The 144,179-nt window shown below is 39.6% G+C and overlaps 1 protein-coding gene and 1 pseudogene across 2 annotated transcripts; one reads left to right on the top strand and one right to left on the bottom strand.

Moving 5' to 3' along the window:
* Positions 1-31,809: 31,809 nt before the first annotated feature.
* On the top strand, positions 31,810-108,414 carry CEMIP2 (cell migration inducing hyaluronidase 2). 2 transcript variants are annotated; one of them, XM_065907738.1, is made up of 24 exons: positions 31,810-31,827; positions 50,048-50,390; positions 54,930-55,070; positions 55,639-56,200; positions 59,754-59,923; positions 63,731-63,919; positions 65,738-65,907; positions 67,251-67,460; positions 67,764-67,969; positions 68,111-68,180; positions 71,538-71,666; positions 73,476-73,564; positions 78,694-78,825; positions 80,454-80,489; positions 81,220-81,375; positions 83,860-84,037; positions 86,270-86,485; positions 90,550-90,758; positions 94,174-94,356; positions 96,600-96,819; positions 100,474-100,572; positions 103,756-103,910; positions 105,973-106,076; positions 106,413-108,414. In XM_065907738.1, the coding sequence occupies exons 2-24, from the start codon at positions 50,060-50,062 to the stop codon at positions 106,607-106,609; spliced, it is 4,152 nt and encodes a 1,383-aa protein (XP_065763810.1). In that variant the 5' UTR covers positions 31,810-31,827; positions 50,048-50,059; the 3' UTR covers positions 106,610-108,414. The 2 variants fall into 2 exon arrangements, with proteins under 2 accessions (XP_065763810.1, XP_065763809.1); XM_065907737.1 differs by lacking the exon at positions 31,810-31,827 and adding an exon at positions 32,886-33,119.
* A 9,002-nt stretch (positions 108,415-117,416) lies between these two features.
* Positions 117,417-117,796, bottom strand: LOC136148345 (large ribosomal subunit protein eL31-like; annotated as a pseudogene).
* Between the last annotated feature and the right edge of the window lie 26,383 nt (positions 117,797-144,179).

Below are 144,179 nucleotides of genomic sequence, written 5' to 3'. Positions count from 1 at the left end.
ACCTCACAAAAAAGGTGCTACATCCAGGATTGAGCATAAGCAAGACCAGAGGGCCCAAGTAAGCTGCGTAAACAGTAGCCTGAACATCCCCGTGGTACCTCCCACTGTTGCTCCACACTCCTAGCTCACACATAAAGCTGTGTGGGGGATTTGGCACGACCAGCTGAAGGAGGAGGAAAGAGTCTGGGTTTGCTTTGCATAGGCGAATGCAATCTGGAAATGGAGGATGGCTTCTCTACAGTTCCCTCAGAAGTGGCCTTGAAAGACAATGGAAATAGAAACTCCTCCAGTACATGGAGTGCAGAGTGGTACACTTGAACATTCATTTTATACAGAAAGAAAAGTAACCTGAAGTTAGAATCTATATGAACTTAAGGGCAGTGGCAAACAGCGTGGCCAGCTGACCAGTGATCTGGATGGAAGGATAAATAAGTTAGGAAGTTTGCAGACAAAGAGGTCTGGAGTTAGAGGCATGCGGACAGACACAAGAGTGGGCACGAAGTGTATTAAATGTTAACATCTACCAGAGAGAACCTACAGAAGAGACACTAAACAGCCATTGGTAGGAGATAAGATGCAATGATTAATCTTTTCAATTTGGAGGGAGATTCTGGCATATCCCTTACAACTGGGCTCCTTGAAATTTTGTAGATATGGCAAGCCCTGAATCTTCACAGGGTTTCTTTCTCTGGAACACAGGTATCTTACAAAGCCCTCTGAAGCGCTAGCCATTTCTCGCTCACCCAGTCTAATCAACACATCATCACCAGTAATAATGGGTCAATGTGTTGTTCGGTGAGATGCCCAGGTTCTCCAGATTTCTTTGGTCTCTATTTTAACGGAAGGAGAGTTCATATATCCCTGGGGAGAAACTGAAAATCTGTATTTTTGCCTATTATATGAGAATTGAAACTTTCTGTTTCTTCTTTTCTGATTGAGAGAAAAGAACACATTTGCAAAGTCAAAGTCAATTTCTGAATTGCCATTGTCCCAACTATTGAAAAAGCTTGCAATAGTGTACATAGAAATATTTTTTAAACACTTATTTATTTGGCCCTGTCAGGTCTTGGTTGAGGCACAAGGGCTTGGGTGCCCTGAAGTACGTGGGCTCTTAGTTCCCTGACCAGAGACCAAAGCTGTGTCCCCTGAACTGCAAGGAATATTCTTAACCACTGGATCACCAGGGAAGTCCCCCGTGTATTCATGTGGCTGTCCCAGGTGTTAGTTGTAGCCCTCAGGATCTTTGACCTTTTTTGTGGAATACAGACCCTTAATTGTGGCATGTGGGATATTGTTCCCTGACCAGGAATTGAGTGCAACCCTCTTTCATTGGGAGCAAGGAGTCTTAGACATTGAACCACCAGGGAAATCCCACAAGTAGTGTTTTTCTCTGGGATATTTGCAGATAGCCAATATAACATATGTACAGATGTTATACACTCTAGCACAAGTTTTCGGGTATACAGCTGTCTTGGAAAAAAGATGATACTGTCTAGAAATTCAAGTGTTTCAGATACTTGGTAACCACAGCCAAAGCTGAAGTAAAATGTGGACAGGAATATTTATGAAAGTAATATAAAACCAATCAAGCACTTAAGCTTGATCCACACAAAGATATTTTGATATTCTTCCATACTGGAGAAAGAAAAAAAAACTTTAGCTGCTGACTCAGCTATCATTCCAAAGTAAGGTTTTATTGGTTTAGACCTCAAAGGTCTTGTCTCAGACGTCAAGCTAGATCATCATCTGTGCTCACAACTGATATTGCTGAGTACATGTGTCCAACAGAAGTGTCTACCAAAATCTATTGATAGGTCCTCTTCAGTCTATATTCCTGAGGCCATATTATCTTTTCAATCAAAACTATCACATCTGGCCTGGCATCTGTGGTTAGACTATTATTTAGTTGAGTTTGCAGTGGTCTACAACTATCCTACTAGATCCATTCTACAAGTGACAGACCAGTGAATTAATGAAATGTGATAAAGACTACAATCCTTAAATACTGTAGGTCCTAAAATGCAACATAGCTGTGTGCTAGTTGCTCAGTGGTGTCCGACTTTTTGCGACTGCATGGAGTGTAGCCCACCAGGCTCCTCTGTCCATGGAATTCTTCAGGTGAGAATACTGGAGTGGGTTGTCATTCCCTTCTCCAGGGGATATTCCTGACCCAGGGATCGGACACAGGTCTCCTGCATTGCAGGCAGCTTCTTTACTGTCTGAGTCACCAGAGAAGTCCAAGATGCAATATCGTTTGTTTCTTAATAACAGGATATAGACGACATCTGCAGCCTCAGAAAGTTCAAAGAAATCTAAGGAATCAAAATCTTTGGGGATGTCTGCCCAGATGTTCCAGCTCATGTGTCAGAGTCCCTAGTTCCCCAAACAGAGCTCTGACCTTAGTGTGACAGAGTTTCCTTGGTTAAGCTTTTAATCATCTCTGATGTTCAAGCATTCTATTAAGACTGATGCTTGGACCTTGACTTTCTATACTTTCCAGTTTCAGGAGATAAGAACTTCTCTGCAAGAGGCCCTCCTCCTTTCACATCTGACTTTCAATGCCTTATTTCTTACCTTCAGTTATTCTGTCTTTCTATAGAACAATAGTTCTTAGCAATAGCTCTTCAATAGGGCTACCCTTACGGCTTCTGCTTCCTCTGTATGTCTCATATGCCTGGTTCATCACATCTGTTAGTGTGTTCCTTTCTGGATTCACTACCAGTGAAAGTTTATGACAGAGATTATCTGGGCTCCACTGATGGAGTCCTTATCTCCAGTCTGGGCAGTGAGTGATCTGGCTCTAAATCCCGTTTTATCATCTGTTCTTTCAAAACTTTCCTGGTACAGCCCAGGCTCTCCGGAAGCAGATGCTGAGACAGTTTGGCTTGCAAGATATTTGTTGTGGTTAACACTTTTGTAAGGAAGGGGAAGCAGAGGGAGAAATTCATCTTTGATGTAAGCCTGACAAAGTTTCCAGCAACTCAGCTGGCAATGTTGGAGTGAATTACTGTTATAGTTGTCCATCAGTGAGCAAAAATGGGTAGGCCTTTGTAACACTTGTCTGTCAGTCACAAGATGCAAGCTGCCCTTCAGATAAGGAACCCCTCAGATAAGGCTCTCTGTGGCCAAGGCAGACCCCGAGGGACAGATATTCAGAGGCTGTCTGCTGATTGCCAGACTGTGAAGGAAAATCTGGGCAGTGCCTCTCTGCCACACAGACTCACCTTTCTTCATGCACTGCACCCCAAACTTCTCTCTTCCATTCACTTTTTCTCTTTTCTTCTTACTCTGTAAAATCCTAACCTGTCCTCCAACACCCCTTCTCCATGCCCCGACCCCTTCCCCCATCTCCAAGAGTGTAATCCAAGAGATAATGGGAGAACCATCTCTTTGTTTTGTCACGTCTTTCTTTTAAGTAAGTGAGTGAAGTCACTCAGTCGTGTCCTACTCTTTGCGACCCCGTGAACTGTAGCCTACCAGGCTCCTCTATCCATGGGATTCTCCAGGCAAGAGTACTGGAGTGGGTTGCCATTTCCTTCTTCCTTCTTTCTTTTAGTGGCTTCCAAGTCTGAGCTGGGTTAAGACTGAATTGGAAAGGAGTAAGGTTTTAAAAATAATTCCTTACATTTGCCTAGGATTCACAAAGCCCTTTCAAAAACATTTTTTTAATTTTACTGCTCATAACTGCTCTGTGAAGAAGCTAGGGTTATTCTCATCTTACAGAGGTCTAGAGAGGTTATGTGACTTACCCAAACTATGCAGTTCCTATGAAGTGTTGGACCCAGGTCTTCTGATCCCAAGTCCAGGACTTTGGATGCTGGGTCTTAAGATGCTACCGTATCTCCCTTGCAGTGGGAAGTGCAAGTCGCTCAGTTGTGTCCGACTCTTTGTGACCCCATGGACTCTATATATCCATGGAATTCTCCAGGCCAGAATACTGGAGTAGGTGGTCTCTCTCTCCTCCAGGGAATCTTCCCAACTCAGGGATTGAACCCAGGTCTCCCGCATTGCAGGTGGATTCTTTATCAGCTGAGCCACAGGGAAGCCCTGCACAAGGGGAGACCGAGGAAAAGACAAGACATTATTTGCATAAAGAAGATAAGAGCTGGTAGTATTCTGGTACCAATTCTGGAAACCAATGTCGGGAGTGGTTTCTCACATAGTACTAAGCACTTTTCAGACATGCTGACATGGGTGTTCTGCAAGTCAACTCAACTCTGACACTATCTACTAAAGATAATGTCATATTCCACAGGTTAAAGGTGCAGTCCTACAAAACTGTCCATCCCCTGGGACCTCCCTGGTGGTCTAGTGGTTAAGATCCTGCACTCCCAAAGGAGGGGGCCCAGGTTTGATCCCTGGTCAGGGAACTTGATCCCACATGTTGCAACTAAAGATCCTGCATGCTGCAACTAACTACATGCTGGCACTGCCAAATAGATAAATAAAAATATATTCCTTTAAAAAAGCATTAAAAAGACTGCCCCACACCCTCCATTTCAGATGCCAATGGCAGATCCAGTTTGTCTTCAGGCCAGCTATAGATGGAAGGTTCCTGAAACAACTCCCTTAGGTTGGGTTAATTTGCTAGAAGGGTTCACAGGACTCAGAAAATATTTTAATTACTAGGTTACTAGCTTATTATAAAAAAGCATGTTATTCAGGAACAGCCAGATGCAAGAAATGCATAAGGAAGGTGTGAGGAAAGGGTGCAGAGCTCCCATGCTCTCCCCACGCTAACCATGCTCCCTGAATCCCCATGTGTTCACAAACATGATCCCTGTCTGTTTTTATGGAGGCTTCATTACACAGACATGGTTGATTAAAGCATTAGTCATTGATGACGGATTCAACCTCCAGCCCCTCTTCCCTTCCCCAAGATAGGGAAGTTTAAATCCTCTAATCCTGTGACTGGCTCTCCTCAGCCTTGGTCCCAAAGGCACCTCATTAACACAGCAAAAGATACTTAACTCTCATCACTTAGGAACTAATAAGGGTTTTTGGAACTCTATGCCAGGCATGGGGATGAAGACCAAATATTTATTTTTTATTATAAACCATAATATCACAGCTTATGTTAGGTGGGTGATTGCTGTCTGTCTCTTAGGACCCACCAGCTAGATGTTAGTGACATACTGGGTAGAATGAATTGGGCGCTTCCCAGGTGATGCTCGTGGTGAAAAGTCCATCTGCCAATGCAAGAAACACAAGAGACATGGGTCAGGATGATACCCTGGAGGAGGGCATCGCAACCCACTCCAGTATTCCTGCCTGGAGAATCCCATGAACAGAGGAGCCTGGCAGACTACAGTCCATGGGGTCGCGAAGAGTCAGGCACAATCAAAGTGACTTAGCACATAAAGGATACAGTTTGATCCCAATAATCTTTGTACCTATGTTCTATTCCTAGGCCCAAAATAAAACCTTCACACTCATCCTCCTACTTTTTCGTTTCCGCATAGCAGCTGGAGTGACCCATCATAAACTAAGTCAAATCATGATACTGCCTTCCTGAAAACCTTTCAATGGTGGCTTCCCACAACTTTTAGGATGCAACGCAAAGTCCCTTCTGTGGCCTCCGAGCCTTTATGAGGTTTGACTCCAGGATGCCTCCCGGACCTCCCACCACTCCCTCGCTTACTCACCTCACAGTGGCCTCCAAGCTGTTTCTCAAACACATGGAGTACATTCCCGTTCTCGGCCTTTGCATTTCCTGTTCTGTTTTCCTGGAAAACTCCCCAGATGCTTGTGTGGCTTGCTCCTTCAGTCCACTCTGGCACTTGTTCAAGTGTTTCTTTCTCAGCCTTCCCTCACTACCGTCTGCTAAACAACCTCCCCGCTGCTTGCCTTCTTTTGCTGCACTTTTTCTTTCTGGTACTTATCACAGTGTGACATTATAGCATGCAATTGTCTGTTTACTTGTTTATTGTCTCCCTCCCCCACCTCCACAAGAAAGCTAGTTCCACGTGGCAGACACTTTTTCTATTTTGTTATGTCTCCAGCTCTTGGAACAAGGCCTAGCATATAGTGGGAACTCAATATAGATTTGTTGAATATATGAATGCATCCTCAGTTTTCTTTCTTTTTCTTTGTAAGGAATCATGAACTCTGGTTCTTAATTCCCCACTTGGGACTATGGTGAATTATTTATTCTGAAAGGCATCATTTTAACTCAAAATATTAACCAGAAAAATATATAAACTTCCATTCTCTTCCTTTTTAATTTTAAGTCCAGTTGCTCTGGCTACATTTAAAGCAACGAAGATCCGCTATTCCAAACAGAAACTCAAGGGCTTGACCTCCAAAGTTTTAATGTCAATTCTCCTATTCTTACCAGGTCTGGTCATCTCCTGCTACAACTTCGTTAAAGGATTCTTAACACGGAGTTGCTGAACCTCAATTAAATTAATGGATGGGATTCTTGGGACTCAACAATCTCCTGGAGTTAAGTCAGAATTGTGTGTGCATCTTTATGGATTTTAAAGGGGACTTAATGCCTCATACAGAGATTAAGAACTCCTCATATCTTGACAGTTATCATCATACACCATGCCTTTATCCACTCTTTCCTGCCAATATAGGACTATTGCTTGGCAGAGGCTTGAGGAATAGCAGTGGCCTGAATTTCTCCCTTTTCTTCCTAAAGAGAGTATGCGTGCGTGCATGCTGAGTTGCTTCAGTTGTGTCTGACTCTTTGTGGACATGTAGCTCGCCATGTACTGTAGCCCACCAGGTTCCTCTGTCCATGGGATTTTTCAAGCTAGAATATTGGATTGGGTTGCCATTTCCTACTCCAGAGGATCTTGCTGACCCAGGGATCGAACTCGTATTTCGTTTGTCTCCTGCATCGTCAGACAGGTTCTTTACCACTAGTGTCACCTGGGAAGCCCAAAGAGAGTATCAGTTCAGTTTAGTCATGTCCAATTCTTTGCGACCTCATGGACTGCAGCACACCAGACTTCCCTGTTCATCACCAACTCCCAGAATTTATTCAAACTCATGTCCATTGAGTCAGTGATGACATCCAACCATCACACCTTCAGTTGTCCCCTTTTCCTCCTGCCTTCAATCTTTCCCAACATAAGGGTCTTTTCAAACAAGTCAGTTCTTCACATTAGGTGGCCAAAGTATTGGAGTTTCAGCTTTAGCATCAGTCCTTCCAATGAATATTCAGGACTGATTTCCCTGAGGATGGACTGGTTGGATCTCCTTGCAGCCCAAGGGACTCTCAAGAGTCTTCTCCAACACTGTGGTTTATAAGCATCAATTCTTTGGTGCTCAACTTTCTTTATAGTCCAACTCTTACATCCATACATGACTACTGGAAAAACCATAGCCTTGACTAGATGGACCTTTGTTGGCTGTTGATCCTTTCTTGGGCCGGAACCTGGTGGTCCGGAGTCGACGATGAGAGAGTGAAAGAAGGAAAGAGGTTGATATTCCCTGGGTTACGCAGCTGGCTTTAGCACTCCAGGGAATCAACCAGAAATATATATAAAGAGAGAGAGAAAGAGAGAGAGAAAGGGAAAGAAAGAAAGAGAAAAAGAAAGAAAGAAAGACACAGGGACCCAAGCCTGATGGAGCAAAGGTGTTTTAATCAACATGGTATGGGCATATTATACTGTCTTACAAGGTAGTTATTCTCAGCAAAGATAAAGATTAAAATTCCAGACTTACAAAACATAAGGCAATCCCTATTAAAGAGAGAGAGTTGTAAACAATCACTTTTTACTGTATGTTTCATAAGAAGGAAGAGGGTACTTATCACCATGTCGAAAATCTAATGAAGGACTTGCCTGGATTCCTCAGCCCCAGGAAAGGCATGCCTCTTCTCTTACTTCCTGAATACTCAGGAATTAATAAGGGCCAGAGGATTCCTGACAGATCCAAAACAGCACACAGGAAGCCTCCTGTTAAATGCTTCCTGACAGTTGGCAAAGTATTGTTTCTGCTTTTTAATATGCTGTCTAGGATGGTCATAACTTTTCTTCCAAGGAGCAAGCGTCTTATCATTTCAAGGCTGCAATCACCATCTGCAGTGATTCTGGAGCCCAAGAAAATAAAATCTGTCACAGTTTCCATTGTTTCCCCATCTATTTGCCATGAAGTGATGGGACCAGATGCCATGATCTTAGTTTTCTGAATGTTGAGTTTCAAGCTAACTTTTTCACTCTCCTCTCTCATTTCTATCAAGAGCCTCTTTAGTTCTTCTTCGCTTTCTGCAATAAGGGTGGTGTCATCTGCATATCTGAGGTTATTGATATTTCTCCCTGTAATCTTGATTTCAGGTTGTACTTCATCCAGCCCAGCATTTCTCATGATGTACTCTGCATATAAGTTAAATAAGCAGGGTGAGTGACTATAAAAGTTGACTATAAATACTAAAGTCTGAAAGCCTAGGATCAATTCTAGTAGTCCATCTGTCCTCCCACTGACCTCTAATTCTTTATAGAATGATACTCCATGTACATTTATACATGTTGAAGTCCATCCATCCATCCATCTATCCAAAATTTCCCAATGACATGTCATTTCTCAGTTGATACAGACACATTCTGTTTTGTCTTCAGATTCTAACCCTAATGACATAATTCCATTTTCAACTACACTGTTGGTATGACTTTCTTCCCTGCTATCTTTTCTGATCTTGGATATTAAGAATAATGCCTCCAGTAAGAATTTTGTAACATTGTTCAACACACTTTTGGTGGTGGTGAATTTTCACCAGTAAAAGTGAAAATGAAAAAAGATGTTTACTTCTTCCTGCAATGAAAATAACTTCATTTTGCAAATAGTCATGTTAGGGGGACCACACTGATTGAAAACGCCCACCCTGGCCAGGCACCATAGTAACCATTTGCATGAGTTGTTTTATGACAGGAGATCCTGATAAGGCATACCGAACTAGTAAGCCACCACCAGCTGGAAGAGTTCAGGAAAGGTGGAGAGGAGACATTGCCTGTCCGTCCACTTCCCAGAATCCCTCTCGCTAGCATCCATCTTGGCTGAGCAATGCGTGCGCCACCAGGAAAGGCTCTGAATTAGAAAGATTGGCCAAAGACCACCCGGAAACAAATCCCATCACCATAAAACCCACGACTGCGAGTCATGCGGCAGAGCAGTTCTCCTGGGTTCCCTCACCCTCCTGCTCTCCACCTGGGTGCCCTTCCCAATAAAATCTCTTGCTTTGTCAACACATGTGTCTCCTCGGACAATTCATTTCCGAGTGTTAGACAAGAGCCCAGTTTCGGGCCCTGGAAGGGGTCCCCCTTCCTGCAATAAATGGCGACTCTGGTGGGGACTCTTCGCTGAGACTGACATCCTGACCACTCAGGGTACTCAAAGGCCAGCTTGCCTGCCAATGGACCAGACTCAGCGGCCGCAACTGGGACCCTTTTGTCCCTGGTCTCCTCCTGATGAGGAGAGCTGGCCAGAGTGCCCCAACCGGTAAGGAACAAGAGACTTTATTGACCTCTCTCCCCTTCCCTCTCTCTCTCCTCTCCTTAGCCCTTCCTATCCTTCCCGTTTTTCTAGTCCCCTGGTCCTGGATGCAGGAATCTGGTCAAAGGGCCTCAGCTTGTGCTGAGGATTGGAAACTGATCACCTCCTCTTGGCAGAGAACTCGAATTTTCTGGTCTGGTTTCTGGTAGGGCCAAGTTCCAGTGCTCCCTTTTCTGGAAGCTCAGAGAAAAGTCCCATGATGCCTGGGTGTCTGCAGGTGGCAGGAGATGTCTGTAAGGCCACTCTTTTTGCCCCCCTTTCCCGCCTCCTCCTCCTTCTTTCAATCTGGCTTCCTTTCCTCCTTTTGAAATTTTTGAAGACATCTGAAGTTTTGTGTCTCCATAGAAAGTTTTCTGAGAGACTGTATTCTTATATTTAAGAGAGTGTCTGATGAGGACTGCCAGGTTTATATGTGTGTGTTTTAACTCTGTTCTGTGTTGTGATTTGTGTCAGCCATTTTGCTTTGTCTGGCCACCATTTAGACCTGCCGCCATTTTGTTAGAATTTTATTTTCTTTCCCTGTGCCTTGAGACCAGGGCTCTCAGGAACACTTATCGAGACCATCTCTAACTCCTGAGACTGAGAGAAAAAGGAAAAAAGCCTTTAAAAGTGTTATTTATTTAAATTTTATATTGTAATATCTAATTCATGACCAAACTTAGAAAATGACGCTAGATCTTGCACTGTGTCTGTCTAAATATGTCTTGGTATGTCTTTGTCTCTGGGTAATACTTTTTGGGTTAATTTGTAAATGAGCTCTATTTAATTGGTTTAAAAAAAGATAAGTGCTTACAAATCAAATAATTCTAAATTAAACAATAAATTCCAGGTTCAGGTGAACTGGGAAATATTCAGCATTAAAAACCTGATATTAATGTTTGTTTGTTGACCTATCTAATATATATAGACATGTCTTAGAGTAATTAACATCAAGTAGGATATTTTCATTGTACCTAGATTTAATATAAGTTAAATATTTTACCTGTTACAAGTTTGTCAACGAGGAAATTACCTTGAGTGAGAAAACTTCTAAAAATGTAAATGAGGTATGAGTTTGTATATAAACTCTATTAAGAATAATTATTCTTTAAGAATATCTGTTTACAATAGTCTCCGCAGATTGGCATAACTTGAATTTCTAAGGGTTGTGCTAAACTAAGTATTGAAAGTCTATTAAATAATTAGGTCATTTCCAAATGAAATAAGATTTTGAAACATTTACTACTAAACGCTGATTTCCTTTTACAGAAAAACTAAGAGATTTGGGACTATAAATGAATAATGTTTGATGCCATCCTAAAATGTTTTAAGAAAGCAAGGGTTTTAGAAATTTTCACTGGTGTTTATGCTCACCAATCTATAAAATGCTAATATAAAAGTTAGCTCTTGGTTGCTAAAGGAAAGCAGGAAGGGTGCTTTCAGTAAAAAAAAAAAAAGGTATGAAAAAATACTAAAAAGAGTTATACATGATCAGGATTTTCTAAAATTGGATTACAATTAGTTAGTTAAACGGATTTTGTTAGGAATGACAGGGTCATAAGAAAACTGGTTAGAGCCAATTAGGTCCAAGATGGCCAGAGCTGACTTTCACTAGACCTTGAGCTTTGGTATTTATGCCCATTGTGACATATCAACAAGCTAAATGATACACCCATCCACATTGACTAAATCTGACCAAATGTTCTAAACGCTTTCAACTGATCTTTTCGATAAAACTTCCTAAATCAAATTCATTTGAAGTTCCTTTGACCTCTAGTTAACTTTGGGGTGCTTCAGAGTGCCCCTGAAACATCCCAAAGAGAGATATTAAACTGTGTTTATTTAGTTGGTTAAATTACATGAAAAAGATTATCAAATGAGTAATAAATCTGCTCATGTTATAATGTATGATAAAATTACTAATACAGATATCCTAGAAATTATATGGAGTTCTTAACATTTTGATATGTCTTGGTGTTCTAATGAGAAACCTGATGACTTCACAAAAGTTAACAAAGGACTGAATGAACCAGCGAATATGCTTATAATTTTTATGGTTTCTATCTGAAAAATTATAGGTTTGAATCTTGTGTTTTCCTGGAGTAGGGAAAATCTTCCTCTCAAACTCGTTATGAAAATAATTTGGTAAAATTTTACACTATAAACAAAACAATTATATTTTCTTTCTATCTGACTCCTCCAGAAATTGGAAACTCTTAGGTTTCCAGTAAGTTTATCAAATGAGCTAGGAGGGTTATCTCACTAACAGGTACAAAAATCTCAAGGAATTTTTGGGACCTTAAAAAGGGAAGAGTTCACCTAGATTTGTTAGACAAAATCTGTGATAAGCCTTTGGTGTGAGTTTCCCAGCCCTGTTTTATAGTAAAAGTTCAGTCTGAGATCCTATAAGTATTTCAGCAAAATAAAAAGTCTATAATCAATTATGGTTATATAAATCATCAGACCAAAATTAGTGAGAACAGACCTATTTTGCAAACAAACTAGCCTTAATTTGGTTGTATTTGATAAAAATGAGGGTAACTTTAGGGAGAAAAAGATATTTCAAAAAATGTTAAATCCCAGTTTGTTCATGGAGGTCTGCATGTAGTAATACTCATTTCTTGGATAGTTCTTTGCTGTTACGTGATATTAATGCAAAATTTAATTGAATTCTTAAAGAACACCCTACGTTTGTTGCTGAAGCTTATCTCAGTAATCTATCTTTGGATGAAGATCAGATGCCTCATGACCTGCAACCAGGACTGGAAAAAGACATAATTTAAGGGCTGTCTCCAACCTGGATGGAAGGACTTTTTATCAGGTACTCTTGACTAGCTCATGCACAACGAAACTGAGGGGAAATTAACTCTTAGATTAATTCCCACTTCCAAAGGCCCCTACACTGGACTATAGAGAAGACAGCCGACCTGGTCTCACCTTAAAGTGATGCTCAAACAGGAGAAACTACACTACACCAGAATGAGAAGACAACATCAGAGGTAGACAGCTTGGCCAAGATGCTGGACCTGATTCGTATGATCATTTATAATGTTTTCTTGACTTCTTAGACCTTTGCGTATAAATCAAATGCTTTTCTATCATAGACCTGATTCTATACTAGTTTTAGAAATCAATCCAATTGTTGGGTTTGTGGCCAATTACCTGTATCTAGTTCTGGGTTGCCTTGGTAAATTTCTCTACTACAAGACTCTAACTGGTTGGCCCTGAGGAAATTTACTTAAAAAAAAAAAATTATAGTCATATTCAGGTCACTGTGATACTACCAGACTGGGTCCCCTCACTGGGCCAATTAATAATGCCTACTCTGACTCTGGCCATAAATTTGAGCCTTTTTCTATTACTCAAGCTCAATCAGAGCAACAAGAAAAGTTTCAGCAAAGGAGAAAGAAATCTCCCACAATTATGAGATGGATTTATATAGATAACACCAGGCTATGGTAATTTAGGTTTAAAGTCTCCTCTGTGTTGAAAACAATTAAATCATACTAAGGAAAATCAGTCTAGTAACACTAGAAAACTGGGCTATGTGCCTTATAGATGGTGGTGCCAATGTATAATTTCCCTGAAAGATAAAGATTCGTACAGAGTAGACTAAGTCAAATGACCTGAGATATACTGGGCTACATCTAATAGAAGCTCTTAAGTCTTCCTTGTGACTTTACTAACACTGCTGGCTATGTTCTTTGTAGTTCACATGTTTTACAAAATTGCTATTTCTTGCACTGCCAAATGTGTGACTGAGGCCTCTGATAGAATAATATATAGTTCCCTATGAGATCTATGATAACAGTGTAACTCTAGATATGAGAAAAAGCAACAAGAGGGAATGTTTTCCTGGACCAAGAGGCTAGTAAGACAGGTGGTCCAGAGAATTTTGGATATTGTTTTATGGCCTAGTCCAGTAACAGCACATTGAGTGGCCGGTCAACAAAATCTTTGCCAAACCTGAGAATGGACATTCTCAGCACCATGGGATAAAATGGTCATGAAATGCCCCCTCAAAATCATGGTCAAGTTTATGAGCAAAAAGGGGCTCTGCCAACTGAAGATTGACACTTGCCATCTATATCTACAGAGACTAAATCATGGCCGCTGCAACTGCTGACTTTCAATGGCCCTGAAAAGAGTTCAGGGTGAAAATCAGGAATGAGGCACTCTGTGCTCTGAAAAAAACTGGCAGAACAGGCCTTCAGATAGTTAGATCTTTTCAGGAGATTTTATGATTCCCAATTCTTGTATCTTCTCATACCTAGAGAAACACTGACATCATTAATGGTGACGTCTGCTTTGGCTATTAAGGAAAATTTTACAATTAAAAGTCAAAATAGAGTACTCAGCTATGGTTCAGACATCCTGGGAAATAACCAGGTGTTACTGTGGGTGTAATTTCAGATTAGATGTTGTATTGCTAAACACTTGAGTTTTCTGAGTCGTGTCAGACTTAGATGCCACCATTCTCAAAACAATGTCTGCTGGAAGCTAGTAACTTCTACCTTACTTTTTATAAAACTAGGCAACTGGTTACCTGGCTACAAGTCTCCCTGAAGTGCCAGGTCCAGACTGGGTTTCAGGCCTATTCTTCTAAAAGAAAGAGATTTATTTTGTCTACTAAAATTTCAGTTATCCCTCCTCCAGCTACTACTAATTGGGTCTGTTACAACAAAATGGCAGACCAAGGGATTGAGATTTTAATCATACAAGGTTCAGATCTAGGACTTGGAACTCAGGAATACTTCCAATTCAGTGTCTCTTCTTCAGGCTGAGGCAGTCCTATGCCCCATTTTGACAGGAAGTTATCACAGTCATAGTTGCCCTGTTTCCTATATTAAAACTGAGCAGGACTCTGTGGGGTGGCGACTCTGGAGTACAGATCTGCTGTGTGTTCTCCATTTCTTATCTGTAGGATATAGGCTTCATTCAGCCTCCTTGACCTTCCCTGAGTTCCAAAGGGTGGATTCAAACAATTGCTAATCAGGGAAGGAAGGGAATACAGAAACAGAGGAAAAACAATCAAATGGTGGTACAGCCTTGAGAAGGGGTCCTATTTCCTACCCAAAGAAATATGCATAACAATGTCTTTTGAGTTCTTCTACAGAACTGGAGCCCCCACCCAGGTGGAGGATGGTAACTTCAGACTAAACACAAGATTCCTGGAGCACAGCTCTGTTGCTTCAGCACCAGCCAATCAAAAAAGAAAAAAGAAAAAAAAGTCACAAACCCTGCAGCCCTCACCCCAAATGTTGCCTCCTGTTTCTGGAGACTAGTGATGACCATCCTGTTAGGTCTCCTCTTTGGCCCTTGTCTATTTCATCTCTGAGAGGCGCCAACAGTTTCAAACTAAATTGCTGTTATTACAAGAGTGAAAGCTGGTTTCAGATGTGGAACACCCCAACTTAGATCAGGTAGAGAGAGACTTCTGCTCTGCTAGGCAGGCCTACGCCCAGGCACAGCAGGAAGAAGTTACAGAAGAAAGAGACCTCTGCCCTAATTCCCAAGAAGCATCCTGAGTATGAAGTCTCTCAGGGGGGAGTTGTTAGGGGAAGCACACTGATTGAAGCCCCCCACCCTGGCCAGGCACCGTAGTAACCATTCGCATGAGTTGTTTTATGACAGGAGATTCTGATAAGGCATACCGAACTAGTAAGCCACCACCAGCTGGAAGAGTTCGGGAAAGGTCGAGAGGAGACACTGCCTGTCCGTCCACTTTCCAGAATCCCTCTCGCTAGCATCCATCTTGGCTGAGCGATGCGTGCGCCACCAGGAAAGGCTCTGAATTAGAATGATTGGCCAAAGACCACCCGGAAACAAATCCCATCACCATAAAACCCGAGACTGCAAGCCACGTGGCAGAGCAGTTCTCCTGGGTTCCCTCACCCTCCTGCTCTTCACTTGGGTGCCCTTCCCAATAAAATCTCTTGCTTTGTCAGCACATGTGTCTCCTCGGACAATTCATTTCCGAGTGTTAGACAAGAGCCCATTTCGGGCCCTGGAAGGGGTCCCCCTTCCTGCAACAGTCACACTTTACTAAACATGAAAAAGTCAGTTGAAATCAATTCTAGTCTTGCTTAGAGGCCATCACTAATAATTTTCTGGTATATTTATTTCCAGACATTTTCAGCTCTCTCAGAAACACACACATACACATTCACTTTTACAAAAATGGAAATATACTACGCATACTATTTGAGTTTGCTTTCCCATTTCATATATGATGGCCATCTTTCATTAAATATATATTTGCATTATTATTTAATAGCTACAGAGAATCTAATGTATTGACAAAACAATTTTAAAAAAACAACTCCTCATTGATAGACATTGAAATCATTTCCTTCCCAGCATTCTCCTTATTCTAAACAGTGCTAGATACATATCCTTGTAAGACACCCATGTGCACTTGTCTGATTATTTCTGTTGGATATAGTTTGGGTTTTAGTCTCCTTTTCTGTAAAACAAGAAGTTGAATTGGGTGATCTCTAAGGTTCTTTTTTAGAATCTATATTCTGAAAGATATCTTAAGTTATAATGTGATTTCTTGCTTTCCCATAAACATTTCTTACACATATCAGGTAAGGAAAATTTACACTAATTTTAAAAGCAAGATAATTAAAATTGATTCTATTAAAAGAAAAGAAACCTCAACATTTAGAAATCACTAGAGATTCCCTTAGTAATATGTTTTATTGCTGAATTATTATGGTCATCAGTTATTTTTTTGCCTAGTTTAAACCTGCTATTACCATGTAAATTTTTAAAAAATATTATTTATCTGGCGGCACCAGGCCTTACTCGTGTCATGCAGGATCTTCGAACTTTGATGAGGCATGCGAACTCTTAGCTGTGGCTATGGGATCCAGTTCCCCATCATACGGTGTTTTATCCTGCTGGGCTGCTCAATTGTGTTGAACTTTGCTGCCCCATGGACTGTAACCTGCCAGGCTCCTCTGTCCATGGGATTTTCCTGGGCAAGAATACTGGAATAGGTTGCCATTTCCTCCTCCAGAGGATCTTTCTGACCCCGGGATTGAACCCAGTTCTCCTGCATTGGCAAACAGATTCTTTACCACTGCACCGCCTAGGAAGCCCTGATCGGGGATCAAACCAGGACCAGAGCATTAGGAGTGGAGTCTTAGCCACTGGACCATCAGGAAAGTCCCTATTGCCATGTAAATTTATTTAAATAAACTTATTCACCAGTGGAGCCTCTCTGAACCGTCTGCTAAATAATGTTCATTATATATACTTTCTGTACGCCAGAGCTGTGGTGTTGGAGAAGACCCTTGAGAGACCCTTGGACTGCAAGAAGATGCAACCAGTCCATCCTCAAGGAAATCAGTCCTGAATATTCATTAGAAGGACTGATGCTGAAGCTGAAACTCTAATACTTTGGCCACCTGATGCAAAGAACTGACTCATTGGAAAAGACCCTGATGCTGGGAAAGATTGAAGGCAGGAGGAGAAGGGGACAAGAGAGGATGAGATGGCTGGATGGCATCACCGACTCAATGGACATGAGTTTGAACACACTCCGGGAGTTGGTGATGGACAGGGAGGCCTGGCATGCTGGAGTCCATGGGGTTTCAAAGAGCTGGACACGACTGATCAACTGAACTGAACTGAACTGATGCCAAAATTTCTGAATTTGATCATTACGATGTTGTTCTGTAAAAAAACAGTCTCTGTTTCCGTGAGATATACAATGAAGTAGTTAGGGGTGAAAGGGTGTGACACATGCCATTTATTTCAAATGGTTCAGAAAAAATACAGGTACTCTGTAGATAGAGAGATGAACAAATGTGGCAAAGTGTTAATAATTGAAAAACATAAATGAAGAAAACACAGGGGTGGTTCCTAGCATTCTTGCAACTCTTGTAAGTTTGAAATTAAAAATGAAAAGCAAGCAAGAAAAAAACAACCCTTTAGAGGATGATTTTTTTTTCTTTTCTGAGAAATCTTTTTCACATTCAATGTATTAAGCTCCCACTTGTAATCTGGAGTTCTGCAGGGTGGGATGTGTCCAAAGACAGTTATAACTGTAAAATTTCAGTCAAACATGAGGTCAGGCTTTTTCCTCCAATCAGGTGTCACACAGTTTTTATACACTGAAAGGGAGCCAAGTAAAAGATTAAAGCACAAAAAAACTCTTTAAAAAGATATTTACATGTAAAAGGAGAACGTGTCACTTTTCCTCAACAGTTTTTCTTTTACTATGAAAATGTAAGTCCATAGAAAAATAGAATAAGTGAAATAGACACCTATAAATCCACAAGTTAGAGTGAACAATTGTAGCTATAATGTCACATGTGCTTCATTATTATTTTTTGCTAAATTTTTAAGAGATGTCTTAACATTTAATGCCTAATCTTCAGTGAGAGACTCTAAAAATAAGAAAAATTTTCTTTGTAACTACAGCACCACTAACACACCTAACAAAGTTAGCAATAAATATCACCTAATCTGTAGTCCATATTCACATTTACTCCCCAATGTGTCTTTCACTGATTTGTTCAAATCAGAATCCAGTCATTATACTTGCTTATTATTTAAGTCTCTCTTAATCTATAACTGTTTCTTTTCTTGCTCTGCGTTGTAATCTCTTTCCTCTTGTGTCCAGCAAATATAATCTTGGGGGGAGTATTAATTAAGACGTGAACAAGGCTGTCTTTGTATACAATATGGACTAATTATAGAGACTTATTTAATTAAAAAAACAAGCGAACAGGTGATGTTTTGTTTCTTAGAGACAAACTGATTACTAATTTGAGTAATCTAATATTTGAACCTCACTTTTCTCATCTATATAATGAGGATGATAATCCTTGTCGTGTCTATTCCATAGGTGTGTCATGAGGATCAAACAAGACAGTTTGTGAAAGCACTCTTTTCACAAGCAAGTGCATGTAAGTCAGGATTATTATTATTATTTTACCCAGCATAATGACTTTTTAACTTGACAGTTAGCAGGAGACATTAATTCTAAATACTGCCACAGGCAGAGGAAAACAAAAGAAGAAAAGTCCTGCTATGACCAAGTAATCCCCCTGTTTCCTTATCCCTTCAGAATCCAAACCCCCAATCTAAACCCATGAAAATAACTCTTCAAACCATAGTTTCAAATATGTAATGTGGGCACCCCAAGCTCCCCTCCAAACAGCCTGAGACTTGTAGGAGCCGCCAGCAGAAGTGGCCCGGGGGGCGGAAGAGAGATGCAATTGAAACGTGTCTGCACAAACCGCCCCTCTCACCTACCTACTCCTTTTCCGCCCAGCGTGCGTCAGCACCCCGCAGCGCAAGCAGGAGCCACAGCGCTGCTGACAGTGCTATTTCCTGTGTGAACTGAAAAGTGCAAAAGAATGGAAGGATGGCTGGTCGCCCTGTCACACGGTAACACCTAGGGTTTGGCTTTAGGAAACATTCTTGTTTCACTGCTCTGTCTGCTAAAGCCTGAGCCAGAGTGAGTGGCGTGCTCTCGCGAGCTTGGAAAATGTATTGCTGCCTTTGGCCCCCACCACTGGGTGGGCATTCACTGCTTCTCATTTTAAACTCCTTTCTCCTGTCTGTCCAGGTTGAATCCCTTTAGCTGTTCATCCCGTACTAAGATTAGGAGCTCTTGGGATCTCTGTGATGGAAGGAACGTCAAGGTCTTTGATGCCAGCACCCACCCAAGTAATAGTCGAAGGTCCATCATAGGATTGCTTGTGTATACTTAGGTTGGAAGAGCAAGACTCCCTGAGTTCAAACTCCTGGCACCTACTAGGTGTATACTCACACAAATTACTGAGTTGCTCTTAGTCATTTCATCTTTAAAGCATGAATAACAGCATTTACGTAAGGTTCTTATATGAAGATCACCAGAATTTATCTCTATCTATATATCTCTGTCTCTATCTATCTATACCTGTAAAATATACACAGCAGTTCCTGGCTAATAGGAAGTATTACATGTGTTAACAATTTACATGAAGCTGTCCAGCCTCTGCACAAACACCTCCAAGGATGGAGAACTCCCTACTTCATGAAGCAAGTCATTTAATTATTGGTCTATTCCAACTGTCATGTAAAAGCTTCTTATATTGTGGGGGGAGGAAGAGAAAGGTAGTGCCAAAAACGTACTAGGTCCTGTGGAATTATTTATCCTTATTTTACTGCTTTATATATAACTAAACCAAAGTACAGAGGATTTAAGAAATTTGCCCAAGCAATGATCCTGTCAGAATTTGAACTTGGGCCTCTTAGAGGCTCCAATATCTTTAATTATTGGAAAATAACTGCCTTTTTACCATTGAGACTCTGGTTTTTCACAGAGGTTGGCACATAGTGAGTTCTCAAATGATAGGAATTATCATTGTTAATTTCCATTAATACTTTATATGTTTGAACCATTCTTTCCCTCTTTTTTTTTTTTTTCCTTGCTGAGGTAGGCTGCTTACAACATCTACTTTACTAGGTTGGTTTGTTTGCCACCCATTTTGTTTCAACTGACATAGGGTTGATTTACCATGTTGTACCTTCTTTACTGGGCTTCCCTGGTGGTTCAGCAGTAAAGAATCTGCCTGTAATGCAGGAGGCCCAGGGTTCTATCTTTGGGTGGGGAAGATCCCCTGGAGAAGGGAATGGCAACCCACTCCAGTACTCTTGTGGAGAATCCCATGGACTGAGGAGCCTGGAGAGCTACAGTCCATAGGGTCGCAAAGAGTTGGACATGACTGAAGTGACTGAGCATGCATGCCTTCCTTGCGAAGTTTCACCTATATGAAATATCAGTAGCATGGTCCTGCCCCGGTCACCAGTGTCCACAGAGAGAATGACCCACCAGAAAGAGAAGTATTTGACATGAATCCCTCTTCAAGTTAGTTTCTTCTGTTGTATAGAAAGTTTTAAAGTCAAAAGTCAGTCCCTTAGTGGTTCTGAGAAGAGCTTCTTTTTCTTTATTTGCACTAGGGTCATTCTTCTTCCTGAAGACAGCTAGAATAATTAGATGTGCTGTGCTATGCTTACTTGCTTAGTTGTGTCCGACTCTTTTCGATCCCATGGATTGGGACCTGCCAGGCTCTTCTGTCCATGGGGATTCTCCAGGCAAGAATACTGGACTAGTTTGCCAAGCCCTCCTCCAAGGGATATTCCCAGCCCCAGGAATCAAACCCAGGTCTCCCGCATTGCGGGCAGATTCTTTACGTCTGAGCCACCAGAGAAGCCCAAGAATACTGGAGTCGGTAGCCTATCCCTTCTCCAGGGGAACTTCCCAACCCAGGAATCGAACTGGAGTCTCCTGCATTGCAGGCAAATTCTTTACCAGCTGAACTATCAGGGAAACCCAGGATAGACAGATACCAATAGGTTATTCTAACTCTCCATCAGATGCTTAGCGGTAGCTTTTTCTTACATGTGACTGGAATGTAGTGCTTCTGAGGTAGTCTGTTTCATTCTGGATACACTTATTATTTCATTCATTTATTTATTCATAAATATTTATTGAGAGCTGTTGCCAACCAGCTAGGGACTAAGGATACAATGGAAAGTCAGGACAGTCATTTCTTCATAAGACTGGACAGATTCTGCATCCCTTGACTTTCTACCTGTTGATATATCACTTTCCCCTCCAGTTAATTTCTGGTCCTTACGATAACCCTTCATATACTTGAAGATAGTTTTCCAGTTGCTTGTGTAACTAAGACTTTTTCCCTCCATGTTTCCTTATAAAGATAGTACTTTCTTTAATATTGGCAGGTAATCTAAAGGTGATGAAGAAAAGTGGGTCTTATTTACTTTGTCCAAGCCTCAGTTTCCTTATTTGTGAAATGAAGATAATTATCCACAAGAGGTGACTGAAATTTCGAGATATTGTGTTACTTATCTGAAATAGAGTGTGTGTGTATATTAGTACATATTAATAGCATTAAATAACTTTAACTGTATGCCTATATGCAGGTACTCTTCTAAATGCTTCACATTATTATCTCATTTACTATCATAACAGCTCTGTGGGGTGGATGTGATTATTCCCATTTTACAGACAAGGAAACAGGCACAGAGAGCTTCAATACCTTGTCCAAACAGCTAGTAAGTGGTACTGAGAAGGATCAGAAAGAGTATGACTCCAGACCCTTGTTTAAGGGTCCTTGGTTGGTAGCTGTTTTTAAATTGGGAGGGGCTGGGAGAGGGACAAGAGTCAAAGGGTGGTGAAGTGGAGCTGAGACCGAACTGATCTTTTACTTGTGGTGTCATCTACTGTTTTAAGTAATTGCTTAGAGTTTGAAATTTAGTCTTGGGTTCACAGTCTAGCCTCAGAGGAGGCTCCCTCCTTCCCTGAATGCAGATCCCTGTCCATTCAGCCCCCTCTTCACATGTGCTGGTTCTTCTGTGCCCCATCGTGTGGTTCTTGGCAGCAAATGGTACTTTTCTTTCCTCAACACATCATTTGTTAGTGTCTGACACTGGTTAAACTGCAGCTTACAAACATATTTTTTCACTTAAGTGTTGTTTTTTGGTATTGTTTGGTTTTTAGCTATTTACCATTTCTAAGTCAGTCTACTAAACTGGGAAATCATAGTTTCAATTCAAATAACAAACAAAAGGATAATTTCCTTAACACTTATAGAGCTCTTACAAATTAATGACAATAAGAGAAACAGCCAAGAAGAAAAATAAGCAAAGGATATGAACATAAAAGTCACAGACAAGGACGTACAAATAGCTCTCGTATATGTGAAAAGACACTAATCCATGGTTGAAGTGAAGCGAAGTGAAAGTCGCTCAGCCATGTCCGACTCTTTGGGACCCCGTGGGCAGGGAATTCTCTAGGCTAGACTACTCGAGTGGGTAGCCTTTCCCTTTTCCAGGGGATCTTCCCAAATCCATGGTTATTATCAGGTAAATATATGTTAACGTTGTAATATTGTTCCTATGGCAAAGATGGGTACATATTTCTACATCTATATTTATATCTACATATCTATATAGTGATACTACCAGTGAGGTAATAGGGAAAAAGGTATGCTCATACATTGCTCCTGGAAAAATACATTGGCATAGCTTCTATAAAATAGTCTGACAGTTACCTATAAAATCATAAATGCACATACTCTTGTTGAAGTCAGAGTTTCTCAGCCTGGGCATTATTGATCTTTGGGAACAGAGAATTCTTATTCTGGACATTGCAGGATATTTAGCAGCAGGCCTGGTGTCTACTCATCTACTAGATGCCTGTAGTACCTCTCCCTCCAGTGTGGCAATGAAAACTGCTTCCAGATATTGCCAGATTTCTACTGGGGGACAATATTTCCCTTTGTCAAGAACCACTGGTTGAGGGTTTTTTATTTTATTTATTTTTGGCTGTGCTGGGTCTTTGTTGGTGCTCGGGGGCTCTCTCTAGTTGCTGAGAGTGGGGGCTAATCTCTTGCTGCGGCATACAGACTCTAGGGCACATGGGCTTCAGCAGTTGCTGTGTGGGGGAATGGTCGTAGCAAGTTGCGGGCTCTAGAGTTTGGGCTCACTAGTTGTGCACACAGGCTTAGCTGCCCTGTAGCACGTGAGATCTTCTTGGGCCAGGGCTCAAATGTTGCCTGCGTTGGCAGGTGGATTCTTAATGACAGGACCACCACAGAAGTCCGAGATATTTTTTTTATTACTGCATAACAACAAACTTAATGGCTTAAAATAACAACTAGTTGATTTGCTAATGATTCTGAAATCTAGATTGGGCTCAGCTGGGCTGTTCCTCTGCTGTTCTTGCCAGTGGTCGGTCATATGGCTGTGTGTATTTGGTGAGGTAGGTAGGGCTGACCTCAGCTGGGATACTGAGGTGGCTGGGTCTTCTCTGTCTATAAGATCATCTCTCGTCCTTTTACCCCACACATGGTCTCTCAGGATAATGAGAAGTGGAGAGTAGAGCACTCTTTCTATGTGACTTCTCCAGCAGGGTAAACAGATTTTTACATAGTAGCCCAAGGATTCCAGGGACACAAAGGTAAAAGCTGTCAGGCCTTCTTAAAATTATTGCTAATGTTCAACTAAGCAATTTTCTACATTTCTATATAAAGTGAAGAATCTGTCCAGAAAATTCTTAGACCTTAATGATTTCTTTTGATTTATTTGCTATCTGGATAAGGCCAGTCCAAGCAGAAATTATGCAAAAATTTCCCCTGAGTTCATAAAATTCTAAGCCTAGATTCCACTGTTTCCACTGCTTCCACTGTTTCCCCATCTATTTCCAATGAGGTGATGGGACCAGATGCCATGATCTTAGTTTTCTGAATGTTGAGCTTTAAGCCAACTTTTTCACTCTCCTCTTTCACTTTCATCAAGAGGCTTTTTAGTTCCTCTTCACTTTCTGCCATAAGGGTGGTGTCATCTGCATATCTGAGGTTATTGATATTTCTCCCAGCAATCTTGATTCCAGCTTGTGCTTCTTCCAGCCCAGCATTTCTCATGATGTATTCTGCAAATAAGTTAAATAAGCAGGGTGACAATATACAGCCTTGATGTACTCCTTTTCCTATTTGGAACCAGTCTGTTGGTCCATGTTCAGTTCTAATTGTTGCTTCCTGACCTGCATACAGGTTTCTCAAGAGGCAGGTCAGGTTGTCTGGTATTCCCATTTCTTTCAGAATTTTCCACAGTTTATTGTGATCCACACAGTCAAAGGCTTTGGCATAGTCAATAAAGCAGAAATAGATGTTTTTTTCAAACTCTCTTGCTTTTTCAGTGATCCAGCAGATATTGGCAATATGACCTCTGGGTCCTCTGCCTTTTCTAAAACCAGCTTTAACATCTGGAAGTTCATGGTTCACGTATTGCTGAAGCCTGGCTTGGAGGATTTTGAGCATTATTTTACTAGCGTGTGAGATGAGTGCAATTGTGTGGTAGTTTGAGCATTATTTGGGATTGCCTTTCTTAAGGATTAGAATGAAAACTGACCATTTCCAGTCCTGTGGCCACTGCTGAGTTTCCAAATTTGCTGCCATATTGAGTGCAGCACTTTCAGAGCATCATCTTTCAGGATTTGAAATGTAGTACTGTAGTATGTATTTATTGAAAAAAAAATCAAAAAAAAAAAAAAAAGAAAAAAATCCACCTATAACTGGATCCACACAGTTCAAACCTGTGTTGTTCCAGGGTTCACTGTATTCTGTGACTATATTATCTTAAATATTAATACCTTCCCCCCACCTCACCTCCAACAACTTGCACAAGCACTTTTGAAGCCTCTGCTGACATCATTCTTCCATGTTGCATTGGCCAAAGCAAGCCACATGGCCAAGTTCAGAGTTATTATGGAAGCGGACCTTGCAAGGACATGAATACCAGGAGATGTGGTTCATTGAGGACTATTGATGTAACTTGTATCCCACTCATTGTTCATAATTTTGTTTATCTCCTTTAGAGAATTTATCATAACCTATATTATCACTTGCTTATTGACTTGTCTGTTTCTTTGTATTAGTGAGAGAAAGTCACACCGAAGTGCTTTGGTATTGCTATCTTGTTCACTTCCAAAGTCTATCAGTGTTTGCCACACAGGCCAACAATAGGCATTAATATTTGTTGAATAAATAACTGAATTTTCTAAGCTGAGTTCAGCTCATTTTACAAAAGACCCTGTGGCGATATGACCATGGAAAGGGTTGAAATTCTTTCTTCTATTTTGAAGCACATTGTACATTTTAGCAGTGTTTTTCTGAAAATAATGCCTCAGTTTAAAGATGTGTGGTAAATTTTTACATCTGAATGGAACATAAAATCAGATTTTTCAACTTCTGTCATTTTAGCCATTTTTCATTGTACTCTTAGAAATTGGGAAACATTTGATTACTTTTGTTAGTTTAGAATAATAAATATTTCAAGTAATCTTGATTATCTTTCAGAATAGTCTCATATTTGTTTCTTTAGAGAGGAATGTAGACATGTTGTAAAAGGGATTTGTGGAGTTGAGCTGGACTGATAGTAACTTGTGGCAAGTTGTTAATTGTGGATTTTCAAATCACTGGTGATTTCAAGTTTCCTGAAGAGGCCTTTTTTTATCCAGGTAAAACTACAGGAATTTATTTTTTTTCTTGTTCTTTATTTAGCCTTTAATAATAACTATGGGAAACACAGAGAGCTTTTACACAATATACTTTGGGGAATTTGGCAGCTACAAATTTATGAAGATAAGGTGCTCTTAATCTTGCTTTTTCTTTCTAATTCTGCTCCTTTGAAGAGTTCACAGTATTCTTAATCTTTCAGTGTACAGTGAGTTTATGCATCTTTGCTGGTTGCCTGGAAGGGAAGAACAGGAAAGAAGGGATAAAACCCAAGAGACAATGCATGATTTCAGGGTATTGGTATTATTTCACATTAAAATCTATATACACCAACTTTCTCAATTCTTACACAAATTCACTATTTAAGATCTATCAGTATACATCTATATATGAATATAATTAAAAGGTGCTATATTTCTCATGTATATTTTTTTCAGCTTACTTACATCATACAATCCTCATACAGCAAACTTAAGATAGTGGTAGCCATACTGTATATATTTTAGACATTATATAAGAAAATTTTAATCTAAAACAGCAGTAGCAACTCTTTTAAAAAAAAAATTTATTTCTTTATTTGGGTGGGCTAGGTCTTAGGGCATGTAAGATCTTTTGATTTTTGTTGTGGTGTGCGGGATCTTTGGTTGTGGCCTTTAGTTTTGAGATCTTAGCACGGCATATGGGATCTAGTTCCCTGACCAGGAATCAAACCTGGGTCCCCTGCACTGGGAGTGTGGAGTCAGCCACTTGGCCACCGGGGAAGTCCCAACAGTGGCAACCCTTACAGGTTTAGCAACTTCATTCTAGCTGAGTGACCTCAGGCTCCTCATCTCCTTTCTTAGGGACAGCGTCCTCAATTATGAAATAAGACAATTGAGGAAATGTTCCTTCTAGTTCTTGGGTTTGGGTGCCAGCAGCAAAGCATTATCACTTATATAAAGATGCCTGTAAAGGCCTTAAAATATAAAAATACTAATGGCATATAACGTAAGAGGATTTTGTACAAAATCTGAAGGAATCAGGATGGGATATCACTTTTTTCCAGAGTAAAAAGTCATGTTATTTAATAGAAAAAAGAAAAGATAATTAATTCCTACTTAGTTAATTGAATTTAGAGGCTTAAAAGAAAATAGATTTTTTCCTTTCTCTCAAATGACTGTGTTAGAATTTTAGCTATATCTGAATTGCTTACATCATATTGATACTTTAAAGTAAGTATCTAGGGGAATTCCCTGGCAGTCCAGTGGTTAGGACTCTGCAGGGGACTCGGATGCAATCCCTGGTCAGGGAACTAAGATCCTACATACTGCATGGTGTGGCCAAAAAAAAAAAAAAAAAGAGGGGGAAATAAAGCAGGTATCCAGAGAGTTGAACTGAAAGTATATACACTTCTCATAACAAGCTGATGAAGTGTGAGAATGAGGTTGGCTCGATGGAAGGACATAAAGAAAGAAAAGATGGTTTTGTAGACACTCGGCTGTATTAAGGCAGAGAAAGGTTACACTAATATTCTGTAATGTTATTGCACTGGATCACTGCGGGGAAAGTTCCTCTAAGACTTTTAGTTACTGTGAGGATGGCAAACAGCATATCAATGCCTTCCTAGTAAAGCATGAGTCATCTGGAGAATCATTTCCATACCTTCCACCAAAATGTAACTGGGAACAAGTATGGACAGAAAAACATGGTTTAAAAAAGATCTGTTCAGACCCTCATAGAATGAAAGGCTGTTTGTAGGAATTAGTTTCTACAGCCTTGGGGAAAACAGAAAGGGAAGGAGTGGGTGATAGTCAAGAGAGGTTCTGTCTTAAAAGGGTTTGGAGCTGGAAAATGCAGAGCAAGAAGAGGCCCTGAAATGCTGAGCATGAGGCTGTACAGACTGTTTCCAAATCTTGGTGTTTGGTTCACTGCTCTCCTGCCTTCTCTTGAAGGGCTCTGTGAACTGTCATCCACGCAGGGAGCAGTGTCACTCACCAACTGATGCCCTGAGGATTTAAAAATGAATAAAGATCAATCTCAAATCTCTGAATCTTCAGGTCCCCAGTTTAGCAACTGTGAGGGAATAGCCGGAATGGGAATAGCTGGGAGGGAGTCCTGTGTAATAATCACAGTGCATTGTGGGAATGGTTGTAGCAGATGAGTGTGCAGAGCCAGTGGAGCTGAGAGGAGGCCCTCACTGGTGACCCTAGAATGTTCTCAGAGGGGGTGACATTTGCCACAACTCGGGAGAGGGAAAAGGATAGCGGCAAGTACAGTAAACGGTTGGGCCAGTCAAGGTACTAGCTTCCCAGGCAGCTCAGTTGGTAAAGAATCTGCCTGCAACGCAGAAGACCTCCTGCAGGAAACCTGGGTTCAATCCCTGGGTAAGGAAGATCCCCTGGAGAAGGAAATGCCTGGAAAACCCCATGGAAGTCAAGGTACAGAATAGGAGAACTGGCATTCCAGAGATAAGTGAAGAGGGAAGCCAGAGAGATTTGCAAGAAAAAGATGTATTTGGAGTCTGACTGCTATTTCTCACCATTTAAAAGAAAGTCGTAGTGTCCTTTAGGTCTGCAGTCCCAATCTTTTTGGCACCATGGGGTGGGAGGGATGTTTTTGGGTTGATTCAAGTGCATTACATTTATTGTGTGCATTCCGTTTCCTAACCCCAGGTTGTGATGTAAGATTCCAATTTAGCAAATCATGGAGGGCTAAAGAAGAAATGACCAAAGACACCCATAAAGCGATTTGCTGAAAACTTGTGAGTGTGCAGCTAAACTCTTTAGAGCATTACCAGATTTTAATTCTCATAATGATTCTATGGGCTAGGTACTATTTGTTCAGTCACTAAGTCATGTCCCACTCACTGCGACCCCATGGACTGCAGCATGCCAGGCTTCCCTGTCCTTCACTATCTCCTGTAGTTTGCTCATGCTCATGCCCATTGAGTTGGTGATGTCATCCAACCGTGTCATCCTCTGTCTATTCCCGTTTTTAAATAAAGAAACTGAGGCACAGAGGCATCGTGTTCAGTTGAGCTCTGCACCCTGCTTCTAACCCAGACAATCTGACTGCAGGGCCTCAAGTCTTAGCCAGTGTGCTATCCTTCCTCATGACTGTGAGCACTGCCACCACCAGGAATCAAAAAATATTGGATGAGCATCATCCCACTCATCCTGGGGCTTTTCTTCCTCACATGGGAAGGAGGGCACAATGGTGACAATGAGGGTGTCACCATCGTGTGAGTGGGTGACATGGAGTTCACCAGCCAGATCTGCCGTCAAGGGAGGACATGCTGTTGAGCTCTGAGCTCTGTCCACTGGCCCTCTCAGGGGTTGCCCCAGCTGCTGAGTCACCTTCTCGAGGCCATACTGCTCCCCAGGATGTACCGGATCCAATGACTAATTCAGAAGGCTGTATAAAGCTCCAGCCATGTAGGTCCAATACCTCCTATGAGTCAGGCTAGCTGCAGGGCCTCACAGGGAGGTCTGCTGAGCCTGTTGTTGTGTTTACGTTGACGCTCCACTTCTCCTTCTGTTCCATCCTGCTTCCTGTTCCACCCTCCACATGTGTCAACCCCATGGGCATTCTTTCATGACCGCGCTGCCCCTCTGTCTCAGAGCCTGCTTCTCTGGGGACCCAATCAGTGATAACATCAATTCCATTCTGTGACCCCTCACTTTGTTTTGTCTCCTTTGTAACATCCTTTCACATTAGTTTCAAAACCATGCTTTGTTTTTTAAAGGACCTTTGATTTTTCATATTTCAGATAAATATCCAAGAACAAAAGTTAATAAAATTCTCAAAGATAGGTTACACAAAGATTTAACCTGCTCCCCCCCTTTTTTGTTTTTGTTAATTGAGTTTACTTAGAGCAGCATTTGGCTCACAACACAAAGCAGAAAATGCCTTGAGTCCCCCTATAGCCTTTGCCTTCCTTTCACATGCACAGCCTCCCCTACTGTCAACATCCATTTTCTTTGGTTTTGGCAATAAATATAGGTTATTGAGGGGCTTCCCAGGTGATACTAGTGGTAAAGAACCTGCCTGCAATTGCAGGAGAGATGTAAGAGATGTGGGTTCGCTCCCTGGATCTGGAAGATCCCCTGGAGGAGGGCATGGTAACCCATTCCAGTATTCTTGCCTGGAGAATACCATGGACAGAGGAGTCTGGTGGGCTATGGTCCATAGTGTCGCAAAGAATTGGACACGACTGAGCAACTGAGCGTGCATGCATACATAGGTTATAGAAATAAGATCTCTTTAAAACCAAAGCTCTCATTACAATAGTTTATGTAAACTTTTAATGACTGTTTTTGATTTTTGAGTTGTTGGCTGGCTTTATTCCAATAGGCTCCTGCTGTGTGAACTTGGCAGTCTCCTTAAACTTTGAGTCTCCGTATCTTCTTCTTTAAAATTGTGAGGATTATATGAGCTGTCCCAACTTTAAACAAAGTACTCGGCACATAATAAAGATTCAGGAAATGGGCATTTTAATGTAAAGTCGGCACAGGCTATATTTGTTCCCTATGGCTGCTGTAACATATTACTACAAATGTGGGGGCTTAAGACAACAGAAGTTTATTCTCTGAGGCTCCTGGAGGCCAGAAATCTGAAATCAAGGTGAGAGCAGGACCGCTATCCCTCTGGAGGCTCCAGGGGAGAATCTTTCCTTGTCTCTTCCAGCTTCTGGTTACTGCTGGCATTCTTTGACTGCATCACTCCAATCCCTGCCTTCCTGGTCAACATTGCCTTTTCCTCTCTGCCTTTCTTTTGTAAGAATACATGTGATTGCAGCTAGGCCTTACCCTGAAAACCCAGGATAATCTCTTTAACTCACGATCCTTAATGTGTATAGACTCTGTTTCTATATAAGGGGACATCGCCAGGTTCTAATAATTAGAATCTGATATTTTTGGGGGACCATTTTTTAGCCTACCACACAGGGTGATACAGATCCTGTCCTGTCTTTACAAGGCATGGTTCTGGACACTTTACCTTTCAGTTCAATTATGTCGCTCAGTCATGTCTGACTCTTTGCAGCCCCCATGGACTGCAGCATGCCAGGCTTCCCTGTCCATCACCAACTCCCAGAGTTTACTCAAATTCATGTTCATCGAGTCGGTGATGCTATCCAACCATTGCATCCTCTGTTTTTCCCCTACTCCTCCCGCCTTCAATATTTCCCAGCATCAGGATCTTTTCAAATTAGTCAGTTCTTTGCATCAGGTGCCCAAAGTATTGGAGTTTCAGCTTCAGCATCAGTCCTTCCAGTGAATATTCAGGACTGATTTCCTTTAGGATGGACTGGTTAGATCTTCTTGTAGTCCAAGGGACTCTCAAGAGTCTTCTCCAACACCACAGTTCAAAAGCATCAATTCTTTGGCGCTCAGCTTTCTTTATAGTCCAACTCTCACATCCATACACTGGGAAAACCATCGACAACTAAAATTGTCGTTGTTACCCCAGTTTGTCCTTGGAAAACATCTGCCTTATTTTAAGAACCTTCCTCCCTCTGGTTTCCTTGGTGGCTCAGCTGGTAAAGAATCTTCCTGCAATGTGGGAGACCTGGATTAAATTCCTGGGTTGGGAAGATCCTCTGGAGAAGGGAACTGGAGATCCTCTGGAGATCCTCTGGAGAATCCTCTGGAGAAGGGAACTCCAGCGAATTGGATAGGACTGAGCGACTTTGACTTTAACTTTCTCTCTGACAGAAAGGACCGTGGCCATCAAAGTTGGGTGGTTTCTTTAAGGCCTCAGCATTAGACCTTGTTGCTATTTTACAGAGGTCTTTACAAGGTTTTGTTTAATTCCAGGATGCCCTCTAGCACTTTTTCTCAAACTTGCACATTCCCGGCACCTCTAATTCAGTAGGTGGTGCTAGGTCCCGGAATCCAAAAGTTTCAGTGCCTCTCGGGAATTTTATCTGCCAAAATTTAGAAAGATTAATTCCAACAAAGTCCTGAACCAAAACCCTCGAAATAGGGAATTCCCTTTCCCGCCTGCTGGATGTGTCATAGCTACATGACTGAGTTTTTATTAAAAGGGCGGAGGAAAAAAAAGGCAAGCCTGAAAACCGAACAGTCCTATCTGTACAGTATCCACTGAGAGTTCCCTAGAGGGAAAACTTCCAGCTCCGAATTAAGTGGCGATGACGACAGCCTGGATTTGGCAGTCCTACTGCTGTCTTTAGCCCGGGACCTCGTGGGTCTGACTGATCAAGCGCTGGCCACGCCCTCAGCGGGAGCCAGGGCTTTCCTCGCGGAAGCAGCCCCAGGTGTGGTGGCCTCAGGGTATCCCAGCCTTATGGGTGTCCATAAGAAAGGTACAGTTGGGGTGGGCCATTGAGTGGTTTTCAGCGCCACTCCCGCAAGCGACGGCCGCTCCAGAGTGGTGCAGGCAAGGGAAGTGGGGGAGACGTAGGTGTATTTATACTGAGCTGGTTGCCGAGATCACTCTCTGCCGCCGGAGGAGCTGTCCTGAGTTCTCCCGAAAAGGCTAAGAAACCAGCGCCAGTGATTGGCCAGGTGGGGGCAGCCTTGGTGCAGTGGCGGAGCGCACAGAAAATTTTCGGGAGTTGCGAAGTCCCTTCGGGGATGCTAGGCGCAGTTTGGCTCAGCCAGGAGCGATGATGGAGCCTGTTCGGTTCAGCCTTGAGAGGCTGCGGCGCAAAGTCAGGCTTAGCCGGAAGGTGATAGGGGTAAAATGTTCAGGTCAGCCGTGGAGTGATGGGTGGCTAACTGTCGGGTTCAGCTGGGAGTGTCGGGGTGCCGTTGTCAGGCTCAATGGGGATGTGATGGAGGTGCAGAGTCAAGCTCAGCTGAGAGGCGATGGGGGCTCAGGTTAGGCTTAACCCTGGAGGTGATGCGTGCCGCAGCGGGGGGCGCTAGTTGGGAGGGCTGCTCCAGCAACCGGGCGGTCAGGCGCTGTTCTGGGCGCCGCAGCGAGAGGCGCTAAGTGCTGTGTCCGCAGCTGGAGCGAAGCTGGAACAGCGGGCGGAGCCCTGCGCGGCCGCCACCTCCTCCGGCCGCAGGCTCCTCCTCTCCCCCCGCCTTCTTCGTCTAGCCCGCCCGCGCGCCCAATCCGTAGCCTTCGGCCCCGCAGAGCCGGGCTGCTTGTCTGGCCGGCGGAGGCTGAGCGCGACTTGAGCGAGCCGCGGCGCCCGCCGACCAGGGACGAGCCCGACTCCCGGGACCCCGCTCTGCCCCCGAGCGGCCGCCTTCTCCCTGTTGTCGCGGGGACGCTGCGGCCCGAGCCACGATTCTCCTCCTCTTCCTCCCGAAGGGGAAGGGACGGCGAAAGCGGAGCGGCTGAGCTGGAGAGAGCGAGCCGAGGCCCTTGCCCCGGAGGCTCGGGACTGGAGGAGGAGGAGGCGGAGGCGGAGGGAAGTGCGCGTCACTCCCGGGAGGAGAGTATTTCACCTCCAGGCAGAGGCTGCGGCTGCCAGTTGCGTAAAAGCAGCAGCGGCGGCGGCGGCGGCGGCGGGCTCCGGGGCTGGAGGGGCTCCCTGGCCATGGAGGGAAGATCCGGACCTGGGGACGCCAGGAGCTCTGCTCAGTCTCTTTGGACTGCTGTGTAGGCACCTGAATTAGCCAGCGCTAAGCGGGGGAGGGGAAGGTAAGAAGCAACTGGGTCACCAGCCCCCTCTCCTGCCCGGTCTCCCTTGCTCCCCGCTGGGGGCCACCGCCAGGACGCGGACGGGGGTCCTCCGGTCCTTCCTGGCTCCCGGGAGTCGCATCTGGGCCTTTCTGTTGAAGCGGCAAACATCCTCCCGCCCCCCAACAGCACCCTCCCGCCCTGCCCCCGCGCACCGCCTTTCCCCTCTTTGGATTAGGAGTAACAAGGCTCCCCAGACTAAGTCCTCTCCATAAGAAAGGGTCTTTGGGAACCGAGTCTTGATTTCTTTCTCTGCCTTTCTCTTTTCATTACTTTTACGGGGAAGGAAACAATGGACCTTTGAAAGTCGGTGTGAACAGCCTTAAACTTTTTGGAGAGGGCTGGTTTGGGGGAATAAACCCCACAGGAAGCCGACTACAGTGAAAGGTTGGTGGAATGTGCATTGCAGACTTTCGGCTTCAGTGCGCGCGCGCGTACTCGTTTGGGGTGATCTTTGTCTCTATTCCCGTTGGGTTGGTTCCCACCCCCATTGTCCCCCACCCCAGTTTCTGTTAGTTATGGTGGGGCGACTCTTTAAGATCTCCGTGCAGCTTTCTTTAAAGCTGGGGAAAGGCTTAGCACTGGATCCTCCACTTCTGGCTTTCCTCTGCAAAGTTGGGAGGTCTTGGCAAAAGAAGGGGGTCTGGTTCTGCGAGGACCCCTGAGTGCTGGTTAATGCTGATTGCTACACTCCTTGCAATAAAATTAAGGTTCTGACGTCCCTGGATGCTCTCTGCTGAGGGTTGATTTGTGTCACCAGAGTTCCCGTGGAGCGGAAGCCACTCACTTAAATTCTCCGCATTAGGTTAGGAAAACAGACTTTGATATATGTCTCCTTTCATCAGCACTAGGGGTTACGAATAGAGTGCTTCATAATTTTAAGAACTTTCATTCTGCACAGGAGCCACTCACTGGTTTGTATTCACTCCCTTCTTAAGTGTGATTGTGATGTGATGTTGCATAATTTCATGTGTTGAGAGTGTGCAGATGCTATCTTCTGTAGCTCTTCCCAGAACAAAGTGAGAATGATTTAGAGGAAGGGGGATGAAGGGAACCTGAGCTGAGGGAGGACTGAATCCTCAAAACAGCCTGCTCACCTGTTGGAAACGTCTCTGTTTTTAAAACCAATACATTTAAAATATTAGATTTATGGTTCTTTAGTTGGCTAGAATGGAGCTATTAATGTTTGTTTGACCCTTGAAGGAAGCTTGCTATTTTCAGAATTGGTCAGGCATCACACTTTGGTTGTGTCTTTGATTAGCTACTCAAAGTTCCAAAAGAGTTTGCATTTCTGGGCGAAATAGAAGATAGTGCACTTCTGCTTAGTATGGGCTTCCTTTAGTAAGAGCTTCCCTTGTGGCTCTGCTGGTAAAGAATCCACCTGTAATGTGGGAGACCTGGGTTCGATCCCTGGGTTGGGAAGATCCCTGGAGAAGGGAAAGGCTCAGCTGGTAAAGAATCCACCTGTGATGCGCGAGACCTGGGTTCGTTCCCTGGGTTGGGAAGATCCCCTGGAGAAGGGAAAGGTTACCCACTCCAGTATTCTGGCCTGGAGAATTCCGTGGACTTTATAGTCCATGGGGTCGCAAAGAGTCAGACACAACTGAGCGACTTTCACTCACTCACTCACTCATTTTCTTAGTAAATGTTGGGTAGCGCCTTCTGGTGCTTTATCCTGTGCAATAAAATCACACCTCTCAACTTTTTGCCTGTCTGCGCTGCAGGTTGTGTGTGTGTGTATGTAACTTAAAGTCTTGTAGTTTTTTCAGTTCAGTCCCCTTGATGCTGTTTTACCTGAATGTGTTTAGAGATCCAGAAAAGTAATGTTAAAAGTGAATTCTGAGTCATCACCTGTTTCTCTTTAACAGTCTGTGAATGAGCAGGCAGGCTGAGGACTGGGCACTGTGTATGTGGACAGGAAATTTGAATCAATAAATTCTTCCATGGTACTTGTTTAGATTTCCTTTGTCACAGCTAATTGTCTGAGTAAAGTCTCTTTTCTTGATCTGGCTGATAACCAACCCTTCAAATTTTCAAAAGTCTCAGGTTTCACAACAGGAAATAAGAATGGGACAACACCTTATTCATGTTCCAATAGACATAATCGAGCCTGTTCTCAAACAGCTATGTTTGAAATGAAAAGGAAGCAAAGCAAGAGAGTGAGGCAGGCTTGTGGGCAATTTCTGAAGTTGAAAAGTTACTACTTCTAGCTAGGTGCCTCTGGGCAGGTTTCTGCAATTGAGAATGATGAACCAGATGTTGGGTAAGAAAACTTAAATTTTCATTATCAAATTAACAGTTTTAGACTCACAGGAGATGCTGTATGTAAATGCATACCTTGTAAAGTGCTGTAAAATATTTAAAAGTATTGCATCATCCTCCATCCACCACCCACCATCCCTTCAGCTAACAATTGTTAACCACCTATTGTGTGTCAGGCTGTCTGGAAGCAATCTGATTGCCCACTCTTCTTTTTGGTAGAGAGAGGGAGTTAGATGAAATGGTTGAAATTTGAGAGGTCACAAGGAGCAAAGATAGTCTGTGGTGGCCTCCATCTATAAAGAAAGATAAAACAATCTCTGCTATTGAAGAAATGAGTCTATTCAGGGGCAAAAGGAAGTGAACAATTAGAAGGCCCAGTAAGTGGAGAATCATGCATAGAATGCTTTAGGAACCCAGAGGAGGATCCAATCAGGAATGGGAGGGGGAAGCAATTTAGTGAAAATATAAAATTTGCCAAATCAGACAAAATAGTAGGGGCTGGAAACTGATGTTAGAGTACCATTTTGAAATAGAAAGATTGGAGGACTTGAAGTCAGAACTGAGTTGAAAACAAGGCTCTGACAGTTGACCGTTTGCTTATCGGGCAAATCCGCTGATTCTTCACATAATTGTTTCTTCATCTGTAAAAGGACTTTATGGAATTCTTTGAGGATTAACTTTGATTTAATTTGCTATATATATGATAAAGTACCGTATCAGTCAGTTCAGTTCAGCCGCTCCAGTGCTATTTGGTACGTTCAAAATATGTTCTTTTTGTAACAGCTGTAAATAGATCCAGTTTATATCTTAGTGTAATTGGTCTCAGTCACAGATGTCTGTTTTATTGGCCCTTTCCTGAGGGATCTGAATCCCATCTTGAGTATAAGTCTTCGGCTGTTGTCATATGGTGAAGCTCAGTTGTTCCCACCATCTTCATCTCAGCCCTAGGAAATCTTTTCATTTCGTTTGGGTTGTGAACACTAATTAGACGTATGGGCTGTCTAGTACAGTACATCAAATGAGAGGGGCTTGTGTGGGTGTGTACTGTAACTTCTGTGCTCTCCTTCCTGCCTCCCAAGCCAGGCTTGTTCTTCTGCTTTTCTTGATCCTAACAAAAAGCTATGCATCTGTGTTTCTGAGACCATGAAAATCACCCTTAATAGTTTTCTCCATTTGTAAAGAGGTATAATTTTCAACTACCCTGTTAAAGAAAGGCTGTGCTCTCAATAGCAACAGCTGCTGTCTAGGTGAAACTTGAATCTGTAAACAGTACTTGCTTTAATACATGTGACTTAATTCTCCACTTGAAATAGACTTAAGCTCATCTGACATTTTAATAAATTGCCTTTGATAGAAATCCATACTCAGATATTTAAAACTGCCATGTTACAAGTGACTTTTTAGGGGGAAGGGTGGCATGACTATAAATCAGTTTTCAGGACAGTTACATGCTGAGTCTTGACATGCAGATTAATGGGCTTCAAAAATAATATTAAAATGAGGAAGTTGAGACCCACAGAGGCTCACTAATTAGGTAAAGTCATGTAGTAAATTAATGGCTGAGTGGGGACAAGAACCCCTTTGTCCCTATTTTCAGCCAGCAATTTTTCTTTTTCTCCAATATACTCTAATATGCTCCTGTTTGGTTTTGTTAGAACTTAGTTATTTTAATGTTTTAATAGTGAAATAACTTGCATTTGGGCTTAGAAACCCATTGCACCCAAGTTTAAGGCAGACACTATACCTTCTATTTCATTTGCGAGAATCTAGATGTGGTATGGTGCATAGAGGGGGTGAAGCTACTTGTAATAAATTTGTCAAATAAGGAACTAAGTGTAAAAATAGTGTTAACTTTACTTGCATTTTCCATAAATAGTATACCAGCTTAAAGTATTGTTGAAGTGCACATTTTTAAAAAGAAGCAAGTTCCTGGGAACATTATTCAGATTTGTGTTTGAATCATATGATAAAAACATGTTAGAAATAGGTTTGCATGTTCTTTTGTTTTCCCTTTCTTGCTTTGAGAAGACTTTAATGCTGCTTGTTGGAAACTATGTTCAGCAAATATCTGATTACATCCTAAGATGTACAAGGCACTGGCAAGTTGCTGTGAATGATGCAGAGATGTATGAGGCATAGGGTCTTTATTAAAATGTCTCTTTACAAAAAGTGAAACAGACTCGAAGCTGTGTATGACCTGAAACATAGAATCCCTATCTCCCAACAAATGAGTCCTTTGATCTAGTAGGCAAATCTGCTCTGAAATTATTATTAGACTAATCAGGCTTATAACAAGATATTTCTTTTCATTACATGATGACAAGTGATTAATCTTTTACATTTATTTTATCAGTGCTTCATCTTCATTTGGACTACAAATAAAAACTTGGCAGAATTTGATGAGATTTTGTATTATGAAAAGTTTGCCTAGGAGAGCTTGTGGTGATCTTAGCTTTGCTTTGCTTACTCGATCAATCATGTCCAACTCTTTGCGGCCCCATGGACTGTAGCCCGCCAGGTTCTTCTTGACTTTGACATTGCATTTAGAAGTGTGACTGGAAGGAACGTTGTTGTTGCCTGAAAATGTTGCAGTTTGAGACAATCCATATGGAGCAACCAAGAAAAGAATTGTCCTCACTGACTCTGAGTTTGATGTAACTATTAGAACATATGCGTATTCTCCACAAACTAGATGTCCTAGTCATGTCTGAATACTAAGTGTCTCTGAAGAATAAAATTATTATTGATTTGGGGGCTCTTGCCTAATTACTGGTTTATAACTTAAGACTACAAGCCTTCTCTTATCATAATGGCCTCTGTTTATAGCGACTCATTTTCCTGAAGAATAAATGAGCTTTTCTTTTTTAAACACACAACAAAGTTAGAAAATTCATTTTAATATTTTAGGGATTGGAAAAATTAAGTGTAGCATAAGGACAAATAAATGCCTGATTCCTGTTTCAGAAGGAATGAAAAAAATGAGTCATTAAAAAAAATGTGGCTTAAAAAAAAAACAACCCACACATATAACATCATTTTTGCTTCCCCGGTGGCTCAGTGGTAAAGAATCTGCCTGCAATGCAAGAGACCTATCTCTGGGTTGGGAGGACGCCCTGGAGGAGGGCATGGCAAGTATTCCTGCCTGGAGAATCCCATGGACAGAGGAGCCTGGTGGGCTACAGTCCATGGGGTCACAAAGAGTCAGACACAACTGAACATACACACATGAAGATTTAAAAAATATTGTATTTCATTAATGCAAAGGTGTGGCTTTAATTGTTTATTGGTGCTTAGTCACAGCCATCCCCTAACCATCCAGTGTCATACAATGAAGTGCCAGTGATGCTGAGAAGCTAGCAGTTTGCCTGGCAGAGGGCTGTGTATGAAGATACAGGTGAAAAGGCCAAATAGAGGTGAATCGTCTTCTCTGCATGATTAATGACATCTTTCGATGGATGTTAGTTGCTGTTTTCCCAAGTGCCTGCTGGTTTAGACACTGTCTGTCCTTACGATATGGCCACCCTTGACAATATATGGTCAGTTCTTGGATAACCTTCCCCAGCTGCCTGGTTGCCATGTCATCTGAGCTTGGCCTTAGCTTTAAAGTATTTCTTCTAGCCTAAAGTATTTCTTGTTTGTGGCACGTGAGCCCATCACTCAGCCCCCGTTTGCCTTCTTCCGCTGGCTGTAGTCTGTCCCTGTTCAGCCATGCAGAGTCCAATCTCTGCTCTAGTTCTGAGTAATTGCTCGTTCAGTGGAGGGCCTACCTTTTGACTCTCTGATACTCTTGAATTCAAATGTCAAAGAGACTGTGGAGGAGGTGTAATATGGTCCCTATAGTTTTCACAAGCCTAGTTTTTACAAGCCCTAGGAGGACAGGGGCTGTAATTCTTTTGTATTAATATTTTGGCCAGAAACTCACCCGTGGATGACACCCACCAGCCAGCCTTTCAGAGAATACCAAAGACCTCATGAGTTCGTTGTTTTCTCCCTATATTGGTTATTGCCGGACAATGTGTTGTCATTTTAAGGGCAAAATTTAGTGGTAAATTTTAGTTCACACATTCAAAGGAAGCTATTAGTAGTAGTCTGATGGTATACATTTGTGTAAGTTTGGAATTAAATAGAACCAGGCTATCACCTCTTTAGACACACCAGCCCAGTGTCTTTGGCTCAATGTGTATTGTTATTACTTGTTTACCTGTGTCGGCCCCAACCCCCGCCTCCAACACTAGACTTTGAGCTCCTTTAAGGTAGAGTTATGTGTATTTTTTGTATTACTGGGTCCTAACATTCACAAAATGTTTGTCTCATAAGTGATGCCCAAGTCTGTACACATTCTGTTTGATAAGGCTTTTCTCTTAGATATACTGTGTTAAAAATAGACTATGTTGTATAGGTAAAAAGATTACTCATTTGGATTATGGTCCTAGCCCTATCATTAATAGAAAATTTGCTTTGTTGCTGAATTGAATAGCCTGGATCACTTCCGTCTGGTCATCGCATTATTCATCTGGAATATTTCTTAGTTTGAAAGGCATGTCAAAACATACTTGTTACATATTTCCTACTGTCATTGCATTTTGATGTCTGTCACTGGATTATAAACTTTTGGTACAGTTATGCTTATTTATCAACCACATCTCTATTGTCTTTTCTTTTTTCCCACCTTTCAACATTCTACCACCACGACTTTCTTGAATTTTTCTTCTGGAAGAGCATCTTAAAGCTTCGTCCCTGCAGCCCACAGGCAGCTCTGTCCTTTGCTGTGATCTTAATTAAATCGGCCTCCCTCGGGTCAGGCTTAGGCTTTGGTTCTTTCTTTCAAAGGCCAGCTGCAAGGCTGATGACATGCCCGCGCCTGCCATTGTGTGCCTCTGCACGGCCATCCTTCACTGTCTGCAGGTTGGGAGTCTCCACAGGAGTGAAGGGGGATGGTCTAAAGACTTGAGAGGGAGGAGAAGAAAAGAGAACAGCTTTTCAGGAGAAAGAATTAAGGAGAAGGAGGAATCTGAGAAATAATAAGCAGAAGAAAGGAGACAGAAGTGAGGAGCGGAGGACTGGTAGGTAAAATGACCCTCTCATTCTGTCTTCAATTTTCCAAGTTGAAAAATAGTCATCCTCTAGTTTTATCCTTTAGTTTTTTCTTTTTTTGCTTTCAACCAGAGGCCTACGTACTTTACTTTTTTTTTTTAATTTTATTTTTGATGAGGCGAGGAATGTTCACTATTCCTCAGTTGTCACCCTTTCTTCCGCCTGAGTATGTAAATCTGTATTTTTGCTCCCTTTGCTTCTCTTTTGTTTCCTGGGATAATGTTCTCCAGCCTTTTCACTCTATCAGCCATCTTGGCTTTAGGGTCAAGCTTGCTTTTCATGGATAGGCTAACAGATTTGAAGAAAGACAGGATTAATGAGTATATTTGGTGGCAGACAAGTCAGACATCTGCCTCCTATGTTTTGCATAAATGAGAGGAATGAAATAATGAATTAAACTATTTCTTAAAGGTCACTCACTCAACTCAGCTTTAGAGTGGGAAAGTGTTCACTGGGTTTACTTTGGGCATTAGATAGTATAAATACTCTTTGTTTTGAGAGATCCATATTTTAACAAGAGATTCCAATAGAATTTGCCAAGGATATATGGACATTTCGGTGCAATTGTTAACTAATTAGCTAATCGGAAATCCTTAAGTACAGGCCCCATAAGCATGTATTGTTTTCTTGTTTTCCATGTAAGCAAACTCTTGGTATTTGTAGTTAATTTTTCTTTGCCAGGGATTTACTGTTTCCTGACTACAGTTTTCTGACAAAGAGAGTATAGGTTAAATGAAAAGTACATTTCTAAGCAGGGAAAAAAACGTCTTCTAACTTTAAGTAATAATTATTCCAACGCAAACGCTTAGTGGCAAGACATTTTTTAAAGTAAATTTAGTCTTTTTAGGACTATACATTTGAAATATTCCATATGATTTCTCTGTATTGTTGTTTAATAGAGTTAGTGTATATTAAGAGAGTTATTTCCCTTTGAGGGGAGAGATGTGAGCAATATAGGATGCCAAACTAGAAGGCAAGAGTCTATTGATATTTATACATAATAGTAGGTTAACTTTTGAGTATATCATTCATCATATGTGTCTATATTGACCAAGTGGAGAAAGAATAGGATTAAAGAGCCTCAGTCCCTGATCCTTTCACTTCATAGGAAGCTGTTTATCATTAAGGTTTAGTGCATTCCCCTTCTACTTCTGAACCTTGATTTGGGTAATTAGCAAAATGAACAGGAACCAGTGCAGGTAAACCAACTGCACAGTGTCTTGTTTCTTGGGAATGTACTGGGTGATGGTGACTCATCCTGCTTTTGGGAGATGAAGGAAAAAGACAGAAGGGCTGTGACAAGTGCTGGGCAGTAAGGCAGAATGTGAATGTGACGGAGTGAAGGCACTGTTCTGTTTGGACATCTCAGGGTATTCAGTTCTTTTAGATTCTGCTTACATAAAACCAAGCAGATCTCTGAATGAAAGTGAACTTAATTTTTTCCCAACTTCTGTCTATTTTCTCTCAAATAGTTGTAGGAATAGACCTAGCATTTATGCTGAATTCCTTTGCAGTGTTCGCTGTAGAAAAGTATATTTTATCTTGTGTGCTCTGATAATAGACTATGAAATAAAGTATATTCTGCTAAACTATGTAGAAGAGAATTCCGCCTTCTGAAACTCTCTTTGCTTTATTCTTTGCATTTGAAAATCTTTGTACGAGAATATTGATAACACTTAAATATTTGACAATATGTGAAATTAAAGATCCTGAAAGTCAGCTTTGTGAAGTTTGTTTCTTACTGAATAGTTTTTGTATGATTGAGGTATTGAGCTCATTGTTTATCAGTGATATAACCTGAGTCTAAAACAAAACTAGATGAAATGTCCTACTTTTCCCACACAAAGCCCAAACCTGAAAATCACCTTGATGTTATTCTTTTTTGTCCTTTTCCTATAAATAGGAGATTGGAAGTTAGAACTATTAATTGAAAGCTCAAAGCCATTAAGAGACAGTTAAGAATTTTATTAGGTCATGATCTGTTGTTGTTCAGTCGCCCAGTCGTGTCCAACTCTCTGCGACCCCATGGACTGCAGGACGCCAGGCCTCCCTGTCCCTCCCCATCTCCGGTAGTTTGCCCAAGTTCATGTCCATTGCATCAGTGATGCTATCCAGCCATCTCATCTTCTGTCACCCTCTTCTTCTTTTCCATTATCAGGGTCATTCCCCGTCATTACTAGTAATGATAAACAAAGTTATCATTTGTTTTCATGATACTTTATGAACACCTCTTTTTCCTGGCGTGTTTTACTTTTACTTTTTGCTGTGACTGAGCCTATCAGTCAATGTGTTACAAAGACGTACTAAGATAGTAATAAAAGGAAAAGTTTCCTTAACCAGATTTTGGCCAGTTGTACTGAAACTGTTGGAAAGTAGACACACTTGTAAAACTGACCTTTAGCTTGGATACTGTTTCACGAGTTATGTCCTTACTCCAAGAAAGATATGCTTGAGGAGATCATGCCAGCTTCTTGACTGTTCCTACAAGCCTGAATTTTCCATTCAAAAATAAGCTTTCATGTCAAGTGTAGGCAGGATTTAGGAGAGCTTAAATCAGTCAAAAGTGCTGCATTTTCATTAGGAGTTGAGTATGTTGGGGCTAAGGGCTTCTCAAGTGGTGCTGGTGATTAAGAACACACCTGCCAATGCAGGAGACTTAAGAGACTCATGTTTGATCCCTGGGAGGGGAAGATCACTTGGAGGAGGGCGTGGCAACCCACTGCAGCATTCTTGTCTGGAGAATCCCAAGGACAGAGGAGGCTGGTGGGCTACAGTCCATAAGGTTCCCAGAGTCAGATGACCCAAGCAACTTAGCACACATGCACATATGATGAGGCCAATATGTATGGCATAGCAGTGGACTTTCGGACGCTCTCAGCATTGGGTTGGAGGGGCTGGATGATTTTGCTGACTATGGGGCAGCTGTACTCAACCACTGAGTGATGAGCACTTGTGGGAGGCAATTGGTCTTCTGTATTAACAGCTCAGCAGTGGAAAGAAAATGAAAACTCAACCTTTTTAAAGGAATTTTCAATTAATTGCTGCTATCTCTGTATTGAGAAGATTTTTCCTCTGATAAAAGTTTTACTTGCTGTCAGCATAACAATATAAAGTGAAATGGAACATTTCCTTTTTCCTAAGTACCTACTGCATTTTATAGTGTGTGGTTAAAATTTACAAAATATTGTGAAAGGTTGAGCTTGTCTAGATAGTTTGCTGCTCTTTATCTTTAGAATTACTATTTGCATTTGTTAATAATACCTTTTAGTCACACACTGGGTTGCATATTAGGGTTGCATTTTATAAAAATTAATGTGCTGACTTTTTTGCTTGAAATGTTCTCAGCTTTCTCTAAATTAGGGCAACTAATACAGAGATTAGACAAATTTCCTAGAGCCTCAAGGATGTTGAAAAAGGAGTAGATGGGAAATTCCAATCTGTGTGTATGTGTATAAGTGTGTGTGTGTGTGTGTGTGCGTGCGCGCGCGCACGAGTGTGAGAGAGAGAGAGAGAGAGAGAGAGAGAGGAAAACTTTTAAGTTCTAAGTTCAGTAAGCACTTGAGTCCCTACTGTGTGTAAGCTCCCATGAGAATGCCAAGAAGAGTAAGATGTTGTACCTGCTCTTAAGAGGCTTCTAGTCAACTGCAGGAGAGGGATATGTAGTTATATCAATTGAAACGTAAGATAGAAAGCAAGGTGATTCAACAAGAGTTTTAAACAGAGTACCGGGAAGAACAGGCAGGGAGCTTATTGTGGCATCCTGAGAAGGTGTCATGGATGAAATAGCACAATGTTTGAAAATTTTATAGGGGAATATTTCAAGTTTCTTAACATCATGCACCTTTTTAATAAATCATATAAGCCCAAAACTATGATCTCCTTTAATGTTATTGAAATTTCAAAATAAATTAATTACTTTCTGAGATTATTTTAACTTATAACTAAATAAATTAATTGAATGCTCTTACCAACTGCATAAGCCCCTCCCACAGTTTCTGTTTGAGGGTATACTTTTTGTACAAGAGAGGAATTTTATTTAAAATAATAGCAAATTTTTAAGATTTTTGTGTATGTGTGTGTGTGTGTGTGTGAGGGCAACTGAGAATTTGACAGAAGTACTAGGTTTTAAAATGCTTCCCTTTTTTCTCAGCGTTTACAAATTTTTAAGTTGATATGATTTTTTTCATATTTTTAATAATTTCTTTCGTTATCTACTTTAAAGTTTGCCTAAATCCCCTGTGCCGATTTTTAATTGCGTGATTTTATTTTTAATTAATTATTACCAAGCTTTTTGGGCTACTAAGTTTTTTAATCATCCAGGAAATAAATACTCACAAGATAATTCTTCCAAGGAACATCTAAATACCAAAAATTATGCTCCAAACCCTTTTTAGAGTGTATTTCCAAATTTGATATGAATGACTTGGATTATTACTCACTATGGATTGTCTACATTTAGAGGTTTAGCACCGTCTGTAATAACTCTTAAAATCTTGGTGTGTTCCTTCTGTATTCTGTGTGCTTTCCACTAGAAATACAGTCCTTTTAAAAATGACAGGTGGTATAAACAAATGAACAGTGTATTAAGTAGAAATTTCAGTCTGTAGTAAAAATTTTAAAATGACACCTAATGCTCACTTTGAATAAAGCTTGAAAGACTGGGGGAAAGTCTTCATCCTCTTTCCTCTATTAGGTCTCTTCTTTGTTTTGGGGACCCCATACTTAAACTAATGCAACCAGAGATAACAACCTTATGGATTGAACAGCCTGAGTACCTCTCACAGTATTTTACAATATTTCCTTGGTCAACTTCACTCTTCCTTCAAGCAAGTGATTTAAAAATTGGACTTAGGAATCTATGTATAATAGTGTTTAAAATTTTATACTATTTCACTTGTACAAATACTCTTAAATACTTGGAATAATTTTTAAAAGTAAATAAATAAAATTGAATTTAGGAATTGCATTTCTTGGGGATGCTGCATATCTTTTGTCTTTATCACCCATAGTTCCTACCACAATTTTCTAATGACAGCAAGAGCTCACAGTTGTTTATTGAATGAGTGAAATGTCATTTTTTCCCATGAATTATTGAAATCTATAACTAGCAATTAATTTATTTTATTTTTAATATATTTTAAAGTAATTAATTTATAATACCACTCCTAAACTAAACTCGTAAATGTAAAGTGAAATCCTAAAGCAATGTATTTGTCTTATATATTCTAAAATCATAATAGAGAGGATAATCTGCATATAATATGATTATTTTTTTGTAAATTTACTCTTAAATATAGTTGCAATAATTTATTATTTGGGAAAATAATGATTGTATTTATTACTATGTATTTTCATATTTTTCAGTAAAATAGAGCCAATGGGCTCAGAATATATAGAAAAAATATATATTGTTTTGGAGAAGATTTATGGGGAAAACATATTATTTTTGATTTATTGATCATGTCAGTTTGTGACTGACACCGTGTGAAATTTCATGTTAGGATACCATTTTGTGAATGTGAAGACAAAAATTTTTCCAAGTGGGATGGTGATTTCATTGAGCCTCTCACTGCCTTTGTTGTTGTTGTTGTTATGGGTACATCTGGAGACATTATCTCCTACAAAAGGGGCCTCCAGCCTGTTAAGTAATAATAGCCTTTCTCACCCTGAAACAATGAAGTTTCAGATGATTGCAGCTTCAAATAAAAGATTCCCACTCCCTTTCAGAGGAGATTATAGTCTGATTCCCCTCTCACCCTGGTGAGCCTGGCACTCAAGAATATCTAGTTGAGTCCTTTCTTTGTTAATAGATGATCATAAAGGGGTCTTTGTCATACTCTCTCATTTGTTCCAGCAGGATGTATCCATTATTTTGTTCTGCTCCTTGGCACATGCAGCAGTTTCTTCAATAGCACCTTGAATCATGTTGTTTTCCCTTTGTTATGGAGCTTAAGCTTCATCTAAATAATTACTTTTGTTCAGAAATCAAACTCCACAAACCAAGTGCTTTTGACAGACACACTGACTCTCAGAATGTTCTTTGCCCCCTGTAAAATCAGCATCAATTCCTGATTAGTTTCCCTTTCTCTCCCCATTAATTTCCAGGTCGTTTGGGTCCTGGGAACACTTATTTGTGACTTCTTTAATTGGTCACATTTTGTGTTTAGTGGATTTGCTGTAGTTTAGAGCACTTTAAAGGTACCCTTTTTTGTTGTTTTGGCAGGAGATGAGGGGGATTAATTGTAAGAGTATTGAGTGAAGTCAGGTGGTTCTGAGATGCTACAGTTACTAAGGAGGGAAGTAGTGAGCATCATGGTTCTTATTTATCCACAGCTGTTGCAGTAAGAACATTACATGACAATGCTTCTTGCCCTTTTTTCCCTCCCTCCCTTCTTCTTCCATTCTTTCTCTTTTTCTCCCTCCTAGCCCCCTTCTCTTTCATTTGACAAAGTTGAAGTCAGGTTTCATTTAAAACTTATTCTTTTATTCAAAAACTAAGTGCTTAATATAAAGAATATGGAAAGTAAAAAGGACTGCCGTTTTGTGTTTGTGTCAGGTTCTCTTAGATTAGAAAGAATCATATACAGTCTGGTAAATTTCTGCATGAAGAAGTTCTGAGAATATTAAAGTACCCTTTCAGACTCAACACAGTTCTCGTTATACCCTTGCAGAATTGATTCTTTGAAATTACTGTCTCTCAAGTGTTTTGGAAGACACCTTAGTGTAACTGTTAGTCAACATTCTTGGGTTCAAGTCCTGGTTCTCTGTAAACTAGCTAATTAACTTTTCTAGTCCTCAGTTTTCTGGTGTGTAAAATGGGGATAATGGTACCTACTCATAGATTTGTTGCATTAAATGTGTTAGATGAGTTAACACATGTAAGGTGTTTAGAACAGGACCAGGTAGTAAGTGCTCTAGCAGTGTTAGCTATTTTTTAAAACCATCTTAAACATGAGATTTGAATGCCTGCTATTTTTTAAAACAAAATTTCAGTATTTAAAAAGATAGTATAGACTTTCTCATTAAAGGAATTCACAGTCTATTAAGTGATAGCATGGTTAAAAATAAGTTATATTACCAAGATAACTAGGTGTGATAACTCTAGTGATACCAAGATAACTCTAGGTGTGATCACTCACCTAGAGCCAGACATCCTGCAGTGTAAAGTGAAGTGGGCCTTAGGAGGCATCACTGAATGGAAGAAGAAGGGAGGGAGGGAAAAAAGGGCAAGAAGCATTGTCATGTAATGTTCTTACTGCAACAGCTGTGGATAAATAAGAACCATGATGCTCACTACTTCCCTCCTTAGGGAAGGGAGGTGGAGGTGATGGAATTCCAGCAGAGCTACTCCAAATCCTAAAAGATGATGCTGTTAAAGTGCTGCATTCAGTATGCCAGCAAATTTGGAAAACTCAGCAGTGGCCACAGGACTGGAAAAGGTCAGTTTTCATCTCATTCTCAAAGAAAGACAATGCCAAAGAATGCTTAAACTACTGGACAATTGCACTCATGTCACACACTAGCAAAATAATGCTCAAAATTCTCCAAGCCAGGCTTCAGCAGTGAACCGTGAACTTCCAAATGTCCAAGCTGGATTTAGAAAAGGCAGGGGAATGAGAGATCAAGTTGCCAACATCCAGTGGATCATAGAAAAAGCAAGTGAATTCCAGAAAAGCATCTGCTTCATTGACTATGCTAAAGCCTTTGACTGTGTAGATCACAACAAACTATGGAAGATTCTTCAAGAGATGGGAATACCAGACCACCTTATCTGCCTCCTGAGAAATGTGTATGCAGCTCAAGAAGTAATAGTTAGAATGGAACATGGAACAATGACTGGTTCCAAATTGGGAAAGGAATATGTCAAGGCTGTATATTGTCACCCTACTTATTTAACTTCTATTCTGTGTACATCATGTGAAATGCTGGGCTGGGTGAAGCACAAGCTGGAATCAAGATTGCAGGGAGAAATATCAATAACCTCAGATATGCAGATGATACCACCCTTATGGCAGAAAGTGAAGAGGAACTAAAGAGCCTCTCAATAAAGGTGAGAGAGGAGAGTGAAAAGACTGACTTAAAACTCAACATTCAGGAAGATCATGATATCTGGTCCCATCACTTCATGGCGAATAGATGGGGAAACAATGGAAACAGTGACAGACTTTGTTTTCTTGGACTCCAAAATCACTGCAGATGGTGACCGCAGCCATGAAATTAAAAGACACTTGCTCCTTGGAAGAAAAATTATGACCAACCTAGACAGCATATTAAAAAGCAGAGACATTACTTTGCCAACAAATGTCTGTCTGGTCAAAGCTTTGGTTTTTCCAGTAGTCATGTATGGATGTGAGAGCTGGACTATAAAGCAAGCTGAGCACCAAAGAATTGATGCTTTTGAACTGTGATGTTGTAGAAGTCTCTTGAGAGTCCCTTGGACTGCAAGGAGATCCAACCAGTCCATCCTAAAGGAAATCAATCTTGAGTATTCATTGGAAGGACTGATGCTGAAGCTGAAACTCCATTACTTTGGCCACCTTATGTGAAGAACTGACTCGTTTGAAAAGACCCTGATGGTGGGAAAAATTGAAGGCGGGAGGAGAAGGGGATGACAGAGGATGAGATGGTAGGATGGCATCATCGACTCAATGGACATGAGTTTGAGCAAATTCCAGGAGTTGGTGATGGACAGGGAAGCCTGGCATGCTGCAGTCCACGAGGTTGCAAAGAGTTGGACACGACTGAGTGACTGAACTGAACTGAACTGAAACGTATGCTTGCCTGTTGGAACTTGTTAGGACCACCTTGTGGTCCTCATATGACAGATGGACTTTTACTTCAATTTGAAGAGCTTTACAGTAATTATACTCATGGGTGAACACCTGATTCAGTGTCACCATGGTACATTTTAAAAATATAAACTCCAGGGCCCTCTTTCCACCCACTGAGCCAGAATGAGTGGGGTGGAAAACCTAGGAATCTACCTATTTAGCAAGCTTCCCTTGGGAATCTTATGCACAGGTGAGAAAAGCTGCCCTGCAACAGTGGTTCTCAACCAAGATGCCCGTTAGAATCACTGCATCATTTACAAGATGCAGTTGCTTGCCTCCTGACAACTTTTGGGATGCAGCATTGGGCATTAAGTTATCAAGTGATTATAGTGTGTAGGGTGGAGAAGCAGTGGCATTAGAAGTGGATCACTGAAGGTGATTGTTTACACAGTTTAATATATCAGGATGTAAGCTGATGATATTTTCAAAAAAGTCATGACAGTGGTGACTGGGGAGAAGGAGGAAAATGTTTTTGCTTCATGGGTATAGAGTTTCTGTTTGGGATGATGAAAATGCCCTGGAAATAGATGACTGTGATGGTTGCACAGCATTGTGAATGTGCTTAATGCCGCTGGATTATACATTTATAAATGTTTAAAATGGTAAGTTTCATGTTATATATATTTTTCCATACTAAAAAAAAGGCATTACAGTTCTCACATTTCTGAGCCTAAATTTTTTTTTGTTTGTTTCTTTTCACAGTGACAGTGTATCATGCATGCCACTAATTCCAGGGGACACTCCCCTGCTTTCCTGCAGCCTCAGAATGGAAACAGCCATCGTTCATCTGGCTATGTTCCAGGGAAGGTTGTCCCACTGCGTCCCCCTCCTCCTCCAAAGAGCCAAGCTTCAGCCAAATTTACCTCCATCCGACAGGAAGCCCAGGCCAGCTTTGCTTTTTCATCTGAGGAACAGCAAGTCCAGAGAGAGCGCCGAAAGCAGAAGAGGCACAAAAATACTTTCATTTGCTTTGCTGTTACTAGTTTTTCATTTTTTGTTGCACTTGCAGTCATTTTAGGAATATCCTCAAAATATGCTCCAGATGGTGAGTACATATAAGAGAAGAAACAGGGAAGGAAATAGAATAAATTCTGAAAAATCTTTTGTTATCTTAACTTGGCTCTAGCTAACATATATAATTAGATAATAGGAGCTATAACTTCTTATGAATGAGAGCAATTGTTAAAGGAATCCATTGAAAATGATAAAAGATTGCTCTTCCTTTCCATTTGCCACTTTGCCCCAGGGCTCACAGACCTTCTTGGAACATTTCTTTTCAAAATGGTAATTTTAAGAGTCTTTACTGAAATCTTGTGGCGGCACAATTTCATCTTTTGTAGTAGGTATGATTTTCAGATTGCCACAGGTTTTTAGTAATAAGAATTACTAAATGCAGTGATAAAGTATACTTAATTGGGGGAAAAAAGTGAAAGCAATAGGATATGTGTTCTGCCATTTGAAACCAATTGAGGGGACAGTTCCAAAAGAGAAGCTCCCAGTATTTTTGAGTAATAATGTGTATCCTTAAAGGAAAATATCCATTAGTAGGTATAAGTTGTGATACACTTGTTTTCATAGTTAAACTTCATTTAGGAGGATTTTAGTTTCTTAAATGGTTTTTGCTTTTTGAGTTGGTGACATAGCAGTACTTTGAATGATATTGTCAGTCAGCCTCAGTATAGCACTGCTAAAATGTTTGTGTGTTTAGCCGTGCCTGACTCTTTACAACCCTGTGGACTGTAGCCCGCCAGGCTTCTCTGTCCATGAGATTTCCCAGGCAAGAATACTGGAGTGGGTTGACATTTCCTCCTCCAGGGGATCTTCCCAACCCAGGGATCGAACCTGCATCTCCAGCGTCTTCTTCATTGGCAGGCAAATTCTTCGCCTCTGAGCCACCTGGGAAACCCCAGTACCAATGAAGACTGGCCTCATAATGCACCCCATCCCTCTCTAAAAATCAAAGGGCTCAAAGCTGTGGAGAAAGCAGACGAGGCCACCAGGATTAGCACCATATTGGTCTGCATTATTTTATCATCTGCAACAGATTTTTGTTGAATTAGTGCCTTCTTAAATGGCTGTAACATTTGAGAAGTATTTTACTGGTTATAGGCATCCCTGGAATGAATCAGATGGTAAAGAATCGGCTTGCAGTGCAGGAGATCTGGGTTTGATCCCTGGGTTGGGAAGATCCCCTGGAGAAGTGAATGGCTACCCACTCCAGTATTCTTGCCTGGAGAATTCCATGGCCAGAGGATCTTGGTGGGATCCAGTCCATGGGGTTGCAAAGAGTTGAACATGACTGAGTCCCTAACACACTTTCACTTACTGGTTATAAGACTTGGAAACATTAGTCTATTTAGTTTTCATGGGTGATTTAGGGGTCTTAGAGACTTTAAGGCGGGGGAGATAATGTCAATACTTGTAAAAAAGTAGACCTGAAGTAAGAGAGATGTTCATTTGACTTTTTTTTTTTTAATGTATATGTGTTTGTTTTGTTTTTTTTAATTGGAGTGTAGTTGCTTTATAATGTGTTAGTTTCTGCCATACAGCAAAGTGAATCAGCCATACATATACACGTATCCCCTCTTCCTTGGATTTCCTTCCCATTAGGTCACCATAGAGCTTTAAGTAGAGCTCCTTGTACTATACAGTTGGTTCTCATTAGTTATTTATTTTATACATAGTAATTATGTAGGTCAATCCCAATCTTCCAATCCATCCCACCCTACCTTCCTTCTTTGGTATGTCTGTATTTCTGCTTTGCAAATAAGTTCATCTATGCCATTTTATGTTTTGTGTTAGTATAAAATGTTTGTTTTTCTCTTTCTGACTTATACTTCATTCTGTATGACAGAGTGATGTTGAGGTGTCTGTCAACATCTTTGTTGGCCAAGCCAGTGGACCACATAAAGAACTTGCAACATTGCTTTTTGTTGCACATACCATTGACTTTCTCTCCTCTTTTCTCCAGAGAAATAACCAAGTTCACTGCTGTTGATTCATTCTTTCCAAGCAATCTGCAGTAAATGGATGCTAGATTATGGAAAATCAGAGCTAAAATCTGTGGCTTTAATTGACATTTTCATATTCCAGCTAAGACAGTGAATTGGTGATGTGGTTCCTTGAATCAACATTTTTTAGTTTCACATTTTGGCAGTAAAGGGCAGAATATCAGTGGAAAGACCTGGTATGCTAAAATATTTCAGAATCAGCCTTACTGTGGTTCCTGCTGTTACATAACTTTAATAATGGATCCCACTACTCAACAAGTGGGTAGCCAAGAAGGTGGGGCTGGCTAACCTATTTTCTGATGCTTTCTGCAGACTACATGTTTTCTCATTAAATGTACTTTACTGGAAAAAAACAGATTAGAATTTTGGGTGATAAAAAATTTTTAGTGACGCATGCTTCCCTAGGAAATAATTATAAACAATTAAGAGGAATTATATAATTATTATAGTAGGTTTTAGATCTTTTTTAGATTCCTTCTGGATTTTCTTCTCTAACTGGGTCGATTGCTTGTTTCTTGGGACCTACATTTGCTTGTGATATCATGGAGAATTCCAGTTAAATGTTTTATGGGTAGAGAGGGAGGTACAAGAAAAGCTCAAGAACTCCTCAATATTAAGTCAGAATGAATTCAAGACATTTCTTGTTTCTGTGATAGAAAGAAAAGTTTGACTATTCTTAGCATATTAGTGATGATCATTGATTTATCAGAATTAAATATCAATGATCATGAAGCTGCTAGGACAAAAATTAATTCCATGAAGTAATTGCCAAGGTCTTACCTAGTAGGACTAATTTTAATGTTGGTGGTTACTATCACCTCAAAGAGAAAGCATAAACCAACATGAATGCTTAGAAATAGATGTTTGCATTAGTGGTGTGCAAGTTCAAAGTGAGGAATCATAATTTACTTCCTATAAAAAACTATATCTTTGTGATGTACGCCACATCTCTACTTTTTCTCACATTATCCTGTAGTATATACCTTCCACCTTCATACAAGTGTATCCTGTCCTTTCTAATCTTTGCTTAGTTTAAATGTAGGCGACATCTGGCTATTCTAAATGAGCAACCGAATGGACTTGGACCATAAGGGATATTTGCATCGCTAATATTCATATCTCCCCTTCATGCTCCTCTTATTTAAATTCTGTCCACTCTTTGGGGGTCTAGGTCTGCTCCGTTGAAGCTGTCTCAGTTACTCTAGCACCACCTCTCCTTTCTCTGAGCTTTTTTGCATCTGAAGAAACTACCATATTTTTCAGTATTATTTCATACAAAACTAGATTATATACTCTAAGGGCTGTGAGCTCATTCTAAATTTTATATATTATAAACTTTATGAATTTTACACTATTTAGTCCAGAGTGGACAAATTGGTCCTCAATAACTACTTGGTCATTAATTGGTCAAAATTGGTGTGATAATGGAGAGAGTAGCATGGGAACATATACACTAACATATGTAAAATAGCCAGTGGGAATTTGTTGTATGATTCAGGAAACTCAAACCAGGACTCTGTGACAATCTAGAGGAGTGGGATAGGGTAAGAGGAGGGAGGCAGGCTCCAGAGGAAGAGGACATATGTATATCTGTGACTGATCCATGTTGATGTATGGGAGAAATCAACACAATATTGTAATTATCCTAACATTAAAAATAAATTTTAAAAAATTGGTGTGATATTTTTTCTCTCTCTTCCAAATTTTATATATATCTATATATATATATATAGATATAGATATAGATATATATAAATGAAAGGTCCCATGCATTAAATAGCTTTGGCAATGCAAAATACTTTTTGTATTTTCATCATCATCTATTCAAGAGGCAGATTTTAGCAAAGGAACACTGCAAGGAGAGTAAACCTCATTTCTTTTTTTTTTTTTTTTTGTTAAACCTTATTTCTTAAAGGGGAACTTTCATATCACTCAACTTGCTGAGTTGTCTTGGGTTTGGCTTCTCTAATCTGTAGTTTCCTCATCTCTGAAAATGAGAAGTCATGGTTTTGGCTATTTGCCTCTTGCAGTTTTGTTGGGAAAATGTACATGTCTGAAGATACCGCTGTTTATCTGCAGCTGCCTTTGTGATGAAGGAAGTGCCGTTATCACCTGCTTTATGATTCTCCATGCATAGGAGGGAACCTGGGAAGACCTAATATACATATTGCTTAGCAATTCTTTTTTTTTTTTTTTTTAATTTTTTAATCTATCAGTATGTTGTGAACTTATTTTCTTTTCTAAACACAATTTAGAGTTTTGCCTCTTACTGTTGATTTGTTTCCAGAGTAGACAGTTCAGGGGAACTCTGTTTTTACTGGACTCTGACCCAAACTAGATGGCAGCAACTTGCTTTTGTGGAGAAACCTTTTTTATGTTTTGAGGAAGTAAAGGATTTGACATAGCTCTGCTTGGTGGGATGGGATAGGAATTCCATCCTTATGGAAAGAAATTAAAATACGTCAGCCCATTACTTGCAAGTTGCAATAAACAACAGTAGTACTTGAATTTGGCTACAGGTATTTTTGTATCTTGTTGGTTTAATGGGTTATTGATGTTGCTTTGTTTTATAGAGAATTGCCCAGATCAAAACCCCCGTCTCAGGAACTGGGATCCAGGACAAGATTCTGCAAAACAAGTTGTTATCAAGGAAGGAGATATGTTTCGTCTGACCTCAGATGCTACAGTGAATTCTATAGTTATTCAGGATGGAGGTAACGGTCCCTGTCTATGGGAACAGCAACATTTGATGTTCTTTATGTAGACAACTGTTGTTGGCATTTAGAATGTGGTGTCAATCTAACCGTGGAGACAGGAAAGCTTCCTAAGTTAGAACTGTAGAATTCAACAGTTAGAAGGGCCTTAGAAATCACTCAAGTCAAGACCGTTGGTTTATTCAGAAAGAAAGAGCTCCAGAAGGTCATCTCATAGCTAAATCTTTGTTACAACTATGGAGAGTGATGAGAGAATTAATGTAGGTTAATATAGGTAAAAATGAGATTCAGATTTGTAGAGTCTTAGATATTTTTCTAGAAATGATTTACCTTTAAAATGAATGGATTGAAATTCTTACACATGGGCATGTTTAGGGTGTTGAGATATGAATTCTCCATTGCTTTAATATGTTTTGAAAACATTCAATTTTCTAAGCAGACTTACAGTAAATTCTTTTTCCCAACTTAACTGCAGAAGTCCTTTTGTTCCCTCTTAAGATGAAAGCTATTTCTCTGTACCTTAGAAAGATATTTCAGAAACTGGCTTACTTAGTGTTATTCCCTGCAGGACTGCTTGTATTTGGGGATGATAAAGATGGATCCAGAAATATTACTTTGAGGACTCGTTACATCCTGATCAAGGATGGTGGGGCGCTTCATATTGGAGCAGAAAAATGCCGCTATAAATCCAAAGCGACAATTGCCTTGTATGGCAAGTCAGATGAAGGTGAAAGTATGCCAACATTTGGCAAAAAATTTATTGGTGTGGAAGCCGGCGGGACACTGGAGTTACATGGGACCCAGAAGGCATCATGGACATTGTTGGTGAGAACTCTGAATTCTTCAGGCTTGACCTTCGGCTCCTATGCCTTTGAAAAGGACTTTTCCAGGGGCCTCAATGTGAGGGTCATTGATCAAGACACAGCCAAAATTTTGGAAATTGAGAGATTTGATACCCATGAATCCCAAAATGAAAGTAGGCGTCTTCAGAAATTCCTGAGAGACCAGGATCCAGGACGGATTGTTGCCATAGCTGTTGGAGATTCAGCTGTTAAAAGCCTCTTACAAGGAACCATACAGATGATCCAGGACCGGCTGGGAAGTAAGCTGATCCAAGGGCTGGGCTACAGGTGGGCATGCACATCTTTTTTTTTAGCATGAAGATATATTTTACAATTTTGTATTTATTTATTTTTGACTGTGCTGGGTCTTCCTTGCTGCAAGGGCTCTCTCTCGTGGCGAGCCGAGGCTGCTCTCTGGCTGTGGTGCTCGGGTCTCTCCTCGTGGTGGAACGCACTCTAGGCTCAGTAGTTGCGGCTTGAGGGCCCAGGTGCCCCTCGGCTGGTGGGATCCTCCTAGACCAGGGATCAAACCCATGTTCCCTTCATTGGCAGGTGGACTCCCAACCACTGGACTGCCTGGGAGGCCCCATACCTATCTTTTTCTGCTTTCCTTCCCGCCGCATATTAGAATCTGTGTCTCTGTGAGAGGAGAGTGTGATGGAGAAAGTCAGGTGTTAGAATGGCCACTACAATTTGGGAGTCTGGTTGCCTCTTGCTTTGAATTGGAGGACAGAATACTGGTTACAAAGCTCTTTTCTAAGCTTTGGTTTATGAAACACTTTGTGAATCTTAGCATTGGACTTGTGAAAAATTAAGAATGGGAGTATGGTTCTGAAAAACAATCACTTTAAGGAAATTGACGTCCTTCTTATATATAGTATCTTCTGAAGATCGTATGAAACTCAGGCTAATTGAGGTACCTTGTGAGTTGAAAGGTTGGGGCCCTGTTCTGAGCTAAGGTGTAAAAGTTGTCTTAAAAGCATGAGGAGGGGTGGAACATGCACAGGTTTCTTTTTCTTTGAGACCCTGGCACAAGCTGGAGGGCCCGGAAGTTCATCCAGATAGTAGGATTCATTCCTACAATTTATTCTTGTGTTCTTGTGCCATATTCTGGTTAATTACGATTTCCTAATGCGGTTCTGGGGAAGTAGCTGGCTCAACATTTACAAAGAAAACAGAAGTTTTCTGCTTACTGTTCACAATAAAGCCAGGGGATATCTGCAGTGAAAAGTTAGAGAACTTCAAAACTGGCATGTTGAAATGATCTAGTTTCTCTTTTTTTCCTTTGATGGTTGATTTATCTAGTTATTATTTTTTCCTTTGGTCAGTGTTAGAATGGAATATTATCTATAGAAATTGTAGAGAAAGTTAAGAAGACAAAAATTAGTGAAGAAAAAGGGTCTGTAGTGGTTTTAAACCTCTTTTTACTCACACGGGGAATATTTGTTGTTGTTCAGCCGCTAAGTCATGTCCCACTCTTTGCAATCCCATGAACTGCAGCATGCCGGCTTCCCTGTCCTTCACTATCTCCCGGAGTTTGCTCAAATTGATGTCCATTGAGTCAGTGATGTCATCCAACCATCTCATCCTCTGTCGCCCCCTTCTTTTCTTGCCCCCCATCTTTCCTTTCAACGGTCTTTTCCCATGAGTCGACTCTTTGCATCAGGTGGCCAAAGTACTGGAGTTTCTCTTCATGCTCATGTGCAGGTATTTCTATAGTTGATAGACCTAGGAGTGAAAGCATGGTCTGCTCAGATACCTGCTCTATTTCATCATCCGATAGTACCAGAGATAATAACTTTTGTTTCTTTAAGTCATTATTGTTCTAGATTTGTGTGATCATTAGCTCTGAATGTTTTGTTTGACTTTCGGGGTAATCTTCTCCCTACTGTTTTCAAATTCCTTTTAAAATATTGCTGCTGATTTGACGGAGAAATTAGAATTGCGATCCTTTGCCAGTGTTCCTTTGCATTTATATTATCTCCAGGGTACATAAACATGCCCCTTTGAAGATAATGTCTGGCACATTGAAATTTTCCTCAAGTGGAGGAGGGAAGTAGGAGTGTTTTGGAGATAGTGTCAGTAGAATAGAACATTGTTTTATAGTTGCTGAGGCAGTTCTAGTAAATAAAGGAAGCCTCTGATAGTCTTCCTCTCCTTCCCTCACATAGGAGATAATAAACTAAAACATTCTTCATTTGATTCTTTCTGCTGTATCAAAGAATATAAATAGAGCTATAAAACAGTCAGCCAAAGAGTAGCTAATCCACGCAGGGGCGGGTGTGGGATTTGTAAGGATGTAGGCATGCATTGGTTAACTTTCATTTGTGAATATCCAGCCATCTGTCTAGCATAGATTATATTTGGCATTTTTCCCCCCTACAGTAAGAAGCTGACATTTTTCTTTTCATGTTTTAAACCAGGAGTCTTAAGGCTAATTTTCTGATGTTTTGTCTTTGTTCTTTCTTTCTTTTTTTTTTTTCAAATTGACTTTGGTCACAAGCTTGAGCAGAGTCCCTGGAATGTTTATCACAGTATCACAGAAATAAAATGGTGTTTTTCAACTGTATTGCTCTCAACAAATAGATACAAAGCATGTAAAATTAAAAACCTGTTGAATAGTGATTCTACAGCTTTAATATTAAACTAATAACCCAGCTGTTCTCAGCTTTGTTTGCACCCCTGAGATCTTAAAAAATCCCATGCGCAGGGCCCACGGTGCATCATTTACATCAGGATCTCTGAAGCATAGGACATACCCCCGCTCCCCACTGGCAATTATGCAGTCAAAGATGGGCCTACTGCCGTAACCTCTGACCTGTGACTCAGGTTCGCGGTGTGGTTCCCAGACCAGCAGCATCAGCATCACCTGGGAACTTGTCAGTAATTCTATGGCCGCACATCCAACAGTCAGGTGGGGCCCAGCAGTCTGGTTTAACAAGCCTTCCGTTTAATTCTGACACCAATGAAGTTTGAGAACCCCTGCTCTAACTTGGTGGTTCTCCAGTGTGGCTGCACAGTCAGAGCATCTGGGGAACTTTAAAACAGACTAATGCTAGGCCCCGCCTGTAGAGATGTTGGTTGCGTTGGTGTGGGCTGGGTCTAAGCTTGGATATGTTTCTAAAGCTCCCATATGATTCTATTATGTAGTTAGATTTGAGAACATTGCAGAGATAAGAGTGGAAAAGAGACCAGGCAATAATCATTTAAAAAGAAATGGGGGCTTCCCTGGTGGCTCAGATGGTAAAGAATTTGCTTGCAATGCAGGAGACCTGGGTTCAGTCCCTGGGTTGGGAAGATCCCCTAGAGAAGGGAGTTGCAATCCATTCCAGTATTCTTGCCTGGAGAATTCATGGACAGAGGAGCCTGGTGGGCTACAGTCCTTGGGGTCACAGGGAGTCGTACACAACTGAGTGACTAACACACACTGGTGAGCCAGTGGTTAAGAATCTGACCTCTAGTGCAAGGGATGCTGGTTTCCTATCTGGTTGGAAACTGACACCCCACATGTTGAGTGGCCAGAAGATTAGAAAAAATAATAAAAAATAATGTGAATGAAACGAGTGTGCATCGGGGAAGTCAATGATTAATTGAAATCATAGTAATCAGCATTTCACCTGTTACAGAACTGGACAAACAGGGATTTAAAATCCAGGTGCATTTCCTTCTGTGATGTCAGTTTTTTCAGTCAAGTTTGGACTTGCAACCACATGTGGTAAAAGAGTTGGAGGGATTGACAAAAATGAAATAGAATTAATAGCACCTGTCATAACATCTGTGTTGGGGATTTGGGTCAGTACCATGACAAATAATCAGTTGCACCTGCTCTTTTTCCTTCTAGGCAAGCTTGGGCTTTGGTTGGTGTCATTGATGGTGGCAGTACTTCTTGCAATGAATCTGTAAGAAACTATGAGAATCATAGTAGTGGAGGGAAGGCTCTCGCCCAAAGAGAATTTTATACTGTGGATGGTCAGAAGTTCTCTGTGACAGCTTATAGTGAATGGCTTGAAGGTAGGCGAGCACAGTTTATACTCTTGTTAATACGTTGGTAAGTATTGTGACAAATGTTTTTTAAAGTGGCATTGTATTCAAATGACAGTCTATTTCTATTTCTCAACTGGTTGAAGATGAAGCCTGTAGTTTTCCAACTATAGTTGATTTTTTAGGCTGAAACAAAACTTTTATTTCTGGATTAGAAAATGATCTAGTTTAGGCATCCTCAGTTAGACATTGTTCTTCATTCTTGAGTCATTAGGTGTGGTTAATAGATTTGTTTCCTAGATTTAGTATCAGTCGAACCAATCTGGATGTGATAGGGTGAGCTGTCTTTGATTATGTTCTGTGACAGTGAACTGGTTTTGTACTTTGGTTCTTATTGTTTTATAGCTGTATCGACAAATATTACCTTTGAACACATGCTGTGTAAACAAATTACTCATTTGCTTAGCAATGTTTCATTGATAATTCAGCTACTACATTTATCTTATAGACAAACTGGAAAACAGAGAAAAGTACAAAGTTAAAATTAATGTTTCACCCTGTCATTCAGAGTTAATTAGCATTTAAAATCTATGTTCCCTCCCCTAGTGTTCATTTTGTTTTAACCTGCTTTCCTTTCCTTAAATAATATATTTTAAAGTTATCTTAGGTCTTTACTTTTCTTCAGCATATTTTGAAAATTATAATCCACCTTTCAGAAGAACTATCATGTCTAACAATGATACTCTGACCTTTTTTTTTTAAAGGAAATTCACTGAAGAATTTCTGTATTTTACTGCTAGATTTTTTTGGCTCCAGGTGAATTGGCAGCCTCCTGTCTGTGCTTGCCCACCACCTTTCTTTTCCAACCCAGTATTATCCCAAAATTAATGTGAAATGAGTAATTAAAAGGTGGTTTATTACATCTGTAATTACCCAGAAAAGTTTATTTTAGGCTGGGCACATACCTCTGTTTTTAGCAGCACTGTAGCAAAGTATTCACTGAAATGGATTTCTGGAGGCAGAATGCCTGGGTTCATGTCCCAGCTGTTTTATTTACTGTATGATGATGGCATATGACTTTAACTTCCTAACCCTTAGTTTCCTCATCTGAAAATGGGGATAATAATGGAAACTACCACATAGGCCTGCTGTGAATATCAAACATGAAGAATATGAAGTTTTTAGCACAGACTATATAGTAAGCACTCAATAAAGGTTAGCTGTTTTAACAGTAATGCAAACATGACTTGGGATATAACTGTATTTTGTATCCTTGTAATTAAAATAAAGAGTCTTTTGCTTTAAGACAAACAGATAAACAGAGTTCCTGGAATGGAATTCACATGCTCCATTTAAGCAGCCTTCTGAGTTTGAGGTGAGGAGATAGTATCTATTATGGATGAGGAAACTGGAATCAAGCCTAAGTTTTCTGCCTCCAAGACTATTGTTCTTTCAACCACATCATGGTTGCCTCTGGCAAAAAGCCAAGGTAGATGAGAAGTATCTCTGAGTGGGAATTTGGACTTGCATGAAGAGTTTAGTGGAACTTCTTTCAGTAAGACTCCAGGCAGAGGATGACAAACTTGGAGTCAACATTTCCTTTGTGAGAAATTTTGCTTACATTTTCACATTACCAGTGACTGCTCATTTCTGAGAAAGGATACATTCTAGTTGTTGTTTATTGTAGGATATTGTTTATGTTCTGTGCTCTCAGTGTCTCCTGTTTTCTGCAAGAGGTGGAAATTCACTCCAGGAAGCTAGGATGGTAAACGTATTTCCTTTCCTACTTCCAGTTCATTAGTGCCTGTAGGAGATATCTCAGGAAGGATTTTCTTCTACATCCAGAAAAAAGTGAAGAATTGTTGAATAATACAGATTTTTCTCTACATAACCTTGCTTTTTTTTTTTTTAACAGAAGCAAATTCTAATGATCTTTTAAGTTAAAACTTATTTATCTAGAAAATTTTTTAAAAAGCATTGAAATTTTTTATGAAAAAAATTAATGTTTTTAGTTGCCCTTTTTTAGATAAATCTTTCTGGTTAAATCTGAAATTTTGGGTAGTGATTATCATTGCTACCATGAGATTTTGGCTTATCTTTACTCTTAACCTGCCCTCTTTTAGTTCTTAGGAAGGAAGAATGATATAGAGGTTAGGAAAATTGGACTCTGGAATTAAATTAGCATTCATTGTGGGCTCTTTTTTTTAGCTATTAGTCAGACCATCTTTTTTCAGCTATTAGTCAGACTCCCTGACCTTTGCTTCTTTTATCTCTAGTGCATATAATAGTTCCTCTTATCTCAAAGCTGTTTTGATGAAAGGTTATTATGTATGTGAAATCCCAACAATTGTTAGCCATCATTGATAGTTATTATCTTTATTTAGACAAAATATTCCATTATGAGCTTTAGTATTTATGTGAAAGAAGCATAAAGAAAAGACACTTTACATTTATTGGGTTCCTTCCTTTTTTTTTTTTTTTTTCTGTTTTGTTTTGGTGCTTTGTAGAACCAGGAAAGCATGGCAGATCAGTCTAGTGGAGCAGATTTCAGAACTTGCTCAGATTAGGTATTATCAGGTATCCCTAAGACTGTAAGGATATTTGTATTATTTTTTGTATCTTGCCTAAATATCTTGTATTTTGATTCCTGTAACTTAAGTAAATGATTTTTTTTTATTCCTATTATTGACTTTTTAAAAAAATTTTTTAAAAAATATTTATTTGGCTCCACCAACTCTTAGTTGTGGCGTACGGGACTTTAGTTATGGCATGCAGGATATAGTGTCCCGACCAGGGATCGAATCTGGGTCCCCAAGCACTGCGAACTTGGAGTCTTAGCCGCTGGACCACCAGGGAAGTCCCTCATCGACTTTTAGGGTCAGTATCTTCAAGTAGCCCCAGAGTAGTTTGTCAATTAATTGGAAAGGTGATACTGAAATACAGATAGTAAGCATATATCTTTGAAATATGGTGTCTCCCCACATTTCCATATTTTCTATAGCTTCCATCTATTCCACATTCATTTGCATTAAATCAGGTTTTGGACCATGACAGATTATATCTAGGACACTTTGAGAAGCAGGAAGCAGTGTAGAAGCTTCTGCACTTTTTTGGTTGCATGTTAAAGAGCGCAAGTTATAGAGATGTTGGATCAGCTTTTCAGTTTCCATCTGCCTAGTTGGGAACCAACTCTGAATTTCAGAAGGTCTCAGGAAAGATCAGTAATTAGTAGTTCCTGGATTGCAAGTCTGATGTTGTCCCAGGATAACATCAGTGTGAGTTGGACTAGGCACTATCCTGTTGCCTTTAGGTCACTTTGCAGATGATAGTGGGACACTCATCCCTTCAGCAGACGTTTATGAGTCTGCACCGTGAGACGGAGCTGTGAATACAGGTGGCTGTGCTTTGCTCTCTTCACTGATGCAGCTTCCAGGGAGGTGAGCTGCCTTCCCATTGGAATGATACTAGTCACACCAGAGAGAAATAACAGAGTAGGAGTACTGGAGAGAATGGTTACTTCCAAGAGGATGTTTGGGAAGTCCAGAAAGGTTTGCCTGAACTTTATAAGATGAATAGTATCTTGGTTAATAAATTAAGAGTGGATGGACACTGTAGACAGAGACTAAATGATGAGCAAAGGTCTAGAAATGAGAAATCACCTAAGGCCAGCTTTTATTCTTAATGTTAAGATTATGTGTGTTCATGTCCTGTCTTTTCCTGTGCATGGGTCAGATTGAAGCATTGCTGACTTACATTTATCTTTTGATTTATGAATCAGTGAAGGGGTTGATTTTAGAGAAAAAAAAAAATCACTTTCTTTCTTGCTTTTTGGTCTAGGTGTTTCTTTTTCAGGTTTCCAGGTAGAGGCTGTAGATGGAGTAAAACTGCACCTGCTGGATGATGTTAGTAGCTGGGGACCCGGAGATCAGATTGTGGTCGCAAGCACAGACTATTCCATGTACCAAGCAGAGGAGTTTACTCTTCTCCCCTGTCCTGAGTGCAGCCGCTTCCAGGTCAAAGTCAAAGGTATCAGACTGCTAAGAAGGCTTCTTGGGAAACACTCTTCTTGAGATATGATTCTTGGGATTCTTTGTTTTTCCTTCAGTCATCATTGTCATCATCATCATCATCAATACTGAAGGTCTTAGCAGTGGGGTTCTTGGAGCAGTAGAGTTCCGGAGGATGTTAGATAAAAGTAGTCATTGAGCAATAATGTTGCTGTTAATGATGTATTATAGACAAATCAGTGTTTTTTTTGCCAGTTTCTATATTAAAAAAAAAAAGATGGAAACTAGATGGATCGAATTTTTTTCAATATTTTTTCAAACTTTTTTAAATTAAATTTCTGCTATTAGATAATAGTAAACTAGGTTTATTTTTTAAATAGAAGTGTCTCTTTTTTATGTAAAAAAAAAAATGAAACTCATGGTCTTTGAGTGTCTGCTTTCTTGGCCAGTAGTAGATCTCACAAATATTTAAAATGAAACCAAAAAGGTATTTTCATAAAACTACATTTCCTGTCATAATCTTGATGAATGTATTTTTTGAGAGAGAGCAATATACAATGAGATCCTTACTGTAAGCTCTGTTTAGAAAGAATGACTGACATTTACCAGTTACTTATTTGGAGGCTGGTGATAGGCAAAGCTTCTTCCTTCATTGCCTCAGTTATGGGATTCATTGTGCATTCATTCATTATATTGCTTTCCTTGCTTCTGTAATAAAAATTATGCATTATACATTTATGATAGAAAACAAAAGAATTTAGAGTAACTAATAAGTACTCACTCAATGGGTAATTTAGAATTTTCAAGGTTAAAGGAAGCTTTTTTGCTTTGAAAAAAAAAATGAAATTGACTCACTTGGCAGTTTTATCCTGCTTCACTCAATGTTGTACTTTTCCTTCTTGACCATACAGGCCATAAGTAGAAAGCTGAAAAGTAAAAAATCATCATACCATCTGGCATTAATTTTGTTTGGAAATTCCCATTGTTGTTAACAAGTATACATGATAATGAATCTCCATTATTTGGTTTATTTGTGTTTTTCCTTCCTGAGTTTGTATAGTCCAGTTCAGTTCAGTTCAGTCAAAGATTAGATAAAAGCTCATTGGTAAAATGTTTCTAAGTTTTTAGTAAAGGCGGGGATTTAAAAGTGCATAATAATAAAAATAAAATAAAATAAAAGTGCATAATAATATTATAAAAAAAGTGGAAAGGAAAGATAGTTATTTCTGAACTGTTAATGTCCAAGTGCAGATTACTTTAGCTTTGAAGAAGAAGCAAGAAAAACTTGACACCCTATTATCAACATCTACAAAACCATTAGTTTTCCTAGATACAGCATGTACTTGGGTATTCATGTGTCCTCAAGGGAGTAGAACAAGAGCCCGTGGACAGGAAGCAGAGAGAGACAGCATGGACTCTTAGTTAGGCTCCAGATTATTGGTGCTGTTCAAGAGAGGACTGAACTATTGGCTTGGCCAAAAAGTTCGTTTGAGTTTTTATGTAACATCTTCTGGAAAAACCCAAATGGAACTTTTTGGCCGACCCAGTACTTTAGGGAGGAGTAAGCTCTCAGTACTTTAGGGAGGAGTAAGCTCTCCGTGTGTGGGTTTGATAGTTGGGAGTGAGGGTTAAGGGCGCTGAGTGTGGGTGATTAGAGCAGGAAATCCATAAAATCTCTGCTTCCTGGGATTCTTTCGTTCTGAAGGATTGAAGAATGGAAACAAACAATAAATTTAATAATGTCTTGAGGTTACAAGATAAAGATGACTGTCTTTTTGATGTAGGTTTTATGTTTTCTTTGTTCTAATGTTATTTTTGCCTTGCTCTTATCAACCAGAAACGCCTCAGTTCCTGCACATGGGTGAGATTGTAGATGGTGTAGACATGAGAGCTGAGGTTGGAATTCTTACCCAGAATATTGTCATCCGAGGAGAAATGGAAGGCTCGTGCTACGCTGAAAATCAGTGTCAGTTCTTTGATTATGATACCTTTGGAGGACATGTCTTGGTAGGCGAAAGGGTTTAATGAATTCTCTGAAAGTCTGACTGCTAAGTACACGTTTGACAAAGCTTTCAAGTTTTGGAATGACATCTTTATGGCTATTGAAGTCACATTTTATTTCTCTTTCCAATGACAAGGAGATTTTAGATGATTAAAAGATAACATTATATCTTCATTTAGTTGAACTGGCCTCTTAGTTAAACCATTTAAGAATTGTCCTGTTGGGGGGGGGGGGATTGTCCTGTGAAGAATGAAATCAATTTACATGGAGAAGAATCAGTTATACAGACAAAAAGACCAAATAATCTCGGTATTATGCATGCAATCTCTGAAAGGATCAGGTTTTTTTTTTTTTTAAGCATGATATTATGAAAGGGTAAGCAGTAGTGATGTAGATATTCAAGATATGTTTCTGTAAAGATATTTTTTATATGCAGATTTTTTTTATTCTGTAAAAGTACTGGGCACTTATTATATACTAAATGTTGCTCTGTGTACTAATATATTGGACTCCTGGGCTGCATTTTGGCTACATGTGTCTTAAAATCAATTTTTGTGTGTTGAGTAGGATGTTATTTTTGGCTACGTTTCTGTTACACTGATTTCTGATATGTTGGTCAGTGTCATGACTTTGTTTTTAGTAGATGATTGAAAATCCAGAGTTATAAATATTGAAGACTGCTAAAGTTGTGGATCATACAAGCATTTTTAAAAAAAGAACGGAAGTAAACAACATTATATGCTAACTAAATCATTGAGGGAGGATTTAAAAATAATTATTTGTCACAGTGGAGATTATAGAAATGAAAGAACTGGACTAGATAGGAAATGACCAAAATATTTGAACAAACCCACACATATGTACAAAAATCATTTTTGTAGCCTTCTTGGTTACCTTTCCTTGATTCCTAATAAAAGGCTATTTTTTATTACTCTTTAAAGTATTCATTTATGTAAAGAAGCATTCACTAAATTCTGAGCTGGAGATCCAAGAAAACAGGATGTGAAAGAAAAATGCTTTCATGTCTGGTCTCCTTCAGATATTTTCTATTAAAACAATATTTTGGGGGAATTTCCTTGGTGATCTAGTGGTTGAGAGTCCGCCTTCGAATGCAGGGGACTCAGATTCGATCCCTGGTCAGGGAACGAAGATTCCCACATACCACAGGGCAACTAGAGAGCCCATGCACCCAACAAATATCCTGCACGCTGCAACTAAGACCTGATGCAGCCAAATAAATATTTAAAAAAAAAAACAATGTACAATGTATTTTGTTACTTTGCTTCTGAGCTACTTTGCCCCAAGCTACTTTGCTTGTGTGTTCGTTTGATTTTTGGTTATCTCGTAGATAGAGAAGAATTTTACTTCGGTCCATCTTTCTCACGTGGAATTGAAGCACATGGGTCAGCAGCACCTGGGGCGGTATCCTGTTCATTTTCATCTATGTGGAGATGTGGATTCCAGAGGAGGGTATAGACATGCAGCATTTGTGGATGGCCTGTCCATTCATCACAGCTTCTCGAGGTGCATCACTGTGCATGGGACAAATGGCTTGCTGGTAAGAAGCCTCATATGGTGTTGATACATTTTATGAAAGCAGTCATCTCTCCTTCATTCCCATGACTTATCAATTTTATATAAGTAAGCTGTTGGACCACAGGTCTTACTCTCTCCTGCCTTCCTGAGAATTCGGCTGTTTTTTTCTGTTCTCTTAAGAGATCAGTGAACCCTGACATTTGTCTTTGCCCCATCAGCGAAGATGAAAACTTTTTGCTTTTGTACTCAGCATGCCTCATGAATGGCACTTGTCAACCACAGCCAGTCCTGTTACCAATGACATTATACACTTGTATTTTGGCAGATAAAAGACACCGTCGGATTTGACACACTGGGTCATTGTTTCTTTCTGGAAGATGGTATTGAACAGAGAAATACTTTGTTCCACAATCTGGGACTCCTCACCAAACCAGGCACACTCCTTCCCACGGATAGGAATAACTCCATGTGCATCAACATGCGGGAAAAAGTATTTGGAAATTACATCCCTGTGCCTGCCACTGACTGTATGTGAGTAATTGGTGGAGTGAAAAGCTCACGTGTGATGGCCAAGGCCTGTTGGCTTTTGGGGGATATGTTTAGTGGGAGGTTTTTAGAAGATGGGATTTTTCCTGACAAATATTTAAATCACCTTAAAAAAATGCCTTTCAGGGCTGTTTCAACTTTCTGGATTGCTCATCCCAACAATAATCTGATTAATAATGCAGCTGCAGGCTCACAGGTAAATAACACTAAAGTACATCTGTGTTTTTTTGCGTTCTTGTTTGTAAGTGTTCTGGTTTATATGTACATGCAACATAGTATGTGGTCTCTAACTCAAGCACCTTGCTTTCCGGTACTGCTTATTTCAGCCTGCTCTCAGAGCAGGCTGTGGTTGAGCTGGTTCTTCTGTTTCTTCTACATCATTTGTGCCAGTTAGTATTTATGAGTGTACAAAGACAGATGCTAAATGGAAGAAAAGAGGGGGCTAGTATGTCGGGTTTAGAGAAGGCAATGGCACCCCACTCCAGTCCTCTTGCCTGGAAAATCCCGTGGACGGAGGAGCCTGGTAGGCTGCAGTCCATGGGGTCGCTAAGAGTAGGACACAACTGAGCGACTTCACTTTCCCTTTTCACTTTCATGCATTGGAGAAGGAAATGGCCACCCACTCCAGTGTTCTTGCCTGGAGAATCCCAGGGACGGGGGAGCCTGGTGGGCTGCCGTCTATGGGGTCACACAGAGTCAGACACGACTGAAGCGACTTAGCAGCAGCAGCAGCAGTATATCGGGTTATCATGTCATCTCCAGAGTATTTTTAGTGTATTATGTACAATCCTTCTGGCTTCTCCTATTTCAGTCATATGTTCATGAGTAAAAAAAGCCTTATGAGAATGGGCTATTCCATAGAATATTATGACAATGGTCATTCTGGTCAAAGGGGCATATCCTTTTTGTTAAATGCAGGGATTTTATACACTTGGAAATTCCACCTCCTTAGTAAAGCAAGGACTCAACTGTGTGCCTTGATTTTTTTTATTTATTTATTTTTGGCTGCACTGGGTCTTCGTTGCTTTTCTACGGCTTTCCCTAGTTGCAGCAAGCGGGGGCCGCTCTTCCTCGTGGGGAGTGGCTGCTCGTGGTGGTGGAGCCGTTCTCTCGTCGAGGAGCACAGGCTCTAGGCACACGGGTTTCGGTAGTTGTACATGTGGGCTTGGCAGTTCCTGCTTTGGGACTGTAGAGCACAGACCCAGTAGTTGTGGCACATAGGCTTGATTGCTCCGAGATGTGTGGGATCTTCCTGAATGAGGGGTCGAACCTGTGACCTCTGCATTGGCGGGAGGATTCTTATCCCCTGCACCACCCTGGGAGTTCAGCTGTGTGCCATGTACTAGTTATGTGCCTTAAATTGTTTCACATACACATACACAGGGATAATTTAAGAGAACAAATGAACTATTTTTGGATGACAGAAATGTCTCCTGGATAAGCTCGGAGAAATTTACATTTGTAATTGAGTGTTTTTATAATACAGCTGCTATTTTATAATGTACAAATGAATCTTTAAAACATACTACTATTATGATTATATCTGTGCTGAAAACTATAGCACAGAAATATGAGCTTTGCAGCAAAACCTGAATATTCATATACATACATCATGGCTATTAACATTTTAAACAGGAAAGGAGTACCTATCATTGTTTTCCAGAATAAAGTAAAAAATTACCTGAAGGGAGTATTTCTTCAAGATAGCCAGAAAGCAGGTATCACTGGGTGTTGGTAGAATTTGCATCTGTGGTTTTTCTTAAAAACATAAAGCATAAGATTCTTACTTGACAGGGCAGAGCCCTGGACATTCAATCATTTCAGTCTTCTATTCATTCATTTTTCATCAAATATTGTTGAGCCCATATAGGATTTGTAGTGAGAGTTTCTAGTTGGAAGATGAGATTTTGGGTAGAGGTGGCCAAGGGTTTGATGTGCAGTCTTACCCCAGGATCATCTGATCTACATTACATGACAAATGAGCACAGAGCAGAGACTCAGCTATTTTCAGAAGTCATGGGTTGCAGATCAAAGCAAATTGCAGAGTCCCTGAAAAATGTAAGTTGAGGTTGCCAGACATCCTTATGAGGGCTCATTTGAAAAAAGAAGATAGCAGGTGTCTATCTTTTTCCATCTCTTACATGTTCTTCTCCCTTTTCATTCTGTGAGTTCTTTTTTTCTCTCTGGAAAAATTGCTCCGGTAAAGCTCATGTTTTGGCAAGGGTTTTCCTCCCAAAGTAAATCAAACTCTTTCTTCTTGTACCTTTCCACTGCCTTTTACAAAGCTCGCTTTACCTGTCTTGACGCCACAGTGTTTTAACAGGAAACAGCTGCTACCTCCTTATCCCCCTTTTTCCACCCCACAGCCCCAAACTCCGCTGTGTCTTGGGAGAGTTCGCTGCCCTTAGTTTATCAGGCTGTGGCGTGGAGCCTTTTTCATAGCCCTCTGAGGCCGTTTTGTGCCCCAAAGCATAGAGGTGGCAGACACATTCTTCAGAGGAGTTTGTTTTTACTGAGACCTATCTATAAAGTTTTATCATGGAAAAATGCCAAATACTGCATTCATTTTGCTGATATGTTTTCCACAATTCATCTCTCTTTGTTCCTAAAGGACTTTGCTAAAACTAGTATAGTACTTATTAGCTGTACTTTAGTTGTCTCTATGTTTCTCGTTAGACTATGAATTCTTTGAGAACAGGCTATTGTATACCTGGCTCTCAATGAATGTCTGCTAAATTTGAATCGATACTGTACTTTTGGACTATATATTTGAGTTTTAGCAAGCTGCTTAATCAGTGTTCCTTGATGTGAAGTTGTCCTTCACATTGGGCTGATTTTTAATTAAATTGTAAAATAAAAAGCTGTCACAGAGGTTAAGAACATTTCATTTCTATTTTTATATCCCATTTTGAGTGTCAGAAAATTTCAAACTCTTCTGCTGCCCCAGTTAAGGTAAGTAACACTGAGACTGAACAGACAGGACCCAGACTGAGACAGCATCCTGATTCATGCATGTGGTGGTTTTTTCTCTTTGGCAAAAATTTGCCTCAGGATAGGAAGGGCATTGGAGTTGTTTGAAAGAAGTCAGTGATCTCTGTATGTTGATGGATAGTTGTTTAATAGGTATGACTCATCTATTGATCAGGTTTGGAGGTAAATAGAATAAAAAAAAAAACCCATATTGCTAAAAGGCTATCCTGTCCTGGTCATGGGAAAGGAAGGGAGGCTTGTTTGGTTCTAGTTCTGCATGACTTTTTAAAGCTAATGATAGGAAAGTTATTTTGAAAAAAATTTTGGTATCAGCCAGTTCTATCTTTTGTCCCATCTTAAGAGCAAAATTAAATTTGCTTTTTAAAAAATCAAACCTGATACACTGCCTTGAGAGTGCTACATGAGTGCACAACTTTTTAGAGTCAGCTCTGAACCTGAAACAATGAATAATTAGTGTTAAAAAGAATAAGCTTGTTTGTGAAATGCTTAGTTTATGTGAGGGTGTTTCACAGAGTGGTTTTATAAAAGGATGCCTTTAATGACCTTGCCCTTTTAATTACAGGATGCTGGAATATGGTATTTATTCCACAAGGAACCTACCGGGGAATCCAGTGGATTGCAGCTCTTAGCGAAACCAGAACTCACTCCACTGGGAATATTTTATAACAACAGGGTCCATTCAAGTTTTAAGGTAGGTTCCTAAGTTTTAACAATCAGTATGTATAATTTACAGGGTAAAGGATGGACTACTGTGATTACAACTGAGAGATGTTAATACTAGTTAGAACTTGTCACCAGAGAAAGTAATTTGTGATTAAAAAAGCTGACTCCTAATCCTGCCACATTCAGGATGTATAGACAGCTTTCTGTTTATATACACACAGAAATATATGCTGTGGCACACATGTACACGCAGTCTGAATAATTATAATAGTGGACTTGAATCATGAGTCCTCATCCTCTTTCCTTCTGCTCACTTTCTTTCCAATCTTTAATATCATTGCATGTTTCTAAGGATGTACACATTGTGTATTATATGCTTTTGGAACTTAAAAAGCATATTTTCTCTCTCTCTCAGTGTTGATGGAATGTCCTATTGGACATTTAATATAGTTATGTAAACAGTGAACTATTGTTTAAGAGTATTTGACCTAATTTAAAATGATATGTAGGTCAAATAGATGAAAGGCCACTTAGGAACTCTAATTTTCATGATAATTGACACTTAACCTCCTTGGTGATAAAACGCATCTGGTTCCTTTTGTACTCTTGAGGCATCTTGATATTTTTATCATGTGATTCAGTGCCCAGATTCTTTCCTCTGATGTGATCCACATCAAAGTTCAATTAAAAATTTCCCTTTACGAAACTCAGAGAATCCTTTAAAAACCTAAGTGTGATATAATTTGAAGAACTTAGAATCACTTGATGAAGACTTGAGAGGAAAAAACTTTACACAGAACTGTGATATTTATGAACTGAATAGTTGATTAAGAGTGGTAATAATTGAAAATAGCACTTCAAAGTAGAAGTCCTCAAAATTTTAAAATTATTAGTGGTATTACAAAAAGCACCTCATTCTAATTAATTTTTTAATGTCATGTACCATGAGGAAATGTAGTATTCTACTCTATCAATTTAAAATAAAAGATATTAGATCTGAATAAAGGGTGGATTATTAGATTTTAAATTTAAATTTGTTAAATTTGAGACTACAGTATTCTTTCTTAAAATGCAGTTGATTACATAACCTTTATTAAAATCCCATTGTCTTGATTCTTAAGCACACTGACTCTGCATCATCTGGCATTTGCTTCTCTTTAGTCTTCTTCCCTACCTCCATATATATACCTCCATATATTTCCTGATAGTCCATCTAAGAGTTTTTTCCCCCTCGGTTATGTCACGCTTTCTCTCATCCCAGAAGTTTTGTACAAATGATTCCCTGGAGTGCTTTCCTCTGGGTTCTTTAGGTGTTTCCCACCCACTCCCTGCCCTTCAGCCTCTGACCTGGTCTTCTGTGTGGCTGGTTTCTTCAAGTGTCAGCTTTTGGATGTCACTTCTTTTAGGAGACATTCCCTGAATTCTCTCTCTTGCCTTCATAGAATGTCTCATCTTGGTGCCTTTCTTATGTGCTGCCAGAGCATCATCTATTTCCTTCATTATATGCTTACTATATTGTTTTGTAATTGTTTATTTAATTGCATATCTTCCTCCTCATTTATGGAGTAACAGCAAAGGCCATGGTTTTCTGGGTGACATATAATTCTTGGTGACCCCCAAGATGGGCACTAAAGAAAGGTTTGACCGAATGAGTAAAATTATTTAAAAAAAAACAAAACAATAAAGTAGCCATTTTTGTAATACCTTTGTTTGGCTGTTTACCTCTTCTCCCTCCGTTTTTGGTAGATGTGATACGCTAAAACTTATTTTCATGTATCCTATATGTCATTATAGCTTGGGATTTATATTCATTTCAGTCCATTATTATGTTTTCCAGGCTGGCTTATTTATTGACAAAGGTGTCAAAACAACCAATGCTAGTGCTGCTGACCCAAGGGAGTACCTCTGTTTGGATAACAGTGCAAGGTAGACCTGGTCCTGTTAAGTCACACTTGAGCCATATCTTGCCAAAGTAAAACTCTCTGAGTTGAGCCATTGCCCTCTTCTCCAGTAACATAGTTAAACTGAAGTTTTCAAGGTTTGTAGGAGGGTTTTGAAAAAAACATTTATTTTGCTGTTCTAGGTACTGTGGCTGGGATTTTTACCTTAGTGAGATGCCAAAGAAATTGATGCTGCTTCTCCTTTTGACAGTTGCAAATTGATGTTAGAAAGAGTTGTAGAAAGAGAAATAAAAAGAAGAGAGATATGTTGAAAAAGGGTCCAAATTTGGCCTACAGTAGAATATGATTCATCGAAAAACAAGCTAAGATGTCTTAATATAATCCCTGAAAACCAAGGAATACATAATTTATTGTTAGTGGTCAAAATGGAATGTTGCATTAAATCTATTTTAAAGGGAAAAGTCTCAAACTTGATCAAGCTAGTTCTGGTTCAGTTGTTTGTAGTCTCAGATTCACATCGTAGCTGGGCTCTTCGTTACTGTCCTTTATAACCACAAAATGTGATTGGAATATGGATCAGCATTTCAACAAAGTTTTTTTTTTTTTTTTTTTTTAAACATCCTGTAAATGAGCCAAAATAAATAAAATGTGTCCAATGGAAACAAAATTTTCCGGAAGGTGGCAACTTAAGGTCATATTCAGTAGAAACTGTATATGACCTTAAGTTGCCATTTCTTCTGGGAAATTTTGTTTCTATTGGAGACATTTAATTTATGTTGCCTCATATACTGCCTGTTAAAAAAAAAACTGTTGAAATGCTAATTTATATCCCAGTCATTTTCCAGGTGGCTCAGTGGTAAAGAATCTGCCTGCCAATGCAAGAGATGTAGGAGACAGGGGTTTGATTCCTGAGTCAGAAAGATCCCCTGGAAGAGGAAATGGCAACCTACTGCAGTATTCTTTCCTGGGAAATCCCATGGACAGATGAGCCTGGTGGGCTACAGTCGGTGGGGTTGCAAGAGTCAGACATAACTGAATGATTGAGCCAAATGATTGGCATGATATGAGCCAAAATAAATAAAATGTCTCCAATGGAAACAAAATTTTCTGGAAAAGATGGCAACTTAAGGTCATATTCAGTAGAAGCTGTGTGTGTGTTATTTTTCTATACTTCAGGTGGATTGAGCAGCTAAAGGATTTGAAAAGGTGCTAGGTTTAATAGACTCTGTTTGCAGTCATTTAAGAAAAGGATGCCAGGTGCTGTTGTTCACAAAGAAATAAAGTAGGAGCCACACTGTAGCTTGGTGAAGCAGAATCATTGTGACACAGTATAAAAGGTCAAGAGAAAACATGAATGTTACTCAGTCATGTTCGACTTTTTGTAACCCCATGGACGGTAGCCCAGCAGGCTCCCCTGTCCATGGAATTCTCCAAGCAAGAATACTGAAGTGGATTGCCATTCCCTTCTCCAGAGGGTCTTCCCAACCCAGGGATTGAACCCAGGTCTCTTGCAATGCAGGCAAATTCTTTACCATTTGAGCCACCGGGGGTGGCAGTTAAAGAAAAGGATGCCAGGTGTTGTTCACAAGGGAATAAAGGAGGAGCCACACTTTAGGTCAGTGAAGCAGAATCCTTGTGACACAGTACAAGTGGGGAAATGAGTTAATAAAACTACTCTTCATGAAAGATCAAGTTAAGCCTGAAAAATATTAAAGCAATGCTCAGATAATGTTTGAGAAGTGGAGAAGTTGTCAGTATTGTTTAAATAAAACTCAGGGTACTAGACACTTAATAGCTGAGCAAGATATGACGCAGAAAAAGAGGAGATAAACTTGGGATGAAAAAGGAGCATATAGATGGCAATAAATTATGAACCAAAAAGAGAGTATTAACTGACAAAACAAAGGAATCTTGCTAGAAGATCAGTACTGTTTTTTGAGAGTTTGTTATAACTAGTAGAACTAGTAATGTGTGCTTTGCTAAGGTATTAATAGTATTAGCCAAAAAAATCTTTACATAAAACACAATCGACTCTCTTTATCTGCCTTAAATATTATATGTGTGTATATGAATGGATGAATGAAGAAAATATATTTCAGAATCTATTGATGTTTTCATTATACTTGACAATAAAACAAATCTATTCATAATGGCCTAAGAAGCTCTCTACCCTGTATATGCATGTCTGATATCATGATAGTCATAATCTTTTCTGGGCTCTCTATACTTTTCTCACTAGTTTATAAAGCATACATGTTGGTAAGGAGTTAGATTCCATTTGGAAGTTGTCATTGAAAAGAACTGATTGTAGAAGAGTAACAAGACATTTGGCAGCTAGTATATACATTTAATTTTGTATAAACTAATGAATAAAACATGCCCACATGCATTCATGCAGTCCAGACATGACTAAAAATGATGACACTCAAATGAATAATAAGTCAGCTCATGAATTAAGCATCCAGTTCATGGAATTCAGAAGGTATTTAATGTGTTCATCAAAGGGGAAGTTGACTTAATAGTTAATCAGATGAGTCTTTCCTTGTATCTTCAAGATGTGAAACTACAGGAATCCAAAGATAGAATATTTTAACTCCAGAAAGCTCTCAGGTTAAGACAGGGAAGTTTCATCTAAGAGAGTAAAAGAACATGAAAACTGACTAGTACATTTAAAGCAGAAGACAAGTGAGAGTCGGGAAGTGTGCTGAAGGCTCATAGATTGAAGGGGATGGAAAATTAGCTGCATTTTCTACATACTAAGTGGGAAGGAGGATGAAAAATAAAGGATATTTAAGCAAGTGGTCAATGATTTATATGGATAGGAATTTTAGAAAAAGTGAGATGGCTACAGCAGAAAATTAGATGTTGCTTTATTGTATTTTTTTTTTTTTTGGCTTTCTTTTAGCACATTGTGTAGTTTCCTTTCCAGAACTGTTCCATCTGCTTGATATTATGTAATGACTGCAAAGCTGTTTGGCAGCAGCCACAATGCCAGAAGAGTGGGTGACGGCTCAGTCTTTTTACACAATAGGTCAGCTATTTAGTGTAAGGGGTCACATCCACAGTCTAAAGGGTGGGCGGAGTGCTTTCTAGAGTGCTGTCCTTATTATCTCTTCTCCATGATCCTGTCACCAAGGAGCAGCTAGTGACCAGTTAAAAAGTGAAATTCGATTATATCATGCTCTGACTCCATGTTTTTGACCACTTTCCATCACACTTATTGATCCACCTACTTTATTCAGGTATGATTGACATGTGAAAAGCTGTGCATATGTAATGTCAAGAACTCAGTAAGTTTGGAAATAAATACACACCTGTGAACCATCAAGGGCAAAGTTTCCTTCTGTCTCCTTTATGGACATTATTTTATGAAGTAAAACATTAGTTTTTTGTCAAAAGATCTATAGACTAGCTCTCTAGAATTTATTTATCTTATAAAACTAAAACTTTTATACCCTTTGGTCATCACCCCCCCATTTCCTCCTCCCTCCACCCCCTGGCTCCGCCATTCTACTTTTCCCATTGCATTTAGAATAAAGAACCACATCCTTGCCTGAAACATGCCTTCCTCTCTGTCCTCTTCGTCTTGCTTTGAACTTACCAGCCGACCTGCTTGTTGTTCTTGGACATGCCAAGCTCGCTCATGCCTTTGCACTTGCTGTTTTCTGGGCATAGCTGCTTCTCCCATCGTAACGTCTGCCTTTGGTGAGCACTACCATGTCCCAGCGACTTCCACAGTAGCATTTGTGCAAATGATACTTCATGATTATAGGGTTGAAGCATCTCAACTTGCTGAATGGGTTTTTGTAAAGCTGTCTAGTTTTTCTCTGTCCACCTCCCCAGCTTTGTAAGATTATGATGGAAGTGATCTTATTTTAATTTAGGAGGCCTTCTGAAATTATTTGAGCTGTTACACTTAACAGTTTTTGACACCAGTTTTTTTTTTCTTGATCTTTTCATTAAGATCCTTGTAAACGTTTTAGGAAGAGAAAGAAAAATTAAAATTCAGTCTTTATAATTAATAAGTCGATGAAATACAGTCTACTTTTTAAAGTGCTGATATTTTATTTTTTATATTTTTATTATAATATATTTACAGTATATTAGTGTCAAATGTACAACGATTCAGTGTTTTTATAGATTATACTTCATTTAAAGTTATTATGAAATAGTGGCTTCATTTCCCTGTGCTACGTATGGTATATCCTTGTTGCTTGGGTTGCCATTTCCTCCTCCAGAGGATCTTCCCCACCCAGGGATTGAACCTGCGTTGCTTATGTCACCTTCCTTGGCATGCGGATTCTTTACCACCAGCACCACATGGGAAGCCCTGTTTATTTTATACATAGTAGTTTATATCTCTTAATACCACTATCTGCTCCCTCCTTCTCTCCACACTGGTAACTACTCTGATAACTACTCCTTTGTTCTCTGTATCTGTGAATCTGTTTCTTTTTTGTTACATACATTTGTTTCATTTTTTAGATTACACATATAAGTGATAATGTGGAGCATTTATTTGTCTCTCTTTGTCTGACTTATTTCACTAAGCAGAACACCTTCTAGGTCCATCCACATCACAGATGGCAAAAGTTCATTTTTTATTGCTGAGTACTATTCTATAAATATAATCTCTTTTAAATTTAGGCATTTTAAAGATATTGAACCCAGATTTCACGCTATATCTGAAACATTTCACCAGCATACAACTCAAATAATACTCTGGTTCACAGATATGTATGTTGAAATATATGATTAATTTACTCAGTAAGTTTATTTTAATATCATGTAACTTAAGAATTTGTGAAAACATGCTATATTTCTTAGTTTGAGGTTTTTGTTTATTTTTGAAATGCTGTTAGTGCTTGGAATGTTCTGTAATGTCCACTCTATAAGATAAATTGATGAAAAACAAACTGAAATATGAAATCACTTCTCTGCAAATTTGTGATTTTTTTTTTTTCAGTATTTTAAATGCAGATATTAAGTTGTGTCTTGGTGTTTTTGTCTTGTTTTGGTCAAATTTGAATCTTGCTTTTTGATACTTAAGCTTATAATTTTCTTTTTTTTCTTATAATTTTTAATAGCTGATTCCCATTGCCTTTTCATTACTCTTTAAAAGTCTCTCTTTTTTTTTTTTCTCCCAACCCTAAGGTTTCGGCCTCATCAGGATGCAGACCCTGAGAAGCCACGTGTTGCTGCTTTGATTGACAGGCTCATTGCTTTTAAAAACAATGACAACGGAGCTTGGGTTAGAGGAGGAGACATTATTGTTCAGAATTCAGCGTGGGTATTCTCTGTGAAGTTATTATCTGATGGCACTGACGTATTTATTTTTTAAGGCTATTTTTAAAAACTCAGTAGACCAAAAAGCACAGTGGTGGTTTCTGGAATCATAGTATCATTACTAATAGACAGGACAAGCTCTGAGGAAGTATGTTAACCGACTGCAAATGTTTGGAATCGTCTCATTCTGCTGCTGTTATTGGAACTGAACTTGTCTGGTGACATGAGAGCTTTTTGATGAGATTAAACAGAAACTGGGACTTTATATAACAAACATGGTCTATGTCAGAGAACTAAATAAAGATTTCAGAACTACCTGCACTTTTTTCCTTCCTCTTGGAAACTGTTTCATGATGCTCTTCCACTGCCATTCAAAACAAAAGTTGAATTCCACCTTAATAAGTCTGTTGACTTATGTTTTAACATGACTTGAGGCAGCAAGCCTCTCACTTCCTTTCCATTTGTATACTTTTAGGAGAAGCCTGAGGTATGTCGAGCTAAGATTTGGTGTTCAGGAGTTTAGAAAAATGTTGTTTTCTGACTGATACTGACGTTAGTTGCTTGGTTTTTATCATGAAAAAAAACTGACACTGTATAAAATCTGTAAAAATTATTTGGAATTAATATTGAAAAGTTTTGAAGAGAATGCTATGATCTAATTGATAAAAATTAGTCATTCCTTGGTATTCATGGGGGATCAGTTTCAGGACCCCAATGGTTACTAAAAATCTTGACGCTCAAGATCCTTATATAAAATGTTATAGTATTCAGTATTTGCATATAACCTATATACATCCTTCTATATACCATAAATCATCTCTAGAGTACTCATACTCAAGACTGTAAATGCTACCTAAATAGTTGTAAATACAATGTAAATGCTATGTAAATAGTTGCCAGCACTGGACAAAGTTTTGCTTTTTGGAGTTTTCTGGAATTTAAAAAAATATTTCTTATCCACAGTTAGTTGAATCTGTGGATGCAGAACACACAGATATGGGAGTCAAACTAATGATAAAAATTGTAAATATAGGTTTTTAACACATATTCTCTTTGGACTTCCCTGGTGGCTCAGACGGTAAAGAATCTGCCTATAATGCAGGAGACCCGGGTTTGATCCCTGGATTGGGAAGATCCCCTGGAGAAAGGGATGGCTACCCACTCCAGTATTCTTGCCTGGAAAATTCCATGGACAGAGGAGCCTGGTGGGCTACAGTCCATGAGGTTGCAAAGAGTCGGACACGACTGAGTGACTAACACTTTCACTTTTCATGTGCTCTTTACTCTGTGCCAGATGCCATTCTAAATAGTTGAAATGAATTAGCATTTTAATGCTTTCAGATACCCTATGAGGAAGCTTATAGTGTCATTTCAACTTTTAGGTGAGAAAACTGAGGCACACACAGGTGATTTGCCCAAGATCACACAGCTAGTAATTGGCAAATCTGAGATTCAAACCAGGTTCCTTTACTGTGGAGACTATGCTTTTGGTTATTGGAAAGTGAAATTTTTGTGTGGTCTTGGAGAATAAATATTATTGGAACTTGAATGTTATGACAATTAAATACTGACAATTAAATACTTCTTACATGATGTGATAAATTAAAATGTTCCTTCATTCTCTTTAGATTTGCAGACAATGGAATAGGACTGACCTTTGCCAGGTTTGTGATTACTTAAAAAATATTTATCTGTTTATTTTAAAGTTGTAAGGTAAAATAACCTTGATTTTTTTTTTGATAGCACAGGAATACTGTATCATTTATTAATATTAAAAAAATAGCACTCACTTCTTGATGCCACTAGAGGGCCAAAAATACATTTTTATTGATTAATTGAATTCACACCAAAGTAGGAGATTGCTCTAGCTGGAATTGCACAGAAGGGTAGGCCCATCATATTTTTTGCTTAGAAGAAAACCCTTGAGCTTTCGATTAAAGATCTTAAGAAGTAGGGGAATAAAGAGGAAGGGAGTAAAAGTTGGAAGCAAATTAAATATTTTCTTTCTTAAAAGTTGGTCTCATTTCACAGTGGTCCTTAAGAACTGAACTTTTTATGTTTTATATTTTTCCCCAGATAGCAGTTACTCTCATGCCCATCTTAAACATGTTTCTCATCTCATTGTTGTGTTCAGAGCAAGTTTAGTCTCCTCATTTGCAATATTGTTGCTTGAGACCAAAATAATTAGTTGTTGCTGCTAAATTAAATCTCATTTGTTTGTCTAATTTGCAAACCACATATTAATTTATAAGAGGTATACTCACAATTTAGAGGCACCTTTTGATGACTCACTAATATGTATTTAAGAAGCTGCTGGCACGTTGAAAATTTTTAGGTTTTTAAAGTTATAGCTTGCCTTTCTGTGTGATTAATGATTATTCTTATTTTTAACAGTGATGGAAGCTTCCCAAGTGATGAAGGTTCCAGCCAAGAGGTATCTGAATCTCTCTTTGTTGGGGAGAGCAGGAATTACGGCTTTCAGGGTGGTCAGAACAAGTATGTAGGCACTGGAGGGATAGACCTGAAGCCTCGGACATTACCTAGGAACAGGTGAGCATTGTTTTATCAGAGGAATGTTACCTTTAAACAATAAATGAAGCTCTAACCCTTACAGAAGTTTCCATAATGATCCTGAATGGATTCCCACTGTGACACTTTTCCCACCATATTTACTATTATTAAAATGATTCATGTTATTATTGCTATTTCTATTGTATGTATTATCCTCTGGGATTCTGGAGCATTAACTATTAAACATTATATATAGATGTTGTTATCAATTTTATGGGGCTTCCCTCAGTGGTAAAGAAGCCACCTGCAATGTGAGAGCCCTGGGTTTGATCCCTGGATCAGGAAGATCCCCTGAAGAAGGGAATAGCTACCCACTCCAGTATTCCTTCCTGGGAAATTCCATGGACAGAGAAGCCTGACCGGCTACAGTCCACGGGGTCACAAGAGTCGGACTTGACATCGCAACTACACAACCACATCAGTTTTATAATGAAGGAAACTATCCTGTTTATCCTTCTTGGATAAGGTCTTATGTAAGCTGGTAGTTTTGTTTTTTTTTTTTCCTTTCTTGAGCCACAGAAAGTCACCAAACCATAAACTATGGACATCAAATCAGTTTTTCCTTAATATGGTGATGTTGGTTTTAAGAACTAGCCACTGGAAAAAAGAAATTACTTACTGAAAAGAGTTCTAGAAAATGAGTTGATAGATGCCAAAGCTAACTCAGAACCTAACTAGCTTTATAATTAACAATGTTTCAGATGTTGAAAGGGTATGGGGTAGACTTTTGGCATGTTTTCTGTCAAAATAATCACAGTCATTAAAATAGTACTTAGCACTATAAGGATTCTTCAGAACTTTTGGGAAACTATTACCTAATTGATCTGTACCTCAGCTCTGAGACACAGTTTAGAGTTGTTGTCATTTTACTTGTAAGAAAACCAGGTAGAGAAAAATTGGTGTTCTAAAATCCTTACATCAGAGCTACTGTCAGATTTCATTAAGCATCAGTCCCCTTAAAGCTATCCACTGTGTCTGGATATTGGGCTAGGACAGGTCAGCGGGGTAAGGCAGTCAGGCAGGTGACTTTGGGGGACAGGTGGTGAATATTGGCCAAAGGGCTTAAGTAACTTCAGCAAAGGGCAGCCTACCCTTGGCCTGTCTCCCCTGTGCTGATTCTTGGGAAGTACTAAATGTCTTTACTGCATGCTACACTATGTGTATAAATTCTTTTAGTCAGACCGTGGAAGCCACTAGGAGAGGAACTTCATGGATTTTTAATAGTTAACATTTACTAAATGCTTATTATGTATCAAGCCCTGTTCTGAATATTTTATTATTCACTTAATCTTTGTAAGCCTGGTGAGGTAGGTGTTGTCATCGTCCTGCTTTATAAATGAGTAACTTACTAAAAGTAGCTAATGTGGAACTCAAAACCTGTCAGTTTGGCTTCAGTGCTCTGCTCTTCGCAATTAAGGCAAAGCTGCCTCTTCTATTATGTAAATTAAAGGAAAAAAAAAAGCTGTATTAGTTGGGTATGGGCTGCAGTAAAAGGGTGGGCAGTTCAGTTTCATTATTTTTATTTTACATTGGCCTCCAATTTTATTTCAAAATGCTGTTGCTTCTGTGCTAGGGAGGAATTTTTGAAACAAAGATTGCTGGTTGGTCAATGGGCCTAATTTTCATTTTACTGTATCTTTGCAGCCTTTTCTGTGGCAGAGGACCATTTTGCAATATATTCTTGGCTACACAAAGATAGGCATAGATTTTTAACCAGATTATTTTGACTTTCTTGCTAGTATATATGATTTTTTATTGTGAAACACTGCCAAGTTGTAAACTAATTAGTTGCTATAGAAGTCCTCTGCAGTGCCATTAAAAAACTTAATAGGGGAAAAACCTAAGAGATCAAGAATATTATGGGTTTTGTACATTAATTATGGTTAATAACATATGATTAGTAAGGTAAGGAGCTTATGTTTGGACAGAAAGGAGTAAAATGAATAAAATGAATTTCTCAATCCAGCTATAGTAAGCCTTGCAGACTTATACTTTTGTACTTTTAGGTATATCATTTCTCCTTTTTATTGTCATTTAGGGGCTTGAAAGGAGGTCTCATTAAGCACAGATTTGTCTTCTTGTGCTAGAGATTTCGGAACTAAAGCTAAATGGTATGAATTATCAAAGAAAAGATCTTAAGGGAGTTGATTCAAGGAAGCAGAGTCACTTCTTGGAGAGGCCTTCACTGTATCCAAAATAGCATGTCTCTCCTACTCAAGTCTATTACTATATCTTTCCTTTTCTCATGCTCTTACCTGAAATTACCCATTGTTTTTTTGTTTGCCTTTCTCACTGCAGTATAGGTTTCATTAGATTGGAGATTTTGCTTCATTAGCACTGTATCCTAGAATTGTACTTATTATATATGGGTTATTTAACAGTATTTATGAAACAGATATGTAAGTGAAATGCTGTTAAACAGATGGGCTCATACGCATTAAACAAAATTTTGTATTTCAACAGGACATTTCCAATTAGAGGCTTTCAGATCTATGATGGGCCCATTCATCTCACCAGGTGCACTTTCAAAAAATATGTGCCAACTTTAGATAGATATACCAGTGCTATTGGCTTCCTCATGAAGAATTCCTGGCAGATAACCCCCAGAAATAACATCTCCCTCGTGAGGTTTGGTCCACATGTAAGTACGTTCTTATGGTTCCTATACAGTGACTATGGTACCAATCGGAGGGGTGGCATGTTTCCAGAGAAAGAAACACAAAGATAGGATTTGCACTGAGTTTTAGGATTGGGAGGTTACTCTATGCAAGAGTAACTCCTGATTTCAGGTACTCTGTCCTGCTGAGTTTAGGGTGAGAACCGAAGTCCCATGTGACCTAGAGTATTCTTGATATTCTGGTGATATCCATTAAGGGAAAATGACTTAATGTGATGATACAGTGGTGGGAATTGTAGAATTTCATAGGAATAAGAGGACATATGATTTTGGGGAATTCAGTATAATAATCCATAAAGAGATTTGGGTTTGACCTGGTATTTTACTTTTCTGAGGCCTATTCTGGGGAGCTGGAGAACAAAAGATTGGGAAAGAAGAGAAATACTGGGGTGATAGGAAACAAATTGGGTTATTTCTGATATAAACTATTGGAATATTTCTATGAAGATTGCAAAAAAGACTTAGAAATAATTGTTTACAATACAGTAGGCCACAGAAATCATTTTCTCAGTAGTCTTACCAGTACCCTCCTTACCATCAATACGTAGGCCAATCTGATTATATACCCCCAGCCTCTTCATCTTGCCACTTCTAAGATGACAGTGATGTAGAGATTGAGTCTCAGACCATCTTGCTTTCTGCTTCCAGGTACCACAATTGTAAAGTGACTCATAGTTTTGTCGTTCATGTCCATAGGCAAACTCTGTGGTTCCCCAGTTTAAAAGAGAACTTAGGTTAGTTTACCAAAGTCTGTAACTGGTTTTTGTGAATAGCCGAGGCATGAAACAGAGGCACAGGTGCAAATTGATTGACTGGTTCTCTTCTAGACTGCGTAACTCCAGGGGAAGAGGAAGAGCTGCACTGTGGACAGGGTTGCATGTGAACAGGGTGGGTCTTGGATTGCCTCTCCATTGTGGAGGTTGGCAGCTCACTTACAGCCTGTATGTTCTCTCCAGCCATAGAGTTTAGTGATCACTGACATGATCATATTGAAAAAACAGCCTTTAGATGTTACATTTGTTGCAGAGTTAGAGTTCTAGCAGCCTAAGAGAATCCATGCTGTTTAAGGCCTGTGATTCATCAGCCTGGAATTTTCTAAGGCGCTGATGCTCTGGAACCATTTGTGAAGGGTATGTTCCGCAAATTTGTGCTTCCTAAAAAGATGGACAATATGTCCAAGACTTTAAGATTTAACCGTGGGAGGTATAAGAGAAGAGAGAAAAGAGTCTAGATCTAAGAACTTGGAACCATTTGTCCCACACATCACTGACTTTCCATTGAGTTGCTTATCACTTAGATGTTCAGTTGCTTTTAACACTCGCCGGGTCAATGAGTGCATAAAAGCATTATAGGGTGTATCTGCATGGTTTGAATAACATTAGCCTGGAGGGCTATAGTCCATAGGGCCGCAAAGAGTCAGACACAACTGAAGCAACTTAGCACGCACCCAAAGATTCTAAATCATGTAACCTGTAGCCTGCTTTGTAGCTAGCTATGTATGATATGTTTGATAAAGACATTGAATTAATGTTATCCAACATGAAGATTACTAAGTTGGACTTAGTCTGTGTTGAGGAGAGAAAAAAAAAAAACAGACACATTTCAACAGGTTCTAATGAGCCCAGTGGTCAGGCAGCCATACCAAGACAACGTTTATACTGTTTCAGTTTGGAACTGTACTTATTTTTTGGTGTCAGGAGTCATTCACAAGTTAACTAGAGCATTTGAAATAAAATGAAATGATTAGCTCAGGAGATCGAACTTATATTTTAATTTAATTGAGGTATAATTTGCATATAGGGAGATGCAGAGATCTTAAGTGAAAAGTTTTTAAGTGTTAACAAATACATACGACTTCATAGTTCCTCTTTCCACAACTATTCTGGTTTCTGTTACCATGAATCTGTTTTATCTGGGGAACAGGTAATCGTTTTTCAGTTGAAAAAAGGGAAAACATCAAAGATGAAGTTGAATGCTTGCTGCCTGAACTAAGGCTTCAGGAAGTTTTTTTTTTCCCCGTTCATGTCATAATTAATCAAAAACGTTGGTTGACAACTGTGCTGTGGCTCAGAACTGCATGGTCGTAAAGGAACTGTAATGAGCTGTAACGAGTGTGAAGCTGGGTTCTCGCCGGGGACGCCGGGTACCGTGGCCGCAGCCCTCACGGTAGATGTCCTTGCTTTTCACCGCTCTCAGGTCTCTCTCAATGTATTCTTTGGAAAGCCTGGCCCGTGGTTTGAAGACTGTGAGCTCGATGGTGATAAGAACTCCATATTCCACGACATTGACGGCTCTGTGACAGGATACAAGGATGCTTATGTGGGGAGAATAGACAACTACCTGATCCGCCATCCAGGCTGTATAAACGTTACCAAATGGAACGCAGCGGTGTGCAGTGGGAGCTACGCGCAGGTGGGCCAGGATGCCTTGTGATACCTGATTTCCCCCCAGCTCCTGACAGCACTGTTTCTGTGCGGAGTGCTTTTTAGGTCTTTGGGCTGATGGATACTTCTCAAAGCATGGTTTTTTTTTTAAAGCGGTAAAAAAAAAAAAAAAGAAAAATTTCATTAGAAATCATAGACTCATAGAATTTTATTTAAAGGTCCCCCACCACAAACCGATTTAAAAGTGGAAAAGTGAGCCCAAGAGAAGTAGGATTAATTTGCACTTGGTTAAATATGGCTGGGAGATGGCTGGGGTGAGAAGCCGTATTTCCTGTCTTAGGCCAGGCTTTCTGGCTGTGGTGCGCTGTGCCCCCTGAGAAGGCGTTTCGTTCTTTGCTTGTAGGGTTCTGAGTGCTAAGTTGCTTCAGTTGTGTCTAGCTCTTTGCGAGCCTATGGACTGTAGCCTGTCAGGCTCCTCTGTCCATGGGATTCTCCAGAAAAGAATATTGGAGTCGGTTGCCGTTCTCTCCTCCAGGGGATCTTCCCAACCCAGGGATTGAACCCGTGTCTGTTACAGCTTCTGTATTGGGAGGTGGGTTCTTTACCACAAGTGCTACCTGGGAATCCCTTCAGGGTTATTATCTCTATTTATCACTAGATTAGGGAATCTGACTTGTGAGGCAGAATATCAGTAGGTCACGTGGAAAGTAATATATTCTCAGAAACGGAGTTGGGAGTTGGAAATGAGTGGACAAGGAAGGAATCCAAGGAAATTCTGCAAATCATCATATATCTATGAAAATATGAAGGAGATGCTATAGATTGGGAAACACTTCTTTGAAAACATTAAGCTAGTGTGCGTTTATTAACTGGATGTGAAGTATAAGAGGATGGAATACTTTGGGAGGTATTATGTTCAGAAAATAGATGCTGGAGCTAGACCACATGGCTTTGAATCCTATTATTTTCTTAAATACGAGATGTGTAAGTTAATTAACTGCTCTGTGCGTCTGCACCATGAGGATAATATTAGATTCTTTCATATGTGGCTGTTGTGAAGATAGAATGCATGAGTACTGATAATACATTTCACCCATGGCCTGGCACTTAGTGAAGTGCTTGCTTGCAATTAGTATTACTTGAAGAACAGGGCTCTAAGTTGCAAAGATGATTTTAATAGTAATATTTTGGATGGATAGAAGATTGCAGAATGAAGGTACAAGTTGCCCAGAATTTTGAAGAGAGCAGAATTTTGTTTCCATATTTTAGATGATTACATGGTCATATTTAATAATAAATGTTGAGGGAGATAAAAGAATAAAGGAAAAGGATAACTGGAACATGAAGAGGAGAATTAGAGGAAGAGCAAGGCATGCTCCAAGGCAGACTGGGCTCTGATAGTCTCAAAGGCAAGAAAGAAGCCTCCCCCTTATGTGTGGCTGAATTCTCTTATTTGTAGGATGGGTTTTTCCTGGGGAACAACCAGTTTGGTGATGGAGCACGTTTGCTGAACTCTGGCTACTTTTCCCATCAAGTGTGTGTTTGTGGCTCCTGCTTTTCAATTTCTTGAGTCCCTGGAGTCTTATGGTTTCTGCCATTTAATAAGCCTTCTGTAGTGGGAGCTTCTTGAAGCAGATTTCTTTATTACTCTTCAGACTTTGAATCATGATTGTTAAAGAATGCTATGATTCTTAAATTTAAAAAAAAAAACAGCTTCAAAAAGATTCTCATCAATAGACAAGACAAAGGGCTTAAGAGGGGTAAGGATTAGAGAGATTTTTCTGGCTTATTTTAATGGAATACTAGCTTCTTTGTTGTGGGATTTCTCATCCCCATGGGAGCAAGAGGAATCATACTTGCCTGAGTTCCAGGAAGGACCAGGAAAGGATGGAGAATTAATTATAGTAAAAAATAAAGAAGAAAAGAATGTGGTTAAAAATGTGATTTATTTTTTCATTCATTTTATTCTTAACCAGAATTGCCCTCTAAAATTAAGTAGGCTCATTAATGCCTAAGAAGATGTAGAAATTTGAGAATTAAAATAAAACAAAAATAGGAAGCTTTTAAATTGTTTGATAGCTACAGTTTTAGTTAAATTGCTAGCCATGTGTATTCAAAGGTACATATATCTGTTTGTCTTAATGTGGTATGTACTCACTAATGAAGACTTTATATTTTATTTTAAATGTCTCTGTAATCTGGATTTGATATACTTGAGAATGTGAAACTGATACTTCTGTCTTACAAAGCAAAGTAGTAATTCTATTTTTTTTTTTTTTTTTTTGGTTGTTGTTGTTTGTTTAATCCTGCCCATGAGTCTCTGGGAATGGTAAGATAGAAATTTTCTCCTGAGGATTTGAAATTTGGGCTGGGAGCCCAGATCTACAGCCATTTGTTGTTCCTTGGATGATATATAGTACTGTACGTTTTTAGCAAAAATTAGAAACAACTGGATCTCAAGATAGAATAATCATTATTTAGCTATTTGTAAATATTTTTAATGGCATGTCTGCTTTTTGCCGACCCAAGGATAAAGGTACTCAAGAAGAAAGTGGTATCATAAGGAGCATGCTGTGCTGTCCTCTGCTTAGCTGACTCTTTGTGACCCCATGGACTGTAGCCCGCCAGGCACCTCTGTCCATGGGAATTCTCCAGGCAAGAAGACTGGAGTGGGTTGCATGCCCTCCTCCAGGAGAGCTTCCCAACCCAGGGATCGAACCTGGGTCTCCCACATTGCAGGCAGATTCTTTACCGACTGAGCCACCAGGGAAGCCTAAGAATACTGGAGTGGGTTGTCTATCCCTTCTCCAGGGGATCTTCCCGACCCAGAAATTGAACCAGGGTCTCCTGCATTGCAGGCGAATTCTTTAACAGCTGAGCTACCAGGGAAGCCCTCATAAGGAGCATGTGCCACCTCAAATCCTTAGATTTAGACGAAGGCAGGTTTTAGATATGTGTTTGGGGTGGGGTGTGTATTCTATTTTATATGTAACCTTTATATAACCTCTTATTGGGTTGGCCAAGAAGTTCATTTGGGTTTTTCTGTTGTGATGTAATGAAAAAACCCTGGAAGAACTTTTTGGTCAACCCAACGTAATGAAGTACAGGTCACATATAAATATTTAAATAAACAATAAGTAAATATAATATATTAAACACATATATTTAAATGAAGACAATCAGCCTCAAACTATATATTTCCTATCTGTATTTTTTTAATCTTTACATGGTGTCAGTAGGGAAAAGTTGTATAGAAACAGTCAAACACAAATGAGAGTTCAGACTTTCTGGCTCAAAGAATTTATAATTAAGGAATCACTATGGACAAAACTGTGGTATAGAGAAACAGAAAACAGAGAAGTTGTGTGGATTAAATGCAGCATTCTGCAGATGTTTCGATACTTCTGGGGAATTCTGTTACAGGATGCTGACTTGTTTTAGGAAATTGTTCTGAGGTTTGTTCCTTGGAGAATGCATTTGGGGAAGATTTTGTTTTGGTGTAGCATGGGGCCCAAATGCCACTGGAATAAACTCAGGGCTTTCAAATTTGCCTCAGTTTAATATGTTTTTCCAGTTTTTGCAGAACACTTTATACCTTTTTTTTTTTTAATGGGTGAAAAATGACTTCTTGGGCTGATGCAGGTCATGGAAAATCGAAAGCCAAAGCTCTAAGATATTTTAAATTTCCACCTCTTATTTCAGAGGAAAACCTTTCAGATTTAACTAGAGGGTATCAGTTTTCACATTAATTTACTAATTTTTTATATGTGTGTACTTCAGATTGAGGGATTTCTTTGACAAGCTATGTAAACCACAGAGGTTTTATATTCTGATGAATAAGCTGGCCTGTTGTGGAAGAGATGATGAAGATCTTGGCTAGCAGAACACATAGTCTGTTTTTACCATTTCAGTTTAAGTAGGCTTCATTGTAAGTGGAGCTTAGGATGAAGTTGGCTACTACTCATTTTTGTCTGGCACAGATCGTAGAATCTCTCTTTTGAAAGTAGAGACACTTGACTTTTGCTAGAAATGTTTTTCTTAGCTATTTAAATTTTTATTCTGTTTTCTTTAATTCTTAATTATTTTTTGAAGATCTATGTGCAGACATGGAGCACTCCGAATCTGACTATGACCATCACACGAGATGAGTATCCAGACTACCCTATGGTGCTCCGAGGAATTAACCAGAAGGCAGCTTTCTCGCAGTACCAGCCTGTGATCATGCTGGAGAAGGGCTACACCATCCACTGGAATGGGCCAGCACCCAAGACTGCTTTTCTATACCTCATAAACTTCAACAAGTATGCTTCTGTTACTGTTATTTCAAATAGTTGAGCAAATAGTAATTTAGTAGAGAAAAATAACCACCTGTCTCCTTTGTAGCAAGTAAAGAATGCCGTCTTTATGTACTCAGTTCCCTTCCCCCTGTGGAAGGCTATATATGTTATATTGGTGGAATTAAGGGATTATATAGCTTGAATCCTCTCCTTTTAAAAGCATGTATTTTTCTCTATGGCCAAGGTATTGTGTGCAGAAAGCCATTTAACAGTAGGATTTGTTGTTGTGGTTGTTGTTGTGCCATGTGGCTTGTATGTGGAAATGTGGGATCTTAGTTCCCGGGCCGGGGACCGAATCTGGGCCCTCAGCAGTGAGAGAGCCAGTCTTAACCACTGGCCTGGCGGAGAATTCCCCAACAGTAGGTTTTAATACTGTATGCTGAATACTTTAATTCTCCATAGCTGGGATGGGAAGACATTTTTATCTGGTGTTCCAGCTGAGCACTTGGTTACCTAGAAAGTAAAAAGGTTTTTGAGGCCAAGTTTAGACTTGACAGGAGAGAGTGGTATGATTGATTATTCATGTCAGCAGTGGGCACGGAGTGGAAAATTGTGGCATGAATGCCAGGTATTTTGCACCTCTTCCTGTATGTGAAATCATCTTTCTATTCCCTCTTGACTTCTCAATTGTCTGCTCTCATAATATTACTTTTGATCAAGACCTCTGTTTTTACATTAATTTACTTACATGTTTACTGTGTGCCAGTTGATATAAGGATGACCGAGAGAAATACTTGTCCTTTAGGAGCTCACAGTATAGAGGTAGAACAAAATCTAAGTAAATAAGCCAGTAGTGGTTTTTAATGGACAAAGGATAAGAGCAATTATTCTGCATAAGGGAGTCGGGCCAGGCTGCACTGAGGTAGTGACGGTAAGTGATCATTTTGTTACAAAAGCAGCAGAGTCCGAAAAGGTCTAGTTCTGCTCAAAGACTGATGTATTGATTGCCGTGGGAGCCTAGGTCAGGGAAGTGACAGAGATGAGACTAGAAACCAGAGCTGGGACTATCTAGATATGTGTGGTGGTTAAACCATGGGACTCCATGAAACTGCTCAGATATGTCCCTGAAAAATTGAAATGGTTTGTTCACCTGATTGGTCATAAACCTTGACTTGTCAGAACTCTCTTAAAGTACTAACTGAAATGAACAGAGATGGACATAGATCATATAGGAATTCGCCTCTAAGTAGGCCACTTTCAAGAATGGCTGAACATATGGTAGATGCTCTTATTCTGAGATGTTAGGCCTCTGGCATATGCTCTAAACTGAACCATTGCTGTTTTCCTGTAACACTTGTTGCTGCCAAAGAACTGCACCTCACTTACTGAGTCAACCAAGTCAAAAAAAGAAAACAAACTCAGGACTCACCTTTGGCTCTTTCTTTTCTCTCATTTCTCCACCCTATTAGTGGCCAAGCCTGGTTGGTCCTGTCTCCTTAATATTGTTCAAATGTCTTCACTCTTGCCACCCTCACTGCTTATGACTAAGTCATTATCATCTCACCTAGATCCCTGCAGCAACCTCGTACTCGGTCTCCCTGCCTCCCCCACCTTCCAATCCTTGGCCCACGTTGTGTCCAGGGTGTAGTTCTTTTTAAAAGTCAGTCTGATCATATCACTCCAGTCTGTGAGTGATCTAGAATGAAAGAACAAATGATTGTCAGAGAGGGTGGGGGAGACATGCCAAAGAGTGATCAGCCGTCCAAAAAGTTATAGCTGGTAGGTTATGAACCTGACGGTGAGATATTACAGTCAAAAGGTAAACAGCATTCTGTACATACCAGGCATAATTTTTTGAATAAATACTGAGCAAGTAAAAAACATTTTAAAGTGAAAAAAGGGCTGAGTCAGAAGTTTCAAAACTCCATATGGGCTTGAAATTCAGTCAGACTTTCCTTGTTTAATCATCTAAAAGTTTGTAAAAATTATATCATGGGCAGAGGCAAGAGAGGAGATGGTAAGTTTTTTTCCCCATGTTTCAGATAATTATAGAGAGATCATGGATTTTGTCATAGTAGCACTTTTGAAAATAACAGTTTAAAAGTTATAAATCTATACTTATTGCACAAACTAAGAAAATGCAGAAAAACAAAGAGAAAATTACAATAACCTATAATTCTTCTAATCAAAGTAAGGCATTGTAACAGTGTATAGGGTTCTCGTCTCTCTCCACCCTCAAAAGTTCTCTGAGCATATCTTATACCAAAATGTATTTAACTATTCCATTCCCCCATGAACGTTTAGATTGTTTTTCTCCTGTCCCTCCTCCCCTTCTGGTATTACAAATGATACTGAATAGAACACTTTTCTTATTTATTTTTGGTCTGTGTTTCTAATTCTTTAGTGGGATTACTGGATGAAATTTGTGTGAACAGTTTTAAACCCTCGTTACATATTGTTTTAAAATTCTTTAGAATGATTAAAAAGTTCTGGAAATGAAGAGTGGTGATGGTTGTACAACCTTGTGAATGTACGTAATGCCACTAAATGTAAAGTTAAAAATGTCTAACATGGCAGATTTTGTATTTTACCACAATTTAAAGAACATCAGAAAAAAGCAAATGATAAAAAAAGGAGAAATATTTTTAATGGTTTTTGAAGAGTATTAATTTTATATCCAAGGACATTAGGTAAGAAAAAATACTATTGCAATTTGGTAATATTATCAAAGACTTAAAAAATGCGTATACCTTTATCTCTAGCAATTTTAGGGCTTCCCTGGTGGCTCAGTGGGAAAGAATCTGCCTGCCAAGCAGGAAATATGGGTTTGATCCCTGGGTTGGAAAGATCCTCTGGAGAAGGAAATGGCAACCCACTCCAGTTTTCTTGCATGCAGAATCCCACGGACTGAGGAGCTTGGTGGGTTATGGATACAACTTAGTGACTGAACAACAACAATAACAGCAACTGGCAATTTTCCACTAGGAATTTATCCTAGTGTTATTATAAAAGATAAAAGTATATTTATGAGTAAAAAAATCCTTTGGAAAACTTTTAGCAGTGTACATTTCCACAGTCAGGCTATTAGTGTTTATTCCATCTTAGTTTACCCATTCCCAATAGTCTCATTTAATTTTACTATCTGCTTACAGTATCTGATACATTTTATCCAATGTCTGTTCACATTCTCTGAAGTCTTGTTGCAAACAAGTTTTCTGTAAGCCCTATCACTGTTGTAAATATACGATGAGAGAAATCTGGGTAACATGGAAAAGTGGATAACTTAAGTGTGTCAGGGTTCAGGACTTTCATTGTTAGTTGACTCCATACACAGTAGAAATTTAAGGAGAAGATCATGGCTAAAATTTACATTTGCTGTAATACTCAAAAGATGTTGGCTAAAATGTGGACTTGTGTTTTTATTGTCTCTCCTTTATAGGAATGACTGGATTCGAGTTGGTCTCTGCTATCCATCAAACACGAGTTTTCAGGTTACCTTTGGCTTTTTACAGCGGCATAATGGCTCGTTATCCAAAATGGAGGAGTATGAGCCTGTGCATTCATTGGAGGAATTGCAGAAGAAGCAGTCTGAGAGGAAATTCTACTTTGACTCCAGCACGGGGTAATTCAGGGCAACCAGTGAACGAACATTTTTGCTGTTTTTCCTTAATGGTGAAATTACTAGTTGTTCAGTGTAACTAAGAATAGGCTGTGATGTGACGGCTAGTTAGAAAAGCAGCTGATGTGGGTAATTCTCTGCTCATCACCATTAGAGGTTTAAGGAGAACTAGAATGACTCATAATTACAGTTGGCAGTAGGAATCGAGTGAGATGTTTGCCGTATACCTATTAAGGCAATTTAGAGAGAGAAATTATCCTTGTCAATAAAGAACCAGTAGGCCCAATTGAAAATTAAAATAATGTTTTTCATAACAACTCTAAAGATGATTATTTCCTTATGATATAGTTCATATTTTAACGAAAGCTCATTTTTCTCTTCCTTTAAGGCTATCTCTCAAGTTGACCTTGGGTTTTAAAAAAAACAATAAAAAACACTGTGTAACCATGGCATATTTGCTTTCAACTTTCTCTAGGCTGCATCTTTCCACTTTTTAATTCTAATCCTGTTCACCTGGGGTCCTGTTGGCTTTGTCTGCTTTTATCCAGTTACAATCTCTCAGCCTTTGGGTTATGGTAGGCTTGATCTCCTGCACTCTTCCAGAAAGTAGCATGCTCCTCCAATATCCATTCTTTAAGCTGACATTTCTACTCCATGCCATTGTCTAGGTTCTATAAAGATACTCATGTAAATAAGATGCATTTCTTCTGCAAATTCACTGTCCATTGAAGGATGTGGGCATGTAAAGCAAGTAATTAGAGGGTGAAAGGTTTAAATGCTGTAAGTCCTATAGTGAATGCTGTAAGTGCCTTTTGAGATAATCCATGAGTTCAGCCTTACGTGGTCAGTGACAACCCACGAGGGTGACGCTGGGGCTGACTCTTGAGGAGTGAGTAGGAGGAGATGAGTAAGTTTCCCAAGAACAGTGTGGATACATGCATGGAGGCATGAAAAACATGGCATGGCATGTTTGGGGAAAGACAACATTTTGGACTAAAGAGAAGGGTGGCAGGACTGACTGTGGGGAATTGAGGTTGGTCACTTGATTTCCTTGTTAGCCTTTGGGTAAGAAGCAACTCGTTTGCCCTCCAGGGCTGGGGCAGCAGCCAGTGTGATTAGCTTCTAATTAACCTTTAAAAACCTGGTTGGACTTTTATTCTATAGATGACAGAACAGCCACATTCCCAGTTGATTTTCTGCAAAAATAAATGTAAGGCCCACATTTGTAAGGACAGTCTGGTGGTCACAAATTAATGATTGATATGCACAATGACAGGAAATATTATTTCATCTGGGTATTTCTAGAACCTTTCAGCCTTCGAGGTTCAAATTCTTTTTAATTCTGTTCATTTTGATTATTTTAGTTATATATCAAAAGGCACCTGCCTAATTAGATCTCTGTCATTCCTCATGTATGTGTTAAAATTACTAGATGTTGGAACAGTGGCTGATTTTCACCTCATAATCTCAACTTTGTATTGTTTGTTGACCTCATTTTAAAATGTGAACTTGTGAACTCCAGTAAATCAATCACAGTTGATCAAGTCATTTTTGGAATCTTGACTTCCTTTGGTTTAGAAGGCCTAGGTTTGCTGACAAGACATTGGACTGCTGCCTGGAAGTTGCTTTTCCATTCATTTTGGAGGAGAATTCAGAATGGGTGGGACTGATCATTTCACTTGATTTTGGCCAAAGTATAGACAGAAGGACTCCAGGCCCATCTGCTCTTAGTATACATCGCAGGAATTGATTTGAGACTATGTCTTGGCCTTAAACAAACAAGTCTCAAAGTTGCTGTTTTTATTATTCCAGTTTTGTGCCTTAAAACAAAATAATGTATAAACTAAAAGAAAAAGAAAGAAAGAATAAACCACCCTAATTTACCAAATCCTAAACTCAACATAAGTATTAAGTTTTCCAAGGAGTTTTTGAGCCAAGCCAAATTCCATCTTCCCAAATTACCTATTGAGGTTATTCAAACCAGAAATTTACTTTGATACTATCCTTAATGACTGAATCAGATTCTCATGATATTTTCTAAAGTGGTATTGTGTTTGACTTAGAACCCTATGAGGACAGAAAGGAAAGAGGAACAACTTTATTACTTTTATAAGTTATTTTTCTTTTAAGAAAAAAGTTACTTTATTGGAGGAATATCCCAGCTGGCCATGAGTTAATTTGAGGAGCTTTTGTGAGTTTTTGAAAGTCAGAATCTAATACCCTTTGGACTGGTCTGTTTTGTGCAGGTTGCTGTTTCTGTATCTTAAAGCCAAAAGCCCCAGGGATGGTCACAGTTACTGTTCATCTCAGGGATGCGAACGAGTCAAGATCCAGGCAGCCACAGACTCAAAAGACATCAGTAACTGCATGGCCAAAGCGTATCCCCAGTATTACAGAAAGCCATCAGCCCTCAAGGCGATGCCATCCATGCTCAAGGGACTCTGTCAAGGCTGTGGAACCCGTCAGGTAAAGCAAAGAATAAAAGTGAGCTTTGGTCCAAGAAAAAAAGTCAAAAGGTTCTGTGCAGTCAGCACATTTTTTTTTTTCCCTGAAGCATCTGTGCTGCCCATTTACTTTATTTTTTTAAGTTTATTTTTAATTGGAGGATAATTGTTTTGCAGTATTGTGTTGGTTTCTCCCATACATCAGTGTGAATCAGCCGTAGGTATACACGTGTCTCCTTCCTCCTGAAGCTCCCTGCCACCTTCCACCCCATTCTCACCCCTCTAGGTTGTCACAGAGCACCTGATTTGCGCTACCTACATTATGTAGCAAATTTCCACTGGCTGTCTATCTTATGTATGGTAATTTATGTTGCCATCCTACTGTCTATCTGTCCTCCTTCCCCCCCAGTGTCCACAAATCTGTCTTCTATGTTTGCATCTCTGTTGTTGCTCTGCAGATGGATTCATCAATACCGTCTTTCCAGATTCCATATATATGCATTAATATACAATATTTGTTTTTCTCTTTCTGACTTCATTCTGTATAATAGGCTGTAGAACTGACTCAGATGCATTCCTTTTTATGACTGATATTCCATTGTGAATATGTACCACAGCTTCTTTATCCATTCATGTCAATGGACATGTAGGTTGCTTCCGTGTCCTAGTTACTGTATATAGTGCTGCAATGAACATTGTGGTACATGAGTCTTTTTCAGTTATGGTTTCTTCAGGGTATATGCCCAGTAGCGGAATTGTTGGGTCATGTGGTCATTTCTAGTTTTGTAAGGAACCTGCATACTGTTCTCCATAGTGGCTGTATCAATTTACATTCTCACCAGCAGTGTGAACACCAGAGCTTCCTTTGTGGCTCAGATCTTAAAACATCCGCCTGCAAAGCGGGAGACCTTGGTTTGATCCCTGGATTGGGAAGATCCCCTGGAGGAGGGCATGGCAACCCACTCCAGTCTTCTTGCCTGGAGAATCCCCATGGACAGAGAAGCCTGGCGGGCTACAGTCCACAGGGTTGCAAAGAGTCGGACACGACTGAGTGGCTAAGCATAGCACAACAATGCAAGAGGATTCCCTTTTTTCCACACCCTCTCCAGCATTTATTGTTTGTAAATTTTTTGATAATGTTTGCTGCCACTTTATAAATATTGAATGGTTTCTTCTGAATTTTGGCCCACTCTAGAATTTGATCATCATAAGAAGCAAACCAATCCAAATTTATAATAAAATCAGTCAAAATTTATTTATACATCAGTTTGCCCTTGGTCATTGTCGATTTGTTGGTTGTCATCTTTTCTCAGCTGTGATTCCATTACATTATCACTATTATGTATACATGTCAGTGATATGGAAATATAATCTGTTTTCTTGGCAGTGTGAAATTTGTCTTCAGAAAAGGCACTCATGAAAATTGTTTCCTTTAAGATGAAAAACCATTAATTTGAAGCATATGCTATTATGTTTACCTATAATTAAAAGTACAAACTCACTTTGGCTAGAAGTGAAATGCTTCCTGTGACATATTCTTAATGAGATAGTCTTCTAGATCTTGAGAAAACATGGCAGTGGAAGTGGATCCAAAGTATGAGCTAAAATCAGGCATGGAAAACCCCATGGGAAGTCACACTGATTCCAGGAGAAAAAGAAGTATAGAATCAATATTGCCCTAATTAATATTTAACCTGTATATAAACAAATATGGGTCAAGAGGAATGGTTCTCAACTTGTGGTCCCCAGACCAGCAGCATCAGCTTCATCTGGGAACTTGTGAAAAAATTCTAACTCTTGGGTCCCACCCAGTTCTATCCAATCAGAAACTTCAGGAGTGGGGCTTACAGTCTTTGCTTCAACAGGCCCTACAGGTGATTCTGATAAGTGTTCATATTTTAGTTTCACGGGCCTGGAGGATTTTTAAAAAAAGTTCTTACTGCCACAGAAATGCATACTGTAGTAAGATTGAGAAAACCTCTAAATATTTCTTTTTATTTCTTATTTCTAATTTTTCTTGTTTCTGTCCATTGGTGGCAGTAAGAACAGGGAAAGGAAGGGGGATTTATACTTCCTGTTGTGATATATGATGATTATTTTTCTGATGACAACTCACTATCACAGTCTTGGTCTCTTATACCCTTGAGTCACCTCAATACTCCAGTTCAACTAAACTAACCAACAGACCAAAAAACAAACCAGGTACATAAATAAGCTTATATGAATCTTTGCCTGTCCTATGTAATGTTTTGACTGTTAAAGTGAAATTGTCAGATAATCTTTGTGGAGAAGTAAATTTTCCAACCTAATTCTCAAGTTGAATTTGTTAAGAAAGTCCTTCGTTACTGAGAAGACTTCAAATAATTTATACTTATTATAAGAAAACTAGAATTTGTAAAGATAATTTAATCATCTTCAAAACTATTCTAGGCCTGTCTTGTTAAATGGTTCCATGTATTGATGTTTAGCATTCTCTATTTTGGGGCTTAAAACATTGATCCGAATTCATTTCTTAGAAATGTATTGACTACTAACCTGGCAGTTGAGAAGTATTTGAAGCGTCTGTGGACACCACTTTTATTTGGAAATTTGAGGAGAATTTTTGTTTTAATGTCAAAAACACATGTGAATTAGAGATAAGTAGGAAAATTCATAAGAATTTTTGACTTCAGACCTGAGACTTGAAACAAATATTCAGCTTCTGGATGCTTAACATCATGATTATCTACTCTTACCATGATTATTGGTTCTTGTTGGCATTGATTTATAAGAATATACATATATATATATATATATATATTTTTTTTTTTTTTTTTGAACCATACCACATGGCTTGTGGGATCTTAGTTCCCTGACTAGGAATTGAACTCAGTCCATGGTAGTAAAAGTGCTAAGTCCTACCCACTGGACTTCCAGGGAATTCTTCAGTACATATACTTTCAAGTGTTAAATTGTGCGAAGAGTTGAGTGCTTTTGATTGAGAAGATGGCCTTCAGGGAGGAGGTAGATGGTGGGATTTTGAGGGTGGAAGTGGTTTGAAGTTGGTTTGAAGTGGTTTGAAAATGGAAGGGCGTTCTTGGGGAAGGAACAGCATCTGAAAAGGCAAGTGGCAGAAGAGTGGGAAACTGAGGGAACTGCCCTGCATGTTGAATGTGGGTAGAATAGTGGGAAATAGAATAGAACAGTGGTTCTATTTGTGGAACATTTTGCAGGTCAGGTAGAGGAATTTAAATAAAATTGGTGGTGTACAAGGCCCCTAAAAGTTTTTAAACAGAGTCATCCTTGTCATCTATACTTCTTTCCTCAGTTCTGGAGTTACTGAATCACAGTTGAGGAAAACTGGTCTGAAAAGAGTCTTCGAAAAGATTTGTGACTTCTTTGCCTGAAATGTTTACAAAGATTTAGATATAAAGCATATTTATATAGTCATTTAGAGAGCTGATCTTATTAACAAGATTGCAATGACTTGAAACTGGGATTGCTCTAGAAAATGAGGGACGTACTATTTGCCTATTAAAGCTTACATCAAAAAATAAAATTCCAGGTCATGAAATATGTACAGAAAGTTCAGAGAAAAAAAAACAAAAAACCATTCACTGGCTTTGATATAGTTGAGTTTATTTTGAAGGGTCTTTTTGGAAGGTTGACATAGATATGGAACTTCTTCCCCATGTAGGCGGTGTTTACAAGTGATCCTCATACAAACTACCTCCCTGTGCAATTCCGGTCACCCAGCCAAGCAGAGACACAGCGTGGAGACGTGTCTGTTATTTCTGTGAGTACCTTCTGCTGTGTACACTGCCTCAGCTTCTCACTTTTTCATTCTCTCCTGGTAACATGAATTCTCTCTGACAACATTCACTTGTTTCTAATCACATTTTTATTATTGGCAGTGAGCTATACAACAGAGGCATAACTACTCCTAAACATATGTATTTTTAAACAAATGAAATTTATTGAAAATTTTTTTCTCAGTTAAGCTTATTGATTACTTTTAGGGAAATGTTAAAATTATTCAGGTGACCCAGATTCCTTTTCTATAGGAGAAAAGGTATTTTTGGTTTAAAAAATTGTCATTGGTAATCAATATGTAGACAATTGTGTTTAACCTCAGTTTTTGAAACTTAAAAGAAGCTCCCCAGTTATTTGCTTAAAATATGGAAGGTGAAAGTTTTAAAATCTCCTCAGCCTCTTGTTTTAGATCTAGAGTCTAACTCTCTCCCAACTGAGCTATTCCGGCTCCCTTGCCTCTTGTTTTGAGATAGCTTGGCTTCCAGTTTTTCAGATGAGGAAAGTGGCAATGCAAAGTGTTAGTTGTCTTTAAGTAGGTTAATGGAAGTATAAGCGTAAGCCTGAGTGTCAATATTGGAATTTGGCCTAAGAGCCAAGTTCACCAGCATGGTTAATCAGCTCTAGGAGTGAAAGTGAAAGTCACTCAGTCATGTCCGACTCTTCGTGACCCCATGGACTATACAGTCCATGGAATTCTCCAGGCCAGAATGCTGGAGTGGGTAGCCATTCCCTTCTTCAGGGTATCTTCCCAATCCAGGGATCGAACCCAGGTCTCCTGCATTGCAGGCGGATTCTTTACCAGCTGAGCCACCAGGGAAGCCCAAGAATACTGGAGTGGGTAGCCTATCCCTTCTCCAACAGATCTTCACAACCCAGGAATTGAAACGGTGTCTCCTTCATTGTAGGCAGATTCTTTACCAACTGAGCTATCAGGGAAGCCTACTCTTGGCATGTGGCCTGTCCAAAACTGAGTTGACCAGAGTGCATCTATATAAAGGGCTCTTTGGGTAGGAGGTATCTAGCCAACTGATGCCCAGTCAGGGCCTGGGCTCAGTCTCATGTGGTCTCTTTGGGAGATTTTTTTTATTTAAGTGGTGGACAACACATTTACAAATTCACATATATGTGAACAAACTTAAATCTTTTTTTCCCCCTCTCTCAACGTCTTTCATTGTGTTAAAGTACACATAATATAAAATTCACCATCCTAACCATTTTTAAGTATATAATTCAGTGGTATGAAATACATTCATAATATTGTGTGGCCATCACTATTATCCACCTCCAGAACTTAACTCTGAATTAAGAATTTTTTAATAATTCTGAGTTAAAAATACCCCTATGTAAGGTGGGGAGGGAATGCAGAGTTATTAATCAACAGGCATAAAGTTTCAGTTGAGTAAAATACATAAACTCTCAAAATCTGCTTTAGAGCATTTTCCCTGTAATCAGTAATAATATATTGTTTACTTAAAATATTTAAGAGGATGGATTTCATGTTAGTGTTCTTACCACAATTAGAAAGAAAGGAAGGAAGGAAAAGAAAGACCCCTACTTAAATATAACTCCAAGGTTTCTCACGTATATATACCTATTGCTCTATGTTAGCATGTTTTCATTTTGTAGTATGTTCATGATGTAGTTTTATTGGTAGGAAGTTTGTTAGCTCAACATCTCGATGAAGTCAGCAGTGTGAGGAACCCATCCCAGCCTCCTTGTGTGGGATCTGGTAGGTGTCAGTTGCAAAGGGATGCAACTGGGTGCTGAGTCTCTGCTCTACTAGCTTACTAGGTAATTAAACAAGATGTTGTATTGCCCAGACGGTCTCAGATAGGGGATTCCTCTGGGTCTGCAGACATTGTTTGACTCCGTTGCCGGAGTCACTGTGTGCCTGGGACCATAAAAAGGGGTCACAGAGGACTGTGTCTTGCCATGTTTACCTCTAATACTTTTTACATGTATTACCTGAAGAGTCTTTGCTGGATGTGGCCTTGCTTTAGTTTTTTTGGAAAATTTTGTGTTTCTTTTACGCAGCAGGTTTTTGGAGGTACTTTTCAAGTGGACAGTTTGTGTTAAAGATCATTTTTTTTTTTTTTAATCAAATGTGTCTCTGTTCTAAGTATTCAGATTTTAAAAAATGAGTCACTTATCAGTCTTTCTAAATATAGAATGGCACTATATATTAAGCACTTCTAGAATTATTCTCTGGACTAGAGCAGTTTAAATACAAGCAAAAAGCCATTTTGAATTCCTGTGAGATCATTAGTGATTAGAAATAAAATTTAAGTATAACTTCTCCAAATGAGGACAGGTGTAATGAAGAGAGCATCTCTTTGTTAACTTTTAACATAGTTTATAGTTTTACACATTTTAAAGAGAAACAGTGCCTATGGCCTAGTGTTAAATCATTTTTCAGTCAAGATTTTTTTCTTTCCTTTTTTGGTTGAGAAATTTATGAGATTTGGACATACCTGGAATTCCTTTTTCTTGAAAATGTCTCGAGCCATTAATTTAAAGAGAACGACTGGAACTTTCAGTTCACAGTAATTGTTTGAACAAGATATCACTACCCTGTGGCTTAAATCCTGGTAAAATTTCCTGTTTTCCATTTTGATTTTAAAGGAGAGCTATATATGGAACAAAGCAGATGAAACTATCTGCCTCCGCTGATGTTTCAAGCCTAAACTCTAACGGGGCAGGAGTTTATGTGGGTTAAGGAATTGTATCTATCTCTCTACTTACCTACCTATATGACTAGATACCTATTGTATGTAGTTATGCATTTTTTTCCTGAACCAATGTGATAACATCTGAGCTGTAGTATAGAGGCTGTCAGCTACTTGATCGCTGAGTTGGAAACTAACCCCAGTGAGAGAGTGTGTGTATAAGAATGAAAGCCCTGAACCTGCAGAGTCACCCTGCTTAGCTGAGTGTAGACTGTCCTGTCTTGCTTAGAGCATCTTATCCAATCAGTAAAGACCAGTCAAGGTAAAAGCCTATGAAAACACAGACTCAATTTCAAATGTTGGCAGAGGAAGAGTGATGGAACATGTCGTTTGAATTTTGGAATAATTATTTTTGATTCATGGGTTTAGAAGACAGAGGGAAAGGGGCTGGAAAGATTCTGAAATGGGGATGACCGCAGAGGACGATCTTGTATTCTCAGATCAACGGCACCGACTTTCCCTTCCGAAGTGTGGGCATCCTCCTCCTGGTTGTGGATGCCTGCAGTGTTCCCTTCCGGTTGACAGAAAAAAAGGTTTTCTCTTTCACTGATGTCAGTCGCATGGAAGAATATTTAAAAACAAGCATCCCTCCAAGGTAGGTGAAACTTGCCCAGTATAAGGGATAAGGTACCTTAAAGATGACACCTGGCTAACTCTAAGCTTTGGCTTGTCTACTTTCTTTTTTACTCTGGGTATTTAGGATTCTTGAAGGATACTCATTCATTCCCAGTTTCAGGTTGATGCTTGTGTGATCTAAGTTGCTTATCATTGATAAGTGAGGACTTGGATGTTAGAAGAGTTTGCAGATGATGGGAAGGCTCTTGGAAGGAGAAAAGCTCACCGTTTTGAATCATTCCTATCCCACCTCTGCATTGTACCCACCTCTCTCAGAAGGTTCATTATCATTTTAAAACAACTTTACTGAGTTTCGCCTTTGTAACAGTCTATCCTGCTGATGGACCCTTGGACAGCGTTGTGCTACGACTCTGGTATAGGAGGTTGTCACCTGGGTCACTTGGAATTGACTGGAAAGGACTAAATTGATTTTTTAAGTGGATGAGTGTGTGATCTCTTTTTTTAAGAGCCCTAGTATGATTCATGTTTCTTTGTTAGTGCCAGAACAGAGGTGCACAGGCCAGAAACCTTGCTGTATTTGTGTTGGGCAGACCATCACTGGGGGCAAGAAGATAAATTCAGTCCCCTTTCTGCCCCCTTTGCTTTGCTACGGACACTGATTTACACACAGGCTTTCATTTAATGAAGCCCCAAAGGGAGGAACATAGGTTTCCCAGGGAGCAAAGTCCTATGTAGCTTTTAAATCATTATGAACTGATTTGGTCACTTACGCTCCTTAAACTTTAAAGAACCGGATCTCAACAAGTCCCGTAGAGTCGTTATATTCTTTGAGTGTAACATTCTTTGTGTACATACAGCTCTATCTTCTGGTTTAATACGTTTGTAGGCATTTACTTTGCAAGGCCTCAATTTTCTTTATGTATCTAAAGATTTTCTTCCTAATGTTGGAAAATAAACACACTCAGTCACTTCACCTAAAACAATCCGGAACATAGAGCTCACCACAGATGTTTAGAGCAACACGGTAGTCATGCAAGGCACCCAATATATTAAGAAAAGAAATGCTTTATTAAAGGATATATGGCAAGAGTAAAAGGAAAGGCTCTCCCTGCTTCTGGATGGAAAAGTTAATAACTGTAAAGATGTTACTCAATCTAACTTAAAATTTAAATATAATACATTTCTGTTAGTGCCGCAGTAGGTTACTTTTCTATTGTATTTGACAGTTAATGATGAAGTTCATCTGGAAAAATAAATAAAGGAGTCATAGAACATTTTAAAACTAATTACAGTAATACAAGGGGCTTATTTTATCAGATATTAAAATAAACCATAAAGTGAAAGTCACTCAATCATGTCTAACTCTTTGTGATCCCATGGACTATACACTCCATGGAATTCTCCAGGCCAGAATACTGGAGTAGGTAACTGTTCCCTTCTCCAGGGGATCTTCCCAACCCAGGGATCAAACCCAGGTCTCCCACATTGCAGGTGGATTCTTTACCAGCTGAGCCACCAGGGAAGTCTAAACCATAAAGCCTTAGTAATTAAACTGTGTAGTAGTGGCAAAGGAGAGAGAGATCAGAAGAGACAGTCCACAAACAGATTTGATTGTATGTATTGATATACTCATAATAAAAGTAGCAATTTAAACCAAGCCATGGGAAACATTTTCTTTCTTTCTTTTTTTTTTTTTAAGGATTGGCATTTATCCATTTAGTTAGTAAATGGATAGTAGAACATAAGTAGGTGTATAGAACGTCTGAAACAAACAAAACCCACCTCTTCTGTTAAAATAGTTTGCTCCATGAAAGAGCTGTGTCCCAAGCCATCCACTAGGTCAACTGATGTAAATGACTTTACATCATAGTTTTCCCTATATTTAGAGACCTCCTTGTAATAGAAATGTTAAGTTCAAGGTGCAGAATTGAAGTAGACCCTTGTAACAGCAAGGATGAAAAGGCATGTGGAGTGCTTTTTGTTTTTTGAGTTCTGCTTTTATCTAGTATTTACTTCAGAAAGGTACTCAGTAAACACATGCTGAATTACTGAAATTTGCTCTGATTTTCTAACTTTTACAGGTCAGTCGTCCTGTTGAGCACAAGAGGACAGATAAAGCAGTTGAATATTTCGGATTCATTAGTACCTCTGGGATTAGCCAAGCCAGCCAATCTTTATAACAAAGGTTTGTATCTGTATTCTTCCATAAAGTTTTTAGGAGAGCAGCAACATATGCATTTTTATGATGAAGTGTTGGTACCAGCCTGCTTTCATGAGCTTGTTAGGCTGGGGTGGGTATTATGAAGATAATTTCTAAATCAGGAGACAGTGTTAGAGGAAGTGTGTTGGGATGTAGTTTGCTGTTTGGGGCAGGAGGTCAGTGGTAAGAGTTCATTTTCTGGCATAAGGAAGTATAGTTTTTTTGTTACTTTTTGTTTTGCTCACCTCCACCTCACCTTTCACATTATCTTGCCTGAAACTAGTAGAGATACACATTGAACTTTTTTTTTTTTTTTTAAAGGGAGTACCATATTTTTGGGATTCAGTGGAAACTTTAAACCATCATGGACTAAGCTGTATACCAGCCCTGCTAGACAGGGCCTTGGGCTGCTTGAACAATTCATACCTTTGCAGCTGGACGAATATGGTTGTCACAGAGCTGGCACTCTCCGCCGAAGAGACCTGGAGCTGTTGAAGCAAACTTCAAAGGCACATTAGAGACTTACCTGTAACTTAAGTGCTGGGGGATAAAAATGTGAACTAACTTATTTAATTTATGGCATTTGAAAATGACACTGTTAACCCAATGGAACCATTTTCCTGTTTGAGGCAGAAAGGGGAGAAAAGTAAGAGTTTAAAGTGATTGCTTGAATACCAGCTCACGCACCTTCTAGTTGTACAAAGTGTTAGAGAATTTATTTGTATTTGTTAGGCTGGTATATTTCAGAGATCAGTTCTCTTATCCCTCACGTCCCACTCCTGTGTGTTGTAGTGACCATAAACAGCGCTTCACCTTTTGTACAAAATGGGATATTGAGAGGGAAGGGGAGCTTCTGAGAGTCAGCCTGAGTCCGAGAGGACCAGCTCTTGTAGCACCTTGGATACTTGAAGTCTAATGTTCACTTGTGTCGTTGACTTTGGGTCAGCAGTTGACCTGGGTGGCTGGCATGTTCAGGAATGCCTTGGGCCCTGATTCCAGGCAGCCTTTGAGGATTTTGTATGATACTGAATGATGGAGTTTTAAGTGGCAACTCAGGCCCAGCTCATGCCCTTTTTTGCTTGGACATGTGCTATTTTTATTCATTTGTATATTGATTCCTTCTAAGGATTCAACTTTCAAACAGCAAGTATTATTGGGAAAAAAGGGCTTTTATGGGTTCGACATCCCTTTAATCTGTGACCATTGGGCAAAAATTGGACCTGCACCATGGTCTGATGTTGGTGGGACCATTTTTGCAGCTTTAATCCTTAGCCTGTTTGACTGTATATTTGTATTTAAAATGCAGAGCTGAGCTAAATATTTACATTTTTTAAAAAAAGAAGCAGGCCATTTTCCTGAACTATAAACTTGTGTCATTTCAACTTGCACAAAGGAAGTCTGTTCTTGGAGTTGCTCCTGCACCCGTTTTTTAAATTTGTTTTTGTGTGTGGATTTTTTTAAAAGAGCTTCTCTGCTCACCAACCTGGCAGGACAATTGCAAAAAACTTAATGGTACCCCGAAATATTGTACTCAGGGAGAGGAGAAACAGGAGAACCTTTTAAGGGCCAGAATCAAGGAGAGAATATTCAGAAACAAACCTCTTTTTAGCCTTAGAGGAGTCCATCACTCTTAAGTAAATCGTTAGAGCCCACTGAAAAAAAGGCACTGTGATGCCCTATTTTTCTTCCTACTGGGTGTGTGCGTCTGCCAGTGAGGACTGCCTGTGGCTAAAGGAGATGGGTGCCACAGCCGGGATGTCACTACTCCAAGAGGAAAGAGGTGTTGAAATGCTTTTATCTTTTCCTAAATCCACAATGCATGAAGTGTAACGTGGGGATGGCCACAAGCAAGGAATATGTTCAGGCTGACTTTGGCAATGAGTACAGACAAATTCACTCTTCTCTATCAAGAGCAACAGCTAACAGCCTGAAACTGCAGAGCAGCTCTCTGACTTTATTTCCATTACTTTACAAAATATGCTACCTCAAAGTGCTACCGATAAACCTTTCTAACTGTAAGTACTCTTGTTAAGAGTACGTGTCTTAATCAAAGTTTAGGTTTGGGGGTGTTTTTTTTTGTACATTGATGAATGAAATCTTACCTATTAAATATATTATTGGATCATGGTTCCTCAAGGTGATTAAAGTTTGTTTGTGTGTGTGTGTGTGTTTTTTATGACAAATATCTTTTATGTGTGATTTTTAGAGTTTGCTCTTTAAAGATTTGAAGAGGATATGTAAGTTCTAAAGCACTCAGTTTGTCTGATTTATATGCTAATGGTCAGGGCCCAATTTAAATAAAATAAAAATATGTGTGCATGTATTTTGTCATGTATGTGTGTGACTATCTAGCAAGCAGTCTTTTTTTTTTTTTTTTTTTCATTCCATATCCCATCTGTAAAGAAGCTATGGGCAGAAATAATGAAGGAATTTTCATCCACTAGGTAGATTTTGTAAGACTAAGTAACTTCAGAAGGCCAGTGCAGAGGTTTCTTAACTTCGGCTGCACATTGGAGAAAGCTAGGGAGCTTTAAAACCTATGATGGTCTGGTCTATTCCCTCTACTTCAGCTCCTGTTTCACATTTAATTGGTGTGGGGTGCAGCGTGGCCATTGGAATTTTTTTAAAAGCTCTCTGGGTGATACTAATAACATGTAGCCAGGATTAGGTATCACTGCACTAATATAATAGGCCCACTGTTTAGCTTCAGTCTATAATTTTTTGTGTGATAAAAAGAAAATTATAATTATCTATTTTTATTTGTGATTCCTATATTGCTTATGGAACTCCCAGCCCTAAACAAAACATTTTGCTGTTGTCTGAACTTTCACATAGCGTTTTTAGTCCTTAGTTTTCTCAAATTGTTAAATTGGTTATCAGAGCTGATATACACATTTCAGGCAATTGGGAGCTTGTAGTCTGTTTTATTTCTACTGGGAAAACGTGTTCAAAGGTGATTTATAAGTTCGTAAGCATTTTCCATCAGGTGAGGCAGTTGGTTGAGCTCCAGAAATGTGGCCGTCCACGAATTGGCCAGCTGATGAGAAACACAGGACCTTCTCATATGTCGACAGACTTGGGTTTTAAGTCTTTCCTGTGAGACTTCTCCCTCTCCACCTGAATCAGCGTGCTGTATATTATCTTCAGAGGCTGGAAGAGAGTGCTTGTGAGAAGATGAAAGACAGGTTCATGGTCTTGTAGAACAGGACTCCAAAGCAGCCACTAAACTGAAGTTTAGGTCTGAGGGTTGGGGGAGGTTTTATGACTCCTCTGTTCTCCAGCTTCATCAGAAGAGAACATATCCTTGTGCCATTAGATGGAATATTTGGTTTGGAGGAGGGGTGGGCAATGAGGTGATGGATAGAGACTTGAATGCTTCAGATAACTTAAGTTTTCATTCCTTAAGGGATGAGGTAATGTTTGGATAAGTCCAGTTGAAAGGCATTTCAGTAAGCAGGTATGCACTTAATTTAAGTGTGTGTGTTTTTTTAAGTTGGTTGTAGTAGGTTAAGTACTTAAATTCTGTTGTGACAGTGTTTGTTGATTTCATGATGTGTAGTTGGAGTTTACCCTCCAGAATTCTTGTTTGGCTTTCAGATACTTGTGAAATCAAGTTTAATAACCTGATAAATTCCCATATAGTGAATACCATGAATGGGAGTAATTGGGTAACAGATTTGTATATTTATGGTTAGTCTTAACTTAGTAATAATCCAGACTTTTAGAAATATGAGTGCACACTCTGGACTGGAGCTCATTTTCAACAAAAGGGAGGGAAAAAAGTTAAGAAAAGGCATTGCCAGCCCCTTGCTCACAAATAACAAAACACTGTTTATTTCTTGCTGAACTCTTGGCATCATTTGTAAGATTGAAAGTTTTACTCACCTTTATGTTCAATAAAGACAGAGAAGCTGAAAAAAAGGATGCTAGTTAGGCCTTGGTGTTGTAAGGAATGGCACACAACACTTTGCTTTTATGTGATAAAATTAAAGAATGACTGATTGAAATATGAAGATTTCTGAATGAGGAACTGTGCCCCACAGGGCTTCCAAAAATATCAGCCATAGCAATATATGAAAATGTTATTCCTGAAAATCCAACCAATAGGGGGTCAGAAAACAACTTCATAGATTCATTTAAAGTTTTTTTCCTAAGATGAACGTTGTAATTCGTCTGGTTATGAAAGGTAATAACAGATTTAAGATTCGTCCTCAGAAAAGTTTAGACTTTTTTATCAAAATTGTTAAGTCAAGAACTGTAAAACTAACCTGTTGAATAAACCTGTCCCCTTGACTGATTTTGTACTAATTTTGAGCCAAGAATGGTGTCATATCTTCAAATATAACATGTTAGAAAAAGTCAAAAGAGAAATATTTTATGATGTGAAATTATGTATAGATTATATTTTGGTGTCCATTAATAAGGTCTTATTGGAGGACAGTCATGCTCATTTTGTTAAATATTAACTATAGCGTGCATATGGCAATGGCTTGTTTGAGTAGTTGCCACAGAGACCATGGCCTGCAAAGCTGAAAATATTTACAGGCATACCTTCTTTTATTGTGCTTCACTTTATTGCATTTCTCATGTATGGGTTTTTGTTTTTTTTTTTTAACAAATTGAAGGTGTGTACAGCATGGAGCAAGTCTATTGGTACCATTTTTCTAGTAGCATTTACTCACTTGGGTGTCACATTTTGGTAATTCTTGCAACATTTCTAACTTTTTCTAACAAATTATGTTTGTTATGATCAGTGATCTTTGATGTTACCACTGCAAAAGAATTACAGGACTCACTGAAGGCTCAGATATTGATGAGCATTTTTTAGCAATAAAGTTTTTAAATTAATAAATGAACATAGTTTTAGACAATGCTGTTGCCCACTTAATATGCTACAGTATAGTGTAAACTTTTATATGCACTAGTAAAAAAATTTGTGTGACTTGCTTTATGGTGATATTGTTTTATCACAGTGATCTGGAACCAGACTGGAAGTATCTCTGAGGTATGTCTGAACTGTTTTCCTTTACTGAAAGAGTTTTCTTACTCTTGATCTTGGTGTAGAGTATACTGGCGTTCATTGTACTGTTCTTGGAACCTTCCTAAGGCTTGAGAATTTTTAAAACAAAATTAAGGGAAAAATCATCAGAATCACCCGAGGTACTTGATGAACCTGCAAAATCCCAAGCTCCAACTCAGACTGGAGAATTGGCATTTCTGGGAATTGCAGCTGGAAATATAATTGTATAACAAGCTCCTCAGAGGATTTCTCTGGTGGTCCAGTGATTGGGACTCTTAGCTTCCAGTGCAGGGGGCACTGGTTCAATCCCTAGTTGAGGAACTGGAAACCCCACATGCCGAGCAGCACAGCCAAAAAATTAAATATAATAGTAACAATAAAAACGAGCTCTCCAGGTGTTTCTTATGAGCACTAACATTTGAGAACCCCATAACAAGTAATAAGCCCCCATTATCGCTCTCTCTCTTTTTTCCTTTAATAGAGGATACAGCTGAACAAATGTTTCTTTTTTTTTTTTAACTCTGACAGCTCCATCTACACTGTCTTCCCCACAATGTTTGGTGACTAATACAGGGCAGAACTGGCGCACAACACAGTATGTGGTTGTTTCTGGGGCAAAGGTTTGGAGCCTGTGATAAAGTCTCTTCACTGTCCGAAATTCTCACTGTTAAAACTATTCCTTTGACTAAAATGATTTCTAGAAAGAAATCCCAGCCATGCTTGAAAGTTCTTTTTATTATTTTAAGGAGTCTAAAGGGAAATGTACAATAAGTCACAATCAGGCTGCATGACTAACAAAAACATAAGTTTCTTTGCTTTTGGATGGAACTGTATTCATCCTAGTTATCCCACATTTATCCAAGTGCTGATTGGCAATCGCAGGTCTATTTTTTTTAAAGGTAGAATGAATTATTTCATATAAGCAAGTTGCTTTGTACACAAAAGCCTCTTAATACATGAGCTTCATGGAGAGGTTTTGGAAAAGGTTGGATGGATTTGAGGGGTCCTAACCAGGAAGGAGAGTAATAAACTCTCTGGGAAGGCATGGAAGGTTTATCTTGTTCCACCTTCTCCCACCAACTTTCATTAATCATAACACCCAGTTCCTGAGGGAGGAAGGCTTTGGTCAGATAGGTTTCTTATGTGGGAGAATTTAAGATCTTCAAACTTGGGAGACAAGGGACATCGTTAATTACAATATGGGTGAGAGAAGAAGGGAGTTCTGACAGGGGAAAGTCCATGCCAGAACTTGTTGCCTCTTTCAAAATTATGCATGTGAGTAGTCTTCTCAGGAAAATAGCTCAGTGAATAAAGGATTCCAGACAGTCAAGTGCCTGATAGGGTTCATTGTTGAAGGTATGGTGGGTGTTTATCTGATGCCACTAAGGCTCTTACCAGCAGTGTTTCTTCAAACTGTTTCCCAATCCTGATTCTCAACCTTTTCATCTATTAAATGGAATGACTAATAGTTTTGTAAAATTACAGAGGGGATCAAATAAGAATAGTCAACAAGCCTGGGTGTTTTTATTTACAAAGAAAGTCAGATTTCCAGACAATTTGTTATCTGAAACCTGGGTTTGCCTCTTGTTGGGTATTAAGCTGAAGGACACAACCAAGCTACCGATGGGGAGAAGGAAAATTTATTACATGTGATGAGTAAGAACACCGGGGGTCTTCCCCAAAGCATTGTCTCTTGGAACAGCAAAATTGAAGTTTTAAGCTAAGGGTACAGGCATAGTCATGAAGGGGCTTGGCTGCAGACAGAATCCAAGCTCTAGTTGACTGAGGTCAGAAAAGGTCAACATGGTTGTCCTATTTGTTTTTGGTGAGTCACTAAGTTGTGTCCGACTCTTGGCAACCCTATGAACTGCAGCGAGTCAGGCTTCCCTGACTTCACAGTCTCCCGGAATTTGCTCAAACTCGAGTCCATTGAGTCAGTGATGCCACGCAACTATCTCATCTGCTGCCACCTTCTTCTGCTATCAATATTTCCCAGCATCAGGGTCTTTTCCAGGGATCTTCACATCAGGTGTCCGAAGTATTGAAACTTTAGATTCAGCATCAGTCCTTCCGGTGAATGTTCAAGGTTGATTTCCTTTAGGATTGACTGGTTTAATCTTCTTGCAGTCCAAGGGACTCCCAAGAGTCTTTTCCAGCACCACAGTTCAGAAGCATCAATTCTTCGGTGCTCAACCTTCTTTATGGTCCAACTCTCACATTTGTATATGACTACTGGGAAAACCAGAACTTTGAGTATAAAAATCTTTGTTGGCAAAGTGATGTCTCTGCTTTTGAATACACTGTCTAGGTTTGTCATAGCTTTCCTTCCAAGGAGCAGGCTCTTAATTTCATGGCTGCAGTCACCATCTCTACAGTAATTATGGAGCCCAAGAAAATAAAATCTGTCCTTGCTCCCACTTTAACCACTTCTATCTGCCTTGAAGTGATGGGACTGGATACCATGATCTTAGTTTTCTGAATGTTGAGTTTTAAGTCATCTTTTTCACTCTCCTCTTTCACCCTCATCAAGTGGCTCTTTAGTTCCTCTTCACTTTTTGCCATTAGAGTTGTATCATCTGCATATCTGAGGTTGTTGATATTTCTCTCAGAAATCTTGATTCCAGCTTGTAATTCATCTAGCCCGGCATTTTCGATGATGTCCTCTGCATGTAAGTTAAATGAGCAAGGTGACAGCATACAGCCTTGACATACTGCTTTCCCAATTTTGAACCAGTCTGTTGTTTCATGTTCAGTTCTGTTACTTCTTGACCTGCATACAGGTTTCTCTAGGAGACAGGTAAGGTGGTCTGTTATTCCCATCTGTTAAAGAATTTTCCACAGTTCGTTGTGATCCACACAGTCAAAGGCTTTAGCATAGTCAATGAAGAAGAAGTAGGTTTTTTTCCTGGAATTCCCATGCTTTCTCCATGATTCAACAAATGTTGGCAATGATCTCTGGTTTCTCTGCCTTTTCTTTTTTTTTTTTTCTCTGCCTTTTCTAAATTCAGCTTGTAAATCTGTAAATTCTTGGTTCATGCACTGCTGAAGTCTGTCTTGAAGGATTTTGAGCATTACCGTGCTTGCATGTGAAATGAGTGCAACTGTACTATAGTTTGAACATTCTTTGACATTGCCCTTCTGTGGGATTGTAATGAAAACTGACTTTTTCCAATCCTGTGGCCATTGCTTAGTTTTCCAAATTTGTTGACATATTGAGTGCAGCACTCATGTATTCTAATTCTGTTGTGTGTTTTTCTTTTTTTTTTTTTTGAGGACTAAGGATTAGGGAATCTCTATTTTTAAAATTAATTTTTATTGGAATATTGTTGATTTGCAGTGTTGTGTTAGTTTCTGCTGTCGGGAATCTGGAATCTGTATTTTTTTAAACAAACTTCAGAGAGAATGTGAGGTCTGAGAACCACTGAGAACTCATTATGAAAGGCCCTGCCCTAGTTTTAACACATTTCCTGGACTCAGTCGTTTGCATCTAGAAAAGAGGCCCTCAGGGCAGGCAGTGCTTGTTTAGTGAGTTGGTTTGAGCATCCAGAATGAGGTTTGCATTTAGGCCCTTCCTTGGACTGGCACCGTAACTCAGCAAACCGGCTGTGTTCAGACTCCAGCTATGAAATGTGGAAAGACGACTATGAAGTGAAAACACGTGGCTGCACCCTGTTCTGAAGCTGGCGTGTGCAGTCTCCTGCTCTCCACTCTCATGAGTGAAAACTGTCGTTGATGGTTTGCCTCTTCTAATCCCTTTAAGCATAAACTAACGGAATGCAAAAATCTCATTTCTGATTCTCTTTCAATACTTTATCCACATTTCACTCCTTCTTATCAAGTAGGAAAAATGCTACTGTGCCGTGAAATGGTTCAGAGGGAAGGTTTATGCGATGAACTGAAGCTGAGTTAGAGGACTTGGAAAGTGAGTGCCTTTGGCAGCAAACGATGTTTATGGTACCCCATTTCTTCCTAGCACAACTCCACCTCCATCTCCTCTTCACTGCCCGGGGTCCACTGCTACAGCCTTGTCACACTGGGCGAGACCATGTTCCCAACCCTCTTTGTACCTTTAATTCCCTATCATTTCTCACATGTTCCGTGTCCAGCCCTCAGCATCCTTAGCCCTTTGTAAACTAGTTCAAAGTCAGACTGGTTCACATGTCTAAAACAAATTCCCTCTCAGGCATAAAAGCCATTTTCATATCTGCCCACAATGACTATAATGCTAAAAGTAGGGTGTGTTGCTTGAAGTTTTATCTGATTTGGTTGGTTTTTTGGTTTTTTTTCTCTGATTTGGTTGGTTTTTAAGACAATTTTGCCCTCCTACATACTTCACCTGCACATGAGGCTGATTCCATTGAAGCCTGGAGGAAGTTTACAAATCTGGAAAATTTACAAACCGGATAATCATTCACTAGGTACTGGGGTCACTACAATCTACAGGATATGAATAGTTGTATTTGAATGGAGTCCCTTCCGACGAGCTTCAGGAAGGTTATGGATAATACTGTGATTTTCCTCCTGCTTAAGCAATGTTCTCAAAACATGGAAACTAGATGAGTAACTCTACCTGGCTCTGAAACATATAATCTATTTGGATTGCAGGCCCAGGGTCTTGGCCACAAAAAAGTGTATTTATTCCAACATCTTCCTGGAAGCTGTGCTCTGTGAGCCCTGGAAAATCCCCTTTGTTTATGGTATCCTACATTTCTGTAAATCACCTTATTTCAATAGCTGAGAGGAAGAGATTTGGTAATTATAGCTTTCCTTTGTTGCAGCTCTATATTGAAAACATATGCCAACAAGGTTAGGTAAGAATCCAAGTAGATAGATGATATATAAACAAGATTAGGAATCATGAGGATTAGGGGCTTCCTGTGCAGTTTTATCCAGAAGAAAAAGGTCAATTATAATACAAACCCTAAATTAGTTTTTTGTTTTTTTTTTTTGCTGGAGGGTGTATGGTTTTATTAAACCAATAATCTATACTTTCTGTCTGTTGCTTACAATTCCTTGAAATGAGTTAGTTTATTTCAATTATAAATTTTTAACATGGTGTCTACAAATATTACATTTAAAAATCAAGTACAACTGTTGGGGAGTCAACTTCTAACTTATCAACTTAACACCTATATTGCAGCTACCTATCAGATTAAAATAACGAGAGTTTCTTTAAATTTTATTTAGTTCTTTATTTCATCCGTTTACAGAAGGTAAATGATAAATATGAAGCATAATGGTAACCAATGAAAGACTTGGAAGTAAAGGATGAGGAGGGAGAAGAATGACTCTACCCTGGTTTTCTTTTAACTTTTTATTTAGGCTCTCTCTGTAGTTAATAAGCAGTCAGAGCCCATTGAATCTATCTAGTCATTGAACTTCTGAGTTTGCTTAGTGAGATAATACTATTTTAAACAAATCCTGGCCTCCGTGTTAGTGTGTGTGTTTTGCTCTCATATGTCTGAAAGTTTATTCATTGAACCAATATCATTATTTTGGTGAGAGCTACAAAAAATATTACACTGGTGACTGGGATGCTAAAGGAAAAATACTCAAGGCACTTGTGAAAGATGGTAAGGTAGACTTTATTAAAGGGGCTGTTGCAATGGAGTTTTGCAGTAGGGGAGAGAGATGGAGTGCAACTCCAAATATAACAAGGACATGTGAAGAATTATACCCAAGGAGCAGGGTGGGGACTGGTGGATGTAAAGTGGCTAAGAAAAAGCAGCAGGGGTTGGGGAATTCTGGCTTGACAGGAGTTTTGCTGAAGGTGGGCGAAGGTGGGCAAAGGTGATGAAATGAAGCTGGGCCCAGGTGATGAAATACTAAAGAGTGGGGAGGGGGCATGAGAAATTTGATTAGATATTAAGGATGGGGAGTTTTCAGTAAATTGGAGTTTTGCTAAAACTGGATTAAAAAGGCCAAGGACAGAGCCCAGGGTCAGAAAAAGGACCCAGAGGAGCCTGATTCAAGTTGGTCATGGAAAGAGCCTTTGTCAGCGGTTCAAGAGTGAAGGTAAGTCTACTGTTAACTACCAAGGGAAGTTTGTTATTTAGATGTACTCACCTGCTTGGTATTAAATTGAAAGCTAGATAAAGAGGGTTTAGACTTTCTCTCTGATTAGATTTCTGTGAGTCAAACTGCCTTGAATGATGAATTTTCATATACCACACGGATAAAGAACAGGTTTTAAAGATGGAGGAATCCTGGTTATGGATTCTGCCATTATCTATTGTTTCCCAAAGTACAGGATTGTCTTTCTTTTTTTTTTTTTTTTTTGGCAGTTCAATAACTTTATTGGACCATCAGCAATTAGTTCTCATCCACATTGACTGTAGATTTTTGAAGGTGGTGACGGGCACCTAGGTAACCAGAGTGTAGAGTTTGTTTGGCGAGTCTTCGTCTTCATTACGTTTTCTGGACAACAGCACACGGATCCGGTATGGGACAGTCCCGATTCCTTTGGCCCAGACGGCTTTGTTGAGCCTGGTGTCGATGCCCACGTCCGGAGTTCCCATCTCCTTCATGACAAACTTCCGGATTTCTCTGAGTGCCCCAGGGGCACGCGTCTTGGAACCCGCTCCATGGATGCGCTTGTGAATGTTGATGGTGTATCTCTTGTCACCACCTCGTTGATGGCGGACCGCCCCTCCTTCTTCTCGCCGCCCTTCTTTGCGGGAGCCATCCTACAGGGCCGAGGTTGGAAAGGGGGGTTTGTCCTTAAAATGAAGTTTGTGGGCCGTTTCTATCAGAACCTTGCAGTTTACTATTAAAACTGTGGATTCAAAGGTTCCATTCTAAATGGGTTGAATTAGAATCTTTGGTTAAACCCAGGAGTCTGCATTTAAACAAGCAACCTAACCAGTGAAGTGAACCAAAGAACCCAGAAACAGATTTGTAACAAAGATGGCATTACAACCAATGGGTAAAGGATACACTATCCAATACTTGCGAGAAAGGTTGATTTTCCGCAAAGAAAAAAATGCAGTTAGATTCCTACCTCATAGTATGAAGAAAAGTAAAGTCCATGTAATTGGAATATTTAAATGTAGAAAGTAGTACTATTAAAACTTCTGAAGTGAAGTGAAAGTTTCTCAGTCGTGTCCAACTCTTGGCAACCCCATGGGCTGTCCATGGAATTCTCCAGGCCAGAATACTAGAGTGGGTAGCTTTTCCCTTCTCCTGGGGATCTTCCCAACCCAGGGATCGAACCCATGTCTCCTGCATAGCAGGCAGATTCTTTACCAGCTGAGCCACAAGGGAAACCCATTAAAACTTCTAGAGAGTGGGAAATTCCCTGGAAGTCCAGTGGTTAGGACTCACTGCTTTCACTTCCATGGGCTGGGATTCAATCCACAGCCACCCAGTGCAGCCAATAAATAAATATGTAAAACATTTAGAGAAAATATAGAAGAATATAATTTTGATATTGGAATGACCTTAAATACATGAAAGATACAAAACATGAAAAAAATAATTCTACTAAATTACAATTTAATAATTTTGTGTGACAAAAGGTAAAATAAGCAGTCAAGAGAAACACCACAAACTTGGATAGGGTATTTCTAACAAGTATAACAAAAATAAAAATTAGTATAAAAAACCTAAGAACTTCTCTAAATCATTAAGAAAAATAAAAGCAAACCAAGGGAGGTTTTTAATCATATCCAACTCAGAACAGGACATCTGAAGCAAATACATATATGAAAAGATGTCTAACTGTATGATTATTTAGGGGGAATTCAATTAAAAAGTGAAATATTGAAAGGGCTCATGAATATGCAGAAAAAATGAATTTTTTAGCTAACACTGTTGGCTGGAAAGTACATAGGTACAAACACTTTGGAGATCAAATTGGCAATATCTAATAGCTTTGTGTGTATGCTATCCTAATTATATATATGCCTTGAATTTTTTGTTCATGTGTGCAAAAGAGGTATGTAGAGATACTTACTGCTGTTTTTATATGGGTCAAAAATTGGAATAATGTGAACACTCATCATTGATGGACTGCATAAATACATTATATCAATAGTTTACTCACACATGGGACTACCATGCTCCAGTCAAAATGAATGAATTACGTCTTACTGCATCTATATAGATACAACCTAATGCTGGGTAGACAAGGTACAAATTGATACATATGAAATGATAACATTTATGGATACAGACATATTGTTGAAGTTGCATGACCCAATTTCCTCTTACAAGAGGTTTTCTTCCTATTCTTGCTAACTTTGGAAATTCATTATCTTGTACTTTGATATCAGAATATTCAGGCTAAAATTACTTTGTCATTCACATGGTATTATCGCATTCAATCTTTTGTATTTTACAAACTCTTTTAAAATGAACTGTTAATTTTAGAATAGTTTTAGATTTATTGAAAAATTGTGAAGAGAGTTCCCATAAACCCCACATCTAGTTTTTCCCATTATTAACATTGATATCTTACATTATTAGTATATTATATCTGCTATAATTAATGAAATAATAAGTCAAATAAAGTTCATATTTTATTCAGATTATCTTAGTTTTTAACTAATACTTTTATTTGTTCTAGAATCCCATTTAGGATACTATGTTAAATTTATTAGTCATGTCACTTTAGGCTCCTATAGGTTGTAGGGTTTCTCAGACCTTTTTTTGTTAATGACTTCGACAGGTTTGAGTTGTACCAGTCAGGTATTTTGTAGGATCCCTCATTGGAGTCTGATATTTTCCTCATGATTATATTGGGTTTTGGAAAAGAAAAGCACAGAGATAAAGTACCATTCTAATCAGATTCTATCGAGTGCCTATTATTAACACTACTTATCACCTTAAATGTGATCTCTATCACCTGGTAGAAGTTGTTTGTCAGGTTTCTCGGCTGTAAAGTTGCCTCTCTGTCCCCTCTTTCTGTACTGTACTTTTGGATGGAAGTCACTATGTGCAGCTCACACTAATCTCCTTTTTAAAAAGAGAAATTGTAGCTCAGAATGATAAAGTAATTTGCCCTTCATCATAGAGTTACTTATATCTAGTCCAAGGGCCACAGTAAGAGGCTTACTTCATGTACAGTAATTTAATTTAAAATTAATCAGTGTGATTCAATTAATTTTATTTCACTTATATTTTACATTTAATTCACACGTAAAGTTAAGGTTAAGAGAGTGTGCTTAGCCCATGAAAAATAGTGTCTCCTTGCCCCCAAAAATCCTTCTACTCAGAATATATAGGTTTATTAAGTAACATGTTTTGTGCATGTGCACGTGCATGCACACACATGTATACACAGCTGAACTCAAAACGAATACAGGAAAATTTATACAGGTTGGAAACTGGAAAGGAACTAGTATCAAAGAGTAGGAGCGAAAGTTCATGGGAACCAGAAATTTAAACCAGAAACTTAGTCTGCCCCTAACAATTGCCATCCAGGCAGGAAATTCCAGGGTCCTGAATCTTTGAAATATGGTCCAGAAGACAAGAGGTCCATGCCCAGATGGGTATATCTTCTTCAACTCCTGGATTCCTTAGCTCTTAAAGATAGACACACAGGATGAAGGACAGAGGGACCCTTTAAAGTGCTAGGTCACACATCAGGGCCATATACCCAGGTCTGAGGGTGGTATTCTGAATAGTCGGGGGACCATACTCCAGGAAAGAAAAATATGATTGCAAAGTGAAGCTATGGGGTACACGAAGTGATGATGAACAAAGGAAGCAGTAAAACATGGAACACAATTCTAAAAAATACTTTCCACAGAGTAACAGGCATAACAATATTTGTGTTTGAAAACAGACTAGAAATAAAATACCACATACTAACTTGAAAGTTATGAGGTAGAGGAAGGTACTATTTGCTAAGGTCCTTGTCTTTTTCAGGAGAGAAAAGAGAGATTGATTGACTTTGTCATCATATTGTAAATGCTTCTTAAAAATCAAGCACAAAATGCATAACTCTCAAACTGAAAAGCAAACAGAAAAGTTTGAGAAATCTATTTAATGAAAGATAGCACCACCTCCACACACAAAAAAGAGAAAAAAACCAATAAAAATAAATAGCAAAAAATAAAATATAGAGTAAAATGGTAGAAATTCAAATGTATCAATAATTACAGAAATTAGCTTCAGATTAATTCACTTTTCTAATAATGGATTAAAAAATCTGGTTTAAAAATAAAATATAAGCTGTGTATAGGCATGCCTTACATAAAATATTATGGAATCATTAAAAATGAAAAGAGAAAATAACACAATTATATATAAAAAGTTAATGTAACAATATTAATATTGAATACTATTAATAGAATACTGCAAAAAATTAAGCAGGAAAATATATAACAGAAAAAGAAGGAAACATAATGTTAGGAGGTAGCATTAAGGGACAAAAATAAATCTCTCAGAAAAGCTGATAGATCAAGGAAGCCAAATTAAGGAACCAGTCCCCATGCTGAATCATGGAAGTAGGAAATAGGCACTCATTTGCTATCAAATTCAGGAACTGTGGTTCAGTCTTCAATTTGCTTTACAGTGTATGCCACATATTTCCCCTGTATTTCTTAAGTACATATTTTCAGTTCTCCAAACTTACCACGTGTTCTCTCTTGAGCTTCATACAGACTTTTCTCTCTACCCACCACATCTTTCTCCTCCCCACTCCTTTTCTTGGCTAACTACCTCTGATCTTATTTTAACCATTCTATCCTCTGAGAATATCCTCACTGTGCCAAGGGCTCCCATAGCACCTCATACTTCTCCTACAATGGCACATGCACACCTGAATTGTAATTGCCTGTTACTTTTCTCTCTTCTCTGCTATGGAGTAAGTGTTCTGAGGCTAAAGCTATACTCTTCTCTTATTGCAGTACACCGCCTGGCATATGATTTGCTTCTTGAGTAAATAAATCAGTGAAGGAATGAGATAAGTAAAAATGAAATCTGATTGCAACTGGAGAGATTAATTCTACCTAAGGAGACCGCTTCAAAGAAGAAAAGAACTTTAAGAAAAAATTTGGAAAGTGAACTAAAGGTTGTTCCAGATAAAGGGAACAGTGAATAAAAGGCCTGGAGGATAGAGAGCAGGGAACAGCAGGGAATTTTGAGTAGTGAAATTTAGTGTGAAAGTGCAAGTCACTCAGTCGTGTCCGACTTTTTGTGACCCCATGGACTATACAGTCCATGGAATTCTTCAGGCCAGAATACTGGAGTGAATAGCCTTTCCCTTCTCCAGGGGATCTTCCCAACCCAGGTCTCCTGCATTGCGGGTGGATTCTTTACCAGCTGAGCCATAAGGGAAGTCCAAGAATACTGGAGTGGGTAGCCTAACCCTTCTCCAGCAGATCTTCCTGACCCAGGAATTGAACTGGGATCTCCTGCATTACCAACTGGGCTATCAGGGAAGCCCTGAGATTTAGGGTAGCTGGAGCATACATGGCAGTGAGGGAGGGAGAATGAGGCTGAAAATTGAGAGTGGGATCACCCTATAGAGCCTGGAATGCCACGCTAAGGAGTGTAAACTTGAGTCTTTAGGTGAGATAGATCCGTTAACAATATTTAAACAGAAGAAATGATTGTGGTAGTTATTCGAGCAACTCACCAAATAGTTTCAGTTCTTCCCACTTCTAAGCCTCTATTAGGATTATACTTCCTTGTCTGCCTTTGAAGCATGACCACATAACTCACTTTTACCAATGCTAATGTATGCCACGTCTGCAGAAACTGTAAGAGACACTGTCTGATCTGCCACTGAGTCTTGGCCTTAGCTCTTCTAGAAGCATGAACTTTGGTCCTTGAGTGAGAATGACATAAAGAAGACCCTTGGCTATTTGTCACAGACAAATAAGGCACAAGGTTTTGTTGTTGTAAGACAGAGACACAATGCTTACTGCTTATTTCTCCTATTATAGGTTCTTTTTTTCTTTTTCTTTTTTTGCCTAATTTTGCTTCATATCTGACAGATCAGTTGGACTTAAGGCTGGGAGAAAAATTAGGAGACCATTCTATTATGACATTGGCCGTAGGGAAAGTGATGAATGGATTGTGAGCACAAGGACAGGGACTGCAAGGATTTTACTCATTTATGAATTTCTGGTGCCTGGCACAGTTCCTAGAACAAAAGAGGAGTAGGGGGAGAATTCTTGTTCTCATGTTTTCATAAGGATTGTTTAGTATTGCCCCAAACTATCTGTCCAAGTCATTTTGACTTGTAAATGTGATCTTGTATTGAAACAGAATCTTGGTCCCATCACTTCATGGCAAACAGGTGGGGAACCAATGGAAACAGTGACAGACTTTATTTTGGGGGGTTCCAAAATCACTGCAGATGGTGACTGCAGCAATGAAATTAAAAGATGCTTGCTCCTTGGAAGAAAAGTTATGACCAACCTAGACAGCACATTAAAAAGCAGAGACATTACTTTGCCAATAAAGGTCTGTCTAGTCAAAGCTATGGTTTTTCCAGTAGTCGTGTATGGATATGAGAGTTGGACTATAAAGAAAGCTGAGTGTCAAAGAATTGATGCTTTTGAACTGTGGTGTTGGAGAAGACTCTTGAGAGTCCCTTGGCCTGCAAGGAGATCCAACCAGTCCATCCTCAAGAAATCAGTCCTGAATATTCATTGGAAGGACTGATGCTGGAGCTGAAGCTCCAATACTATGGCCACCTGATGTGAACTGACTCATTGGAAAAGACCCTGATGCTGGGAAAGACTGAAGGCAGGAGGAGAAGGGGATGACAGAGGATGAGATGGTTGGATGGCATCACCTACTCAATGGACATGAGTTTGAGTAAACTCCAGGAGCTGGTGATGGACAGGCAGGCCTGGAGTGCTGCAGTCCATGGGGTCACAAAGAGTCGGACATCACTGAGTGACTGGACTGAACTGAGGTAGATTAAATAAGGATCTTGTGCTGTGTGTTTTGGTTCAGTCCTGTCAGACTCTTTGCGACCCTGTGGACTGTAGCCCACCAGGCTCCTCTGTCCATGGGATTCTCCAGGCACGAGTGCCGGAGTGTTTCCATGCCCTCCTCCAGGGGATCTTCCCCACCCAGGGATTGAACCCTTGTCTCCTATGTCTTTGAGAGTAACCTAGATTTAGGATAGGCTATGAATCCAATGGCTGGTACCCTTCTAAGAGAAAGGAGAGGGAGGGTTGGGGCGGAGGAAGCCTTGTGAAGATGGACTTAGACACTTAGAGTTATGCAATTACTAGTGGCGGAATGCACAGGATGCCAAAAATCATCAACAAATAGAAAATAGGTAAGGAATGGATTCTCTTATCAGAGTCTCCAGAAGGTACCAGTGCTGCTGACACTTTAATTTTGGATTTCTGGCCTCTAGGACTCTGAGTGTACATTTCTGTTAGTCGTTTTTGTAAAACTTGCAGGCTTATTTCACGGGGCAGAGTGCGGGCGAGTCAGAACCCCTGCTTGCGGGCCATCCTCCTCCTCCCGAGCGCATCCCCCGGCCTGGCGTGGGCCTCGCGGGCAGAGTGGGGCCGCCTCCTGCGCAGGCGCCCGGGTCTTCACTCCGCGCTTCCGCCTGGGCGACCCGCAGCTCTGCGCCGCCGCCGCCCTCCGCGCCCACCCACGTCCCGCGACCTGCTTCCAGAACATTCCTGGGTGCCGGCTCCTCGCCTCCGTTCTCTTTCCGTCCCCTGTGAATCACCATGGCCGGGGAGAAGAGGTCCTTCTCACCGAGGAGAAGCGTTGCTGAGGAGGGAGGTGAGGCGCCGGAGGAGTGTCTGGCGCTGGGGCTGGTCGCCCGGCCTGGGGTGTGGAGCCTGGAGGTCCGGTCTTGTCGGTGTCACGCCCCGGCCAGGAACTGAGAGGCCGAGGGTAAGGAAACAGTCGCGGAACTTGAAGCGTGGAAATAGTTGGGGAACTTGGGGCGCGCCTTGAAGGTCGTGGCCCTTGTGGTAGGTGTCGGGCCCGAAATTGGCCGCCTCACAGCTATACAGCTGTACCTGGAAGCCCGCCCTCGTCTCCTCCTGCAGCCCCGTGAGCCGGGCAACCCGCGGCTGGGTCTTGAGGTGAACTCAGGGCTTAGGGTCAGGGCGTGTGGGGGCCCTGGGGCCAGCGGAGCTGGGGCTTGGCCTTGAGGAGTGCCCGAGCCAGAGCGGGGCCTGGGCTTGCTCCTCCTTGCTGCCCACCCGACCTGAGCGCCTGGCTTGCTCTGGCGCTGCGCCACTTGCTCACCTCCGTGTGGTTGCCAGATATACTGTTGTTTTAAGCCACTAAATTGGTGATAATTTTTAATAGTAGCCTTAGAAAATTAGTATCAAACTTATGCTCCACTTCTCAACAGCGTTGGAATAACATTTTCAGTTACATTCTCTTTCTACATCCCATGCTTCCCCCTCCGCACAGGAGTAAGTGATTAACCTGATTTGTGAGGTTGGGGAGTTCACTTGTTTCACCTCATGCTCTTCCAGGCTTTTTAAGGCTAGCCTGTGGGATGTGTACGTTCTCTTACTCATCTCTACCATTAATTAAGCAAACCTGATCGATGATGATCTGAACCTGTTTTTAGAAGATCGCTAGGCATGAAAAAAGTGAAAGTCGCTCAGTTGTGTCCGACTCTCTGTGAGTCTATGGACTGTCGCCCGACAGGCTCCTCTGTCCATGGAATTCTCCAGGGAAGAATACTGGAGTAGGTTGACATGCCCTGCCCCAGGGGATATTCTTGACCCGGGGATTGGACCCTGGGTTTTCTGCACTGCAGGCAGATTTTTACTGTCTGAGCCACTGAAAGGCAATATACAGTTCTCTGTGTAGTTGGCTAGGCACATATAGGCTTTGAGGCTGTTCCTTCAGATGATTTGCACGATTGGATGTGTGGTACGGCCCTGAGGGCTTGAGAAACTGGAGGTCTTAAAGATGAAGGTTCTGTATTTGTCATAACTACTGTGCGACATGTTAAACTCTTACTGAGGTTTACTTGCTACTCAGCCATGATGAAAAAGATAATATTTAATCAACTTTAGGATTCCATTGATTGCAAGACTTATGACTGTTTTATGTACTACCAAGAAAGAAGAACAAAACTGCATATGAATCAGCCCAGAAGCCAATTATTGCTTTGAAATGTCTCTCAGCTTTTCTGAGAGTCTGGCAATTTCTCTTGCCTCCGGTAGCATCCACTGACTTGTGATAGTAAGTTCTTTGCATATATTTCAGTAATGAAATATAACATTATTTACTTGTAAACATCTTTTTTTTTCTCAGTTCCTATATTTAGTTATTCCCTTATAAGAAAACTTGGCAGTGTGGTCATTCTTCCTAAAAGGAATATTTTCTGTTCAGTTTCCATGTCTTTCTACATACACAGTAGACGTTGTTTCACTCATATCAAATGTATATCCTTCTGCTGGGTTCCTGTGCCTTTCTGCATTCTCCAAACTTTTCGTTTAAATGCTGAATCATAGCAAAAGATTTTTGAAAACGTTTAACAACAGTTAAATTCAGTACTGTAGTGCCAGATTGCACAAAGCTCAGTAGAAGTGATGACATTCATATGAACAGCTATGACCGATGAGGCATATACCAGCAATGACAGTTCAGTCATGGTGCTGCCTGACTGGTAGGGATTGTAAATGCAACACTTTGGGTTGTAAGAAAATTCAATTTCAGTGTATTAGATTTGAAAAAAACAAAGTGTGCCTTAGAATTGCTGAAATATGTAAATTTTTTTTATAGAAATAGGTAATCAAAATCTACACATAAACTTTGAACTTAATTATATCCACTTTTTTTTTTTCTGCAGTAGGGAACTAGAAGTAGATAAACCTATAATTGATTAAATCAGTGTTTCAGTATTGTGTTTTATTTGAAAATGACCTAGATAATCAGTGAATTTCTATCAGTTCACTTGATAGAACTCTACCAAGTTTCACCTTGGTGAAACTCTAAGGTTCCAAGTTACCAGAAGACTTTAGAAACTGTTTTTAAGTAAACATATTTTATAAAATCTCATCACTGTTGAAAAATTCATTTATAAACTTTTACTCCACTTACATCTGTTGATTCACCTGTTTCTAACAGTTATGTTCAGATTAGTCATGAAAATTCCACCAGATGATAAAGAGCTAACTATTATCTTGCTGGCAAATTTTTAACAGAGATAGTGAAATGCACTCAGTTGTGTCCAACTCTTTGTGACCCCATGGACTATACAGTTTATGGAGTTTTCCAGGGCAGTATACTAGAGTGGGTAGCCTTTCCCTTCTCCAGGGGATCTTCCCAACCCAGGGTTTGAAGCCAGGTCTCCTGCCTTGCAGGCAGATTCTTCACCAGCTCAGCCACAAGGGAAGCCCTTAACAGAGATAACTGATTTGTAAATGCAGGAATAATAAAAGTTACATGTCTGCATTAAATTTAATGCTGGTAATTCTGAAGACATGCCTGTTTTAATCAAACCAGCAAATTTAAACTAGCTTTTATTTACTGAAGATTATCCTATGTCATGAGGAGGGCATGGCAACCCTCTCCAGTATTCTTGCCTGGAGAATCCCATGGACAAAGGAGCCTGGTGGGTTCCCATAGGGTTACAAAGAGTCAGACACGACTGAAGCGATTAGCATGCACACACATACACATGAATGCCAAGCACGGAGAACAGGCATCTCATACTCAAAAGAATGATGGCTTTCAGGCAAGCGTTTTTAAAGTTATTAGGAGTAAGGGTCGCAAGGTGTGTGATCAACTCATGGACATTCTTCTGGTTGGTTGGTAGTGAGGTTTCAGGTGATGTTTCAGAAATCTTAATCATCAGCCTTCTGGTTTCAGCCAGTCTGGGGTCTGTGTACTGTGGTCAGCATGTAGTCACCATCCTCCATCTGCATGGGGGCTTAGTTTCTGCAAAATTACTCAAAGATATGTGTCAGGCTTAAGTATATCCCTTGAGGAGAAAGTAAGTGTCCTATGACTCTGTTTTATTGCTGAACTGTTGTTTAAGCTTATCATTACTTTTCTTGCTTGACTGCTTTTCCTTTGTTTCTGCATTCCCTCACTTTTTAAATCATTAGCTGTTTGAATTTGCTCTTTGGAACTCAGGGAAGGCCAGATATGAAGCTGGGGGCATGGAGGAGCTTTCCTTGGAAGGGCTCTGCAGAGTCCTGCTTGGTTTCAGTCTGATTTCTAAGTCAGATCCAGACTGGAAAAAGAAATAATCAAAGTTTAAAAGCTCATAATGTAGAAAGTGTGGAGTTAGGAACTGAGAGGGACTTACATAACAAGTCCAGAGGCAGCGAGAAAGCAGTGAGCTGAAGGGCTCAACAAATATCTTCACCTCATTGTCAATACCTAGACACTATGGGTGGGGGAGCTTCTTTAGTCCCCTTTTCTGACATCAGCACTGTTATAAGATAAACTGAAGTGTATTAAAAATTTTAAGAATTTATTTGAGAAAATATTTAAATCAAGCAGGGCCAAACCAGAAGTGGCTAGAAGTGCTCCACTGACAGGATCTGGGGGAGAGGCTTTCATAGAGAAAAGGTGGAAACAAAGTAAGGAGTTTATTGATTGACTGTAACTTAAAACCTGTTGACGATTTGTGATTTGTTGTCCTTAGCATTTTGATGTTGTGAACTTAAGGCAAATATAGGCTTAGATTTTGGTTTGCTTGTGTAGCACACCACAGCATTAGCGCCACCTTGGCCTAATGGTCTTCTTGTTAAATGACTTTAATAGCAGGCATGGTTGTAAATGCTGTAGGCATTCTTTATTGTCTATTCTCCATTTACAAGAACAACCCCTCTCCCCATCTTTATATTCTGTCTTCCTTTAGTCACACACCTGTCATTTCATTTTGCTTTGCTTCGTTTTTGTCTCTTGTCGGGTCAGGGTTGGTTGGTTCTATGGAAATGGCTAGTGCCTGATTTCCCACACTTTAGATCTCTGGCGTGAGTTAAATCTACAGATGTTTCTGAGTGGTGACAACCTCCATAGGTACATTTATTTGAGAACCGGCTAAACTGAGTGATGCCAGCTTAAAGGGAATCCTAGAAATTTGCTTTTATGTAGATCAGACATTTGAACCCAGTGAAGAACGGTTCCCACTTTTTCTAGCTCTTACAAATCCTGTAAGGCTCAAATTTCATTTGTGCAATCTGAGATCATTTTTTGCTCTCATCTGGTGGGACTGGGGGTGGGGGAGTGAAAGTCAGTTGTTCAAAAGGAGGCTTTTTTTGTTCATCCTGACTCTCAAATCTGTTTCATAGGAAATTTTCCATACAGATTCTAGAAAGAGAAACAAATGGCTTAGGCAGAGAGCAACATTTGCTCTATTAAACATTCCAGTGGCTGGGTATGTGGCCAGCAGGACAGCCAAACCTAAGGAATTTCGAGGAGCATAGCTCTTTTTAAAATTGAAGCCCTATGTCTGGACACAATGCTAATTGTTTGGCATCAGCCACTTGATATACAGTCCTATGGGGACATCAGTGTTTTCTTTTGACAAATTCAGGCTAACTTCTAGCATTTATTCAAGAAGGTTACAATGAGAAAAAATTGTGTAACAGAGTTTGAGAAAGTGATCATAGGCAACAGCCTCTCCTTTCACTATATATTATGTCCTCTTCCTTGCTTCTGTAGTTATCAGATGCTAAATACTTGAATTTTCTTGGGTTCTCTTTTTTTTAGGAAGGGCAGAGTATAACCAGGGAAAGCATGTATATATCAGAATGCTGTAATCTAAACAGCTGGCATGGGAAACAGGCATGGACATGGAGGCTGCTGGTAACTTGAACAAAGCCCAAACATGACTGAGGTTAACTTGATTTAAAGGAATCAACAGAACCTGGAAAACAACCAAAATGTGAAACCTTTGTTTGGAAAGTTGCTTGCAGGCTAGCCAGATCTAAATAAAGCTTTTCCCTCAGGATTTCAAAACAAAACATTGAAAAAAACAGAGGATGCCTCTATCTTTCCTTGCTACTGGCCAGGTTTTGAGTTCAGTGACAGGACTCGTGTGTTGGATGTGGAAAAATATGCAGTCAATTTCTTTGAGCAGTTCAAGAATCTGTCCCATCCTGAACATATGACCCTGCAAGGTAGAATTTATTTCCGTTGCCTAAGGCAAAAGTTAGTTAGTTAATATCTCATGTTTTCAGTGTGCTTCAGTGGTTGCAGGACTTGCTGTAAGTTGGGACAATGTCAAGTTGACACAGGAAGCTTGACTTAGAAATGTCATTCTGAATGTGTGCCTATGCTCCTACCATTCCTAGATGCCATCTCTGGCTGAACTACCAAGAAACGTTCTCAGTGTCCTCCTTTGTGCAATGGTAATACTAAAAATACTGATTAAAAAAAGTCAAGTGAAAAACCATATGTAAATGTAAATTATAAAGGTTTCAGGACTCTGGAGTGTCTGTGCATGAAACACTATCGTCTTCCACACATAAATTCATCTATTCAGTCATTAAACAATATTTATGGCCCCAGAATACACATGATAGGCACTCAGTTTGTTGAGTGAAAGAATGTTTTGTGACCAAGCATCATCATGTTCCTTTATAGCAGGTGTTGGCAAACTATAGCCCAAGGCCTCTTTTGCCAAATGAAGTTTTATTGGAATACAGCTACACTCAGTTGTTAACATGGTTGCTTTTTGGCTATTATAGAAGAGGTGAGTGGTTGTGACAGAGACCATCTGGCCTGCAAAGTCCCATATATTTACTAGGTGGCCTTTTACAGAGAAAATGTCCTGATTACTGCTCTACTGCTAAACTTTTCTACCTTCCCCTAAATAGTGTATCCATGAATATTCCTAGAGCTCTATTTCTCAAAGTATGTTCCAGGGAACACTAATTCAGTGAACTGTTCCTGGTTTAGGAAGTTCAGAAAATAGAAATTATAATGTATATTGTTAAGTCTGATAACTGAAAAAACCTGTATAGTGTTGATTCACTGTTTTAAATTCATTTGACCTTATTAATCTTTTTTCTCACCAATTAATGTTTCATAGAAGGAAGTCACCACACAAACACCTTAGGAAATGTTGATGAACAGAATTCATTTTGCATGGTAATTATAGTAAATTGGAAGCGACTGCCCAGTGCATTGCATTGAGAAAGGGTCATGAGGTACTGCTAAGGCACAGTGGGGAAGAATACAGCAATTAATTACCTAGATCAACTATGGTGTGTATGCTGAACATTTGCTGATACTTGTTTACACTCTACAGAAATTATACTTATGCTCTTTACAGTTTTTATACTGGTTCCAGTTGCATGAGATGTGACTTAAAGGATGCTTTTCTTGTGTAACTTATAACTTAGTTATGAAGAAATTTCACAAGGAATTATAGTGAGAGTACTTTTCTTATCTTCCAAGAGAACTGCTTGTAAGATGAAATTTGATGGATCGTATAGATGCAAACTTGATTATTATACATTATTCTGCTTCTGATATTCCCATTTCACTTGTGTTACCTTTTGTAGTTGTTCTCTAGTCCTCATATTATGTTCTTTTCCCATTTTTATTCTCTTTGCTTTCAGATTTTAAAGTTCCTATTGATATATGCTCAGGCTTAGAGGTTTTTTTCCTCAGACATGTCCAGTCAACTAATGAGCTTTTGAAGGCATTTTCCATTTCTGTTACAGTGTTTCTGATTGTTAGCATTCATTTTTGATTCTTTCTTATAATTTGCATCTCTCTGCTTATATTACACATTTATTCTTGCATATTGTCAATGTTTTCCATTAGTCTTGTTGGCATATTGATCATGATTGTTTTAAATTCCCTGTCTCATGATAATGGGTCTGTGATAAGTCTCATTCCTGCCATATCTGAGTCTGGTTCTGATGCTTATTCTAGCTCTTCAAACTAATTTTTGCCTTTTAGTATGCCTTATGCTTTGTTGTTGTTGAAAGTCAGTCATGATGGATTGGGTAAAAGGAATTCCAGTTAATAGGACTTTAGTGATGTAGTGGTAAAGTGCTGGGGGAAGGGGAAGTGTTTTCTAGTCCCATGATTAAGTCTCAGATAATCACAATGGTGTGATCACTCACCTAAAGCCAGACATCCTGGAATGCGAAGTCAAGTGGGCCTTTCTTAGGAAATGTCACTGTGAACAAAGCTAGTGGAGGTGATAGAATTCCAGCTGAGCTATTTCAAGTCCTAAACGATGATGCTGTGAAAATGCTGCACTAAATATGCCAGCAAATTTGGAAAACTCACCAGTGGCCACAGGACTGGAAAAGGTCAGTTTTCAGTCCAATCCCAAAGAAAGGCAATGCCAAAGAATGCTCAAACTACCACACAATTGCACTTATCTCACATACTAGCAAAGTAATGCTCAAAATTCTCCAAGCCAGGCTTCAACAGTATGCGAACCATGAACTTCCAGATGTTCAAGCTGGATTTAGAAAAGGCAGAGGAACCAGAGATCAAATTGCCAACATCCTTTGGATCATTGAAAAAGTGAGAGAGTTCCAGAAAAACATCTACTTCTGCTTCATTGACTATGCCAAAGCCTTTGACTGTGAGGATCACAACAAACTATGGAAAATTCTTCAAGAGATGGGAATATCAGACCACCTGTCACCCTGCTTATTTAACTTATATGCAGAGTATATCATGAGAAATGCTGGACTGGATAAAGCACAAGCTAGAATCAAGATTGCTGGGAGAAATATCAATAACCTCAGATACGCAGATGACACCATCTTTATGGCAGAAAGTGAAGAGGAACTGAAGAGCCTCTTGATGAAAGTGAAAGAGGAGAGTGAAAAAGTTGGCTTAAAACTCAGCATTCAAAAAACTAAGATCATGGCATCTAGTCCTATCACTTTGTAGCAAATAGATGGGGAAACAATGGAAACGGTGACAGACTTTATTTTTTGGGGCTCCAAAAATCGCTGCAGATGGTGACTGCAGCTAGAAATTAAAAGACGCTTGCTCCTTGGAAGAAAAGTCATGACCAACCTAGACAGCATATTAAAAAGCAGAGACATCACTTTGCCCACAAAGGTCTGTCTAATCAAAGCTATGGTTTTTCCAGTAGTCACGTATGGATGTGAGAGTTGGACCATAAAGAAGGCTGAGCACCGAGGAATTGATGCTTTTGAACTGTGGTACTGGAAAAGATTCTTGAGAGTCCCTTGGACTGCAAGGAGATCCAACCAGTCCATCCTCAGGGAAATCAGTCTTGAATATTCATTGGAAGGACTGATGCTGAGGCTGAAACTCCAATACTTTGGCCACCTGATGCAAAGAACTGACTCATTGGAAAAGACCCTGATGCTGGGAAAGACTGAAGGTGGGAGGAGAAGGGGACGACAGAGGATGAGATGGTTGGATGGGATCACTGACTCAAGGGACTTGAGTTTGAGGAGCTTCGGGAGTTGATGATGGACAGGGAGGCCTGGAGTGTTGCAGTCCATGGGGTTGCAAAGAGTCGGACATGACTGAGTGACTGAACTGAACTGAATTGATTAAGTCTCAGTCTTTTAGTGAGCCTGTGTCTCTGGGCTGTGAACTTCACAAGTGTTTCTCAGTCCCAAGCTCTACACCATGGGTGGGACAGGATGGCCAGAGTAGGCTGGAGTTGAGTATTCCCTTCTCCCAACTGGTTAGATGCTGATTAAATCTCATCAAATTAGGCTTTCGTCAAACAGCGTCTTTTAAGGGCTGACCTTGTTAAGAAAAAAATTCTCTAGGATATTTCAGAATGATTCCTTTTCCCTTCCCTGGAAACATGAGACACTTTTCCCCCCAAAATTGACTGTGAGAACCTGGTAGGTAGAACTCACAAAAGTGTCAGGGGCTCCAGATGACTGGGTCCCCTTGGAGGTTTAACTTTTAGACTTATCTACAGTGAACCTCCAGCAGTCTTTCAGGAACAGCTTAGGTTTTCCAACTGTGTTTTTGGTTCCTGTGGGGGGTTTTGCTCTGGTAAGTTGTGATTCTTTGTATCCACCTGTCTGTCTCTCCAATTTGGGGGCAGCAGTTTGCCCTATGACCTCACTTCTCTGATAAATATGAGAAGAATTGTTGATTTTCACTTTGTTTAGCATTTTACTTGTTGTTAGGATGGTATGGAAACTTTGAAACATCACCTGCTGGACCAGAGACTGAAAGTCTGCCTCATTCTGTATGCTTTCCTGGATCCTAAAAGGATAACAGAGCGGATTCCTTGTCATACCTTGTGTATCAAGAAGCCATTATAGATTTACTTTTTTTAAGTTCCACTTTTGGTTGAAACATACAGCAGTTTTAAAAAAGAGAAAGTGAAAGTAATAGATATACTAATAAAAAAGGATAACATTTCCATGTACTAGAAGCACAGCAGAACAACAAAGCTATGCTTGGGTTGGAACGTGCTGCAGCATGTCTGAAAGCAGGCAGAAGCTTCTTGAAACGAGGCCCTTAAATAGGGCTCTCCTGGTTAAGAAAGGGAGCTGGAGAGCTCCTCGGGGCTGTCACCTCTGTGAACTTAGTGCCTGGGAAAAAGAGATTCTGTTCATATTCACAATGTGATAATGAGGCGAGCCCTACACAGTAGCAAATCTTCAATATCTGCAATACAATCAGGGGTGTAGGAGAGGCAGTTGCAGGGGCCTCTAGACCTGGGAGACTCGCTGGAAAGGGAGGGGAAAAAAGACATTTTACCAAAATGAGCTTGAACTACAAACTCTAAAACATATGAAGAAATCTAGTCTTAAAAGGACAACCAATAATTTGAGACAAATTCATTTTAAGTACAATTAAAAATAATAGATTATTATGAAAAAAAGTCTTTAGATACATGTATTTAAGATCCTCAGAGTGGTAAATGAAGGAAAAACTTTCATAAAAAGAATAAGAAACAAAAACAGACAGAAAATGAAACAAAAAGATACATATGAATTATAAATCTTGTACATGACAAATAAAAGCAGTGGAATAAGACACGCAATGTATTCTAGACTGATATGGTTGAAGGAAGTGATAGTGCTCTGGATGGTTATATTAGAAATTCCACAAGAATGCAGCACAAAGACAGTAAGATTTAAAAAATATGGAAAAGGAGGAAAGAGACTTTTGAAGACACAGATTGAAAGGCTTCAACAGACATCCAACAAGAAGTTCAAAAGAAAAAAAGGATGGTGACAAATTACTCAGAGTGACTGAAGACATTTCAGAGTTAAAGAAATTCACAGATCTTCATGTTTTAAAGAACATGAAGAACAATGAAAAAAAATAGAAATAGTGCACATGTAGATGCAAGATGGTAACACTGCAAACTCCAAGCATAAAGAGAAGTCTTAAAAACCACAGGAGAAAAAAACAGAATTCCTGTTAATGAATACCTATAGATGAATAACAAACCTCATCTGCGGCAGATGCCAGATTATACCAGATGTTTTCAAGGTGCTGATAGCAGAGAACTGCTATCTAAATCCAGATAAACTATGACTCAAAAATTAGGACCTTATAAAGACAGTTTCAAACATCATTATAAAAATTTACCACTTAAAACCCTCAATGAGAGAACCATGAACACATGTCCAAGGATCAAGATGCAAAAGCAGAGAAACTAATAGTCTTAGAATGCTGTTGTGTTTAATTAACCATTGACATTGTTGATACACACACACACACTCAAACTTCTAGATAAGAATACCGAGAGTGGAGCAGAAGTGGTAGTCCATGCCTTCTCATTATGTAGGAAAAGAAGACTTTGGTTATTTAGGAGTTGGATAGAGATGGTAAATGATTCTAGGCCAGTGTTTCTCAAACTTTGGTATCTGTCAGAATCACTTGGTGCACATAAGTTGTGGATCCCATCCCCAGAGCTTATGAGTCTTTAAGTCTGTGTTGGAACCTGAGAATTTGCATCCCTAGTAATTACCAAGTGATGCCGATGCTGCTGGCCTGGGGTCCGCATCTTGAGAACCAATCCTCCAGACTTAGAAAAATATTGTCACTGACTCTGTAGATCAAAAAATTGAATGACTGGTAATAGAATAGAAACTTTGTATAACACAAGTTAAAATGATATAACTAAGCCCATAGACATAAAGACAGTCTTTGCAACACATAAAACTGAAAAAGACTTTATGTCTTTTTCATGTCACTTTAAGAATTTTTGCAAACATCTAAAAAAAAAAAAGACAAAATCTGAGAACATTTGCAAAGCATATGAAGGCAGTTCACACAGAAGGAAATCAGCATGGCTAAGTAAGCAAATGAAAAGTGCTTAGTCTTACCACTAACCAGGAATTACAAATTAACGCAGGATTTGTATCCAACAGATAGGTGAAAACTTAAAAGTCTGATGATTCTAAGTGTGAGTGGGGAAAGTAAAGAAACAGAACGGAAATCTGACCTACAGATGGTGAGAGAGTGAGTTGTTGGCAATCCTCAGAGAACAATTTGACTATATTTTGTAAGGGCTATAATCCTCATGTTATATCAAAATGAAGATGCATTCTCTATGACCTGGCAGTTCTGCTTACACGGAACCCAGAAGAACGCTTGCATGTGTGTACAGAGGTATGTGAATGAATGTTACGGCAATGTTATGGCTTTGCCAGGGAAGGAGGAAGGGAGACACAGCAGGCTTCTGCCCTTGAAAACTGTGTGTCCCAAGCAAAGATTTAGTGAGGAGTTTTAATAGCAATCGTTCAAGAGTGGGGTTGCTGATAAGATTAGGGTGTATGTAGGGCCTGCACTCCTTTAATCTGGTTTTAGATCAGGTAATCTCTTGATAAGCTTCTCTGATCCTGCAATCTAGCCTCAGATGGACTTCACTAGAATGAAGAATGCTGCAAATATTCCATTGGGAGTTTTAGTCTATAAAGAGCTTGAAGGATATTTTTATGTGCATCCCCTGAAGTGGAACCAGGACCCTGCCCCAAGGCTGCCCTATTGTTGTTCGGTATCTGTTTGTGACCCCATGAACTGCAGCACAACAGGCTTCCCTGTCCTTCACCATCTCTCAAGAGTTTCCCCAAACTCATGGCCATTGATTTGGTGATACCATCCAGCCATCTCGTCCTCTGTTGTCCCCTTCTCCTCCTGCCTTCAATCTTTTCTAGCATCAGAGTCTTTTCCAATGAGTCAGCTCTTTGTATCAGGTGGCCAAAGTATTGGAGCTTCAGCATCAGTCCTTCCAATGAGTATTCAGAGTTGATTTCCTTTAGGATTGACTGGTTTGATCTCCTTGGAGTCCAAGGGACTCTCAAGAAGCTTCTTTAGCATCACAGTTTGAAAGCGTCAATTCTTTGGCACCATTCTGTTTTCTTAACTTTCCCCACTCACACTTAGAATTATCAGACTTTTACATTTTTGCGTATCTGTTGAATACAAATCCTGTTTTTTGGTTACTCCTTCTTTACCTCTGTGTTCCCTTCCTTCCCTGATTAGCAGCAGTTTGAACCTGTGCTTTGTAACCCAGGGAAGGTTGTGGAGGCTGGAATCTGTTTCTGATAAACAAGAAATACGGGACATGGAAAGGTATCCATGCCCAAGAGCTCCACAGGGTCCTGCCTGGTTTCAGAGAGACCAAGAGAAGTTCTCTCTGGAGAAAGTGGTACCTGAACCAAGTATTAATGTGGTTTCCAACTCTTATCTCTTTGACTTTTTCTTTTCCCCTCTCTTCGTTTTTGGTGTTTGTTTTCTGTCCTCCTTCCTTAACCCTTTATTCTTTTCTCATTCTCTTCACTCTGTATATTTGTGGCCTTGACTGACAGCTGTATCCTGTCTAGATCTGTTTCTTAAACTTCGAGATATGTTGCACACTTTTTCCCCCTGCCAGCTTTATTAAGATATCATGGACATGTAACATTGTGTAAGTTTAAGGTGTACAATGTGATGACCTGATACTGGTATGCATTGAAAAATATTTGCTGAATCATTCTTAAACACTTCTCTCTAGTCTGGAGGTTTCACAGGCAATTGAATCTAAGACACTTAAAATGGATACTTTTTTAACTCCTTTAACTATATCCTTCCTCTAATGCTTCCTATCAGTGGATGACATTATAATCTGTGTATATACCTAAGCTAAGCATTTAAGAGTTCATTCTACTGTGTCTATTTGGTCACCAAGAGTTACTGATTTTGCTACTTCATATCTTTTGTAGCTGTCTACTACTTGAAATCCATTGCTATTACCTTAGCTTGGGCCCTCCTCATTTTCTGCCTGTTGCATTTACCGACAAACAGATCTCTCCATTTTCAGCCTTTCTTCTCTTTAAAGATTTAAAGATCTTTTCCTTATCACTACTACAGTGACCTCTCAAAGCACAAAGCTGGCCTCTTTACTCTTCTGATTAAGGTCCTTTGATCCCTATGGACATATGAACTGGTTGACCTGGCTCCTGAAGGAGGCATCATCTCTGGAATTCCCTCTGCTTGTTCATAATTTGCAACAAATCAAACTACATATGTTTTCCTGAATGGACCAGTCTCTCTCGTGCTTTGGTGCTTATTCATATGCTGTCCCCTCTGCCCGGGACTTCTTTGTCCTCTTTCTCAACTGACTATACCTCAGTCAACCAGTTATTACTTCCAAACTGCAAAAATTCTTCCCTGTCTCCTCCTCCCCCAGTTTGGCTTCCTCTGACCCATAGGCTCTGTACCATTGTAGAATTTTTGGATCTAACATTTATCACACTGTGTATTTATTACCAGGTGTTCTGGTAATATCTTTACTTGGTCTATGAGGTCCCTGAGGCTAATGACTGTGTTTTTGTTCTCCGTGGCCTTGGATCCTAGGGTAGTTCCTGGCACATAGGCATAGGACATGTACTCAGCAGATGTGTATGGAATGAATAAGTGGATCCAGCCTTCCCAAAGAACTTTCCCCATGGCCATCATGGTGCTGAATGCTTCACAGTGTTCATTATAAAAACAAAATAAGGAAGTAATAGAAATAAGATAAAAAATTTCTCAAGAAAGCTAGAAATAAATATTGAACAAATGAATCTTGAATAGGGTTTTTAAAACAGCCAAAACTGACATGTAAAGCAAAGCCACACAGAAAAATTCCCACCAGGCAAAATGGCATAAAGGATCACAATATGTTTTTTAGGATCAATTATAAAGTAGCACCATAGTGAAATAAGTTCTGAAATAACGAGTTTGAAATTTACTTAATGGCGTATGTTGTAAGAAAGTCAGAGGTGAAGCTTCTCAAAGACTGGAAAGATGTCCTTAATAATAAGAACTCCTAGGTGGTCCAGTGGTAATAAAGAATCTGCCTGCCAATGCAGAAGACACAGGAGATGTGGGTTCAACCCCTGGGTCTGGACCCCTGGGTTGGGAAGATCCTCTGGAGTAGGAAATGGCAACCCACTCCAGTATTCTTGCCTGGAAAATTCCATGGACAGAGGAGCCTGGCAAGCTATAGTAGATGGGATCACAAAGAGTTGGACATGACTGAGTGGCTGAGCACATTTAATATTAATAATAATTTTAACTAACCTTTATGAGCATTATGGGTGCCAGATATCATACTGAATATGTTACATTCATATTCTCAGTTAACATTTACATAATACTATGCAGACTATATAGTTATTATGCCCAGGTTACTGATGAGAAAAACCAAGGCCTTTTTAATAAGCCAGATCTGCTGGATCCAACCCTAATGCTTTCTGCCTCCCAAGAAGGAGGTTTATTGCCTCGACAGCAGAGCTTGGCTCTCTAGGTAATGCACAGACAGGGCTTGTCCTCCGCGGGGCCACACCAGCCGAGGCATATTTCCCTCCTGTCCTCTTGGTTGCCTTTGCACATTCCCTAGTAGGAGTCTCTGAGGAAAGGAATTCACAAGGTCACATGTAAATGGACCAGAGGCTATGGAGGGAGGTAAACATTTTTACTCAATCCCACCTCCCATGGGAAGTTTACCTGTGAGGCCTGTGGGGAGGATTGCTGAGAATGAGCTTCCCCTTCCAAATGGGGAAGTGGTAGGGTCAAGAGCCAAAATAGCTTGTCCAAAGTCCCCAAAGAAGTCAGGACTAAAGCAGGAGGCTGAATTTCCACCATGGGACATTCAGGTGGCTTAAATTTAAAGGGCTTAAGAGAAGGAAGTGTGTCCTCACCATCGAGTTATATATTGATTGTAGAAATCTGTCTTCAGTTGTTACGAAGTTTCTCAAAGCCTCTGGTTCAGAGCTTAGCTCACAGTATACCCCCAGTGTATGTTCTTAATGAATTAGGAAGATTTTACGGACTATTCAGTGTCTGATATAACCTTCACAAATCCCCACTGGTTAGATATCATTGAACTTTTAATAAAGATGAGAGTTTCGTGACTTTTAGCAAGACTAAATAACTTGTTCAGGGCCACTCTGAAAATAAGGACTGGAACTTGAGTTCCAGAGCAGCAGCCCTTGTGGTCACAGGTTGAAAGGTTTGCCTTTTGCTGTTTTGTATTGGCTCACAAGAGCCCATTGTTAATTCCGGACTTTCCAAGCTGATTACTCAGTTGTTAGTAGTTTGAAATTCCATGCTGTAAGTACTTTTATTACAGAAATTTGCAAACACTGTAAGGGTTCCCTCCATTTGTGAATAGCCAGGTTACAGAACTTTTTAGTGTCTAAGCCTTCATTGCTCCCATGATGATCCCAAATAACAGTTTCCATTAAATGTTACATCACAACTCACTCAAGATCAGCCTTGCTTAAAGCTTCAATAGATCCAACCAAAGAAACTGCCTTTAATGTGCTCTTTGTAGGGCTGGATCCTTATAAATAATAGATCCAGGGAATAACAGAGGTTAATATTAGAGGAGTCTAAAAGATGCTATTTTCTCTATTTTATTTTTGTTGAAATTTTATTTTTGTTGAAATACTTGGAAACTTTCCTGTTATTTATTTAATGTTTAATTTCCTCCACTAGAATATGAGCTCCATGAAGACAGACACTTCATTTTTGGTGCTCCTTGGTTAGACCATTGTGTGAAAAAGGATCACAAAAATCTGTCCCTCAAACAGCAAATGTAGTTGAAACCAGCAGTAAGTTCACCAGCAGCAGTCAAACAAGGAAGTAGTTATAATCCCACTCTCTGTGAAAATCTGGTAGCCAAAGAATCAGAAGATTCTAGCATGGCTAGGCTTAGCATTGCTTTTAGCCCACTCCCACCTTCTAGAAGAAGCACATGGAGAAATGGTAGGTCTGCAAAATCCTGAAACTTATAAATATTCCCATGTTTGTGGAGAAGCAGACTGAAGAAGTGAGTAGGTAGCTTAGGAAAAAGTCAAGGGAAACCCTTAACTATCATTATCTTTTCTCAGTAGAGGAAAGAAGGGCTTCCAGAGCTTTAAATTTTCCAGGGCTTTAAATAAATTGAGCAGTAATCTCAAGACTTTGGGCATCCTTGACCCATAGGAATATTTTTAGTGGAAATAGAACCCACAACATTGTGATGTGAATTCTCTGAAGGATATTAAGAGAGTCTCTGAAGAAATAGAAGAACTCATGTCTTTTAAGTTGCCCAGAGCCCCAGCAGAGCTTCCCTCATCCCTTTGCACCGTAGACCACAGAAAAATGAATCTAATACAATAATCACTTTTTAACCTTTACTTAGAGGAGAAAACCATGCAGACTCAGATGAGCTTCAAATAGTGTCACCAAGTTGGCTTGCATTCTGTTAGATCAAAGGAAGGTTTAATTAGAGCTGTCTGTCTTAACCTTGTTTTAAAAAAAAAAATCCACAGTGCTAGATAGAGTGGAAATAGGCAAGGAAGAAAGAAAAGGAAGGAAGGAAGGGAAGAAAAAGGAAGGAAGGAAGGGAAGAGAAGGAAGGAAGGAAAGAAATACTGGGAAAAACACAGATGAATAGTTAAGTCCATATTCCTGTAAGGGGTTTGAGTCGTAAAAGAATTATGAACAAAAATTCCTTGTTAAGAACAGGGCTATTAGAAATAAGAATTCAAGGATAGAATGGTACAAAACAGCAGCCTGAAGTACAAAAGATTTCAGAGCTAAGGGAACAAATTAAGAACTGAACAGTGTCACTACCAAACTTATACATAAATTAGAGACAACAAAGAACAGAGTACACACAGCTGAAGATCAAATTACTTACACAGAGAAAAAGCTGGAGATAATCACAGTAGAAAAATTTAAGAGTTGAAAGCAGAACAAGGAGTCTCACCACCGCTGGTCCTCTGCTCCTGTTTGTGTTCATACTCTACCAGTTCTCTCTCATTGGGATCCCCAGTTCATTGGCCTTATTACCTCTTCTCATTATTCGTCCACCTCTCTAGCGTCCTTTCCTCTTTATCCAGCATCAGTTCAGTTCAGTTCAGTTGCTCAGTCGTGTCCGACTCTTTGCAACCCCATGAATCACAGTACACCAGGCCTCCCTGTCCATAACCAACTCCTGGAGTTTACTCAAACTCATGTCCATAGAGTCAGTCAGATGCCATCCAACCATCTCATCCTCTGTCGTCCCCTTCTCCTCCTGCCCCCAGTCCCTCCCAGAATCAGGGTCTTTTTCAATGAGTCAGTTCTTTGCATCAGGTGACCAAAGTATTGGAATTTCAGCTTAAGCATCAGTCCTTCCAATAAACACCCAGGACTGATCTCCTTTAGGATGGACTGGTTGGATCTCCTTGCAGCCCAAGGGACTCTCAAGAGTCTTCTCCAACACCATGATTCAATAGCATCAGTTTTTCGGCACTCAGTTTTCTTCATAGTCCAACTCTCACATCCATACATGACCACTGGAAAAACCATAGCCTTGACTAGATGGACCTTTGTTGACAAAGTAATGTCTCTGCTTTTTAATATGCTATCTAGGTTGGTCATAACTTTCCTTCCAAGGAGTAAGCGTCTTTTAATTTCATGACTGCAATCACCATCTGCAGTGATTTTGGAGCCCCCAAAAATAAAGTCTTATACTGTCTTATACTGTATTATAAAGTCTTATACTGTCTTATAAAGTCTTATACTGTCTTATACTGTTTCCCCATCTATTTGCCATGAAGTGATGGGACCAGAGGCCATGATCTTAGTTTTCTGAATGTTGAGCTTTAAGCCAACTTTTTCTCTCTCCTCTTTCACTTTCATAAAGAGGCTCTTTAGTTCCTCTTCACTTTCTGCCATAAGGGTGGTGTCATCTGCATATCTGAGGTTATTTCTATTTCTCCTGGCAATCTTGAATCCAGCTTGTGCTTCTTCCAGCCCAGCATTTCTCATGATGTACTCTGCATCTAAGTTAAATAAGCAGGGTGACAATATACAGCCTTGATGTAATCCTTTTCCTATTTGGAACCAGTCTGTTGTTCCATGTCCAGTTCTAACTGTTGCTTCCTGACCTGCATACAGGTTTCTCAAGAAGCAGGTCAGGTGGTCTGGTATTCCCATCTCTTTCAGAATTTTCCACAGTATATTGTGATCCACACAGTCAAAGGCGTTGGCATAGTCAATAAAGCAGAAATAGATGTTTTTCTGGAACTCTCTTGCTTTTTTTTTTTTTTTTAAAAAAAAATCCAACTTAGATATACTCAAAAATACATTCCTTGAAAATCTGAATAATGCTTTTTATTTTGCTTTTTGGCAAATTCTCGCTGGAATGATAGCTTTTCTGTTATGGATGATGCTTGGTTTAGAGCCAAAGATTTCCCATATTGAAAGTTTTGATTCAGTGGTCAACCCCTGGGAAACCTGAACTTAACTCTTTCTCCCCTTATTATATTAATTTGACAAAACAAACAAAAATTAAAATTCAAAACAGAAACCCTACCATGAAAAAACCCAACTATCATCTACTCTGAGCACTTGAATGGGGGTTGGAACTACTAATACAGATGGATTTACTAGTCCCACTTATAAGTTTGTGCCCATCATTTTCAAAAGAGCTCTTGATACTTCCTGGCTTTTCTTGTGTTTTCTTTTTACTCTCTGATTCTTCGAAATGACCTTTACACACTTCCTGTCCTCCTGCCTTTAGTATCCATCTATTTCTACACTCTCTTAGATGATGTTTTCTGTTTGCCTGATAAAAGCAAACAGATGGCGACTTGACTTTCTCCTTCATATTTACTCAATCCTTGTCTTTCTAGATGTCCCAGCAGCAGAGTGGCCACTCCATCCTTCACAAAACACTTTCTGCTTTATGACTTTGCTAGTTCTCTTCATCTCTG

The sequence above is a fragment of the Muntiacus reevesi genome, chromosome 17 (genome assembly GCF_963930625.1).
Source record: "Muntiacus reevesi chromosome 17, mMunRee1.1, whole genome shotgun sequence".
NCBI lineage: Eukaryota > Metazoa > Chordata > Mammalia > Artiodactyla > Cervidae > Muntiacus > Muntiacus reevesi.
The sequence above is the reverse complement of the archived record's forward strand: the minus strand, read 5'-3'. Positions and strand labels throughout refer to the sequence as shown.

What these genes read in the sequence shown, in the direction of transcription:
- CEMIP2 (XM_065907738.1), top strand. Translation starts at nt 50,060, where the DNA reads ATGCATGCCACTAATTCCAGGGGACACTCCCCTGCTTTCCTGCAGCCT. An exon ending in CTTCCAGGTCAAAGTCAAAG is followed by an intron (nt 63,920 to 65,737) that starts GTATCAGACTGC and finishes CTTATCAACCAG; the next exon opens with AAACGCCTCAGTTCCTGCAC. An exon ending in TACTTTGACTCCAGCACGGG is followed by an intron (nt 94,357 to 96,599) that starts GTAATTCAGGGC and finishes TGTTTTGTGCAG; the next exon opens with GTTGCTGTTTCTGTATCTTA.